The following is a 144,179-nucleotide window of genomic DNA, read 5'->3' as shown; positions in this document are numbered from 1 at the left end:
ATTTGGAGGTAAGATCTGAAGATCACGTGAAGACGACAGGCTGTAAACAAGGGTCATAGAGGGTGGAACTCACAGCTTAAGATCAGAAGTTATTTTTCTGTTTTATATTTTCAACCGAAAACAAGAAACTGCTGTAGGAAAAATGGGCCTTCACGTAGGATGCGTAGGGCTTCTAATACCCAAGCTCGGAGTTCACAAAGTTGGAGAACATGTAAATTACTCAATGTTGGTCTTACAGAATTCAGTCCAAAATACCTGACTTCTAAGTTAATGCTCTTTGGGTGGTAATTCCAGGAAGATAGGAACGATCCAAAGAAAATTTAATGTTGAAAGCAGGTGTGATTCCTGAATGGATGAGAAAATATATTCACGTGTATTGAAAACAGGAATCAATACAGTTATGGTGAGGGTAAAAGTCAACGGGGTTGAGGTTCAATGGGCTCTCCTGGGACGGCTCCACTCTGTCGACACCTGGGGGTGCCTTGTAAAGATCACCACATCTTTAGACCTCGCTTGCAGCGATAACTGGACTTTGCTCCCAAACAGCTGCATTTCTGATTTATCTACATCCAAGATGCATATCCATCCTTTCATCCTCTTTAGAAAGGAGATTTATGCCCCTTTTCCCTCCCAATTGCCTGCCAGATATGTCCCCTTTTTGGAAGAATTTTTCAGAACAAAATTCAGTTCCAGTCCTTAGGAAAAAGCAGAATTGTGATATTTTAATGGTTTAAGTCAAATGCTGTTAAGCACTTTGTTGTCCATATTGGAGTTAAAAAAAAAAAAAGGCATGCTCGCTCACACGTAATGAGAGAGAACTAAGCAAAAGTGCAGAGAACTACTCCATTCCTTAAAATGACAGTTCTATTGGGGGAAAAAAAGAATGGATTAAAAAAATCAAATTTAACCATTATATCCTGAATATAACTGTTCCCAGAGTTTTATGAATGGGTATTCAATTTTGCAAAATGATGACAAACTGTCCATTCTCTATGTCAATTTTCATCCAGATGAAATTTCATCAAATTGTGAAATCATTTATGCTCCTGGTTGTTATGGGAGTTTGAATCTGAAAGAAAAAGAAATGTCATTTTTTTTAATGAAATAGAAAGCCCAAATTAACACTAAGGTTTGTTCCTAATAAACTAGGCTAGGAGACAGGAGAGCACAAATAATGACATGACCCTTCTAGTTTGGTATCCATCCAGCTGAGGCTCCTGGCACAGCCATCTCCGTTCTTTAAGTAATATTGCAGGTGATGTTCTGAGATTGTAATGGAAATACACTCTCTGTTTTGAATCTCTCATGAAAATAATAAGGACCACAGTTGGCAAGAAGCCATGGCCTCCCTCTTGAAGGACTCTGGAGGGCCATCAGATGTCCCTAATCCACAGAAAGCTCTCACCCAACAGACAGAATCTAGTTTGAACAACTCCCAAGAAAACTGTACTTTGATGGGACCACCATTGCCAGATTAGGTTTACCACATTTCCTAGAAAACCTGATGGTGGTGAAGCCTATGAAAGCAAACTCCTCTACTGTGGCATCTACAGTATTGTCTCTTGAACCTCCATTCTTACCTATAATTTGGAATCTTAGATGTTGGAAGGCTGAGAGGGAAGAGAGCCTGAGTTCACGGCAGAGAGGGAGAGGAGAGGCCTGGAACTGTGCCAGAAAGCAAGCATGTGGAAGCACTCTGCCTGTCTTCCTGAGGATTGAGGATGCCTGTGGACACACAGCCTACACACAAGGCGCAGCTGAGGTCCATGAGAGCCTTATTACCAAATAACATTCAGCCCATCTTTAGAGACAGATTGGATGTTCTCTTTCCCGAGCCTGAAGCTTGGAAATCTCTTACCTTAGGCTCTTCGATACTCTTAATATTACTTCTGGATAAAGGAAGAAACGTTGAATGTAACTTCCTTTCTCCCAAACTCAACTCTCAATGGGCTTGTCTTACTTCACGGGTCTTATTTTCTCCTTTTTCCCTCTTTTCCCTCAGACGCTTGTACCTTCAACCATATGAAATTAATTTTGGATAAATCACTTTAAGCACTAGTCTTCAAGTTTTATTAAATTTTTTTTCAACTCATTTCCTTATTTTTCCCTGAAGGTAAATCAATAGACAAAATGCTCTCTTTTGAACAGTAAAAATCATTTGGTCGGCAGATAGCCAGCTTTTGCTTCCAATTGATGTGAAGTGGCTTAGATGTAGACTAGAGGTGATACAGTGCTTGATGGACCAGTAATGGCTTTATTTCACTGTGGTGTTCTACAGACAGTCCAGCTTCGCTTTTACAGTTAGAATGATAGGAGGTAGAAATAACAAGATCTGTCCTTGTGTTTTATAGACACTCTTCTCTAGTATTTCCATAAGGTGAATTAAAAATGATGTCTTCTTCCATTTTCCATTGACTAGCATCACTACCCCCACCATCCATCCCATTGTTTTTAACTTGAATAATCTTCCTGCTTAACCTTCAGTAGACTCTGAAACAAACTTCTGTGCTTTCTCCACTGTCTTTAATTTATGTGATTGTCAAATAAAGAGGTGCACAGCTTGAGACAAGACTGGTCCTCAGACACACTTTGGGAACACTTCAAAGTTGTAATAATGGCAATTACATAAGGCATTTGTATAGCACTCAGTAATTTTAAAAGAAATTTCTGAAAAAGGAAGACATTAGTTAGATCTAAAGATTCCAGGTTATAAGAATGGCTTAATTTTCCACTTTCTTGCTGTTGGCTGATGAATTTCTCCTTGCTTTTTTGGTATCACACTAAAATGGCATATTCTCATGAAACATTAAGTAAATCTTTTTCTCACATGAAAAGAAACTAACAGGGTAAATGTCATTTTGTGTTAATTCAAAAGACTTTTTAAAAGACAATCAAAAGACTTAAGGAGATCTTAAAACAACAGTATTTTCATATCAAATATATTTAATAACTCAGATTAAGGATACATTATTTACCTCCTAGTTTCTGTTTACATTTTTTTTTTAGGTTGACTGCATGTGCAAGCTACATTGTGTTATGGACTATTTTTTCTTCTGAAAAATTTTTGAAAATACAAAAAAGCATAAAGAAAAATATAACAAACCTTCATGACTTCACCACCCAGGATTGATATTTATAACATTTTGTCATTTAAAATAAGTTCCCTTTGTGATTCATTGATTTTTCCAAAGCCTGTTTGTAGAAGTGGAATTGCAGAAGTGGGATCATCTTTAACTCAGAGTGTCACTCCATTTTTCTACAGTTCACTTCCTGTTGTCATGACAGCTGAAGTGGACCAAACAAACTCTGATACAATCTATCTTCTCCGGGAGATTGCCAATATGCTATTTGCTGTTTACTTAAATACTGAATACCTCAGTATAAACAAGTGGTGTAAAAATCATTAACGATTACTATTGGGTACTTCATCAGCAATGATTTCATTCCTAAACTGGTACAAATTTCTTTATTACTTCAGAGAGATTTGCCACTGCTAATAAGTACATAGACTATTTTCTAGTATGATGAGAAAAATATACATGCTTCATATACTGTAATGCTGGGGAAGCAATAGAGAGACTATAAATATAATTTCCCCTCTAAATAAGAAAACACTCAGCAACTCCTTTTTTTAAATGTAGTGGGCTTATTTCTAAATTACTTTAAACGATGAGTGTTTAAATGTTAACCTGGGTGCTAGCTCGCTCAGGGAAAGAAATAGGAAGATGAAGCAGAGGAACATTCCTAGAAATGAGTGTGTGACCTGTGTGGTCCTTACAGTAAATTATGCTAATTCTACATTTATGTTTTTGTGTTGTGGTCCTATTAAGCTGATATAACTTTTCCATTAAGTGGGCAGGTGGATTTCCTGTAGTACCCCCGATTGCCTGAAGAGGTATGTTGTTTTCTTATGTTTCCATTACAGCATAGAGACTAAGAGGGAATCCTCTGTGGTATTTTCACATAGGTCGTGAATCTCTTATCTGTAGGTTGTATTTGTATCCGAGAGGTGAATATTAATAGCCAGCAGAGTGACTTTCTTAAAAAAGGGGTTTCCCTGTGCATGGGTGGATTAACCTTTCAAAATACATGTTTCTACTTAAACCACTTAGTTACTGTTTGATTCAAAGAGTCATAAAGACAGCCTCTCCACATCTCTCCTACACCTTGTAGTACGCTTGCCTAGATCTGAGAGGGACTTTCAGTCTAGAACATGGTGAGTAACACAGCGCTCTGCCTTTACTTTCATTTCGCTTCCTTAACGGAGTTTGCTGTAACTTAATTTCTTTTTAAAATGCCTAATGTTTTCCTATTAAAATGGCCTATGGGATTGATTATGAGTTTGGTAGTATTGGCAATTGAGATATGGTTTCATGTATTCCAGGTAGGAAATGAGACAGAACTTACAAAGTGTAATAATGTGCGATGTTCTCCTTTAAAATTTCTATAGGTTGTACCGGTTAGCCCCTTCGTCCGCGTCAGATAAAATAAGCTTTTGAAATGACGCAGTTAACTATATGAATGTTATCCTATTTACTTTATTATTTCTAACAATTCTGTAAATAATCACTAAATTGAATATGAATCACTAAATCTCGTAGGAGTGGTTTTACTCTGCTTGCTCTCTTAGGCTATTATTAATTTGCTTAAGCAATGTGCACGGCTGGGGTCCAGGCGGATGTGTCGCTGCTACAGGTGTCCTGCATGGTGCTACATAGTCACATTGATGGGAAGCATAAAAAGGTCTAAAAGAATGTATCTGTAAATATAAAGTCACTGGACTGTCTTATTTAAATAGTCAAATTTGCAAAAGGAGATTGGGAAATCAACTTCCCCGGGGATCATTTAAGTATAAGCGATCCGAGTGACATCCAAGGAAGATTCATTTTAAAAGCCAGCAGCGGACGAACGGGGACTAGACACCCCTGAGCAGAGTTACAATGTTTCACTGATCTAGCAACGTTAAGTCTCTGGCTTAGCCACAAAATTTCCTGCTGTGAAATGCTAAGGGACTTCATTCTTCTTGGGAATCTCAGGCAATGCCCTGTTGCAGAAACTCCGAAAGCCCCCTTTTAAATGGCATGGCATCCACGGACCTGCCCCGTGGTGTAAGGCTTCACAGGCCCTTAAAGCTATGGGGGACAAGCAGGTATTTGTAGAATGGGTCAATGTTAACAGATTGTTTTCAGATATCCTCTCCTCAGTTTTTGGAGGCTATTTTTTTTTTTTTTAATGAGAATTGTAATATACTTTTAAAGTCCAGAAAATAAGGGAAAAGCTGTCCTCTCGTTTTCTCCTTCCCTTTTCACTCTGGCTCTTTCTGTCTCTCTCCCTCTCTCTGTCTCTCTCTCAGCTTGCTTCTGCTCTCTCTCTCTCCACTAAGTTTACACTTTAGTTAGTAAATCATTGGTTTCCAGTACAACTTTTCCATGGAAATTTGCAGCCGCTATACTGTTTTCCAGTTTTCATGAGATAAATGAGGAAGAAATAATCATTTTTAAACATGGGAAACTGAGTATTAAACTCAGTTCCTCCTGTTAAAGGAACCTGAAACACATCGGTGACAAAATGGCCTGTGGAACAGTGTAGAAGAGACAGGCAAGCATCCCATAGGCCTAATCAATCAAGGTCTGATTCCTTGACCATCCTCCTCCACTGGGGTTAGGCGTCTTTATCCAGAGGGGCAGGGGGAGGGGCGGGAGGGAAGATGCTTACTAAGTTCTTCATCAGCTGAATACTTCCTGCTGAGGATAAAACCTTAGACTTCGTTTTGTTGTTAACTTTTAAAATTTGCTCTTTAATGCTCTACTCTTTAGCACGTTATCAATATCTAAACTTTGCTTCCTCATTAAGATGAGATACTGACAAACTCTCAGAGGAAAACCTGTTAGTCACAGTCGTTCTCCCATCTGTTTGGGGTTGTGATAATTTGGATCTTTCAAGCATTGTTTTCATGAGGGTGAAGGATTTAAAATAAAAGAAATGTACTTTATAAACATATGTCCTCAAGTCTTCAAGAAAGAAGCAAGGATAAAATCTTTCTACTGAAATCGCACAGAGCATGAGTGAAAAATTAATTATATTTGAAAATACTGCCAAGATTTAAAATCCCCATGGTTTTAAAATAAAAACAACATATGGGTGAAAATTATTCTTGTGGCTGCAAAGCACAGTTCTAACAAACAGATCCCTTGATTGAAGAATGTAAAAAAGCTTGGATAACAGAGAAATAGTTCACGGTGGGGCAGGTAGCACACAGTTAATAGATTATTATGGTAGGTAATCAGAGTTAATTATTCTCTTCTTTCGCTAAGCTGACATGTATAAATTCTGCAAGAAGAAATGAATTAAGCAGTGCAATTCATAGAATACTTTGAAGGTAAATTAGCCCTTTCACAGTTTTAAGTTACATCTTAAATTACAAATATGGTGAAATGTTTTCCTTTGATGTAAATAAATATTGATAAAAGACGAAGTTATGTCCAGATGACGATAAGACAGATTGTATACTGACAAGGTACATCAGTGTACATAGATTGCCACGTCCATTTTTTTCTTCAGTTTTAGAGAATACATTATCATTTCACAAACTCTTTATCAGGAGAAGCTGTTCAAAAGTCTTCTGGGAAGATAGCTTACATTTTTTGAATTACAAAAGGCAAAATAACAGTAGATTAAAAAAAAGAAAAAAATTGTTCAGCCTAAACAACAGGAAAATGTGCTTACCTTTGAATTTTTCGTGTAGAGAGAAACATAAATTATTGGAACTGTATCAAAGCAAATCAAATTTGATTTATAATTGAAAAAAATGACTAGGAAGACTCTCAACTTTAAAGTGTTTAAGGCAGACAAATTTAATCCTGCCTAAATACACATTGAAAAATAAGATGAGGGGCTGGCCTGGTCGTGTAGTGGTTAAGTTCCCAAGCTTCACTTCAGCGGCCCAGGATTCACAGGTTCGGATCCCCAGGTTAAACCTACACACAGCTCATCAAGCCATGCTGTGGTGTCATCCCACATACAAAATAGAGAAAGATTGGCACAGATGTTAGCTCAGGGCCAATCTTCCTCACACACATAAACAAAAGATGAATTTCCAATTTGAGAATTGTCTGTTGCTTGTTTAAAAACAAGAAAAAGTATCAAAAAATGTAACCATAAACATTAAGGTTAAGATAAGACTAAGGCAGAGACTATAGAATTAGTCTGACAGGATCTCGAATTTAACATGTGAAAAACAAAGGATGAATTCTGTATCTGAAATTCCAGTGTCCAGGGGTCAAGTCTTATCTCAACTTTTCATTTACCCACAGAAAGCGTTTACTGAAATCCCAGGGCTGAGCTCAGTAATTATTAATACTCATTATAATTAACAGTCTTTCATTTATTTTCATTTGAGTCCTGTTAAGACGGCATAGTTCTTTATGTATATGTTTGTTAATCTGGGGATAATCCCCTGGATGTTAAAGTTCCAAGGTAATTTCCATGCCATGTAGTCATAGGTATTTTGATTTATCACAATTGCCTGATTTTAATAATAATAATATATTATTATTATTTTGAAAGTATAGTCTCTGACATGGCTTCTATTGCTAAAAATTTGGTCAGAATACACTCACCTGAAGCATATTCCAATAAGATAAATGATACACCTTTAATCTCACGTTTTCACGCTTATCAGCAAAACAATCAACGTTCTTAAATAATAACACACATTATAACACTCATGTCCCATAAAAATCACTTTTTCTGCAGGCTTTCCAGTAAGTCGTCAATGTTAAACAAGACTTAAATTGCACCATATTTAATGTGGAATATAAACAAGCACACGGACAAAGAAAACAGTTCAGTGGTTACCACAGGAAGGGGCTGGGGGGTAGGCACAGGGAGCGAAGGGGAGCACTTACGTGGTGACAGTCAAGAAATAATGTACAACTGGGGCTGGCCCCGTGGCCGAGTGGTTAAGTTCGCGTGCTCCGCTGCAGGCGGCCCAGTGTTTCGTTGGTTCGAATCCTGGGCGCGGACATGGCACTGCTCATCAGACCACGCTGAGGCAGCGTCCCACATGCCACAACTAGAAGGACCCACAACGAAGAATATACAACTATGTACGGGGGGCTTTGGGGAGAAAAAGGAAAAAATAAAATCTTTAAAAAAAAAAAAAAGAAATAATGTACAACTGAAATCTCACATTGACGTACACTATTAAGAACTCAATTAAAAAAATAATTGATATAAGAAATAATTAAAATTTAAAGAATAAATTCCACCATATTAATTTAGAGCTTACTATTCACCAGGTAACTCCAGGCAAATCTCGTAGTGCCGGTGAATTGTAAGTGCTTTCAAATGCAACCTCTTATTTAATCTCTGTATTATTCCCTTTGAAGAAAGGACATTATCACTGCACAGGTGAGAAACTCACAGAGTTTAAATAATTTGCCTAAAGTCACATAGCTTGTTGAGTCTAAGAGAGTGATGGGGACCCACGTCTTTGACTCTTAATTCAATCATCTTTCCCATACTGATGCTAAGAAAGGCAAATTTGTAATTTGGGAGACGTTAGTGAAATTCTTCAGTAGAAATCCACAGTACCAGAATATTTCCCAAAATAGAGCTGGATAAAGACCCAGAGTAATCACATGCTTGTCTTGTTGCAGAATGAGGGACCATTCTATGGACAACAATACATTCTTTGCAGGGTAAGAGTTGGCCATTGGTCATATTTCAGTGAGCCTCTAAGACGCAGGCATCGAGAGCAATACTGCCATATTCACAGCACCTAAGTGTGGAAAGGGCTCTTAACTGTTATAAAGTCAATCTCTTGATGGCGATAATCACCTTATCTAGGGAAAGACAAGTTTAATGACAGCCCCAGTGACAGAATCTTGGTTTCCTGCCTCCTGGTTCAGGAACTTTTCCCATTTTAGTCCCCAAATGTCAGTTTTTCATATAGAAGCAGTGCCGGTGCCCTGATGTGATTGAGCAAATCAGGAATCTGTGGTGTTAAGAATTTTACTTTATTGCTATAAAACAAAAAGACTTCTTAGAAGGAAATAGATGATAAAAGTCCCCTGATTTGACACCTTTCTCAGAAACATGAAATGGAAAAAAAAAGAGCAGTTTTCTTGGGTATTTCTTTCTTTTGGTTTAGCCAAACGATATGTAGCCAAAATCTCTTTCTTATTCTCAATTTCCCTCAAGCCATTACTGTAAATGAGGGTGGTGTGTAATTTTCCTCTCCTCCGATTTCTTCCACACTGCAATCAAAGGGCCTTAAGCACCTGTTAGATACAGGAATCGTATTTGCTAGAGGAAATAAATGAACAAAAACTTAGAATATAGGCTTAAATGTTTTGAATGATATTATTGTATTCTTAAAAGCCTTGAACATTTGCCTAATTTTGCATATAAATGATCTGAAACATTTTAATGGTATCTTAGCTCTGTGCTAACAAATTTAGGTTGGCTTTATAGTCACCTGATAGGCTTTATATTTCCTGTTTCTAGGCTACATGGGTTCCTTTTTCTTTTTAAATTCTTTTGGAGATGCTACGACTATGATAGGGAGCTCTAGGGGTAAAGCTTCTGGAACATACGAACTGGCATAAAGAGTGTCAGACTGAACTAAGGTGTTACTGGGAAACTATATTCAAGATTTTGTATTAAAAATGTTACAGTTCCATGTTCAAGTAAGTGCTGGCGTAATTAATATTCTTCCATTCATGCATTGAATGTTTGTGGAGCATTGCGTGTATTACAGGCAGGCACTAGGTACTGGAGATTCAGCTGGAACAAAACGGATGTAAAATCACAGAATTTACAGTCTAGGGGAGAAGAATGGCCTTAAGCAAATAATCACTCACACACCAAAATAGTGAAATTACAATTATGATAAACACTACAAAGGGGACGTGAATACGGTTGTAAGAGTGTATATTAAAAAGAGTGGTATAATATGGGAAGCCAGGGGAGATTTACTTTGAGGGGAACAACATGCTAAGGAGAAGGAACAGCTGCTTCAAAGACTAGCAGAAGGAAGATGGCACCTTCAAAGAACTGACAAAAAGGCTGATGTGTAATAAGAGAAGAGGCTGGAAGGTGCTTCTGGATCAGTGGGGGAGAGGGCAGCATTTTTGGTCATAATAATGATTGCCGGCCAGTCACATTAAGCATCTTGCCATATGGGAAGAGTTCTCACAAAACAAAGAAACAGTGCTTCCCACATCCAAATGTGACCCGTTTGAGATGTGCAGAGTCCTTCAGCTATGATAAGGACTTTGGTCACTGTAATGGAAAACTACGAAGGTGTTTTTATTGTGGGGATGGAGAGAGTGGAGATGACCGGATAAAATAACGTATTTCAAAAAGAACACTAGGCCTGCAATGTGGAGAGCAGATAAAAGGGAGCCAAGAATGGGAAGGGGCACACCAGTTAGGACCCTTCTCTAGTGGTCCCGGGATAAGTGAATGGTATGGTCGATGGTTTGCAAGAATTGGAGAGAACCTATAAAATGCTTGAAGTTATTTCTTCCCAGCCAACAGAATAGAACATTAAGCATAAAGAAAGGCTGTTTGACCCTTCAGCTCCCCAGCTCATTTTCCAGTTTTGTACAAGTCATTTCATTCTGTTTTAAGGAGAGCCAAACTTGGAGGACAATAGCACCCTTGTCACCCTGCTGCTTTAGCATTAACCCAGTAGTAATCCTGGTCACCGTCCCGAATGCTGACAGTCAATATTTGGCAGTGATAGTCATAAATTTTAGAATTCAAGGGGTATTAGAGAGAATCCAACCAGGCCTTGATTCTTCAGAAGAGGATTGAAACCTAGAGAAAATAATATGCTCAAGATCACACATTTAGTTAATTTAGGAATCGGGACCAAAAATAAATAAATAAATAAAACAAAAACAAAAAAACTCCTGGTTTCTAATCTGTGGGGGTTCTTTTCCTTCACATTTCTTTCTTACTAGTAATAGCAAAGATCTCAAAACTGTTGTGCATTATTATCTGCATATTGGCAAAAATAAGCTCATGCTATGGAAGTCACAAAAGGCTATGAAAAATAGACTCTTGGTAATTGCTGAAAGTAAACAGAATTTTTTTTTTGTTAAGAACATTGTGTTTTGTTTGTTCACTTTGCTTTTTTGAAAAATTGAATTCTAAAGCTGTTAGGTGGGACATTCAATCCTTATGTGTCCCAATAATGCCACCAATTATGTCAGCCGCCTACCCTGCAGGCATTTTCCCACTCTTGCCTGAAACCACTGCTCTTTTTCCCACCTCCACTTAGCAACTCAGCATGGACGAACCATGCCGTCCCTTCTCTCTGTAAAACAGACAGACCAGCAATCAAGGCACGCTCAATGCTGGCAGCTGAGGGCAGTCACTTATTTCTGTCTCCAAAAGCTGAGTGGGACATTTGCTGAGAGCCAGTCTTCTTTGTTCCCCCAAGCTATTTATGATTATCTTACATTTTCTGCAATTACATAATTTAAATAAAACTTATATAAGCTAATGAAACTTGAGTACAAAAAAGATAGAAACCGTTGTTTCCACGTAAGCTAATTTTGAGTAATTCAGAAATATCCAATAAAGGTGAGTTGACAAATTTAAATTGGGTGAGGAGAATATCAAAGATTGGAAAAATATCGTAAAGATCTCAAAGCATTCTGTTTTCAGACGGCTTTGTAAATATCTTAAAATTTTCATTCCTTTGTAAAGAAACTAAAACTGGAATTCACAGAGGATTCATTATGGGCCAGAATGTCCACATCAAACAGCATCAGCAGATCGCCACTTGGAAAAGGGGGCTTGGCAACTGATGTGCGCTTGCGTATCTTAAGTTATAATAAATTACTATGCTGTTAATGTGTGATTCTTCTTGACTCCCAGGTTTAACAGTTTTTGGATTAACTGACTATAGGTCTCCTATGTGATTGATAAAGTTTTTTATGCATTAGATACCAAATATCATTTCTAAAAAAATCAATGCAAGTGCTCTTATATATGTAAGTGTTACATATGTTTTTAAAGCATATTATCTTATAAAATCTTTATTATTTACTACGTATATGAATATAAGGATAATAATTTTCATGATGGTTAGTACTTACCTAGTATACTTCATCCTCAATATGTTGGACCTGGTTAACATTTGATTTTGAATTTTGTAAAGGTGGATACTGGAATGAAACAGAGTTTGTAGGTAAGGATTATGAGTTGTAAATTGTATGCCCCAGACAGACGAGCATTTTATGTAGATAAAAATCAGCTTAAGGTTCTTTCTGGCTTAAGTAAAGCTGTCGTGGCTTTGATTGCACATATATTTTGATGCATTCCAATGCTATAACATAGACTTGACCAACATAACAAACTTATACAATGGTAGAAGAATTCTTTGGTAATTTTTAGCATGACATTCTCAAGGTCTGTAAAACCTATTTTTACAGAGTTTGACTGTGACTGGTAATACTCACACCCTAGCCCTTGAACCTGACTTTAGAAATTCAAGTGTATTCAGAGCTGTCATCACAAACGGCAAAAAGTTCATAAAACTTGGTTTACTTCCAAAAGTAAGTTTATCCTCTAAAGTTGGGTTATTTTAGAACTGTGGATTGTGTAAACTTCTGCTTAAACAATCAAACAGCTTATGATCTTCACTGATGTACTGAAATCCATCCAAGAAGTCAGGACATCTTTTGGTTAAGTTAAACAGAAAGCAACAGCTGCTTCTCGAGCAGTAAGAAACTCCTTAAAAAGAAGAGGAAGCGGAGGAGGAGAGGAAGAGGAAGAAGAAAGTAACCAAATGATGGAAAGAAAGAAATGCTGTCAGCCAGTTAGGTACCCTTACTTCTGTGGTCTTTAATTGTAAATCTTTTGGTTCCCAGAAATTACATGTGGTTTACACTAGCCTTCCCCCTGGAAAAGAAAATTATAAAACACTTGAGGTAAAATTTTAAGCTGTCTTAATTTCAAATTTCCTCGATATAAAAAAAAGGCAAAAATAAAACAATATAAATAATCTAAAAGTATCTGAGGAACTGCTGTCAGCCATAGTTAAGTCTTATTATCCTCAAACTCTTCATTGTCAATACTGTTTATTTTTCATTAAACATCATTTTTCTTTTTGTTTTTCTTTTTTTTTGGGTGAGGAAGATTGGCCCTGAGTTAACATCTGTTGCCAATCTCCCTCTTTGTTTTTTCCTACTGAAAGCCCCCCAGTACCTAGTTGTATATCCTAGTTGTAGGTTCTTCTAGTTCTTCTATGTGGGATGCCGCCTTAGCATGCCAGGTCTGCGCCAAAGATCCAAACTGGCAAACCCTGGGCCACTGAAGTGGAGTGCGGAAACTTAACCACTCGGCCATGGGGCCAGCCCCTAACATCATTTCCCTTATACACTTAGGTATCATTCCTTCATTCTTCTGCTCTTCAAACATTACGTCCTCACTGTTATATTAGGTCCTCACTATGAGCTAGGTACCATGCCAGGTCCTGGGGATATGAAAATAAAAAACACATCTTATTTTCTCAACAAGATGATGAGTTCTTTGAAGGCAAACACCTATTTCTCTACTTGGAATCTTAGAACCATAGAATTTTGAGTCAAAGTGGCTTAGAAGTAATCAGCTATATTAACTCCCCATACACCATGCCATCCCAATATGAGCTCCCTCATTCACCATGAGTCAAGATGGTGAACTGACCACAATTATTTATCTCCTCCCTCCTAAATCTCCATTAAATGACAACCATTAACAATTACAGCGTACTAATTGCGCTCCAGACACTAGTGTATGAATTTTACATATATCAACATATTTAAGCCTCATTACAGTCCTAATAAGACACATACTATTACTATCCTCATCTTACTAAAGAGGAAACAGAGGTACAGAAAGGTTATAACCTCCCCTAAGAGTCACTAAAGGAGCAAAGACTGTACTGTGGCAGTCTTCTTTCCAAGCCTGCTCTTTTTTTTTTTTTTTTTTTTTGAGAAAGATTAGCCCTGAGCTAACATCTGCCAATCCTCCTCTTTTTGCTGAGGAAAACTGGCCATGAGCTAACATCTGTGCCCATCTTCCCCTACTTTATATGTGGGACAACTGCCACAGCCTGACTTGCCAAGCGTTGCCATGTCCGCACCCGGGATTCGAACCAGTGAACCCCGGGCCGCCGAAGCAGAACGTATGAAGTTAACTGCCGCACCACCAGGTGGACCCCCCCCACCAAGCCTGCTCTTAATTGCTATGCTATCCTGCTTCTGCAGATCTAAAGAAATGTTGTTTTAAAAGTTTACCAATAAGGAAAGGAAGTCAGCTCTATTATTTTTCACCCTACGATGTTTTTTAAACCACTGGTATTCCTTAGCTTTACTTTCTTCACCTTATTTACAAAATTTTAACCTGATAATTTAGGTAACTTCCAAAAATTTTCAAAAGAATGTGCCGTAGATTCCAGAAGTAATTTCAGAAGAGAGATCTCAGTGTTTCGTAGTAGCTTTGTTGGTATAGACTGGTTGTGTTATGGTCCCTCCTCTCATCAACGATCATAGCATGCAAAGGTTCTGTGTCCCGTGGACTACATACATGAACATATCTGGGCAAAATAACGGCTTTCTAGATGACCCTGCGGGGTAAAGTGTAAACCTCACAGACATGAGAGAAAAGAACGATCTGCTGACTTTTACCTAAAAGCTAACAGAAATAGGAGTATAGGAGGCAGACACCACAATCAAGCAGAAAAAACTTGAGTAGTTATATTTTAAGTACTTCAGGATGAAAGATCTGAGAAATTCACCTTGAGTGGGCAAAGGTTAAGAGGGGTCACGTACTCCATCTTTCCTTTGTCTTTCCACTATTTGGTATTCAGATACAATTTGCTTTAATGAAAGTCAACCGTGTTCTTATGTCTCACTTGGTTGTCCCGTTTAGGATCTGATTCAAATGTTTAAAATGTTGTGCAAAGCAAAAATGTTGAATTACACATTTTACAAGAAATTAATCAACCACCATCAAAGGGAACTATAGCGAGCTGCTAGAATTGGGAGTTCTGACCTGTGTCTCCTGGTTTGTTGTAGTGGAAACTTTGCTCTTGCCTGTTTTTATGTCTTCACACCAGCCAATAAAGATCCATACCCCTCCTTCCAGAGTGATTTTGTGCTTTTGTTCAGTGAAAAACTTTTGGAGACAGAACTTCAGTAGAACTGCTTATCTTATGGTTTAATGTCAACTTGACTTGTCATTAGTGGTGATAAAGTTCGGAAAGGCACACAAATGCTTACTAAGTCTTATGAGACTTCTGAAGTTGTCTATTTTTTCTAAGATTAAAAAAAAATGAAACAGTAGTATTGAGAAACAAAGGCCCTGTGTCTTCAAGGTTGGCTTAATTTTATTTATTTGCTTCCACTTGAAAGGGAAGCATTTTAATTGCTGAGTATCTTTCCTGATTGTTTACTTTGTTACTGTTCTGTTGGAAAAACATCTCCATTGGTGGAAGTGGATAAACTATTAGAAATTATAATTATGCCTGGGATATCGACTTTTCTGGTTATCACTAGTTGACATTTTGACTTCCTAGATAGAATAGTAAGAAGTGTAAAATTCCAGCCTATAAAAAGGCTATTTAGAAAGGAAATACAATGTCTAGTAAACTAAGACCTTTGAGGCAATACCTCTCTTGTCTGTTCCCAGTGCCTCAGAGGCATTTCTGTGAATCTTATACTATAAAACTTAAGTCTGGAAATTTCCCTCCCCACATGCTGTTTTGGGGGTTTACCACCAGAGTTCAAATAATACAGTGTCATTGCCTAAGAAATGTATTTTCATGAGATTTCATTTATAATGTAAAAATTTTGTATATTACTTTAAAAATATTTTTGTATTAACGTTAGATCTTGCCTTATTTCAAACTTGAAATTTCGTCTGTATAATGTTCAATTATGGAACAACATTAGAAAATTACTGACTAGCAGTCAGATAACTTGATGTCTCGTCCTAGATCAACCAATAATTAGTCAAATTATTTGTGCTGTCTGAGCTTCTGTTCCCTCTCTTGTAAAATGACAGTGTCATAATCCTTTGAGTGTTCTCGAGGGTGTCAATTCTATGATTCTCTGATACTCCACGACTCTGTGTGTCATTTCAGATCTGCTGGGGAAAATGCTAAGCATTTTTTAAAAAGTAATTTTTGAAACCATCGGAGACATTTTTTTAAAACTTTACTACAAATTTATTTCATAGTAATTAATTAAAATTTTTAAAAACTCATCTTCCAGAAATTATAGTACAGGCACTTACTCCGAGTCACTCATTGTCAGGTGGTACCTCAATTGCCTGCCTCTTTGGTGCATTTGCAGAACTGTGTCACTTTTCCGGGGTGCCACATAAAAGAACTGGGCACTTGTGCAGTTTTGTGTAGTTGAAAGATGGCTGTGCAGGTTGGTGGTCCACTTCCTACCACAGTCCTGGAAGGCATTTGCTTTCATCTAGTCCCCGGCTACCATGGTGGTACAGATGACTTTTAAACAGCTGTCATAAGCTGCAAACAAAACAAAATTAAAAAGCCACCCTCCCACGCTGTGTGCAGACGTCTTGCCAATAGCTGAAACAAATCCTTCTTGGAGCATTTTAACAAACAAACTTTTCTTTTGGTTGTTGTTACCATTAAATCATGAAACTCAGACAAAGCTGGCCTCATGTTTCCCACAGACCTGAACTGCCCACATTTTCTAATGGGATCACAGCAATTAGGGGTTTCCAGATGGATTTGAAATGTGTTAAGTGCCTTCAGGAATTGGCTTTTAAAACAGACACATGTCTTCAAATGCTTCAATCTCAACATTCTACTATAAGCCCCACGAGGTGCTATGAGGTCTGTGTAATGTTTGACCACAATTTGGTGCCTAAGTTGCGATTAATATGAAATAGAGAAAAAAAAAAGGGAAATGAAAAAAATTCTGTGTCTTAAACACAGTTTTTAAAATTTTCCTCCTTCTCTTTTAATGGTCACATTACCAGTTCCCTTGTTGTCCTGAAAATCATGGAAATAATCACTAACTCCTATTGGAGAAAAAGCAGAATGGATGGCGTTCTGGGAAGAAAGCTGTCATGCCGTTGGGTCGTTAAGGACTCCTGGAAAAGTCATTCATGGACTGCCGCTAACTGAAGTACAAACATGTCATTCTGACAACATGAGCAGTTTCTGATTGGAATGTTGGAATGTCCAGCTTTCTTTGACTTGCTCCTGGACAATTTCTCCCTGTCACGAGGCTCTTCCTTTACTGAAAGATGGAGTCTGTGTGTTTACACCCAGTGTTGTACCTTTGACTGAAACTAGGCAGAAGGCACATTTGTGGTCTGTCTTCTCCTAACTGGCAGTGTTGAAAACAAGACAGCAGAACAAAAACATGGCTTTTGATGAAAAATGCATTTAACAGGTGGTTTTCTCCTCCGGCGACTGACGTGGTTATCTTCCCTTGAGACACGTCCACACCTCATGTCATTTATATTTTTTTCTTTTAGATTCCATGTGGACAACTCATAAACAAAAACGAGAAATATGAAGAGAAACTGGTAATGTTCACCAATCAGTCAGAAGATTCTGAAAGGTAATAATGACGTTTATTTAAAGAACGTACACCTCTAATACTAATACTCTAATGATAGCGCTTCTGCTTGATGAGTCTATTAAGACTAGACGAGAACCTATCTAGATAGAACCAAGTAGAGTGAATAAGAAAAGATGGTGGATAACAGCGTGGACCGTTTGAATACATTTTCTTTCATCGCTATCCAAGGGGCAAGAATCATGATAGGTTATTGAGGTTGATTTTTAAAGTATTTGGTAAATATCCTTTGACAAGTTTGGCCCTTAAGATAATTTTTCTTGAATAGCACAAATATTCTCCGAGGAAACAACTCTATTTCATTAATAAAGTGAAGAAGTAATTATATATCTTCTCTCCTGTGTTATTAAATCCTTAGTTCAGGGATTGGAGGAGCAGTTTCCTAGGTTCTTTATCCAAAATCCCTCCCTCAGCCACTTTCCACATTCTATCAACCTTTAATGGCTTCTCTCAAGCTTCACTCTACTCATTGACCCATATAGTTATTTCTTTGACTTCTTACTTGGCACCTTTCACGTGCGAGACATGGTGCTAGCTGCTTGCAGAGGATGAATCAGATACAGACCCTATCCTCTAGCTGCTTGCAGTTTAGAAAAGCTATGCACATACCTAAGCATAATACACATCGGATGTTTTGTGCTGTAGAAGAGACACAGATGAACTGCCCTTGGAAGTCAGAGGAAGGTGAGATTCCTTGTTGTGAGCATAAAGAGATACATGAAGAAGGAGTTGTTTGACCTAATTTCTGTTAAAAAGAAAATGGAGGAAAAGATGGAAAAGGAGAAGGAAAGAGCATTCCAGGCTGACGTCAGAGTGTGCACAAAAATGTCTTCGTAGGAAAGTTGAGGACCTGTGTTGGAATAAGACAGCAGTTCAGTTTGGCTTCCATAACTGGCATGTAATACAAAAGGCATCTTAAGGGAGACTGAATAGCTGAGAACTTATTCTATAGGCCAATGTTTCTCTGTCTTTAAAGGCAAAACTGGTTTCAAGGGAAAGATAATTTAAAGAAATAATAAAACTCAGGTTCTTAAGTCAGTCAGTGTTTCTCAAACTAGGATTCTCATACCTGTTGATTTGGAGACAGTCTCAGGGTTCTTGGTCTGTGAAAATCTTTTCAGTAAAAGGGGCCCATATGTACTTGCAATATGAGAATCATGACTGTGCACAAGGGGAGCCATCAAGAATTTTCAACAGGGCATTGACAATAGGCTAATTTGGCAACAGTGTTTAAAATTGGCAAGGGAGAAGACTAGAAGCTTGAACAAACAGAAATGTTTGGATTCTCCCACTCCTCTTAACCAGTTATATTCAATGTCCATAAAAAAGCATTTTAGCCTTTAATTGCATAAATTTAGCATTTTATTATTCACCACTCTTTATTATTCTTTAACTGTGCTGTGGGTATAAGCATTGTCTCTTTGATAAGATTGTATCTCTCTCAAGGGAAAGAACTCAGTGTAAAATATTATAACTCACTTTAACAATAGGTCTACAATAAGCATTGATCTATTTCACATAAATTTTTATAAAATGCAAGTAAAATATAAGTTTACATCACAGGAGAAGTCTGAGGATTAACTGATCATATTGACAACCTCTAAGATGCTACAGATATGGGACAGAAGGTAACATATGATGTTGAATGATTGCTAGACAAGAGGATACCCCATTCTCCTTTGGTAGTAGAGGTCCATATCTGGCAAACTTTACCAGTTTTAAACAGGAAGAGTGAAATAAAAGCAAAGAAAAAAAGAGAGAAAGGAAGGAAGGCAGACAAGCAAACTCATGCTTTTTAAAGATATGTCTATCCTTAGCTTTTTCTTCAGTACAGCCGCTCCGCAAAGAGGTAGGATTACCCTCGCCGGCACCCCGCCCCCCCAACACATGCACAGCATAAACCATTTCCCTCCACGTGGAGAATGTAGGAACTCTAAGCTCCTGGGTCCCCTTCTACTGCCTCCTCTCCTCAGCAATGCATATTAATGTTTAGATTCTCTCCATTGACCAATTATGAAAATTACACAGAATTTAATAGCTATATTTTTTTCTGCAGTAGTAAAATATTTGTATTTCTGAGAGAAAGAGAGAGAGGTAGGTCCTTTGGTAGTGATTTAAAAAACTGAGGAGAGAGTTTTCAAGTTAATCTTTAAGGTGTATATGACTTGTGGTCCAGAAGGAAGGATGAGTGGATGAGGCAAATGTTGCAGCCGTTATCTTGTCTCAGGGGAGGTGAGAAAGACAGAAGAGAGATGAGAGGCAACAGGGCAGGGACGCAATAGTGAGTGCTGAGTCATCCTTCTCTCTTTCTCTCCTGAACTGACTCCTTTCTAGTTGAACCATTTTAGGTTCTACAGGGATAAAACTTACCATCTCTTGAAGTATTATGTATTGATATTATGTCTGTCATACCAAACTTCCTTTCAAAGTACAAGTAAAGAAATGGAGGAAATAACTTTGATCCCAGTAGGGGATTATTAAAGTAAATAGAGTATTTCATAGCTTTTATATTCTCCTTTAACAGAATCTTGAAGCACATTGTTTTAAAAGCAGCCCCACTCAACACGTTATGATCCTGGGGTCATCCTTGTTCTGAAGCAGTCTTATAATGCCAGTTCCTCATTTTCATTTTTGTAAAGCAGATGTTTCCCTGTCCTAACGTTTATTTCAAGAAATGTTAAGTACTCTTAAAAATAAATTATGTTTTCAGAAAATTACAATTATAACCTATCAAGGAAACTATTATGATTCATTACAGCCTCAATAGAGCTGATCTCAGAGGAATAAAATGAATGTTAAGTTCTCATCAAGTGTCGCTGTTACCAGGCATTAAACTCGTTTACGTTAGCACTTATTGAAGCTGTGTATTAAACATGATCAAATACAATCTCAGTCATTCATTGCCTTCTGGGAACAATATACTGGTTTCAGATGCACTTAAGGAGCTCCTGTGTCTTTCCCCATATTCAAAGCATTCAAATGTCGTTATGCAAAGCGTCGGTGCACTTTAAGAAAATTAAACAATAGTTTCGGATTTTTTTCCATGTGAAGAGCACACTCTCCTCCAGATGCAGTATTTGGCAGCCCAACAGCTGCTGGCTATTAAACGCCCCTTAAAACTCCATTTTTTGCTCATAAAGGGAAGAGAAGTGTAGGGACGTTTATGGGGTGACAGGCAGATGTTTTCGTTGGAGCAAGACTATGTATGTGGTAAGCAAAAGCTAAAATGATCTCTTTTATGATATCATCAGCATTTTTACAATTGTTTTGGCCTCTTTATTTTTAACCTTCTTCTTACCTGACCCTAAATTAAACTATTCTGGAAAGGCAGAACAAACGGACACTTATATAATCGCTGTCCACATTTCAGAGAAGTTAATGATAGCATCTACTTTTTCAGACAGACATAGATTATCTTGTGTTCATTCATAGTATTTCATCAGGTAGAAGAGAAATTGATCCTGAAGTGCTGAATAAGTATTTTTAATGACTCACAGAACGTCATAGATCATTATCATTTTTTCTCATAAATATTACTAATTCTTAGTCATGCTGTAATCTGGTTTCAATATTAAACTTCTCAAAACAAATTTGTCAGTTTTTCAGAAATTGTAGTTCTTCAAACTAATAAACATCAAAGTCACACTGAGTTTCTGGACAATAGTCTGAGTCTCTTCTCTTTCCAAAATAAGAAAGTAGCGTTTCAACCATGTGTTTATGTATAATATATTAAATAAAATTAAGCTTTATTGGATGGATAAATTCAGAGATTTAAGATAAGAGGTTTTTGGAAAACTTGTGTTTTCAGCCAGACTATAAAGCACATTTCAGAAAAGCTGCTTCTGTGCAAACAATGTCCGAAGAATAAACACCGACTTTCCATTTTTTGAGGGCTAGCTTATACAGAATGCCCAAGAAGATATCTACAGTATATCTGCTTTTAATACTTCATGCCTGCATAAACTCTTTGTTTCATTCAACGTAACAATTACTTGGGAAAGGCTGGTTCTGCCTCCCAGCACGAAATTTGTGTATCTGGAGACTAGATCTGCAGCTCTTACCTCAGTGGAAATGTCTTTGATATTAACGGTGGAGGCACAGAGCTTGCTTGGAGGTCTGTCCTAGGCGCCAGGCAGGCCTCACACAACAGGCAGCCAGCTGAACGAGTTGTAAGTCTGTTCTTTCCGTATGTGACAACTCTGAGACTTGCCATTTTTGCAGACGGCCTCAGAGTTTAAGCTAAAGGCATCTCCTCCAACGTGGTAAATACACAGACTGTTCGAAGGCAGGACATTCAGTTTCCAGAGCTTGAATTGATGGAATCCACAGTCAATTAACATGATGGAAGATACTGCATGTGCAAACTTCCAGTTTTCAGGGCAATTTGGAAACAACAAATTCACAACTCTCTTAACGCTGCTCTGACCGGGAGTCATGTAAATACACTAAAGGGGGGAAAAAATGAAGGGACTTGAGTTTGGGAAATTCAATTTGGTCTTGGTTTGGATCTTTCTCTTTGATTTCTTCATATGAGTTGAAAATTTACATTTAATATAGTCAGTGATTTGGCTTTTTTTCATCTCTGGTAGGCATCTGCTTCAAATACTACCTATGTCTCAGTTCAAACATAAGTTTACTTTAGAGAGTAGGCAAGTTATGTTCAGAATTTCTTTGAAGTAAATTTTTATTCCTTGCTTTTTGTAATTTATGTCATTTGCTAATTTTTATTGTAGACATAAGACTCTAGCCATCACTTTATGTTCTGGATATAGTGCTCAAATAGATAGTATTTTAATTAGTTAAGCCACACATCACCTCACTTTCCAAGGCAACTGGACCAGAGAATCATTTTTCCATTTCGCATCTGGGAAATATTTCCAGGCCAGGAACATCTGCTTTCCAAACGCAGTTACTTTCATTGTTCTCACCCTGTAAGTTCCATTACTCTCTGTATAGTACCAGACCATTGTTTTCAATTGTTGCAGAAAATACCAGCTCATTAAAGAGCAAAATAAAATTTATTTTAAGATTCAAAGCATTTGGGTGATTTAGCTTTCTTTAAATTTTCATTTTTCTCTGTACTATATTACACTTTATTTTAAGACACAAACAGGAAGGGAAATGTACCTGTGGTGACAAAACTTAGATGAATTTCACACCATAGTCATTATTATTAATACTTGACTATGATAGTGTTGGGGGTGCTACTATTCGTAATCAGACTTATATTTGTTTAATATTTTAGACAGGTTGGAAAGTCTTTTCACACTGATGTCTAAATTTAAAGTAGATTGAAAGCTATGCAGAAAAGTAAACTTCAGTCTGTGATTCTTGGTTATTTCCAATTGTTTCTGTGTCTTACCTGCTTAATGGTTAGTTGTTCTTTATAGGAAAAGGGTTGATCACAGTGAGCAGCACATGGCTAGTGCTCTGAAAATGTCTGTGGAATGAGTGGATAAGTGGACTAATTTAGCCTATAAGGTTTGACCCACTCTCTCCAAGCAGGACACTTTTCTGATCACTACAGATTAACCTGCCACCACGCCATGTTCTTCCTCCTTGTCTTTCTCTTTCTTTTTTAAAAGTAGTTTTTATTTTCTAATTAGAATATTAAACCATGAGTTACAAGTCAGTTCTTTCTGTGTGTGGCAACTTTAACAGTTGCTATATTTATGCAAAAGTATTTATGCAAATGCTTATTTGTTTGTGAAATACAGACAAAAAGAGAGGAAAAAACCCTCATGCTTAATCCCACCATGCAAAATAACTACTGATAGAATTTTTCAGATCTCTACCTCTCTTTATTTTTTTTCTTAAAGATGGGACCATCGTGAAAAGATTGTTTCTGAAACTTTTTTTAGTACGTGAATTATGAATATTTTCCCAAGTAAATATTTATCTCTATAGTATCCGGTTATATAGCTGTATCAATATTTATTTAACTGATTCCCTGTTTGAGGCATTTAGGTTGAAGTCAGTCTTTTACTATTAGGAACAATGCTGCAACAAACATACTCGCATTTAAATCTTTGTGCACATTCACTTCTGTTTTCTTAGGGTAAATGCCTGAAATTGGAATTGTTGAGTGAAAGTATAGAAAAACTTAAGACTTTTGATCCGTACTTCACAATGCACTCCAGCAAAATAATACCCGCTTACCTTCTTTCCAGGAATAGAGAGAATAATGTTTTTCTACATTATCATTCTTGCTCCAAATATTAGTTGCTGTTGAACCAAGCACTTCACTCTGGTTAAAATTTCTTTCCTAAGAATGCTAATCCCTCCTGGAGTTAAAAGTTGCTTTGCTACTTGAGTTGGTTGGCTTTCTAGAAGTCCTTCTCATCAAATGAGACTCCTACCTATAGTATTTTCTCTGCAATCAATTCCATCAGTTACTTTTCTCCTAACACCCTCACTTCTTGAGTTCTCTGTCCTTCTCTCTGAATTGTTACTCTTGGGCCTGCAGTCCAGCTTTTTTCCTAGAACTTTCTTCACTTTGTCTCGGAACTTCCGATCATTGGTCCTTTTCTAGCTGTTCAGTTTTACTAGCGAGGATTTTTCCAATTTGTAGTCTTGAGATGGATAACCGGCTATAGGTATTTAGGGCAAAAGTGAGGGAAGACATCTCAGACTACCACAGCCTACTGCATAGATTTTCATGCAAGCCCCCACCCCCACCCTAGTCCCTGTCTGTGCCTCCTGTCCCTGAATCCAGAAGCTTTTGGTTTCATCTTCTGTGAAGAATCAGCCTCTAGCCATGCATGGGGTATTAAAGATAGTTGCCTGGCCACACGGGTGCATGTGAGAGGAGACCTCAGGGATTCAACTACTCCAAAATCAGACAGCAAATCAGTTCCCTTGTTTTCAACTTCTTCTCTAGTCCTTTCAAGTCCTCAGCCCCTCAGAGATTCTGTGGGGCGAATTGTCCTCGCTTCTGGGTGGCTTCCCTCTCGAAAGACATGGGTTTTAACTTCCTCCTCTCCAGTAATTCAGTTCTGACTTCTGTTTTTCTTCCAGAAACTGATTGAAAAAACCTCATTTGCTGTCGTCTCTTCTCCCAACTCTCTCTGTTCTTCTGGGTTAATGATAGTTTATATTAAGGATTCATTTCTTGGGATTTTCACAGGGCTTCAAGAAAAAGAGAAGGGTTAAATTCCTATGTGCTTTATACTTTATTGATTTAATGCTTATCTGCTTATTACTGAAACAGAATAAGTCAAGATCAATTTGAAGAATTATTTTGTAAGTGAGACTTGGTGTTTTGATACTCTCTGAGGCTTAATGCTTTCTGATATTTTCAAATTAATGTCCAGAGACTTGGCAAATCATCAAGTGTATTTACTCCAGTTCATAAAGTGTTAACCTGTCTCATCGAATGCTCTCGCCCTGAATTCTACCTTGCTGCTTTCAACTTTGGCATTCTTCTTGTTGCTTTCATTTGTCTGCTGTGCCTGAGCTCAAGCCCTTATTTTAGCCTCTGAATTGCTTGGTTTGGGAGTGTATTTGCTATTCAGTGTGGATCTGGATTTGGTGTTGTAAGCCACAGTGAGAATCCTGTTCATTAAATAGCCAAGTTAAGCCCATCTCCATTTGTTGATACGACCTGTGTGTTCATTCTTAATTCTGCCTTATTATTTGATGTTAATATTAACATTAGATTTACTATGTTTCTTTCTCTTCTTGATCTGTCGTCTCTGCTTATTTTTAGTACTTATTTTTGCATTTAAGAAAGCTTGTATTTATGTTTTAGTTGCCTAACTCTATGCCAATAACTCTTAAAATTCCCTTGATCTTTTTTTTCCCCTTAATTAGGCTTCTACTATTTGGTTTGTTAGATTTAAATGATATTTTTTGACTCCTATCTGTAACCCATGCAGCAATCAATGGACTTATTCTAATTTTTACTTTTCCCCTTCTCCTCCAATTTTTTAAGTTCCTTTTACTTTGTCAGAACATGTATTATTTGCATAATACTGTGTCACACTTGTTCTCACCTTTGTTTTAGTCTTGGATATAGCCTTAGATCTACTATTTTAGTACTCATCAGCAATCCTTTTGCCAAAGTTTCCTTTTTTTTTTTTTTTTTTCCTGCTTTATCTCCCCAAACCCTCCCCATACATAGTTGTATATCTTAGTTGTGAGTCCTTCTAGTTGTGGCATTCCTTTGGTTTTGATACATGTAAATCAGCTGAGCTGGATACAAAATTCTTTACTCATACTTTCCTAAAATTTAAAAAAAATACTGTGTCATTTTCGTTTTGCTGTGTAGGTTTCAGTTTAAGAAACTCTGTAAGTTTCTTGGTATTTTTTTTCCCAGAGGACCATATTTTTCTGGTTCTTTAAAATTAAACAATTTTACTAGGCTCTGTTTTATAATCTCCAAGGTAGATGATGGGTACTTTCAACAATAAGATTAAGATTTCATTTTTTTTATTATAGTTTTAATAGTAGTTCTACTCTACTGTTTTATTTTTCTTATTCAGGAAAATCCCATGCATATTAGATCTTTTTTGCTGTTCTGTATCCAGCACTTTCTTTCTGATTCTATTTACTTCTTGATTTTATTTTTGCTCCTCTCCTTAAAACGTCTTCTTAGACTTGCACTCGCATCTATTCTCCCCTGGATACTTTGTAATTTGACCTTCACCTATGGGATGATTTTTATATTTTTCTTCAATTTCTTTCCTGAATTGTGTCGTATCTCATTTTAAACTGTGCTTTTTGTCCACTCCTGTCCTGGGTTTTTGAATTTATGGTTTAAGGTCCTCTTTTACATCTAATATTGCTTATTTAGAGATGTTTAATGCTTATTGGGTGGATATTTTGTAACAGTTTTCCTCTGCTTCATGTTTGGTTTTTTAGAGAATATTTTCATCAGCTAAAATCTTTTGATTCTTATTTCCTATTTTGTTCTTATCGTTTTTAACGGATGTTGCCTGTCATTTCATAATCATTTTCCTGAACTGAGAATAATAGGTGTTTCTATGACGATGGGGTGAGAGTGTCTTACCAGGTTTCTTAGTTCAAGAGGCCCCTCCTCTGTTGGTAAAAATAAATGCTTTTTCTTTGGTAGTTGGCGTATTTGAGGTATGTATCTTCTGATTCTGCTTCCTTGGGGTTCAACTCCACAGCTTGCTTTCTTATATCCTTCCACCAGCAGACCCCGTAGGATGCTTCCTCCTTCCAAGTCTCACCCTCTCCTCCACAGCGGTGCCCTCCCAGAGCTGTCACGGTTAGGAGACAATTCTCCATTGGTCTCTCACGTTCATACATGTCTTACAAGCAGAGGCACTGGCTGCCTTTGTTCTGGAATACCAAAGATATTTATTTTAAAAATTCTTGGAACACAAAAGTAATGTCTTTTTCTGGACTAAAGGACACAATTGCTTATAGTCTTGGAATACAGTATCTCCCTTTGTAGCAAGGACAGGCATATTTACTCCAGTATAAAATATTCAGATTTCCTAAGATCAGGGTTCCTCCTCTGAAAAGCAATGCACCTGGTTGCAAGGGCCGGCCGCCTGGCTGGGCTAAACTGTTAGCTAGCCAACAGGCTAGATCAGACGCTTCACAGTTCTTAGCAGGTGCCTTTTGATCTTTGGGTCGCCAGGAGCCAGTTCTCAGACATGTTCTGAGCATTTTTCCCATTCAAAATGGACTTACTCTCTCCTCCTTTTTTTTCCAAAATATCTAGTATATTCTTTAAAAAATTTTTTTTATTATGAATATTTTTAAACGTACACAAAAGCAGAGAGAATATTATGATGAACATTTTAACCATCACAGCAGTTTTATAATATTCAATACATGGGCAATCTTATTTCATCTATATCCACACTCACTCCCCCAATTTTGGATTATTTTGAAGAAAATCCAAGATGTTATATCATTTCATCTGTGAATATTTCAGTATTTCTAAGACATAAAAATTTCTTCTTAAAAAACCCCACAATATCATGACTACACTAAAATATTTAGCAATATTAACAACTCCTTAACATCACAAAATATCCAGGAAGTATTAACATTTTTCCAATTGACCTCTTTCTTTTCTTTTTTCTTTTTGATGACGAAGATTGGCCCATAGATAACATCTGTTGTCAATTCTCCTCTTTTTGCTTGAGGAAGATTGTCACTGAGCTAACATCTGTGTGTCTTCCTCTACTTTGTATGTGGGACACCACCACAGCATGGCTTGATGAATGATCTGTAGGTCCACGCCTGGGATCCGAACCCATGAACCCCAGGCCACCAAAGCAGAGCCTGCAAACTCAACCACCACACCACTGGGCTGGCCCCTCCAATTGACTTATTTCTAGTTACAGTTTATTGAATTAGGATCAAACATTTCAACTGATTGATTTAGCTGTTAATTACCTTTTGGTCTATAGCCTCCTCTTATCTTCTTTTTTTTTTGCGGTTTTTGTTGTTGCTGTTGTTTGCTATCATTGTTGCTCTTATTGAAGAAACTGGGTAATTTGTAGAGTTTGGCAACTGCACTCATGTTGATCATATAATATATGTTCCTCTCTCCACTGTATTTATGATAAATTATTCCTTAGATCTAGAGGCTTGATCAGAATTAGATTTTATTTATTCATTTGGCAAGGCTAGTTTATAGGTGGGTTGTGTACTTCCCCCAGGAAACACAATGTTTGTTCATCTCTTTTTTTGTGACATTATTGGCCTCTGATAATTGCATACATCTATTAGTTCTTTATAATTAGTATAAAATAGCAGTAGAGTATTCTACCATTTCTTTTTTATTATGTAGAATACTTCTATAAATAGAAATTGCCCCCAAAACTATAAGACTATCCTGAGATGCAGATTATATAGGAGAGACAGTATAAATAACTTAATTCTTTGATGTACCGTTTTCTAAATAATGAGGACTTTTTCTTTCTAGAGGAGATTTTATTGATATTCATCCCCACTAGGCCCCCATGGTATGCTTCTCTTTTCAACCCAGTCTTCACCAGACCCTACTCTGGCATGGTTTCCAAAACTAACTCTGTGGGTTTGGGATTGAAATTTGTAGTATTCTGTCTCCTAGTGCTATAGACTGACTTGTGTTCCCCTCAAATTCATGTAATGAAGCCCTAAATCAATGTGACTGTATTTGGAGATAGGGCCTTTAAGAGACAATTAAGGTTAAATGAGGTCATAAGGGTGAGGCCCTGAAACAATAGTATTAGTCCCCTTAGAAGAAGAGACACCAGAGAGCCGGCTGGCTCTCTCTCTCTCTGTGCATACACACACAAAAAAGAAGAGATTACATGAGCACACAGCCAAAAGGCACAATCTATGAGCCAAGAGAAGAAGCCTCAGAATGAAACATACTTTGCCAGCACTTTGATCTTGGACTTCCAGCCTCCAGAACTGTGAGAAATAAATTTCTGGTGTTTAAGCCACCTGGGCTGTGGTATTTTGTTCTGGAAGCCCAAGCTGGCTAAGATACTTACTTACGCTACAGTTGCTATTATGGATTTTATTTGCTTTTCTTGCTGATCTGTAAGGATTTTGGAGGATGCGTGGAGAAATCCAGATTAGGCAGCTGCTAATATCTAACCGACATCTAGAAGTCCACACAACATACTGGGAAGTATTCCGCTAGAGGACCACAAGTACTTCTATTATCAAAAATATGTTTACCAAACCTGCTTCAATTCAAGCCTCTTAGAAATGTTCCAGAGCACAAGGATTTATTTTATCTTTAAATAGTGGTAATCTTTCCTTTCTTTATTATATGGTATGATTTATTAAAGGATGGTGAAGCCCCTTCTCATCAATGCTCAGGGTAACTCACACCTATCTTGTTGTGCAAAGCTGATAGCAAAAGTTCTTATTTATTGACAAGTACAGAGCATCCCCTATGTCAATGGCACCACTTAGAAACAGTATTGTGGTTAAGAGTGTGGTTTCTTGAGTCAGACTGCCTGAGTTCAAATTACACATTTTAGGCAAATTACTTAATCTGTCTAAAACCTACATTTTCTCATCTTCCTGATGGGGATAATAATAGCTGTACGGATTAAAAAAGATGATACATATAGAGATCCTGACACACAGTTAGCATTCAATTATCACGCAGATGTATTTAAAATAACCAACTAACAACCAATTCAGGTTATTCTATAGAAAATGATTTGCCTTAAAAATATTTCAAATTTCAATAATTGTCTCTTTATTTAGAAGCAGTCATGTAAAATTAGGTACAATTTTATATATTGACCAAAAATGTGTCACTGACTTGTTTCTTACAATAAGAAATTTTATTATAAGGGCATCTAGGACAGTACTTGGCCCATAGTAAACTTCGATAAATATTTATTGAGGCAGTGAATAAAAATCACATAATAAAATGATGTAACTGATATTTTTCTCACCCCATTTGGGATCAAAGGATAGAGCATCTTGGTTCTTCTGCAATTATTTTGTGGAGCTTCAGAGCCACAAAGGAATATGTGTGAGACTTGCTATAACTCTATCACTCTGAATTTACAAGGCTAATCTGGAGCTTTGTTATTTCCTGTGGGCTCACTATTCCTTCTATGCATAATGCTGCTTGGATTCATGTACGCATCCCTTATACCCGCTGTGACATCGTTTTTCTGACACCAAATGAATGATTTTTTCCCACAGTTAATTCTCCAACACCCGCTGGGTGTGCAATAATTCATGTGCAATAATTCAATTCAATTCTAAGACTAGCTACCTGGGGTTAGCACAGGTAACCTGGAGACCCCACAAATTAATGGCTCAGCCTCACAAGACTGCCCCCACTTGGAGTCCTAGGGGTCACCTATACTTCTGATTGACTAGTTATAAATTTGGGGGTCCCATAGGCCCCTCCTCAGGTTCAATAATTTGCTAGAACGTCTCACAGAACTCAGGAAAACAATTCACTCACATTCACCAGTTTATTATAAAGGATACAACTCAGGAACAACCAAATGGAAGAGAGATGTAGGGCAAGGTATTCGAGGGGGAAGCTGGCAGTGAGCCTCCTTGCTCTCTCTGGGGACACCAGCCTGAAGCTATCTAGGAGTCACCTCCTTAACATAAACTTAGGTGTGGCCAAAGGAGCTCCTTGTGAATAAAAAGACATTCTTATCACTCAGGACGTTCCAGGAATTTGAGAAGCTCTGTGCCAAGAACAAGGGACAAGGACCGAGTATATATTTTATCATACCATGCGCAGTTTTTGGCCTCCTGGTCTAAACTGCCCTGCTCCTTGTTGTGGTCAACTATGACGCAAATCTGCATGTTCTTTGTCGTTTTCATTCAATAATACCTTAACTCAGTGTTAGAGCAGTAAAATAGAACATTTAAAAAATCACCAGACTTATGAAGTAGTGTAGAGACTGAGATTTAAAGAAATATAGCATCTACGTAAACCACGTATTGATGTATCTTGGTTTCGACTAAACTTGGATAGATTTAACTTTAATGGAACTTTCTTTGATTTTCCCGAGATTTGTTAATTTCTCTTTGTGATTTAGAAGCTCCTGCTTTACTGCTGTCAAAGCTTAATGTCTTCTTTCTGTTCAGAGTTAAAATACATCATTGACCATCCTTTTTTGTTGATCTTGAGGCTATTTTTCTCCGCACTTCTGAACAAGTCTCTGAACATTCAGGGTACCTTCATCTTTTCTCTTCAATTGCCAGTAGTTAACACCACCAACAAACAAAGAGCAACAAAACAAAACAAAAGAAAACAAAAAACCCCAGACCACACACAAGGTATTTTCACTGAAGTGACCCTCCATGACTATTCTTTTCCAATGAGAAGATTTTCCTCTACCTGACCACCTCTTTTTGCTCTTAGCTCTTTGCCCTTTGGAGTTAATACTTAAGCTGATTTCTCTTTCGAGTCAAAATGTCAAGAGGCAACCCCCAGAAATATAAAATTAGCTCTACACTGTCAGGGGCTTCATATGAGAAAAAATCCAGGATATATCTAAGTGTAACATTTCAACGCCTCTAAATAAATTTGCATTTAAAAAGGCAGAACACTAAGTAATGCATCTATGATAAAATGCCTCTGACAATAACGAATAATTTGTAGATTATTTTTAAGGAAGGAGTTGATCATCGTTGTATTTAACTTACCGTCAGATCAGGCAATAACCACAGTTTCCTCATTGTGTCAACATGAGGATTAAATGAGAAGACACGTGTTAAGTGTTCAGCAAAAAGCTTACTTTGATCAAGTCTTGCATATTCTGCTTACTCAACATGTCTAGGGGATGTCTTTATGAGGATGTCTAAAAGACATCCCAAATAAGAGGCTCTAAAAAACTCTTCATTTCTCTAACTACCCCAAAGTTACTCCTCCCTCAGTCTTCCTTGTCTCCGTAAAGGTCAACTCCATTTTCCCAGTTGTTTAGTCTAAGGGAACTTAGAGGCATCCTTGAACTAACTCTCTCTCTCTCTTTCCCCTCCTACTGGTTAAATTCAGATTATACCCAGAATCCAAACTTTTCCCTCCATATGGACCCCCCACCGCTCCTCATCTCCTCGGAGTAAAAGCTAAGATTTGTTTAATACCTCCAAGCAAGCCCTCCTTGAGCTGCTCCCTTCTACCTCTGGTCGTATCGGCTACAACTCCCCTTCCGGCTCCCTCTCCTTCTTAGACGCTCCTCGTCGCTGTTTGTTGGACACACCAGACAAGCTCTAGCCTTAGAGTCTTGGCACTGGCTGCCTTGACAGGGAATGCTGTTCCCCCAGAACTCCACTGGCTCACTCCTACCCCTCCTGCAAGGCTTGCTCCAATGTCATCGTCTCAGGGAGCCCTGCCCTTGATCACCTTGTATGAAATTGCAATCGCTACCTCCCCAAGCCAACACCCTAGAGTCCTGATCCACTTACCTTGCTTTGTGTTTTTTGTATAACACTGTTATTCTATAACATTGTTTTTCTATAACCTATTCAAATGCTAACTAGACAAAGAACTACTGCACATGGGAAAAAGAAAGTAGACCCATAAGGAAAAGTCAGTCAAGAACCAGAACTAACTACAGAAGAGAACACGCAAATGACTAACAAACATACTGAAATATGATCAGCATCATTGGAAATTCGGAAAATACAAATGGAAACAACAGTGGAATATCCATTATTGGCAAAGATATTAATACATCTAGAGCTGACGTCAGTTGTGGGAAAATAAGAATTCTCACACATAGCTGATAGAAATGACAATTGCTATAACCAATTTGGAAACTAACAGAGAAGCTTTATTAAAAGTTTAAACATTCACACCCTTTGACCTGACAATCTAACTTTGGTAAATCTATTCTATGTAAATAAAGTACCAGTATGTAAGAATATATCCAGAGAAATATTTCTATTACAGCATTGATTATAGTGACACTAAAAAGAAAAGATAATTAGAAACAACTTGGTATTCTATCATAGAGAAATGATTAAATAAATTTTGTGCATTCATAATTTTCAAATATTATTCAGCCATTAAAAATAATTGGCTAGAGCCATTCGTATGAACCTGGAGGAGTGTTCAGAGAAATGCAAAATAACCAAATAATTAACAGAGTAATGTATAATATGCCTATATTTTTGTTTTTTAAAAAAAGAAGAGAAATATCATATACCATATACATATACTTATATTTGTATGAGCATGGAGAAAAAATGTGGATTACTGTTGTTAATACTAATTGTCACAGTAAGGTGGAACTGAGGGAAGAAAAAGAGTATTAACTTTTTCTTTTTATCTTTGTAATGTTTGCCTGTTAAAATAGATGTACTTTTATAGTGTAAAAGTATCCAATAAAGAAAAAAATAAAATAGGCTATTATTTAAAAATACATAGCCCAAAACTTTGATAAACATATAATAAAGGGGCCCGCCCTGGCCCCATGGCTGAGGGGTTAAGTTCACACGCTCCACTTCACCGGCCTGGCGTTTGCCAGTTTGTGTACTGGGCATGGACCTACGCACAGCTCATCAAGCCATACTGTGATGGCATCCCATATAGAAGAACTAAAATGACCTACAACTAGGCTAGACAACTATGTGCTGGGGCTTTGGGGAGAAAAAAAAAAAAAGAGGAAGATTGACAATAGATGTTAGCTCAGGGTCAATCTTCCTCACCAAAAAAGAGAGGAAAAAACAAACCATAATAAGTTTATGTATCATATCAGAAGACCTAGATTTTTATCTCAATTCTCAAAAAAAAAGTGACATTTAAAGTCAATTATTTGATTTCCACGTTGAGTTGATCTAGGAGAGTTTCTTTCATTTATGTTTGAGAAAAATGAGATCCGCACGCACATTGTGGGTTCTTAACATATGGCCTTGGAGAAATGAATGGACGTATTAATTACTAGACAAAAAATGAGCGAAGTGACTCCCAAATCACAGCTAGTTAGTGGAAGAGGTCCATCGTGAATCCAGATCCTCCGATTCCAGGTCCGGGACTCTTTCCATGATGACATAGGCCTGCGAGAGCAACATGGAGAAAGACGTGTGTGTCGCCTGAAGCAATGATAGGCTTGCCTGGAACACTCTTATAAACATTCCAGCTCTAAATTTGCCTAAGGCAAAAATCATGATGCTCACAGGGAAGACCCATATTTTTTCTCCTCTTAGAAATCTTATTATTTTTTGGTTTTGGTTTTGTGTTTTGTTTTTTGAAGCATACAGAATAATTCTTAGAAACTAATTTTAAACACATGGTACATAAAGCAATGCCTAATAACCAGATGCTCTGCTCTGGAGTCTGCCACTCTGTCAGACGCAGTCCAGTGACCACACGCCATCTTGGCATGGAAGGGCCTCGTGGTTTCTGGGCTGAGTCTTCCTCTGGTCCTTCCAAGCACTACGTAAAGCATCAATATGGCTACCCTGTTGTTCCTTTGTGTGGAACATTTCATTAGCACGTTTTCTGGACTTTCCTCACACCACAAAACTTCCTCTCCTGCCCCCTACTCATTCAGGCTCCTCAGAAGTATCCACTGACGTGGCTTAGGGTCCATTCATAAATTAACCATAGCTCTTGCAGCCACCAAATTTCCCCATTGACCTTCAACTCCTACTCTCCTCCCCACCACACAGTTCCAGTTTCACTAACATTCAGAGTCTCTTACCAACAAGTGACCTTTACTGTCACTCTCACCTAGCAGATCCAAAGAACCAGTTTCACTTTCTGACACTTCCCTCCCGGTTCATTCCCACCTAAGGTACGTTATTTTCCAGTACAGTTCTGTTTTTTCTCTTACTGGAGCCTGAGCAGAAGACTTGAAATAGCCAGTTGGGCTGGGGTTCCAGAAACCTGCTGGATGAAAAGGAAAAAAAATGCTCTCTGAGGGAATAACAGCAAAAACAAACAAATAAACAAATCGGGTGAGGAAAGGATAGCCAAACAAGCTGGTTTGCTGGCAGTAATTCCCTGATCGTTAAATCAATCATGCAGTGTCAGCCACCGTTCTCTTTGAACCAGAATGTTCTGTCATAGGAAAAGGACGTTTGCTAATCAGCATTTCATTGGCAGTTACCAAAAGCACCACGGGACCTTGGAGCCGTCTGGTAAGGGCGCATGTGCTCAGGGGTCTCCTTAGGCACCCAGAGACCGCCAGTGGCCCAGCAGCTGCCAACTGCCAAAGCTCTGTGTAAAGATGAAAAACGTTGCTCAGAGTGTGGAAAACCCCCTCAGTCTGACAAGTTCTAATCAGGTACAGTTTTGAGAAATTGGGTCTAAATAAAGACTGCTGAGGGGTCTACTATGAAGCCGTTGAGAAAACTTGGACTCTTAAGTGTCCTCTTGGTAATTTAAGATTATGAAAAGGGAATTTGTAATTTTTATAGTGTCTTCTGCCTAAAAACTCTTCTGCAGTTGTCCTAGCCCTGTCATCCCCCTTTCCTCACAGCGGATGCGTTCCAAGACCCCCAGTGCATGCCTAAAACAGCGGACAGTGCCAAACCCTATCTAAACTATGTTTTTTCCTCTACTTACAAACCTATGATAGAGTTTAGTTTCTAAATTAGGCACAGTAAGAGATGAACAACAATAACTAATTATAAAATAGAACAATTATAACGATACCTTGTAATAAAAGTTACCACAGATCTTAACAACCTCAGCATACCATTTTTTTCTTTCCTTATTAAGTTGAAAACTTTCACCTTTTCACTTAAATGAGGTACTTATGGCTTCTCTTTGGTGTATCCCAATTGCCAGCATCACTGCTCTTGCACTTTGGGGACATTCTTAAGTAGAATAAGGGCTGCTTGAACAGAAGCCCCGCGATGCTGCCACAGTTGATCTGACAACCGGGAGGGCTGCTGAGTGACTAAGGGGTGGGTAGCGGATATAGCACAGACACACTGGAGAAAGGGATGATTCACGTCCAGGGCAGGATGGCACAAGATTTCATCAAGTTGCTCAGAACGGCACGCAATTTAAAACTTAGGGACTGTTTATTTCTGGAATTTTCCATTTAATATTTTTGAACTGCTGTTGATTGGGTAACTGAAACTGTGGAAAGTGAAAACGTGGATAAATGGGGACTACATTGGCACTCTCAGATGTGGTCGTATTACCTACTCGGGTGAGAACAAAGGCAAGAGGAAGCTCCTTTAGCATGTCTGTGTCCATTTGGGGACAGTAAAGGAACCCATTCAAAGTGGTCCCAACGTCTCAACATACAAACAGAAGAAATGCCAAATGCCACCCACCCCAACGTTGCCAGGTAAGAGCTCTGCCTCTGACGGTGGTTTTGGGCAGGGACACTAGCCCTTAGAGAACCTTTGTGTAACTGAGAAACAGGTGCTCCTACTTCTGGGTGTACACAGCCCCACACAAGGGCTCTGGGCTTGGCAAGTGGAGAAGGGGTGAGATCTCAGCCTCCCCCTCCCTCCTGGGTCAAGTGCTCTTACACTGCACCCTACACACCTGTACTCAGTTTGTGACCCTGACAATTTACCTGCTCTGATGTCACCTCAAAAAGGTTAAGCTTCCTTTCTTATGTGAGGGTTTCAAAGGGATACCTCACCTCTGGACATTATGAATTTGGGCTTACATGATCCGTTTTCTCTTCTCTGGGACATTCTTCTCTAACCATTGCTGCTTGGCACAGCTAGTCGGTTCCAGTTGAGCGTAGGGGAATTTGGCAGATAAAAATCAGCTCAGTTATAAGTTTCATCTCACATCTCTCAGCTTGTCAGGGGTTGAAATCTTTAATCAATGCTTCCCAGCTATGGCTTCCTTTTCTCATCCATTGCCCCCTCCTCATAGCCAGGACATGTGGAGTCCTTGTCTTCCCTGCCCATTAACCTCTGCCAGGCAGGGGTATTTCCAAGCTACAAGAGCAGCAAGATTCTTTTCATGCCCCACTTTCTTTATTTTTAAACAAAAGCTGCTGTCAAAGTAACAGTGAGCTTTGTAGATATATCTTTAAGCTCAATACTTAATAGATATTACAAATATTTCACTAGACTTTTCCCAGCTCTTGAGTCCACCCCTTGTTGGTTTCCCGAAGTTGTGCCTCCTCCCATCTCCCTGAGGACTTCCCGGGGTTCCTTTTCTCTGGATTTTCTCCAGATTTTCTTTTTCTGGTTTTGTTTTTTTGTTTGAACCATCTCTTCTCTTTTGTCCTTGCTCGATGCTTTCAATCGGGCCTGCCATGTCGCATCTGGGATTTCTAAAGTCTTTCTGTTTGTTTTGTTTTGGAGTTTCACTAAACATCTTCTTAATTTTTCACAGTTTTCTATCTCTAACCATCATCGAGGATCTATACCTTTTTCGAAAGATCTCTTTAAAAGTTTCACATGTTAAAGATAATTTCTTTCTTATTACTCTCTAAGTCTTCGTTTTTATTTTAAAAGTTGAATTACCTCAGAGCTCTATGTGTATTTCATGATGTAAAACTCCAGGGTCACATTGCTGCCCATAGCCACTTTTGAGAGGAGGGGTTGCTCTCATAACAAATTCCACGATTTTGTTAGCCCTCTCTTTGAAACTGTTTATATTTTCCAAATAGATACACTAAATTTTTAATTCCCTTATCGTAGTCGGTCTTCACTAGATCTTCCGAGCCACGTTTATGAATGAACTTGACGGCAAATTCACTGTAAGTTTGTTCTTGGCAGGATAATGTTGCAGTGGTTGTTGTTTTTAAGAAATGCTGGAATGTAAGCTCCACAAGAGCAGGGATATTATTTTCTTTTTTATTCATTGATGTAATGGACCAATCACCGAGAAGCCTGTCTGGCACATAAGAGGTGTTCAATAATTACTTGCTGAATGGGTGAATGATAAAATCCAGTCCTTTTTTTATTTTGCTTTTTCACCTCTGTGGCACCGTGAGGAGGATTTCATAAGCAAACAATCTACAATGTCTTGTGAACCTCTTTGTAACTGAAAGTTTAGGCCGGAGATAGGAGACTCATATGTTTGGGGTCATTTTTCCTCCGAATACAATTCTTTACAATGAAGGTCATGTATATGCCCTATTTTTTCAGCCTATTTCTGTAAGCTTGTGTACCTTTCCTCTCGGTCATTCCTTTTGCTTTAGCATTTTGCTTTGAAAAGGCTTTAAAAATGTCATTGTCATTGTTTAATTTTTCTTTCCTGTAGTTTACAAACAACCAAAATGAAATCTTTCCTAGCCCAGACCCCTAAGAGAAACCAAATGTTTATACTCACCCAGAAATATGTCTGTTATCTATACCCTTTTGTTCTTGTCTAGAATCTATTTTTTAAAACATGACAAAACATTTTCATGTTAACTCAATTTTTCAAATTGCGTTTGCCTATAATCTTGGTGGAGTTTTCATGTATGTATTGATTCAGTCAAGCACGATGTGTCCTTACAGAAACTTTTGTTTCCACAGCTTAAATTATTTACATATTAGTGAATCTACGTCGTGAAATTCCACTGCTCACTGATAAGGTCTTTGACTTTCTTATGTGGCTCTTCTTGTTAATTAAAATAATATTAGCAATCCTCATTTCTCTTTCAGGGTGGCTAAAATATTTTGAGGAAGATTCCTAAATTTGCCCTCAAATTCCTTCAGAATTTTCGGGTGAATCCCAGTTTTTCGTTTATGTTCAGGTTTATGACTCGGCTTAGAGTAGATCCTGTGCATGCTTGAGCTTGGACTTAGGTGCGAAGGAACACCCAACATCTTTACGAGTAAAGTCAAAAATCAAGTTTCTTAACTCTAAACAGCCTTCTGCTTGTCCTTTGTGAGTGCAACTTTTACATGGCTCTGATAGGCCCACTGCTTTCTAGCTGCTTTTTGTCTGTCTTTGGTGTACTTAAATGTATCGTATTTTGTTAAAGTTCATTAAGCCTTGCACTTTGAGCCACATCTGTTCATGTCTGTTCTCGAATGCTTTCAATTGAATTCCTATTCTACTCATGGATCTCTTTATAAAAGAAAGGCCTTTCATACTCTGATGATACATTAATCAGAAAAAGTAAAATATAAAACTTTATATACCCCTAATCCCAATTTACAAAAATATACATGTGTGTATAAAGAAAGTAGGGTAACTCTACCATAATTTTATTCTAAATTTTCTACATTAACGTTGTATTATTATAATAATTATTATAAAAATATTCATTGCAAAAGATTAAAATATTTGATTCAGCATTTATTGAGCCTCGACTTTGTGTGATAGTCATATTTGGTATGAATGTATATTTTTAAGCAACTATTAGTTTTATTTTCATCTTCAAAACTAAGTACTTTCCCCTGAGTATTTTATAACTCCATTTTCTAAAAATAAGTCTGATTGGTTCTTTGGTTTTCCAAATCTCATTGGAATGTTAAATTTAATTGTGTTATGATCTCCATTACATAGTCCACCACACACAATTACTTCCCATACCAATTCTGGAGTTTCAGCTCTTTGGGACCAAATATTGTATATGGCCCTTTCTTTTCTTACTTTAAAAAAAAAAAAAACTTGTTATAGAAAAAAGAACTATTTATTGAAAAGATCTACCTCTACTGGTCTCACTAGTTGATCTGTTCTAATTCTTTACCTTTGGTGATCTACACACAATCCCTACTCAATAAAGAGCAATGGTGAAGAGCTCAGCCCGGGCAAATTACTTCGTCTCTGTGAACTTCAGTTTCCTCAACTGTAAAAGCGGGGAGCAGTTCCTCCCTCCAGAGGGCCATCTGCAGATTGAACGAGATAACACATATACAGTGTTCAGTGCAGTGCCCAGCTCGAGAAAGGCTGCACTGCTCTGACTAGCCTGGCCAGGACTGTGTGTTTGTACATAGTTCAAGTGACAGCTGAGTGATGAGGAATGCCGTTTCCTTAGTAGAATGCGACTGTTTCCCATCCATCCTGTCATCACTCATAAAAACACTGTCACCTCACCCCCCTGCTGGTCCTTGTTTTTACTGTAGAAATCTACCTGGGCTTCTGAGAGTACCCTTTCCCACCTGATCTCAGACGTGCCAGGTAAATGTGAGACTCGCTTCTGCTGCCAAGTGCTCTAACCCCCTCAGTTCCAGGAATCCCTCTTCTAGTCTTTGAATAGTCACACTTACGCAAATACTAGAGGGGCTTTTATGTCAATCTGTAAAGATGTATGAAGCACAAAACACAATTTTATACCAAATAACTGTTTCACTTTGCTGATTTCTCACACAATCATGACCCTTGACAATTCCCATCTGAATTCACTGGTTTGATATTTTATAACAAAGAGGAGCCAGTGTTTTTTTCCATTTCACCTAGGAATAAATGATCACTCTCTATATTCAGAAATAAACAGACGAGGGCCATAATAGTTTCCTTTTATAGCTTTTGTATCTAAAAATAATACTGTGATAAAAATCCATTTTAAACGCCCGTGATGTTCTCTGACATCAAAGGTCATATCATTGTCTAAAAGAAAGTAATTAATAAAAGAAAAAAAAATCCCCTTTTATATACATTTTTCTTTTGGAATCTCATCCAAAATCATGAGGACACGGGTTTGGTGGATTTTGAAGATTAATGGGCCTTAGAACAAAGAAGTTTTAAAGAAATATTTGTTGAATTAAATGAGAAAAAAAGCCTTTCTTAGTTTTTGGTTTTTTCTATAGTGCATGGATTTTAGCACTAACCCACATGTCCAAAGGCAAGCCTCTATAATCTGAGATGGTTTCAGCAGAGCCTCTATGTTTATCATAAGTGCACAGGGAGGCAAAATGCCAGCCATGGCAGAGCAAAGTGAAGATATTCAAGGTTTGACGTTTTTCTTTGTTTATTTTGTGTTTTTCCTATTAGAGCTTCAATTATTACAGTGCAAATAGCTTCTGTCATTTTCTGGAATCCCTGGGCTAGAACAGACCATCTAGTAATTTGATTCACACAAATGCTCTTCCTCCACATTCTTTTAAAAAGGCAAGACAAAACCCAAAATCGTCTTTGCTTTGTTTTGGTTTGTACTAATTTCACAAATCTCAAAGACTTATTGGTCTGCATCTTAGTTTCTGCTACACAATGAAATGCTTATTTCATTTTTATAAAATGATTTCTATATTGAACCTAAGATAATTTAAGTATCAAATCAGATTTTATTTTTTAGGTTTAGTGTTTGGGTACTTTTTTTCTATTTTAAGATAATTTGAAACTCCCCCCAAATTTCTAAGAAGTGTACAAAGATCCATTCAGAAATAAGCTACAGCTGGATGACTTAGTGTGTGTTTCCTACAACCAAGCGCATTCTCCTCTGGAACCACAAGATAACCATCTATCAGGGAGGAAAAACTTTTCCTCTTCCCTCTTAGGTTCAGTGTCTGGGGGCCTGCTAATTTAACTGGCAAAGATCATTAGCAGGAGATAAGAAATACACATTAATTAATATTTTTACTTGCACAAGAGTTCACAAGAAAGCAGTGAAACTCAAAGAAACAGCTAGACATGAGAGTTTGTATATCGTTCTTAACAAAGGAAGGAGGGCTTGGGCTTCAAGAGACGATAATTATAAGGAAGTGACTAGGAAATCTATGTGGAATCGATAGAAGATAAGGGCCGTTTCAGTAAGGTTTGTTTGTGCAGACTCATCTCGGCGCTGGCTCTCCATCTGCAGTGAGAAGAGTCACTCTCCTCATCCTAGTACAGGAGAGGGGCCAAACTGATGCCACTTCACAAAAAGAAATTGATACCCTGCTTCTAGGCGGACCAGGGGAGGGCAGAGAACTTTTCCTGTATCTGTTGATTCTTAATTGCCTTCAGCTCAAAATAATCCTTCTGTCAAAGAGGCGTATTTTGGAGTGGCCTCTCCTGATCCCCTTTACGTCAAAACCCGAAAATGAACATTGATACAGCACTGCCTTCTAATCCTCAGACCCTCTTCAACTTTTTGCCAATTATCCTGTTCATGCCCTTCATAGAAAAAAAGGACCCAATCCAGGCCCTAAGTTGCATTTAGTTTTCATAATTTTTAGTCACTTTCAATCGGAAAATTCCCCAGTCTTTGCTTGATTTTCGTGACCTGCTACTTTAGAAGTTTACACGCCTGATATTCAGTAGATTGTCTCTCCATTTGCTTTCACCAAATGTTTCCTCATAGTTAGATTCAGAATATGTATTTTGGGCAGGAGTACCACAGGTGGGAAGCTGTGGTTTTTAGTGCATCCTATCAGATTGTCAAACTTTGGATTTTCCTTATTACAGGTGGCTTTAACTTTGATCGTTTTATTAAGGTGTAGTCTGCCTAGATTCTCCAACATAAAGTTACTCTTTAGTATCTCCTTTAGTATTCACTAAGCACTGGGGGAGGGAGGTCGTGTGACGTCATGTAAACAGCCCATTCCTCAACTTCAGCTACTAGTTTTAGCAGCCACTGATATTTCTTATTTGAATTATTACTGTGATGGCTGCCAAATAGTGATTTTCTAATACCTTAATTTCCTCTGCATTTGTTAGTAAGCATCCCAATGTAAAGAAAAGATTTCTCCTATCCCCATTTATGTTTATTTTAAAATTTTTTATAAGGATAAATAAATAAATTCCTATTTTTTTGGTGAACTATAAACACTCATTATTTATTTTGATACTGAAATTGTCCCTTATTTAACCAGTTTCTTCCTAATTTCTGGCACAAAAAGAAATTTCAAGCTTATCCATTTCACATGCATATGAACACGGCAAAAAAATGAATGAATGTGGACTACTACAATCTTTAATAAAATCTACTCACCACACTATAGGAGGAAAACTATTTGATATGTCTACTACATAAATATTAACAATGACTGCAACTTAAAAAAAACTAGAAAATAAACATAATTTTTATTATGTTTTAAAATAAACAAAACAAAAATATTAGCTACAATTATTACACACATATACACCACACATTTCTCTCTCTGTCCTGGAAAACTCAGAATGAAAACCTTAGAAAATGTGAGCAACATCAGAGACTGTTTTCTACCTGAACTGAATGCAGAGTGCCCTCTAGAGGCAGCATCTCATCAACGCAGTATTTCCAACTGCAAATGAACATATTCAATTCTCTGTAGAAGGTTTCAGAAGCAATTCTCATTAAATACATGGAATTACACTACGTGTAATAATAACGGATCCTGATTTGATTTGGCATATTACGTGCCACTCTAACAAAACTAATGCAAAGGATCCGAGAAAAAGTGTCTCACACTTTATCATCTAGAGGAAAGAACTGGGAACATGCCAGGGGAAGATAAAAAAAAAGATATTAAATTGTTATGGGTCGGTTTGTGACCTTCAGTAAAGCTGTTATGACATCTCCTAAAAATTTCCTGCAGAAGGAGTATCTCATAATTTATTCCATTATTTCTTCAACATCCACAGACGAATCAGGTGTAGATTTAGATTGGCAACCCGCCTCACTTCTCAGCCTTAACTCGGCTCTGTACCTTTGTATAAACTGCCACAAACTCGAAAACTGCTGGTGAATTAAAATCAAGAAATATAATCATATATTGAAATGAACCTCCAGAACAGATGTGAAAAACTGATATTTAAACTGATACAGTTTAAATAAATATTATTTAGTGATCAATTAAATAGAAAGGTAAACTATTTCTACTATTATAAACTTTTTATAACAACTCTCAAGTATATGTTATATAAATTACTTAATACCTCAGATATAGTTACTAAAAGCATCTCTTTCTAACCATCTGTTCTATAATTCAAAAGAGTTTGAATAAAATTATTTTACCAATGGCTGTTCCTTAAAAAAAGTTCTTTCAAATATTTGTTCTGATGAAATGAAATTCAGCTTTAACAATATTGACTTGTGTTAAGAGAATACTTTTAAGATGATATTGTTTTGTTATTTGATGATAATTTTTACCTAAGTACATAGTCAATAAATAACAATAAGACACTACGAAAAATATTAAATATTATGATTATTGGACATGATTCAAAATTTAGTCTTCTAATCTTCCTAAACAACGTTGCAACTTGGTATTGTGTAAAATAGAGATTTGAGAGATACATTCTGACAAATTAGAGGAAAACTATAGTTGGCACAAGAATGTGGTTATATCAAATGAGTATACCAGATCTAACTTAACTACTTTGCTTTTTTGATATAGTCTCCACGGTAAAACATATAGTTTAATGTTCCTCCTGAAATACTTATTTCCGTAACGCTGTAGGGGAGGAAAATCTCACCCACTTTAGGTCTCTGCTGAGGCTCTGTCATGAAAGAAAGCTTAACAAGAGAAAAGCATACTCACTTAGGTTTTCTGCAGCACAGGAGCCCTCATATGCAAATAAAGACCCAAAGAAGTGGCAAAACCTAAATGCTTTTGAACTGGGTTGAACAAAGAGAAGTTTTTGTGGAAAAGTAAAATATATGGGGAGGCTAAAGGAAGATGCGAATTATTTTAACAAGGTCTGTTTGTGCAGAATTCTCTTGGTCTTAACCTCCCGTCCTGGATGAAAAGAATGTTTCTTTTCTCCTAGTATAGGGAGGGCATCTTCCACATGCAATTTTCTCTCCTGTTTTCAGGAAGAAAAAGGGGAGATCAAAGCGCTCTTGCATCTGCTGTTTTTTAAGTGCCTTTAGCTCAAAATAATCCTGATGCTGAGGTGGCATATTTTGGGGTGGCATATTCTGCCACCCTTCAACATTAACAACAAAATATACAACTTTTCTGTACATGCATGGCTAGTTTAATTTTGCTTTCTTCCAGATGTTCATCAATAAATCAATCTGAGTATATTTGCACTGAAGAACAATGGTGCAAAAGCCTTAATCAGGTGATACAAACGCTAGAGTAACTGCCAAGATTTTCTCAACCTAAAAGTAGGGGTTTAACCTGTTCATAATGCTGGTAAGGAACTAGGTTTCCTATCACCTCAATCTTTAAGATTATTCACTTTTTATTGTCTCTGCTTCTTCAAGAGAATGAAATTTTAAATAAAAATCAACCTTGATGATGCCATAATAAAACAATAATAATAACAAAAACATCAAGAAATCTACCCCTATTGACCCATAAAGCTACCAAGCTATGTCCTTCCCGTATCCCTGTCAGAGGGGGCATTTGGTGTCGTTGTAATAAACGGTGGGAGAGGAACCAGTTTGCACGACTTTATTTTTCTCCTTTTTTTCTACTAGGGTCCCTGCTCCCTGGAGTAGAGAAACTCACATCTTATCATACCTTGGTCTTCTGGGCTCAGCCTGTCCATGAGATCTAATATGGTGTCATTTTTCTCTTAATAAAAACTCAGAGAGCTCCTTAGAAGAGAATCGTGCTTAATACCTGCCTTTGGATAAGGCTTTATCCTTATTTATATTTCTTCTCAAGTATCAACCCGACTATAGGTTTAATTCCAGGGAACTGGGGAGAACTTCTTAAATCCGAAATACCCCCAGACCCCTGCTTCTTGATGCCTGAAACCCTATGGCTTGTAGCAGAAAGATGTGTCCCCTGTTACGATACACGAAGCTGTTCAGCCTTGTAGGCTCCTTTTCCCAGAGGCAGATGTATTGAGAAGAGGAAGGAAGAAATACCATGGAGAGAATGCATCTGAAGAGGACAGAGGAGCAACCTACACCCTCCTGTTTATTATAAGCTTCTCCTCCTTCAGACACCTTGTGTCCTTATTGACCTCAAAGCTAGTTGTTCTTGACTATTTGTTCTCTTGTCAAGTATTTAATGATCACTGAGAGGCTCTGGAGATACAATGATAAGCATGCTAAACCTGTTCTTCACTCCAGGGGTTTATAATCTAATGGAGAATACATACAAGTAAACACGCAATTACAATTAAGTGTAATAAGCTGTGTAATGGGGAAATACGGGTTGCTATGGAAATACATAGTTGGAACATCTCATGCAATCAAGGGTTCAGTTTCCCTTCCATATTTAAGATGAGAACTGTAGGATGACTAACATTTAGCTAGGCAAAAAGGTCAGGGTATGCCTGTATCAGAATATTTTCTGTCGAAACAGTGTGTGTTCCTAGACGCTATATCCTTTCTCTGTCTCTCTGCCCTTGCTTCACCTGAGCAGAACCGTTCCAATAAGGAGGCCAAACCCATCTCAGGAGGATAGCTGTAGGAGGATGTGGTTTCTACAGAACTTTGCTCACTGGTAACCTTTCACAGCCTGAACAGCACCTGCAGCATCTCTGCCCCAATCTGGCTCCTCCACCCGCATGTTCCTCCTGGGCGCAGCCACGAGAGGGGTGGCTGGGGTGTGCAGCGGCAGTTCAGCGACCTGGCACATCACACGAGCTGAGAGGAAATAAACAGGGATCCTGCCAAGAATGTGGACTGTGGGCAATAACAGAGACCATGTTTATAAGAAATAGCTCCCATTCTCTGGGCTTTCATTTCAGACATGCCAAGACCATTTTTAGACACATATCTAAATTATTAAACCACATAGCCTTGGATTAAACTCTAGAGATATTCATTCTTCCCAAAGCCAATGCAACTTTGAAAATTCTGTGAGCAAATCTTTTCTTTTCCACCATCTTCTTAGGTCACAACTGTTAAAGTTCCCAATTACTAAAATAATTAAGACACCATGACTTATTGATCTAATGCACAGAGTAATTTCTTTATTGAGTAACTTGTTTCTCACCAAAATAGCCAGGAGCATACTCAGAGAACTAATCATAATAACAAAAAGTAAAACCTAAAAATTATAGCTTGATTATAGTTTTTCAGACAATACTTCTCATTTCAGGTCACCAAAGGTTACAATTCCTCGTCTTTGAACATCTAGAAGCATGTCCATTAGAGAAGAACCTGCTACTGATTTTTCCTTGTCTTATATTTGAAAATGTGCTTTGTTCTCCAGAATCTTTCCTAAAAAGACTTGGCTTATGACATAAGATCAAAGCATAAAATGAGACCTTGGCAGCAGGCTGGGAGGAAATTGTGGACATTTGAGGAAGGAAGAACGCAAGTGTCCTTAATTTTTGCCCTGACTTGGCTATCTGTCATTGAATCCCTCTGAGCCTCATTTCTCTGTCTTCTAAATGCAGGAGATGAATTACATGATCTTCAGGTTATTTCCAAGATTGTGGTTATCTGTTTTGCCTATTGAGTGTAATTCTTTTCTTCAGGAATTTACACTACTTGCCAATACTGATGAGGCAACCATAGCTTGTAACCATATAAACCAAGTCTGGTGGTTTGGGGTTGCATGCTCACCATGAGTCATTATCAGCAACTGGAAGTTCAATGGTCTTAAATACAGATATCCAGCAGTGTTAATGTACAATACACAAAAAGTTAAAACATGACTCTCATACAAATATAAAATAAGAAGGTTTTAATTCAACTCATTAATTAATGAGGTATCCAGAAAGATAAGAAGCCTCATTCAAAGAGCATTTAAAGAGCTGGGTATTTACAGGCAATTTGATAAAGGAATGTTAGAAGGATATGGTTAGATTAGATACAAAATTGGTCAATGCCCCACAAGGCAGTAAACCATAAGCTTTGAGATCATCTTTTCTGCTACAGAGGATTCTACAAATTAACAGTGTCTAAGTTCTAATCAAATAGTAAAATTTAAATAAATAATCCTTGGATAAACCTATTAAGCAACGACATTCAAAGACATGCTATATGTCTTATTGGATAATTTTTTGGAGGCTTCTGTCCTGGCGACCCTTGAATACATAATAAAAGTCGGAGGCTCCAAACATACCTGAAACCCATTCACCTCATTCCCTCTTCTCTCAGCTGCTCATTGGGTTGCTGGGCAGACCATTGCTTCCCAATGGTAGTCTCAGGAAAACAGCTCACACATCATATATAACTTAGGGAAAACTATTTTAAATAACCTTCATTGTTCCATTGGCTTAACCTACCATCCTGTTGGTAAAATCTAATTCATATTAATATCATTTCTATTTACTTCCTATGTTGACCTATTCTTGTGAGTGAAGGGTAGGAAGGAGGGATAGTAAGGAAGGAGATTTATATCCACATGAGTTTAAAATAAGCAATAAATAAGCCAAGGGTCAATCAGAGATTTCTGGATTTCTTTGAATTCTGTTGCCTTCATCTTGGAGAACTCTTGGCCTCATAGCATTGCCTCTATAACTCTCTGTTCACTAGCAATTTAGTAAGGAGGCTACCCTAAATAAAGATTTTAGTAATAGTGCTTGATTCAAAGAGTCATTTCTGAATTTTCATAGTTCTTCCAAGGTAAAAAAAAAAAAATTAAAATTAAAGTGTACTCTTAAACAAAGAAAACTACAATGAGATTTGATTTTAAAGTAGTCATAGGGCTGGCCCAGTGGCTGAGTGATTGAGTTCATGCGCACCGCTTCAGCGGCCCAGGGATCCGCCGGTTCGGATCCTGGGCACAGACATAGCACCACTTGTCAAGCCATGCTGAGGTGGCACCCCATATGCCACAACTAGAAGGACCCACAACTAAAATATACAACTATGTACCACGGGGGCTTTGGGGAGAAAAAGGAAAAATAAAATCTTTAAAGTAGTCACAGATGACACTAACTTAAGTTGGGTCAGTGATTTTTAGCTTTTTGGGGAGGTCAAGAACTTGATAAAAACTATAGACACTTTCTTCAGAAAGGAACAATGAGCATATAACACATATGTTATTTTGTATTTAATTTCGTTTGGGATGACTCATGGGCCCCCTGAACCCATCCCAGTCCCTGATCAAGAACTCACAACTTAGAAAAATAAGGAGCCACATAAAGGACAGACCAGGGGTGAAACACCTGATCCTCATAGCGTGCCTCCCAGGCCTCTCCTAACACCTGACTTTGTAAGTCAGCTATATTTCAGTTGCAGGCGCCAATAGATTATTTTCTTTGGAACCAAAGCAGAAATGCCAATCAAAGTGGAAAACCTGAACCCAATTTTTGGGAATGACATAGCCCTCTGTGGTCCTAATGTATTGACAATTCCTAAAATGACTATTAGCCCAATGGTAGAGTCACGGGCTTCAGAGAGCATTCTTACCCTGCCCCTTATAATTCATGTGACCTTAGGAAAATGTACTTGACCTCACTGAGGTTCAAGCTTCTTATCTGAAAAATAGAGATGATTAAGGGGTAGGGCCCAGAGCATAGATCATTGGAGCCATAACCTTCACCTAATCATCTGAGTAGAATCAAGGAACAGATCCCAAGGCGAGGTTAATACATCCTAGTAAAACTAATGCAAGGTTGTGTAGGATTGTCCTACTCGTGTTTAAAAGTTTGGTAGAGTGTTTTTCTTTCTTTACTCCAAACCTTGGGTCACAATGTTATGTTAAGGATATAACGATGTTGCATGCAATTATTTAGTGATCTAAGGAGAAAAGCACAATTTACAAACTTGAATTCTGCCTCTCAATTGTCAGAATTTTGAGCTTTATAGTAAAGAAATAAACCTTGACAAATACCATTTCCTTTTATAAAATAAATCTAAGACCAATTGAAATTCACGAAATATAATGAATTTCACTAATTAAAAATAGAATGTAAAATTATTTTCATCCACTAAATTCTTATATTAAAGAATAATCTTAAAGATTTGCTAAGAATGTTATAAAACCCAAGTAGGTGGCCCGGCTGTCTTTTATCCCAGGTGTGATTAAACTTTTTGATTATTTTTTGAACCAAACTGAAATTTCTTTTGTGCTTTTTGAATTATTTTTCTTTTCAGCAATAATGCTAAATTCATGTTCCTACTCTCCAAACTCATTTGTTGGAACATTTGGTAACTGTGCCAAACCCTCAGAATAGTAACAGTGGTATCAATTATTGAGCACCCACTGCATGCCTGGCCCTGTGCTGACGATTGTACATATGTTATCACTAATCCTACTCACAGCCTCACAATATAACATCATTTCATCTTTTTATAAACCAGGCCAATAGGGTTCATAGAGATTAAGGGACTTATCTTAGGTCCCACTGTTATGTTCAACTCTAAAAGCTCATTTGCTACTTTCTACTGCATCTCAATGCTTCTTTTTCAGAGGTTTCAGATGCAAGTTCTGAGGCAAACTCACTATAGTGACAGGACAATGGCTATAACAATGGCAATGAGAAGAGAAAGTGAGCACAAGACCTAAGAGAGGTGTAATCTGGAGTTCCACCCCTCCTGCATCATTTCAGTTCCCAGCTGGGTTCCTGAGGGCTCGAGCCCTGTCCCTGACACCGTGGTCAACACTGAGACCCACCATCTCCATAGCTGTGACCAGAAGCTTCCCACCTCTAATCACCACCACATGGTTCTCTTCCTCTTTGCTGATATTTCTCCTCTTTCTGTAGTGGCCAAAGTCACCAAACTGTGGTCACCACACTGAGGCTCACTCTGCACCTAGTCCAGGACTCCTCCCTCCCATGAAGGCCCCTTCCTTTTTGGCCATCGTTCTAGGGACATGTGCCTAGCCCCGCTCTCAAGGGAGGGAGCACTCCCCAACTCTGAGGAATAACCTTCCCTCACTTGTCCAAACGGAAAAGACAAGAGTGGCTATTGGCCTCTAAGCAGATTCACCACGAACGTTGGAACAGTTCAAGAACCATCACCGCGTGTGGCTATTAGTACCCTGCAATGGTGGATACTCGATGAATTATTGTTGAATATTGAAAAACACACATAATTCAAGTATAAAAGAACAAAGCAGGCTGAGGGCAGTAATAACTGAGCTCAAACATCCATTCCAAAGTCGCTGTTAATGTTTCCTTGCTTAATGTTTTGCGTCCCAACTTCATCAGTCCTACGAGTTTGAGGTTATTTGCCCTCATTTTAAATAAGCTTCTAATTTAATGGTTAGATTTGAGCTAATGTTTTGAGTTAAACTTCATCATGGAGTCACATTTATTCAATAACAAATATTTATTGAGGTCATACTATATGTCAAGGGACAGAGCAGTGAATAAAAACAGACAAATGTCCTCCTTCTTTTATGGCACATATATGGGGCCTATATGGGGGAAGGGGAGAACAGTAAACAAATAAGAAATCAAAATATTAAAAAATTCTAAGAAGAAAATAAAACAGAATTAAGGGACAGTAGTGATGGCTGTGAGAAAGCTATTTCATGTAAGTTAGTCAGAGACTTACTTGATAAAGTGACATTTGAGACAGGACCTGAGTGGCATGGGCGAGCAAGTCTTTGGGAGGTAACAGCAGACACCAAGACCCTGGAGTGGGAATCACGCTTGGCATGTTCTGTAAACTGAGATGCGGCAAGTGTGCCTGGAATCAAAAAGCAGGGAGGAGGGGAGGAGAAGATGAGCTCAGAAACAAAGCCACAGAGGAATGTAGTACCAGAAAGTACTGTGACCTGTTGGCAGGCGAGTCGGGTTCTAAATTGGTCAGAAAACTGCCTCAGGGGCTTAACATTTAGTCCAGTCCAATTCTAGTCCTACTTGAGAATCTAATTAATTTGAAGGGTTTGGGTCAGTTATTAAAGAAATTTTGCGACTCTTCTCAGAGGATTGTGGGAAACCTTGAAGATAGTCCAGACTCATCGCTCTCCAAATGCAACCTTTTGAACCATGAAGGATTTACTGCAGACCCAGTAGCTTGTAACTTCCAGTGGCATAATACGTGGGACATGAGGTACAGATACTTCAGAGCCTGAACAAAAGCATAAATATAAATATGAAGGTCAAAGTGTATTAGTTAGGGATTTTATATTACAAATAACAGAAACCAAGCAAAGCTAGCTTATAAAAAAACGAGATCATTCATTAGAAAGGCATACGGTGGTTCACACAATGTAGGGGTAGGAAGGCAGCTATGCCTCAGAAAGGACTTGTTCAGAACAAGAAGATTGTCAAGATTATCAAGACTGTCTGCATTTCCCTACCCATCTGCTTCATTCCCAGCTCCCTCTGCACACAGAGGAGAATCTCATTGGCCAAGCCAGGATCCGTTGTTTACTCTTGGTCCAATCAGTTATAACCAAGGAAGTGATGTCAAGTGGCATCAACAAGCATGGCTGTCACAGCCTACTCCTGGGAGTCACTCTCAAAGAAGGTAGTGGCTGGGCAGACAACCCAAGCAGCCTCTGCCACACGGGCATACCATTGGGTCTTCCACCTATATGTTGATTTTATTTGGAGACAACTTTGAGAAGTACTCCTGAAAGACCTTCTATCCCAGTCCAAGGGGTTATTTTTTGGGATGGGAAATAACAAGGCAGGCCAAAAATTATGTACAGAAAAGTCACACAATGAATGCGTTTTTCTTGTGAATTGTATTTTTACTGAGAAAATTTCTCCATCATGCCACCATGGTGAAACGGGAAAGAAAAATGAACTTGAGTCAGAAAATCTGGCTTAAACCTTGGCGTTATCAGTTAGTGGTCATGGGATGTGAGCAATTCATTCTGGTTCTCAGATAAATGATGCAGTTGGACTAGATTCCCCTTAGGGTGGCTTCCAGATACTCTTTGACTCTAGTGTAATATTTCCATTTGATGGCAAACAATTGCTTAGGGATTTGTTCTCAGGTTAATTGAAGACAGACAGCAAAAATGGTTAAGAGATAGACTATATAGTATTATTTACAATTGCCAAGGCATGGAAACCACCTAAGTGTCCATCAATGAACGAATGGAGAAAGACATTGTGATATATGTACACACAATGGAATATCATTCAGCCATAAAAAAAAAGGAAATCCTACCATATGCAACAACGTGGATGGACTTTGAATTCACTATGTTAAGTGAAATAAGTCAGACAGAGAAAGACAAATACTGTATGATACCACTTATATGTGGAAGCTAAAACAAACACCAAACTCATAGAAAAAGAGATCAGATTTGTGGTTACCTGAAGCAAGAGGTAGGGAAGAGGGTGAATTGGAGAAAGGGGTCAAAACGTACCACTTTCCAGTTATAAGGTAAATAAGTACTAGGGACATAACGTACAGCATGGTGACTACAGCTAACACTGCTGTGATGTATAGGAAAGTTGTTAAGAGAGTAGTTCCTAAGAGTTCCCATCACAAGGAGAAATTTTTCTTTTCTTTTTATTGTATCTATGTGAGATGATGGATGTTAACTAAACCTACTGTGCTAATCATTTCACTATATATGTAAATTAAACTATCATGCTATGCACTTGAAGCTGGTACAGTGATATATGTCAATTATTTCTCAATAAAAGTGGAGGAAAAAAACACATACACACACATGCGTGCGAACAAGAGACAGGTTATAGAATTCCACAGATCTGAGTTTGATCTTGGCCCTGCTAATGTTTTGCAGTTTGACTTCACATTAATTAGTAAATTAGTTAACTTACCAAGCTCAGGTTTACTCACCTGTAAAATGCAAGTGAAGAGGACCACTTTAATGGACTGTTGTGCCCACTGAATAAGAAAATGGATGTAAGTCACCTGGCTCACTGTGAGTGCTCAATTCTGGTCATTGTATCACACTGCAAAAATCCCTGAAATTGTCTGTTCTTACTTATCGCTCTGTATAAATGTTCAAGTAAGGGAAAATTAAACTCTAATATCTTTAAAGTGCTCTTGTGGCATGAACTAATGAATACAAAATGAGATTAGCCATCTGGAGATTTCAGAGGGGTATTGTACCCAAATAACACCTCCATGTCATTTACAAACTCACTGTACCCTTAAATACCTTTTAATTACCTTTGTAAAATGTGACATTCCCATGTCCCCCTGGGCAGATGTGAAAGCATGGAGCTGGACGATAAAATCTGCGATCTGATTGAGAGGAACGCCTCTCCTGATCTGAAAGCGGCCATGCAGAGTCACAGAAATTCGTGTTCTCCGAAGGTAAGAAAACGCGTTCTTTCTACTTTTTCTCAAAACAGCCTTCAAAAGTGTGTTCACCAAGAAGAATTTATGGGGACAGTCCCCAGATCATTTACGGTAACGTACTTCCTTGATGGCTAAGAGGATAAAGCGCACCAGCATAAAACTTCTTTCACACAGTCACTTCCTGTTACTAAAGAAACCCTTGGGCAGAAGCTGTCTCCAGTTTAAAGTGTGATACAGGCGACTGCGACCACAGGAAGGCGCGGAGGAGCCCCTGCTATTAGAAAGAATGTGTAATACAGCGACACTACTTTTTTTGCGGGGAGGAAATAGCCCAATTTATGTAAACCTACTTACACCGGGTTACTAAAATCAGTACAACTCATGTCCGTTTTTTAAAGAAGAAATGAGACTTTCCTGATTAAAGGAGTTCGACTTTGAATTTCCTCTTGATTCAGGATATTTGTCTATGATGCTTTATGTAAGCAAATAAAGTTCAAGGGTAAGCCCGAGCTGGGAATTTTGTGAATGACTTTCTAGAAATGCATCATAAATGACAACATAAACTCTTAAGCTCTGTGGCCTTCCTGATTAGAAACTGTCTCTATTGATCATTTCAAAAAAATCGAATGTAAGTTTGAGAGCATGGCTCACATAAACAAATTTACATAACTTCTACTTTGGTTTCTTACTTCTAAAGGAATTCGTGCTCATTGTGGATAAGTTATACTAAGCACAGAGAAAACTACAAAATCCTGTAGAGACAGATTTACTGTGGAGCTAATGAAGCTTGGATCCCCTAAACAAATATTATTTTTGTACCTAATTTGCATTCATGAATTTGTATCTTTTTCTCTTAAAGGAGGCCCCAGGATTGTATAAACCTCAGGCCTTCATAAACAAAGATCTGCCTCTGAAATTCTCTCTAGGCTCCCCCGCCCCGTAGAGAGCATCTTTCGGCATTTCTAGTCTCTCTGTGTTTCTCTTTCTGTCACACACACACACACACACACACGTATGCACACACCCTGTTTTGTTAAACCTACCTTTTTTCACTTAATAATATGTTGTGGATACTCCTGTAGCTCTTTCTTTCATTTCTTTAATAAACAAAGAGTATTGCGTGTGTTCTGTGCACTTTTTCCTGTTTAGAAACTCACTTCTTCCTGAAAAAGTAGTATTTATTTTCAAAGTTAGAAATGAGTATCTGCTAAAGCTTAGGAGCCCAGGAAGGCTTCTATCTCCCCTTCTTTTTTCTCTTCTCATCCAGGTTTCCAATTCTCATACATATACATCTAAACCCCAGTTAGGACTTTCTCCCTTCATGGATACATATGCTTTTCTTTAGTGGGCTTCTTGTCTAATCTCAGAAAGCAATTCAGTGATGGGAATTTTGATCCTCTCCAGTACCCTGACCCTTGTAGTCTCTGGTTTGCCCCTAAGACTCCTTTGCTCGTGATTGACTTCTCTCCTGATTCTGTTCTTTTTGCCTTCTGGGTTCCTCCTTATATGGTAAAGACCTCTGTGACATCCTCATTGCCATCCTCTTGGTAATTAGTTCCCTCTATTGTGGGGATTTAACTGACACTTGTATCTCTCTTTAAGATACTCCTTCTCCTACCACTTCCATGATGAAATTTACTTGTTTTCTACACTCCACACATCCAGACAAAGGAGAGCAGGTTCCTGGCTGATTTTTTAATTTTCCTTGTAAAGTGTGAAGTAAAGACCTGTATAGAGAACGGGAAGGTAAGAGGTGAGATCCTGTGTTTAAGGAAATTGGGGAAGATATGAAATGGCCATTGGGAGACAGAGAGACAGAAGAGAGCTGCTGAGTAGCAGTGAGGATGGAGTTGAGTTTGAAAGCTACTACTTCATGATAAGACCAATCACTAAATAGCGTTTGAGCACCCCTGTCTTCAATATCTCCATCACCTATCACCAGCTTAAAATATGCTCAATTCTCCTGCACTTTTAAATATATTTAAGATCCCAAGTTATTTCATGGGTAATGTTCTAACTCACTCTGACACATCATAGCCAAGCTTATTGAACGTGGCATCCAAGAATTTCCAGCCCCTTATCACACCACTAATAAGCTCTACCTTGATAAATCCAACGGTCATTTTGCATCTGATTTTTCACTTGTCCTCTCATTTGCGTTTGACATTATTCACTAATTTAACTTTCTTAAGATGTCTTTTTCCTTTAACATCTATAAAATTAATCCCTCAAAACCTCCTCCCAACTTTTTTCTCTGATGTTTCCTTCTCACTCAACTTCATTGGCTTGTCTTACATGATCTGCTTGTGTTATATTAGTGTTATCCAGAGATCTTTACATAGTCATTGGCTCAATAAACTACAAAATACATGCTGATGACTGCAGACACATCTACTTACTAAACGTGGAGTTCTTTTCTACACGCATGTCAATTTCACTCAGCATTTTCAAAAGTGAATTCAATATCTTTCCTGCTAAATCTGATTAGTTTTCCCCCTCTACATTTCCTACATTGGTTAATAGACCATTACCATTATTCACCCAGTCATCCAAATTTGAACATAATCTTGTATTCCCCTAGGGCTACCACGTTGCGCAACTCCAGGGGGCACCATTTGTAGAATAGTGCCATCTTTCCTTCACCCTGGACCCTCAGGGTCTTGCCTATTTTACCTTCATAATATCTTTGGACTTTGTTCCTTTTCCTTCATCCTTACTACTGTACCATGGTTCAGATTTTTGTTATCTCTTGTCTAGACTATCCCCAGGAGATGCTTACCTGGCTGACCTTCAGTTTTGCTACACACTAATTCATATTTACCAACATAGATCTTGCTAATGTCAAAGTACTTAAAACTTAAAAGTAGATTTCCTTTACCTGTGTCATAAAGTCCAAATGCCTTGGCTTATTATATAAAATCCTCTGTGATCTAGCCCCTGCCTACATTTAAAACAAAACATTAGGATCTAATATTTGTTGGAAACCTGCCATAACAGGTAAGGAGGTAAATATTTTATATTATGTTCGATATCTGCAACAATACTTAAATATAGCTATCTTTATCTTCATTTTTCAGATGAGGAAATTAAGGTTCCCAGAAATTGTTGAATGTTACCTAAATTCATAAAGTTGTAAAGTTCTAGTCTCAAGATAGGAAGCTAAGCTGGTGCATATTTTTCTTACAATGTCATGCTGTCTTCTATATATTATACCACTTCTCCAAATGAACCTTATGTCCTAGCCATCACATAATCCTTTAACAGGCCATGCAGTTTCATGTGCTATATCTTTTCACATGCTCTTTATTCTTTACTGAAAACTTTGCCTCCTTGCCCACTGGATGAACTATCTTTTTTGCCAACTCAAACCTTTCATGGTATCTTTAACCATGCTTTCTAGTCCCACAGAGTTTCTCAAGCCACTTCCTTGCTCTGTCCTAAACCTTTGCTTTCTTTATGCCTCATTCATAGGCTTTTTCATCTTGGTTTTGTAATCATTTATGTATAGATCTGCCTTCCCCACTAGTCATGGACTTCTTGAGGAGGGGGTTTAAAATGTCACATTAATGTTTAAAGTATCACAACATGGATTTTTCTAAAAAGCACCAGGGTTAAATAATGTGCTTGATTTCATGAGCCATGGTAAAGGTAGATTTACAATCAACTTATCTCTAGAATCCCTCCACAAATAATTCTCACAGTCTACAGGGGAATAGCAAATGTATACTCCCCCAGTCTCTCATCTCTTGTGTGGAAACCACTATTTGGTCTTGTCCATTCCGGTCTCTAAAATTATTGACTGTCAATGGTTGTCACAAGCACACACTTCACTCCTGCTTCTAGATGTCAGCTGTACCAGTCATAGGAACACTGTTGTGGTACCACCCCCTGCCCCAAGTATGCTCAGTATGGGATATGTCCTCCAGAACCCCAGATGCAACTAAACACTATTGTTCTCTGCACTTCAGTGGAGAGATTTTTCTCTTTTCCAGTTGTGGCTACAGAGACCCCCAATGCTACCTTATACATCCAGTGTTTGCTAGAGATATGTGTAACAGTCTTTTCAGTTTCCCATGGTTTGGGTTTTAGCTACCATTTATTGAGTGACTACTGTGGGCCAGCACTTTGCAAAGCGTTTCTATACATTAGCCTATTTAATCCTTACCCTTCTACAGATGGGGTAACAGGTTCTGTGAGGCTGACTCGAACCATTGCCCTATACTTCCTGCTCTTAATTCCCCCTCCCTCACACAAGAGTCATTTGGTGACTGAGCCAGAGCTCAGCTGGTATCAGAAGTGATGCTGTTTTCCAAGCAACCCCTCCTCTCTGGACTTAAAGCATCACCCTTGGATCAAGCCACTGTGCCTTTCCTTTCTTTCCCAGACACAACCTCTGGGAGTCTCTCTTCATCCCAATAGACTTCTTGCATATCCTCCTCAATTGTTGTCTGAAGGTATCTTTAAATATTTGATCCCCTAAGTAAACACAGCTTAGTTTCCAGCTGGAATCTCTACTGAATTACTATTTACATAATAGCACTCTGCAGAAGGAAATCCTACTTGCAAAACAAAAAAACTTTCACATTCTCACTGAGATATTGATAGAACTGAAAAAAGTAGAAGAAAATTTCTTTTGGGGTAAGACAAGGGTGAGCCAATGACAGAGGGACTGTGGAGGGCGTCTCGTTTTCCCGCTGAATGAAGTAAGCACAAGAACAGTAAGGTAGACTTCCTTTCCAGGAGCAGGAAATGAATTTCTTTATGACTTTATGACATGGGAAGAGCGCAGCTGAAAAAAAGAGATATGATTTAATGAAAAGGCCTGAGACATAAGTCAAGTTCCCTTTTTGCTCAACTACCTTTGCCAAGAAAGCAAAGAGGAAAACTACTACAAGAGAAAATGAACAGACTGACTCACTGCTTTGAGAAAACAGGAAAATATTATTGATGAACATGAGGAACTCCATCCGTATGAAAGCGTACTTTAATACTCTGAGAGAGTTGAAGTAGAAAGTTGGGGAACAAAGGGTATTGAAGATCTTGTAGGCAAAGAAAAAATAATTGCGAAAGTGAGAATAACATTCAGATTCTGAAACGAGTGTCAAATGGAGGTTACACTAAACCAAGACGTGGCCCTAACACTACGAGAAAATTAGTATGTGAACGTTAATTTATGACCCTGTAATCATATGTCTTCAAATACAAAAGAAAGTGATAGGAGGCTTGAAATGTATTTTTTGGATGAATACATTTCCAGTAACGCTTGGAAACAAGGCTGCACCTTGGGAATGAAAAGAAAAGGTGTCCCAGTTTTAAGCAGATCCACCAGAATTGAATTTGCTTAAGAATCTTGTCTTATCTTTGTACTCTATTTTGTTTTCCTGATTTTAAATAAGAAGCAGTACCCGAAATTGGCTTTTAATAACTTTGGTACGAATTGAGGTAGGATTTCCCAGCAACTGAGGACAAATTCTAGATCTGGAAATTCTTTCCAAGGTAAAAAGCCTTGGCAAAATGCTTTAGATGATTCAGAGAGTAATATGAACTTATGACACTGAAAGATTATGAAGGGAAAACTTCTTGCAAACTACAGTAAATTGACACAGGTTTTCTGTAACCACAGTGTTAAAAATAAAAAAGATCTAGTTTCCCTTTCCTTATTTCTCTTTTTTGAAAGCTAAGCTGGCTATTCTTGGTCAACATGATATTTTTTTCTTTTTTGAGGAAGATCAGCCCTGAGCTAACATCTGCTGCCAATCTTTCTCTTTTTGCTGAGGAAGACTGGCCCCGAGCTAACGGCTGTGCCCATCTTCCTCTACTTCCTATGTGAGACACCTACCACAGCATGGCTTAGCTGAGTGGTGCCATGTCTGCACCCAGGATCCGAACCGGTGAACTCCCAGCCACCGAAGCGGAACGTGCGACCTTAACCGCTACGTTGCTGATCCGGCCCCCAACATGAACTTTTGATTACCAAAATCTTGTTTCCTCATCTTGATGATGATTTCTCATCAACAAATGGGTTGCAAATATAAAGTGAGTGAAAATGTAAAAGCACTTTGTAAGTATAAAGGGCTAAACAAACACAATGCTATTTATTATCATCACCATCATTATTATCATTATCACTATTATAATACTAGTAGGATTAGCTTCAGCATGAAAATTTTCTTTAATATTTTTCTCATACAACTACTGGTTTCCACTTTGAATTCCATTATCTAATTTCAGTAACTGTGGAATGTTATTTTTTTTTTCTGTTAGAAAAAAATGTTGCTTTATTGTGTAAGGATCTGTTCACTCTTCATTAGGAAGCATTTGAATAATTGGCTAAAAAAGCTCTGCCTGCAAGTTCTCAGCCAACGAGAAGGCCTATTTTGGCTCAGCTGCCTCCACTTGTGGAGTTTGAAGATCACAGTTGGCAACCTGGGTGAAGCCCTTTAAAAGAGCTGTTATCTTTCTCTTATTTATAAGTTCAGCTACTTATTTTTAGTCTCCTCATTCTAAAAATTAGTGGGTAAAGGGGCCAGGTTGTGTTGGCCAAGATATCACCAGTATATCAGCAGTGTTGATCGCATTGCTAATCTATGACATATTCTTCCTTCTATACATTACAAGGATCTTAAAGGGCTTCCACTATCCGTGAATACCAGGTATATTTCCAGGTACGGAGATCTTGCTGAGTATGCCCAACTTGAACTCTATTTTATAAGGTATACCATCAGATACCACAGGAAAACAGACACACAAGTCTGTAAGCTAAAATTGCCCTCTAAAACACAAGAATTAACTCAAAAAAGAAGAAAGATAACAACTAACTTTTGAGAGACATCCACTTGTTGGACAGAAGGACGTCTACAGCATCGAAGAAACGATGCAGTAAACTGAGGCTCCCTCTTGGTTGATAAGCGAGGGACACTTTTGAGTAGAACACTTTCTTTCGTACTCAAAGATTGCTTGTTCCATTGCTAGGAGGACTTGCCCCAAGTTCCACAAGAGAGGATTCACAGAAAACTGGAAAGTGCAGGTTGTCCTTCGGAAGATGTAAGCAGTAGGAGGAAGAAGATTCCTTCTGCTTCATTGAAAGGCAGCTTCAGTTCAGGTCATCTGGGTGGCGCAGCATGACAACACTATGCAGGGCTTGGAAGAGGAAGCCACCGAGTCTCGAAGTGAAGAGCGACAACTGGGTGGAAATCATAATTGGTTTTATAATTTTAACTGATTAAAAGAATATAAGGCATCCAGGAGTCTGTACAGAGCAGAAAGAGGATTCAGAGTCTCAAGGTTTCTACTGAACAGGCACTTGAAGTCAAAGGTGTTATGCTTACTTTTGGAATTGTTACTCTGCCTTTGACTGTCTTCTCCCAGACTCGTATGGCTTGAAGGTAAACTTGAAAAAGCTTTAGCTATGTCTTCTTTATTATGCAAGAAGAAGAATAACATAAGCCTCTGGGTTAAGAAATTTGTAAACTCGTGACAATATTAAGGAAGCAAAATATTTGCCTTGGGAGATATTATGAATAATATGTTCATAAGAGTTGTTTAGCAAATGTGCTCTTCACGTTCTTGATGTGTTTATCTTTGTGACAGCATGTGAATCTCTGATAAGGACTTCCAAACCCAAGCTGGGTTTTGGAATCTGATGCCTCTATAAGACTTCTTTCTCAAGCAAGCCTTCCCATTTCCAGTTTGGTCGGAAACAATTTCTCTAATGGGTGTGGGAAAGTACTGGCAAAATGGGCACTGTCAGCTCTCACTGAAGAATGCTCATATCTTTCTAATGTCTACCTTCTAGATGAAAGTATTTTAAGACTCTGTTTACCTTATCTTGTACTTGTAGGGAGAATGAGACTTGATAAAGAGCTTTTTCTATGGGATTCCAGATAAATAGCCAAAAATGAGATCAATTATTTTTTTTTCTCCAGTGAGGAAGGTTTACTTTTTAAAATAAATTTTCTTTAAATCATTAAGACTCAGTTAGCAAATCTTTGCAATTTTTCAAGTTAGCACATTGAGAGATTTTCTTTTGAATCAGGCTTGTTTTCAGACAAAACACTGCTGATATACACTCTTTGTATCACCTGTTTCCACTGAGTCCTCACCATAGGCCTCTGTTATTCCTACATCATCTTTATTTGCACACGCTCTTTCTTAATTATCATGCATAGTTATAATCTTTTGTTATTTAAACATATCTAAATCCATGGATACGATGCTGAAATGTATTGCCTCAGGAAGGAAGTGGTCTCTTTCACCCGAGGTACCTAAGTTAACCCCTCAGGAGAAATGACGCAGAAAGGATTTTATCATCAATGGAGTAGTCCCCTCGAATCTTCGGATTTTATACTCAAAAGGCAGAAAATACAAGAAACACATGTCTGGTTTGGCTCATCTTTATATCCTAGTACTTAGCACAGAACCCAATCCCAATCCATAATCCATGAATAGTTATTATAAGAAGGCACACATGAAGGAAGGAAAGGTCAGCACATGGCAAAGTACAAGAGAAAAGCAAAGTGATCTGCATCGATACTGAGTGATCAGAGATTATTGTCCTTGCAGAGAAGAGAACGTTTTTAAAGGCTCAATTTCTCTTTTCTGACCACGAGTCATTGGGAGTAGAGTCTCTAGGCAAATAGTGGTAGGGCTTGGTACGATTTTGTCCGGGTGTGACCTCGGAGGTCGAATCAGCTCATATCTAGCCCTCAGGAAAGCTCAGTCCCCTTGAAACTCTCCTGAATTATATTCCTTAATGGCTCAGGCTCCTGCATCAAACGAGTAAATGATGCTTTATCCAATAATTTTTAGCTGTGTTACTCATATCTGCCCGCATAGGTGAAAGGTTCTTTGTGGGGAATAAGCCAGGGGGAGTAAGTGAGTTCTGGCATGGGTTCAGCCACTCGCTCGTCATGACACTTGGGCATGTCTGTCACTTAGCATCTCTGAATTTCAACTTAATCGTTGCTAACATCAAAGCTGCCTCTCCTAACAAGCTCACAGAGTGGTCATAAAGTTCAAATTGAAGCAGATGAAAAGTTTCACACCACAGAATTCATGTGTGCTACATTGTGATTTTTCTTTGTTTTCTAAACTGAATTTCGTTTCAGTCTAGGACCCCCATGTTGACACTTAAAAGATAATCGAATCTATTGATTGCAGGAAATCTCTGTCACTTCAGTGTTTTCTCAGGCAATTTATATTTTCCATGCAGTCATACTCAGGAATTCTCTGCTCTCTCTCCTTCTCCCATAACAGCAGCTAGGGTCTGTGAAGCAGATTTTGTGAAGAAACCCAGGTGAAGTAGGGTTGCCAGATGTGGCAGGTAAAAATACAGGATGCCCAGTTAAGTCTGAATTTCAGATCAACAACTTAATATTGCTTGGGACATACTTATATAAAAAAAAAATTCACTGTATCAAAAATTCAAATTTATCTGGATGTCCTGTATTTTTCTGGCAACTTTAGGGTAAAGGCATCTGGGCTACAATAATCTACCACCTCACACTGCCATTGGCATTGATGTAATCTTCTCCTTATGGTCTTTTCATTGGCCTATATCCTTACTGGCAATCACTGAAGCTTCCAGGTCACTCATCCTGTCTCCTGACCTCAGGCCATGTGGTAAATACTGCATCCTCCTCAATTTGATGGTGAAGCCTCCTTAAATCTATTTAACCTCTGTTAACCACCTTGGCATCCTTCTCAGGAACATAGGAAATTTCTGGCCTGTTCCACACCACTTTGAGGTTTAGCTATCTCAGAACCTCTCTAACTAGACATCCACAGGTCTCAGCTGTGTACCACGGTGGCATGGAGAAATTCTCTTCAAGACATGCCCCTTCCCCACACTTAACCCCGGGGATGAGGTTGAAACTCCCTCTGCTCTTCCATGTTCAGTCTGGGCAGTTCCATAGATGATGGATGAGTCCCCAGCAGTGGCGGAGTAGGGCTCAGTTTCCTTACAAGGACTCAGGATGTTCAAATACTCTTTTTCCCTGAGGCTTTTCTCATTTTCTCTCAGGCCATCAAACCTTTACCTGCTCTTCTAAAGGAGAGAGGTTGTGGAAGAGGTAAGGAATAAATTCAGCTACCCTCTTTTCTATCAGTTGTTTATGGTATAAGTTTTTATGCCTTGATTCTGATTTTTTCTCAAACATTTTATCATGAAAATTTCAAATATATATATAGCAAAGTTGAAAAGATTTGTGATGCACACCCATACACCCACCACCTAGATTTTACCATTAATGTTTTCCTCTGCTTGTTTGCCACATATCTATCCATCCACCTATCCCTCTTTTCATCCATCAATCCATTTCAAAATAAATTGCACAAAAGGAATTAGTCTTTAAGAAAAATTTTTTTAATGTATTATTTTTAGAAACACCAGCTCTTGCAATTCAAAGCTTTGGTTTTCAAGGTGGTCTCTAGCGTTTGGAGAGTCTATTTTGAAATTCAAAGGCTAAACAGGGGCTATTTTTCCCTTTGCATTCTCTGACAAACAGCCCCAAGGCAAAAGATATCTCCCACTGAGAAAAAAAAGGAATAGTTACATGAAACGAAAGGCAGTGTGTGTTTGGGGTAGGGAGGGTCATCAGTTAATATTTCAAGATATTAACCTATCGCTTATCTCAGATGTAATAAAGCACTGTGCAAATATAGGCAATATTATTGAAGACCACATTTATGCCTTTTAAAATTTCCCCTATGGCATGTATAATTATTTATATTGTGTATTCATTAAATGTTAACCAAGAATAGGAGAAAAGCAACTTCTAAGGGGCTTTGTATGGAGACGAAATAATATTGATCACATAAACGAAATAGGAAAGGGTGAAATATTTACCTATAAAATGAACAAAAAGAAAATACACTGAAACAGAATGGGTTTTGAAAAATGGATTGGTACTCCAACTTGATCCTTCCTGATTTGGAAACAAAACATAAAGCTTTCTGTATCTCTGTGGTCATTCTCCTCTTGGCTGTGTCCTGAGAAGCAGAGATGTGCTATGATTTCCTACTTAAGATTCCTACATAAACAGATTCATTCAATAAAAATGTGTGTATCACTACTCTGTACTCTGAAGGTACTATGTTAGTTCCTAAGGCTAAAACGATAGATACTGACTCTACCTTCAAGAAGCTTACAGCCTCTCAGGAGAGACAGTTACATAGAATTCATGACTGTTTTACAATAAATGCTGGAATTGGTGTTTCACAAAGCGCCCTGGTATCACAAAGGAGGAAGTAAGTACCCTGCTCTGGAGAACCAAGAAGACTTCACAGAAGGGCTGATGGTTACGTTGGGTCAGATTGTTTACTGCTTTGTGCAGCGCTGAGAAATCTTTAGACATGGAAGTTTCATGAAGACTACAGACTAGTCAGCGAAAGCCAGTTTGCCCTAGAATGTATCTGATGTGCACGAAAACTACAAGCGTGTAGTGGAAACAGACTGCAAGCAACATCTCTGTATTGCATGGGAGAGCTGCTTCAGGGCTCCAAGCTGCAGGGACACAAGCTTACATGCCCCATGAGGCTACAGAATTGGGGACATGCCTCTCACATGACTCTCCTAGTCCAAGTCCAGGCTTCAGGTACGAAAGAGAAGTGATTTACTAGTTTGCAAGCCAAGAAGGTGAAGTTTCTGGTCTTCAGATCTTTTAAGATCTCTTGAGAAGGTACCTGATTCAACAACATTATCGATCTAGTTTTGGGTGGGGAGGGGGTTTTATGTGTCTAAGCACTATGTGTACATTCATAGGCTCTAAAATAATTGGTGCTATTTTAGGTTCAAGAAATATAGAATGAACATTTACAGGCAAAAATTGCTATCATGGAGTTTATAGTCTAATGATGGGAGGTAATGAACAAACAAAAAAGCATATAGTGTATTTTATATAGTTCTATGGAAAAATGCAGCAGGAAGAGTGGATAGAAAGTACTGGGATAGACAGCAATTTTAAACAGGGAGGCCAGGTAAGGACTCAGTAACAGGTGATGTGTAAGCAATTACCTATTGAAGGTGAGGGGCGGAGCCATGTGGGTATCTAGGGGAAGACCTATGCAGAGAAAACAGGGAGTGTGTATGACAGGTTAAAGGAGCAGCCACTGAAAGGTTTTGAGCAGAGGAGTGACATGAAATCATGTACTTTTAAAGACTCACAATGGCTACTGTATTGATAATAGATGGAGGAGGAGCAAGAGTGGAAGCAGGGAGGCCATGAGGTTATTGCAATATTCCAGATAAGAAATGATGGTGTCTTGGTCAGTCCAAGGATGCTAAGCATCTCGCCAAAGGTCACAAAACTAGTAAATGATGGAACTAGGATTTGACACAGAGACAGATATCAGTCACTACTGGATGCTCTCTTACAAATTTTCATGTGAATAAAATCAAGAAGCAAACATTAAAGTTCCTATTTTGAAAAAGTTATTAAAAGGCATGTTTATTTCACCTCACCACTCTCTCATTAAACTGGGAAGCGCCAAGCTCTTGCGGCAATGTACTGTCCTTCTTTTGGATGTATTTTCAAAGCACCTACAAAATGTTCAGATTGACTGGATACAGGCTGTGAGAGAAAAAAAGGAGTCAAGGATGACTCCAAGATTTTGAGCCTGGAGCATGAACGTTGTCATTGATTTTGACGGGAAGACGAGTTTTGTGGGGATCAGGAAATAGATTGTCTGCAAGCAAGGAAGGAGTTGCGTATTAAGCATCCAAAGAGGGACAGCAAGTAGGCAATTAAAACAGGAGTTTGGGGTTCAGAGGTGTGGTCCATTTTGAGTGCCCCAGGTGAACCGATTACCACAAGTCGTTACCATATTTTGGTTACCACGAGTTGGTAAGTATTTCGAGTACTCCTTTTGATAATATCCATTAAGTGGTATTACAGTTGTCAACCTCACCCATTTAGTACACAATGCACATATTCAGGTTTATTTTTACTAAAAAGCCACTTTGATCATGTAATCCCTTTGTTCAAGGGATAGCTCCCCTTCAGTGGTTCCCCATGGCCTATGGAAGAAAGTCTAAATTTCTTCATCTGGAATTTAAAGCCTTGAACAACTTGATCCAAATCAACTTTAGATATACCACATAGACCCTACTCTAGTTACACTGGGCTTATAGAATCCTTTGTACTTAGGTTTGTCCATCTTTGTTCCCTTTTAGGTGCTCCCCTCATGGCAATATATCTCAGCTTTCACCATCTATTAGAATCCTATCCACCCTTCAAGGCCCAGCAGAAACTCCAACTTGTCCCATTACGATTAAAGCTGAGAATGAGCTCTCTCGCCTCTGAATTCTTACAAGCAGGCACATGCACACACATTTGTGTATGTATAGGTATATCTATATTAATTTCATTGGAGGCAGGAACTTTTGCTTAGTTTCATTTGGAACCCACTCGGTGCCAAGCACATAGTTAGTGAGGCATAAATGACTGATGACCATTCTCATGTGTCATATTATTTGTTGCATAAGTAATTTGATTGATGGCCCTATCTTTAAGGTCATATTATTACTAATATCTAAGCTCTTTATATGTATTATCACAGACTGCAACCCTGGGAAGAGGACACTATCACTCTCCCCATTTTACAAATGTGGAAGTTGAGGCTTAGGGGCCTTCAACACCATGCCCAGAGTCACAAATAGAGAGCGGCAGAACTGAGATAGGAATCCAGATGACCTGATTCTAGAGTTAGTCTTTCAGTAGCAACTAGATACCCTCTCTCTGACCTAGATAGTACATTCACCTAAAAATTCATACAAATAGATTCAGGAAGCAAAGGAGGTTTATCAACCTCCATTCTAAAAGAAAATTAAAGAAAAAGCCATGTTTATTTTACCTGCCAAAGAATGCATCCAAGTATGTACAGAAATGTGATGCTCTCCTCCTGGACTAATTTTGAGAACTATCAACTCGAATGATAGTTACAGACCAGAGATTGGCAGTTCCTTCATCCTTTCCTTCACCATATTTCTCTTTGCTGGTTATTTTGCTCTATATGAGATTTTAGTCACTTGAGAAATGAGGACTCTTCAAAATCGCCTTGGAATCATGGCGTGAAGTGTCTGTTTCTCTGAGAGTTATTGCAGCTAGTAAGACTTCTCATGAAACAATGCTTGACTACAAGCCAGACTCTCAAAGTATACAGCACATGTGAGGGGGTGGAAGTGAGGCGATGGGAGCACATGTAACAGAAAATATCCACTGTATTCCTAGGACTATCCTAGTGCAAGTTCCTTTTTTCTCAAAGCAAACGTGGGGCTCTTCAGAAGAGTTACTGTTTATTCATAAATCACACATGGCTCTCTGGAGCTAACAGAAAATCTGTTCGCTGTTAAACTGCATTGCAGAAGAGGCAAAGAACTTGTAATGGAAAATGCAAAGATATAGGACTTCCGTTCAATAGAAGCCATCACACCATGACGTGCTGCAACACTGAGCACACGTCAGGGTCCCTGCACGGAGGAGACCCAGAAGACAACAGTGGCAAGGACAGTACTTCCCGGCAAGAAAGTGTTCTTTCAAACCACTTCTCTAGGTCAGTGTTACCACATCCACTGGGTTACTATTACCAAATACACAGATAAGGCTGAAGGGAACCTTGAACTATATTTTTACCTTATTGTCTTTTTTTTTCTTTTCTGATGAGCAGATTTTAGTGTTAATGAAGTGTCAGTCTCCAGGAAATCTCTGCTTATATCCCCTAAAATCAGATCATATGTGAGTCATAACTTTTACTTGTACAACTCTGAACAATTTGATTCCCACTTGTATTTTTGGATATTGCCTTAAAGGAAACATCACTCCATTTCACTCAAGCATACCCCTAAAACAGACCAAGAAATGAGCCGAAAGTAAACACACGCGCACGCACACGCATACACACACACAAACCAGCAAAAAGTCCATAAACTTGATATGCAGATATTCATCAACTTGTTCCTTCAGCAAAATGTGTTGAACACCTACTCTGTGCCATGGTATTGTGGACACAGAGGTGAAGACATGGACATGTAAATAGGCTATTGTAAATAAGCTGTTTTAAATAAGCTCTGCTTGGCTGGTTAGAGGAGGTCAGATAAAGACAGGGTGCAAGAGAGACATGAGCTAGGTGTTCCAGGTTACCAGATAGGAGGGAGGCCCAGAGAGGACAATGTTCCAGGCAGACAGAGCAGCACGTATTAAGCATGCCTGACTCATTTCAGGAAAGGGAGGGAATTCAGTAACGGCTGGAGCACAGGGAGTGTTGGAGAGTGGTGGACGACACGAAGGAGGAAAGGGAGGGCCAAATCTTGGACACCCATTCATTCCCTTTTAAAGAGTTGGAATTTCAGGAGTTTTAGGATTTATCCTGCTTATACGTGGATATCTCATAGGGAGGTTTAAAGAAAAATGTAAGTTATATGATCAACTGTAAATTCTTTCCTTTCTCCTTTCAGCAGCACATTCTTTCCTTTTTGTATTCCTGCCTTTTCTTTTGCTCTCTCTCCTCCGAGTCCAGAGAGAGAGGTCTCCTGCTCCATCCTGGCCCGTTCGTGTAGCTCCGAGCATCCGTCTTTCTAGCTTTTATCTGCACTCCCTATCGAGTGCTCCACTACGTCAAGGCGCTGTAAAATGACAAGGCAACTAATTAAAGCTAAAATGCTAGTGCGGAAAAAAATATTTAACTTCCAATGAGTTGTGGGAAAAAATCTGGACTTGACCTATGGAAAAGACAATCTTAATCTCAAGAAGCAAGTTTAAACTTTCTGCCAAAATAGAAGATTAGTTTTGCAAACAATGCCCATTTTCTTTGTAATGGATTTGTTTCTCTTTTAGTTCCATAAGAATTAGTAGCACTTATAGAATTATGTATGACTCATTCAGTTTCACACAGCTAAGCTCACATTTATAAGGCATTGCCAGAAAATCCTGCCTTTAGAGAAGCAAGTAACCGAGTTGTCAAAAAGTCAACAGTTACCTAATTGCTCTGGGAAGTACAATGAAGTTATGGCAGTTCGGCTACTGAGGAAAGACTTGGTTTTCCCAGGCTCTCTGCAGTAACTTCCTCCTCCAGCTGGAGAAACTGCCAGTAAAGGAAGGACAATTTACATACCATAGCAAGGCTTATGTGCCTGTGTCTTAGTCACAGCCTGCCTGCTTGGGACATCCTGGGAAATCCCTATTTGGAAGAGAAGAAAAGTTAAAAATCACAGTTGCTGCGCCTATAACCTTATTCTGTGTAATTCACACCCAGAGTCACTTCTGTTCACGTTTAATGAAAAACTATTGCTATTATTTTCTATCATGACTTAACCGTCTGTGTGGTCTTCTTAAAGTTTTGTATATTTGGTCTCACTGTAAAAGACACCGTCAGAGACATTTTCTTTCTTTTTTCTTTCTGCTTTTTAAGACTCCAGGAAAAACAGCTTCCATGGCACATTTTGGACAGGGCCCAACTAGAATGAGTGCAGCAGAAAATTCTACGGAGCACGCAGAGGTAAGAACACTTTTCTGGAGGATTAATTGACCATGTCTAGTATCGACAACATTTCTAATGGCTAATTATGCGATGATCAGTAAGAGTAGAAATGGCTGGTTTGCTTTCCTTAGCTAAGATCTTCTCTACATTTTTAAACAATGTTATTCAGCAAAGAAACAATATCTGGTGACCACTGCATTTCCTCTGACACTTCAGAGCCTCATTTCTTCTTTTACAAAGTGAGAAACTAAATCCTATCCTTTCAGCTTCCCCATTCTACGGGTTTCATATTGGGCTCTTGTTTTAGAGGAATTTGGTTCAATGTAAAATTTAAAAAGAATATTATATTAGTATGGTTAGAAATAAATATATTACAGCAATAAAGTATCCATAGTAAAATACTTACAATTAATACCATAGTCTTTGTTTGGTTACTGCAACAGATACTTACTAATTAAATGAATAAATGAATGAAAGTGCTTTCTTTCAAGTTTTTTTTTTTTTTTTTTTTTTTTAGAGATAACCAAGATATAATCGGAAACTGAACGAGGCTCTTTTGTTCATTTAGGTATTTAATTTAGCAGTATCAGAACTTGAATATCTTAGAAGCTGGTCTGGGTCTTATGGTAATTGAGAAAGAAATGCCCAGATATTTTGAACATAGATTGCATTTTAAGGGAGTAATTGTTCTATAATTGGGTCCTTGGTAGGACCAGTGACTAAACATCTTTGTATTTATTGCAGTATCAGATGCCTTCATTAGCAACTGGAAAGAAAGCAAATACAAATGAAAAGTTCTCCCCACACTTTGTGTTTAATTGATTTTGCTTCATTTTAATACACACCTAAATCATAGGAACCATGGGAAAATGTTGATTAATCTCCAGAGAAGCCCCTGGTGATACAGTTATGGCTTACAATCCATTCCTATTATCATGTGCACATGCTCTCTTTTGCAGATTTAGTGTCTAACTTCTCGATAATTCTTATTTATAAAGTAAAAATCAAAGGTCAAAATATTTCATAATTTTTCCAGAGAAAATTATATATGGGGAAAAAATGCACACTCTCTGATTACTCCTAATCTGGATTCCCAGAAGGCAGGGTCATACAAATGTTTGCTGGTCACAGATTTTTCGTTCATATCCCAAATAGAAAAAAGACTTTTTGAGGACCCCAAATCCATGTTCCCAAACATGGTGTGCAATGGGAGAATCTTGAACTTTAGCATGAATCATGATAACCTGTGAAATTCATTAAAAACAGAGATGGGGTAAATAGGTGGAGTGTAGAGGCTTTTAGGGCAGTGAAATTATTCTGTATGATACTATAATCATAGATACAAGTCATTATACATTTGCCCAGAGCCATAGAATGGACACCACCAGGAGTGAACCCTAATGTAAACTGCGGACTTGGGTATAATGATGTGTCACTGTGGGTTCATCTCTTGTAACAAATGTACCACGCTGGTGGGGAATGTTGATAATTCGGAGGGCTACACATGTGTGAGGGCAGCAGGTATATGGGAAATCCCTGTACTTCTACTCAATTTTGCTGTGAAACTAAAACTGCTCTAAATAATGAAGTCTATTAAAAAGAAAACAGAGTTGCTATGGCTCCCTTTTCAGAAATTCTGATTCAGTTTCAGAGTACCTTATGTTTAGCAAGCTCTCACGGAGACTCTGATGCACTCTTGCGGTGAGAACCACTGGTGTAGAATCCAGTCTCACTGCACCTCTGATTTGCTAAGCTCAGGACACACCAAGTAGGATTGGCTCACAGTGTTTTCCAGGTCAAAGATACCTAATACTTAGTCTTCTGATCCAGAATGAGTCCAGTCTCTTGAAAGTCTTCTTAAAGAAGGGAGAGCCCAATTATACCTGTTCCCTGGATTTTGATGTCACTTCTGGCACTTAGCCAAACCAGCTTGAGGTCAGAAACAAGTATAAACATTCTGAATTTGTTGACCTACAGAAGAATGTCTTTTTTTTAAATGTGGTCTTAATATACATGGGTCTGAATAGAAAGAAGCTCAGACAACCCAGAATGGCATCTATAGAGATGTAAAATATCATCAAACTCTAAAACATTGAGCGAGACGTAGGTAAGTAGAGAAAAGATAGAAAAATCGTTTTGTAAATCATTTCTAATGAAAAAAGTCCTTGAAATCCCAACTTGATTGCAAAAGAGCATTTCCTATAAACGTTTCCGGGAAAGGCCAACATCTTTTGAAAATATTTCTTAATTGTTCGTGGATATCTTTAAGCAGTTTCATGGTCCACAGTAACTACTGAGCCTGAAACTGAACAGCAGATTCAGGAACTAACCTCTTCAAATGCTTCATAGTATTACTTGTATGACTCAGAGATGAGATGGTAACAAGACTCTTGAGTTAAAATAGAGAAAACAGTACTTAAGTGAGCTTTGTGGGTGGTCCATTTCGACAGATGGCAGGCAGTTTCCAGAGCTTTTGCGCTTCTTTAAATGAATACTCCCACCCCTGAAAAAAAAAAAAAGAAACTGAGAAGAAAGTTGGTTAACCTTTTCACTGTGCCAATGATTTATCATTAACCTAAATTTGTAACCTAGTGGCTTTATTCAAAGGGCTAGTTAACATTAATTACACAATACCAGATAATCTATGCCCACCTCTATAACATATTTGTGTGATTGTCATTGAGGTAGCTAATTTATTGTAGTTTTAGAATCAATTTGCTGCCTTTTAGTTGTATGTCTTAGTCTTTTTTTTCTTGATGGTTCTATCAGTCCTCTGACTTTCCCCAGGACTGCTCTTCAGATCATGGGCACACCTACAAAAATGATTTTTAAGAAATGTTTACTATGTAAATACCTAACAAATGTCCATGAAACTGACCCAATTTCTATATGCATTATACTCTGAATTTTCATTTTCTTGGAAAAGGATTGAAATACAAATTCATGAAATCCTCATTTCTTGCTTAAGTATTATATAGATACATTTATAATTTATTAGAGAATTATTTTGGTACTTAATTCATATAAAGGAGTCTAAAATATAATATAAATCATATTCATCAACAGGTCTCTATGAAGGGCTATATCATGAAGATTGTTACTGCTAGAATAAGATATTTTTTATAAATCACAACATGAGAGTTGACCAAATACGTGGAGTTTGTGAAGGGCAGCATTTCTCTTGTTTATTTTTTAGACTATTTTGTTTCACTCTTTTTTTTTTTTTAAAGTGGACTCAATCATCAAGAAGAAAGAACTTGACAAATCCTCTTGAGGAAAAGATAAGGTGCTTGGAAAAACAAAGAAAAGAGGTAATTTAGAAATATTAGTTAAAGCAACATGTGCCATGGATTAATGCTGAGAATAAAACAGAGTGAATCACCTGGTACCTTTTATTTTTGTTCTTGGATCACAGTATTTATCTCTAGAATACTGGACTGTATTATTTTGAGAGTACATGCTTTTGTCTTATTCGCCTATATATCTCTTACTTAGTCTCTCAGTGTTCGTGCAAATGAATGAAAAATGACAGTCATAAATCTGATTATTATAATCTCAGTTTTCTCAAAACTTAGATGTTTCCTCCACTTGGACCATATGAGATTATCACTTGTGCCCTTTATGTCTTGCAACTTGACACACCTTGAAGCTTATACTGTCAAAGACTTTTTAGGTGCTATGACTTCATGAGTTAAGCATCCAACCTCATAGGGGTTAAGAAGCTTTATCATAAAAAATGTTTGTTTCTAAAATATCATTGGGAATGTGATGGGTGTTGTTTTGAATTTGTTTTTCTGAGTCAAAAGAATGTTAGAATCTCTTTATTCTTCTTAACAGAGTAAGAGGTGAAAAGCGTAAGGATTTTAGCACTATGATATCGACTTTGTAATTCTTCTAAATCATTCTATATATTACATCCTTCATGTTCTCTTCTATGATGCTTTCTACTCCTCTTTGATACTGCATAAAGTATTGTGCCTTTCTGGAAAATTACTGTAGCAGAGTAATGTTACCACAGCAAAGAAATTTTAATCTCTAAAATGCCAACAGATCTGCTATCTTTATATAACAATATTATATAGTCTTACACTAAATACCCATGTCTATTTCCAATATAAGATTTACCTAGCTATGTGCAGGGCGGGTTTGGGGAGATAAAGCAGAAAAAAAAAAAAAAGATTTACCTAGTAACTGCCTTTCTAGATTAGATATTTTGTTTTGTAATTAGGAGAAAGTCTTGCAATTTTTTAGTCATTTTGACTGTCTTCTGAGCGTCTGTCCCATATTGAAAAGTGTTGGAATTTCTCTTGATGTAGGAAGTTGCAGACTTCCCTTATGACAAAACTACAACACAGGTCATAGTGTTCTTTCTTCCTTCTATTTAGCACATAGTTCACAAACTTCCAAATTGGTTGCAACTTACATTATTTCTAAACAGTGTTTTATGACAAAACTATTATTCTTTGAAAATCTGTACTTTCAAAAGGGTGATATTATCTATTTGTTGAGTATACATTACAAATCATGTGTTGACTTTAAAAAGCACAATACTGCAAACAAATGATGATCAGTTAATGGAGTTTGGAAGTTGTTAATATAAACTACTCTTCTAAAGCTGGAAGAAATAGTTCATTGAAATCATCAGTGTAAGCACATAGAAAAATATGGAAATGATGGGAAAAAGACCCTTTGTATATTAATAAATCTTATAGAAAATCATCAGTACTTACACATTTTTACCAGATTATGGTTGGATTAAACAAAGAAGATGCAAATTCCAATAACCAAGCAAAGTTAAATGTTGTTGATAAACCCTTCATCTGAGTAGTTAGGATTATACCTAAGACTTAATAGTTTTTCATATGTGAATCAATTATGAAAAGGGGAGAGTGTGTTCAGTTAAGTCATCTCAGCCCAGCCAGAACTTGGTGGAAGGAATACTGTCTTCACCCATGGCTTCCAAAATCTCAGCAACCGCAAAAAGTGACTTCATTTTGGCCAAATTTCCAAATGGACAGAATCCTTTGTTGATTTACCAAATTTCGATAATTTCAGCTCCTGGAAGTTAACCAGCAATGGGATCAGCAATTTAGAAGTATGAAAGAGTTATATAAAAGAAAGGTAAAAACTTCTCTCTGTTGGGTATTTGTTTTTAATCAATAATCTGGTGGGGCCAAGTATGTGAAGATTCTCATTGATTTCAGCTAAAGGAGATCTGTGGGTAGACAACCGCTGAAAAATGATGGGGGGGAGGGTGCTGAGTGCATTATTGGCCTCTTGGTGCTGAAGATTAATGAACGGTATCAGTGAATCATCTTGAGCTTGGCAAAAGAAAGATACTAAAAATAGCCTCTAGAGATGTTTCTAGAGTTTTTATGCACATTTATCACAGCTCACAGAGTATCTTGGCCTCGGCCTTGTTGCTAGTGTCATAAACACACAAGGTTACATGCAAGGTGAGATATGGTTTAAAGTTCACAATGTTTTATGCCAGGCTAGTTCTAATTCTTTAATTAGACAGCAAGGGCTATTTCCCACAGATAAAGAAACAACAGTGCTAACAGTGAAAGTGGGAGAGAAAACGGGTGTCCCAGCTTCTCTCTAAAGCAAGTCCAATATCAAGAAGCAGATGAGAAAGAAATTTTTTGGAGAAAATATCTTTTAATATGTAAAAATCCATTTATAATCTTAAATCATTCCATGTTCAAAGAGAGAAAAGAGAAAGTAAATTCTCCTAAATAATTCAGCATTAAGAAATCTGACCACAAGTGAGTAATATAGCAGTATTGCTCTTTTCTTCCCCATTTTGATACACAGAAGTATTAAATTTAGAAAGTGCAGGACACTGTTCCTACTACAGAAGGCCATGGTCAGACCACCTTGTAATATTCAGTCTGGGCAGCTCTGGGGTCTCCAACTTTAAAGACCATGATCCCAGAGAAAATGTCGAAGCTGCCTTCCTGAATGACTTGCAGACGTGTGCAGACCTGGGGTTAACAATGGGTGTAATTCTCATTTCTGATGAAGCACCGTCTCCAAGCCTTCCTTCACTGGACGTTGTCACTGTGACCTCTAATCTGGCCTTTAGTAGCAGTTCAAGCACTGCAGGTTACTGATGAGTTAAAGGCCAGGTCCGCTCTGGTGTAAGGCACTTTGCCTATCCCCGACCCGTAGAATCAGATCAGGCACGGAGCCTCTTGAGGGTTGAGAAGAGAATGACAAGCTTGGAAGCTCCCCAGTCTAGGGGCTAAGTCTATGCTCCCTGGAAGTGGTGTGGTTTAGAGAAGGGAGGAAAGAGCTGGAGGCTGTTTGGTGTTTGATTTATCCGGTAGCGGAAGCTCCTTTTTACATGCAAATATCCTGATCTTTGTTAGGGGCGGTGGAAAGTAGAACCTCTCCTCTGGGGACGCCCAGGTGTGGGGCGTTTCTGTCCCCAAGGGCATGGTCTGGGAATAAATCTCGGGGTGTGTGGGCTTCCGAAGAGGGACCTGCAACTGCCTGTGAACGACTTCCTCAGGTCGCAGAGCTGCAAATGAAACTGGTCGCCGCAGAAAGATGCCTCAGCACACACGAGAAGGAGCGGCAGCAGAGTCAGAGAGAGAGCGACGGACAGCGCGACGCGGCCCGGGAGCGGCGACAGCGCGAGGAGGTGGGCGGGCCGAGCGCCAGCCGGGGGCGGGGTTGCTGCTCAAAACCTACTGTTAGGAAAATCAAGTCTGCCGAGCAGAGACCACTGTGCGAGGGTGTAGTGGTTACGCAAGGCCCGAAAGCCGTAGATAAGGGCCCCTTCTCTGGAGTCAAAGGGAAGGAGATGCCCTCTCGCTTCCTCCTTTGTTGCACAAACAGGCAAGCCACGCTTTGCCGGGCACCGCCAGCAGAGAGCTGATCCGTAGCTTTGCTATCTTTCCAGGGCATTTCAGCCTAGGAGGAAATTAATTTTTTTTCTTTTGCTTTTACTCATAATTATTATTTTTATTAGTTAATAGTAATATGACAATACCTTGCATTCGTATAGCTGCTTTTCAGGTTACAGAGAGCTTTGCAAATAGCTATTGCTTTTGTAATCGTAAAAGTATAACATTTTATAAAGTACTTCAGCCTCACCATCTGATTTGACATTCTCAGCCCACCTGGGAGGAAAATATTTTAGCCATCTTAAAGATGAGAAAGCTGAGGAGTAGAGGTCAGATGGCTTGCAAAAATTGATAACTTGGTACATGGGAAAATGCACTGTGGCCGCTGAGGAGGCAGTTTCTCCTAAGGAGGATTCCTGGTTTTACTTTCAGTTATTGGACTTAATGAATATTGCAGAAAAAAAAAAAAAGTGGGAGGAAAACCTTAAGGGTCTCTCATTTTTTTAGGTATGTTAAGAAAAAACAAGAAGTGTGAATATTCTCGAGTGAAGTCTTATGACTGATGTTGCCAGGTTTTGGCTGTGTTTTAAAACTGGCACGAATCTTAAGGCAGTGTCTAAAACCCTCAGACGGTGTCAGTCCGGGTTTTCCTATCTTGCTAAGGACATCTTTGCCACAGCGAGTCAGAGGAAAACGAGGCTGACCCCCTCCCTCTGTGCCATGCAGCCGCCCTTTCCTTTTCCATTTTCACCCTGACCAGGAATCGTGGCAATTTTCCCTCATGCACTTGGGACCATTTTCTAGTTGAAGTAATTTTCTCTTAAATTATGCTAAATTAGAAAATGATTGATTCATTTTCTAAGCGTATAGGCTCTCTATTTAAATAAAAGAAAATAGAAATGTTTTCACTTTTAAAGGAAACGAATCCCCAAAAGTAGATTTCTTAAATCTCATTATTGTATTGGGAAATATTAATTACTAAAATATCGTACATTAACATATACATTAACTATTTTCTCATTTTGATTTAGCTAAATTCTGGAATATTTCTTTTACCAGGTTAAAATCTCCATCTCATTAAGAATCTAATTCACGCCACAAAAAGTTTTCTATTCAGAATATAAAACTGGATATACAATATATATTATATATAATATGTAAAATAATATATATAATAATATATAAATATTCAGATGCTGTCTGAATCCAGAGCCTGTTAGTGTCTGAGCAACTAACTTTGTTTCAATTATTTAAAACACTGGATTCCTTTTTTCTTTTCACTTTTTTGTGGAGGGTGAGGAAGATTGGCCTTGAGCTAACATCTATTGCCGATCTTCATCTTTTTGCTTGAGGAAGATTGTCCCTGAGGTAACATCTGTACCAATCTTCCTCTATTTTGTATGTGAGACACTGCCACAACATGGCTTGATGAGCGGTTGGTCCACACCCAGGATCCAAACCCGTGAGCCCTGGGCGGACAAAGCAAAGCACACAAACTTAACCACTATGTCACCAGGCTGCCCTTGGATTCCTTGAAGGTGATCTGAAACATGGTAGCCTGGTGGCAGTTGGCCTAGCTGATTTCTGCCTTTTAAAAGTAATGATCACAACAAAACAGTGCTCCAAAGGGTCTTTTTTGCCTGAAGTTTTACCTTCTTTTCTCCCTCTCTCCATTCCAGAAGGATGCAGGACTGGGGTGCAAGATATTTAGTATTTTTTGTTGCAGTGACACTTTTTTCTTTTTACAACTTTCAGTTACTTTTACCGAGTCACTTACCCGTCACCTTGTACATGGGAGCTAGCTTGTTCTGATGACCCATTTGACCTTTGAACGAGAAGATTGGGGGTTTTGGTATCTTCTTCTGGGATCACAAGAGTTAGTGGCAGTAGGGATAAAAGGAAGGTTTCCTCTATCCTAACCCCATCCTCCACCCACAGAATATTGCTCAGATGGAATGTTGTGTGAAAATCCAGCAGGTCCTGTTCTTACTGTATTTCAGAAGTATTCCTACAATATCATCTCATGTGAATTTTATTGATTTTGCTTTTGTTTTCTTGCTCTTTACTTCAGAAGGAAAAGGAGAGTCTCAATGAAGAATTACACGAATTGAAGAAAGAAAATAAGCTCTTGAAGGAAAAAAACGCTCTCGCGAACAAGAAGAAGGAGCATTATGAATGTGAAATAAAACGCCTCAATAAGGTATGAGGCCCGGTCTGGCTGGGAGATCGGGGGAGAGGTCCCTGTATGAGGAGCACATTCCTGACTGAGAGTCACGACAAAATCTACGCTGCAGTGTGGCTCCCGGGCCCGGGGGCTTGCCCAGGAGCTTCTCGATAATTTTATAAATGACTCCTGTCTGCATCTTTCAGCCATACTTGGCTAAGGAGGCTTCAGGAATCCATGCCCATGCAAAGAATCATCATGGAAAAGAGACATGAGGAGAAATTATAGAAAACAGTAAGAACACTTTTTTAGTTCGAAGAACCACATAAAGCAAGTGGGTGTTTTCGAACAGTAGCGTATCTCTTGGTCAACCGCAGAAGTTTCCTGAGGAAACAGGCTGCTCTTTAAAATCGTCACTATGGAGCTGGGCGTGATGTATACTCTATGGAAGCATGCTAAATGCCAACCCCAAGGCTGAGAGGGCTGCCTTCCTGAGAACAAGCATAAAACTCACCTTTAATGGGGGGAGGGAGGGCCGGGGTGGGGGCGGGGGAGTACGTCCATTAGGAAAACCCAAGTGGTTTAATGCCTTTGCTCCAATTTAACTATTCAGAGGACCTACCTGTGAAATGCTGCAGAAGGATGATGCATGAGTGTCTGTGTGTATACATGTTGTTTTACAGACGAATAGCTTAATTTTCTGGGGAAGGGATCACTGGCTTGTTCAGGGAGAAAGTTAAATCCTTTGCTGTTGCCTTTCCAAGAGCCACGTCATATGTGGCCCACAGGAGTACTTGCAGCTTATGCTTGAGTTGAGATAGGCATCTCTAGAGATATCTAGATAGCTAGATATTTCTTAACCAAAGTTATAGAAATTGCTTCTAAAACAAGAGTAGGTGATTGACTGGCCTTGAAAACGTGCTCCATGCCTGTATTTTGGACTGTGCCATGTTGTAGTTAACTAGTGATCACAGGTGTCATTTAAAGATCCCCAAAGTGTTAAGCATGTATGTGTATAGTTGACAAGGTGCTTCATAAATGCAATGCTGTATTTGACCTGTTTGTGGGACAAGTTATTCAGGAGAAAATGGAAAAGTGGAGACTGACTTTGAAAACAATTTACTTCTCTATCCTCTCAGAGAGAAAAACAACGTTCAGAGATACAAACTCAGGGCAAATGAATTTTCCCTTTTATTCTCTGCTAGAAATTCTCCACAAATCAATCAGAGGAACTAACGTTAACTGAGATTATATTTGAAATCTCTCCGATTTTTGATATATTGTTTGATAAACTTTCTTTTATCCTCTAATTTACTTCTTTAAATGTAGACATAAGGATATAAGGCCTGTAGAAATTAGAACAGCCAAGAACTCTGGTTTTTTGCTCATGTCCGTGTGCACCCTTCATTTTTGTGTATCTGTATTTATAGTCAGCAAAAATTTTTTGAAAGTTAGTAAAAATTTTATAACCCTTATGATTATAATCATAAAATCTCAATGAGAAAAACTGACTTGAGCAAAATTCAGATCTTTATACAAAAGTCACCTTCCCAAAGAGGATTTTTGTATAAAGGACTCCACCTCTAGTATTTTTTTAATTTTTCTTTGAAATTTATTGCTAATGTATGTTTAATATCTCATATTTATTATCTTATTTGTTTCCTGTCTCCCCATCTTGACTGTAAGCTCCATGAGGATAGGTTTTTTGCAGGGTCAACTTCTCTGTCAGGCATTTGTAGGCACAGTGTTGAGGGCCCACAATACTTTTAGTGGCCCATTAATATGTTTCATTTCTCTTAAAATCAGAAGAAAAAAATGAACTTTGATGTTGAAAAAACGTTTTTGAGGTTGGCCTGACCTAGTGGTTAAGTTGGTGCCCTCTGCCTTGGTGTCCCGTGTTTGGTTCCCAGGTGCCGGCTTACATCCCTCATCAGCAGCCATGCTGTGGTGGGTACCCAAATACAAAATACAGGAAGACTGTCACAGATGTTAGCTCAGGGCAAACTTCCTCAACAACAACAACAAATTTTCATATTAATATTAATATATTCATCTTTAAGAGAATGCAGTTAAAAAATATAATTTTCATATATATTTATTTGGGGGAAGGGACTCTCAAAGACAACTGTCATAATGTGTCCCTGGGTTTTTCTCATTTGTTCACTCCTGCATTCTGAGTGCCTAGAACAGGGCCTTGTTCATAGTATGTTCTTAAATATTTGTTGAACAGATGAATGGCTGAATCAATTAATTAATTAAATTAGCTAGTGCATAGTGTGTGCAATAGTCAATTCTGGCCCTAAGATTCACTCTTTAACCGGCATAAGACATTACTTATGAGTAGTGAGGAAAAATAAAAAGGTGCTTCAAGCCAGAAAAGATTTCATCCCAGACATCTATACCTTAAACTGTCACTTAGAAAACGTAGATATAAAGTGATGAGCTAGGATAAGAATTATTTCTCATTTAGCTCATGTATTTGTGTCTAATGAAATGTAAGAAATTATTTTCCTATTTTAGACTGTAGATTTTTCTTTTCTTTTTTACCACTGTAATAAATAGAAGTTACTCCAAATGTCGATTTGGGTAGCTGATTGTGCTCAGTGAACATCACAGCGTGGAAATCGGGGCCCACCCGACTTGCACAAGTGGACTGTCTGCTGGCCCATTCACTCGGCAGAAATTTGTAGCGTGTCAGTTTAGTAATTAACATATGGTTCTCAGAAGTTCACACAACTATGTGCACTCAATTCAACTTATTTGCTTTGAAGGAAATACCCAAGGGCATTGTTTTCATCAAGTTCTTGAAGAGAAGCCAGATGTCTAACCAAAGTGAGAGAAATTACCTGAGGCTAGTCAGCCAGTGCCACCCATGGGCAAAAGTAATTTGTCTAACATCTCACCACTGTGAGATGGGTAGATCTGTTTAGCATATCTGTGCTGATGGTAAATTACTGTTCTAGAATAGGTTACAGGTGTTTGTTCAAGGAAATTGGAAAACCCCAAGGTGGAATAAACGTCTATTAGACTCACCTTTCATTTATGACTCATTTGCAAAATTACTAGAAGCCTAAATAGCATGAAAAGTATACCAGGAAATTCAAATATGACAAGACCCACAAAAATAGTCTATTCATAAGTATAGGATACAGAAGCAGCATATTTAATTGTCTTGACTCGCTTGGCTTCCCCACCGTAGATTCTCTCGGCTAATAGTAACACGTTTTTTTAAATTATAACTATTACGATACTTTCTATAACTATATAGCTTAGCAACAAATTCTAACAAAACAAATTGTTAAACAACTTTTGTTGTTTCTTTAAATTCTTCTTGGAGAAGGAAGAAAGTTCTTGTTTCTCTTACACAACTTCCTGAAAAATGATATTTACATCAGGCTAGACAGTATCCGTAGACTATAAGATATTCTATTGGGAAATTTCTAGTCTGTCTACACATATTCGAGCCCATAAATTTGCTTTTATTTTCCTACCTTTATGAACATATTGTTTAGTAATGCAGGGATGTGAGTTACTAATAGTATCATCAAACAAACATCATTGAAACTATTAAAGAAATTCTCACCAAGGAAATGAGTTCTTGGAGCCCTGAAAGTGAACCTTTTCTATTTGTATAGAAGACTCATTCGATAATGAGCAAGTAGCCATACCGTGGGTGGGCTCTGGGACCGCACCAGGATGAGGTGTGTTGTATTACAATTTTTGGCAGCCATTTTATTGAACTCATCATGAACCAAGGTCTTCTGAAGAGAGGAAATGTCTTTTATATCTGTCAAACTATAGTATATGTAAGACCACCATGCGCTAATGAGAAGGATGATAATCTTGTCGGTGAATCTAAGTGTCTCTTAATGTCTTTCACCTCCTCACCTCAAGGTGAAAACACCAGGTTGTACTGGATGTCAAGAAAGCAGAGTACTCTTTCCACCCTGTCTTGAGTTAATGGATGTTTTACTGGCTAGTAAATGTGACTGTAGGTGGGCGGGCACGGGATGGCGAGGAGGAAGGGTAGAGGAGCAGCAGTGCAGCAGCTCTAGCGGATAGTGAATCTGTCGGGTTCACATTGCTGTGGGTTTCCCTTTCCTACTGGGGACATGGTTATATAGCAAAATACTACTCAAAATGTCATCTGAGACTAGCAGCATCAGCGTTTGAGGAAGGCAGACTCTCCGACCTTATCCCCAGACCGCCTGATTGAGGGTCTCTGGGGGCAGGTAGTGTCCAGAGATGGGCACGTTTGCTCCCTGTCCAGGTGATTCTGGTGCTCCCTAAAGTTTGAGCATTATTGATAGACTGTATATTTGATTGAAGCAGAAGATCTAGAGAAAGCCTGAAGATATGTTTTCCTTTCATGATTGGTTCGGTGGAGGGGGCTCGACGTCAGAGCCCTCTGAAATAACAATGAGAGTTGAGCAGGGGAGAGCAAAAGGGGTAAAGGGGCACATATGTATGATGATGGCAAAAAACTAGACTCTTGGGGGTGAGCAAGATGCAATCTGTACAGAAACTGATATATAATAATATACACCTGAAATTACACAATGTCGTAAACCAGTATGACCTCAATAAAATAATTTTTTAAAACATTTTTTGAGGGGGCTGGCCCCGTGGCCGAGTGGTTAAGCTTGCGCGCTCCGCTGCAGGCGGCCCCGTGTTTCGTTGGTTCGAATCCTGGGCGTGGACATGGCACTGCTCATCAAACCACGCTGAGGCGGCATCCCACATGCCACAACTAGAAGGACCCACAATGAAGAATATACAATAATGTACTGGGGGGCTTTGGGGAGAAAAAGGAAAAAAATAAAATCTTTAAAAAAAAAACAAAATATTTTTTGAAAGCCAATGAGAGTTGAATAGCATAAGCATCATCATGAAGAAAAGACAGAGATTCTGGGGAAAAACAATAGATCTATGCTAGAAAATCAGAAAGAAGAAAGTTATTCAGTCATGAAAGTAGCATTAAAAATGAAATTCTACTTTGCAGGTGCATTTGAGATGATTGCAAGAATTATAGGGGAATTCGTAGGATGTGGTAACTCTTAGATCAACTGTGTACTTATCTTAAACATAGGCTCTTCAGGAAGCCTTGAATATCAAGTGTTCTTCATGTCCTGAGGACTGTTTGGGAAAGTCTGAAATGGAGTGCTGCCATGAGGAGATGAGAACAGAAATGGAAGTTCTCAAACAGCAGGTGAGAAGTTGAAAGTGGCACGATCGTGTGGAGAATGTAGATCCCTTTGCTCATGCTCCTTTGGACATTTTGGAAGCTTTGCTGTTCAAAATATGTCACAGATTTTTGCATTTATTTTCATTAGAATTATCTAATTTTAAAGCTTGATGGGAGAATATAGATCAGTTAGCCCAACATACACTTTATAAAAGAGGGAATTGAGTTTCAGATGGGTTACATGGCTTGCCCAAGATCATACAGTTAAAAGAAGGGCATATTAATTAACCTTTCGGTGAGATTCTCTTGACACTGGGTCTAGAGAGATTCGTGTAGACGTGATTTATTTTGGAAATATTATTAACCCAAAGTCTGGACCTTTTCAGAAAATGGTAGAAGCTGGCTGTTATTCTGTGGCTGCTGTCCTCCAGGCTTTTGAACAATGAGGGCAGTTTTAAAGGGAATACTCTGCGTTGCTCATAATCACTGAAGAGACAGATCTGTTCATCTACCCAACTCATGGATGGCACCACCTAGCAATTTACTGATGCGCAATGGTTTCGCCCTCACCACCCCCTCCACCTCACTCACTGTTGTCAAGTGGACAGCCAGAATAAAGGCTGCCCTGTCTTAGCTTCTGCATGTATCAGCCGCACAGAGCTGTGGGGATAGAGCCCTGCCTAAACTATTTGAGTCTAAATTTAGTTCAACCAGCTGGAGCTGACTTAGCTGAGGGGCCACCCATGCATATCATATCTTCTTTCTTGTGAGAGGTTAGATAAAGCAGTGTAGGTAAAGGGCTGGAACAGTTCGTGGTGATATCGATAAATACGGGATATATGTAGGAATTCTGATCCGTGAAGCACACATTGTCTGTAATACATTAGCAATGGGCATGAGGGTGTCATAGAACACAGGGCTGGGAAGTCTTATTTTTCTGATGTCCCTGGGTATGCTTCATTGGCTGTTTTGCTCTGAACAAGTGCCAATGACAAGGATTCTTGCTGCAATACATGGAAGAATTGAGCAATTGTGATACTGTTGTTGTTACTTAGTTATTACTTCATAGGAAATAGCCTATCTGTAAATCTAAAAAAGTCAGAGCACTTGATGGTAAAGGTGGATTTTCTTTTTCTATCAACTGCATTTGAATGATCTGCTCTCTTACATTCAGGATCAAATATATAGCTTAAAAATAAACCCTTTAGGGGAATGGGGTAGTAGTCAGAGTGTTAAAGCTCTGCCAAATTCTCCACCCCTAAAGTACCATTGATGCTAGCCAGGATTCCTCCAAAAAAAGCAGTGCTTATGTTCAGACACTTGAATCATCTTCGATGCTCTCACATAATGCACACCACATGTGAGAGAGTCACTCTTAGACATGGAGTTTATGGTAATGGTTTAGTTTATATTTGATACAGACAATGACAGGAATTCTTTTACCAGAACCCATCTCCTTAGTGTTTGTGTGGCTCTTTTGCTAACTTTCTGCGTACACATTTTAACGACACACATTTCTAGTTGGGCACCCACAATCATTACATCACTAAGTACCATGTGAAACACTAAAGGATTTAAATTTATGAAGAAACTGAGCTAGAATCTTGGCCAGCTGACTAAAGTCATGAGATCACTATCACTGTTGTGTGTGATAAAGTGTTCAGCTCTGATCAGATAGGCTTCTCCCAGTTCAAATGCCTCTGGAAATTGTTTACAGAGCATTAGTTTAACTGTGTCTGGAATTGAACCTCAGCTCTCAACCAAAAAGAAAAAACCCAAACAAAATGTGAGCTTGGCTGGGTATAGTTCCCTTGCAATGCTTCTGGTGGATAAAGCCTTAAAATTCAATATTTATATCTGCATCTAGATCTATATTAAATGTTGCATTTCTTCCTCTCTTGCCTGTTACATTTCCTTCTATTTTTATTGACTTAAAAGTGATAAACCTCTAGTTAAAATTTGTTGCACTGTGGGTGATGATGGTACAACATGCATTAGTGTGAATAGACAAAAACCAGCTAGGAGTTTCCAAAGTAAGTTGTCATTTAAATCATGGTTTTAGAGAAATTCCTTTGCTTCGTTCCCTAAGTTTCATTTGGTTGCGTAGCTCCACATAGTGGTCTCCAAGCCATCAGTCAACACTATGTCAATTCAAATCAACAATAATTAAATCTGTTTTTCTTTTTGGTTTGGTTACTTGTCTGGTTTCTTTGGAGTACCTCTCGAGAGGCATTCCACTAAAATATTACTCTTTCTTTTTTTATGACATACCCCCAAAATTACTTATAAAGGGCAACACTTGTGAATACCTTTTAACAATCATGCTTTGCTTTTTCACATACATGAGCCTTTCATTTCTATTTTGTGTTCAACCTATAATTTATATTTGGAAACCTTGCATGTCAACATTTAGTGGCTTCACTTAACATCTGTTGTCAGTGAACCGTGTTTTAGAACTTCAAGCAGTATTCGCATGTCAAAGCGTTGTTTTGGGCATGAATAATTAGCTCCCAAACAGTACAGTGACGTTTAACGCTAGGACAGGGTTGGGAGGGTGAGGGTTATCATAGTAATGGAATATGCAGCAGAATAATGGGTGAGGGGAATTTTTTTCAAAATATCCATCTTATTACTTTACTTCTGAATCCCTGATACATGCTCAAGGAGCCAGAGTTGAGAACTGCCACTCTAAACAATGTGAAAGATAAAATTATAGTCATATGTATCAGGATGAAATCTCACCATGAAGAAATATTCATGAAAAGAGGATAGGAATGCCTCAGATTGGACAAGGCTGCATAGCACCTCTTCTGAAATCATTTCAATGACTTAAGAGAAAAGGACGCTGACAGTAACAGCAAGTTAATATTTCCTAGGTACAAATATATGAAGAAGACTTCAGAAAGGAACGATCAGACAGAGAAAGACTCAATCAAGAGAAAGAGGAGCTACAGCAAATTAATCAAACTTCTCAATCCCAGTTGAACAGGCTGAATTCTCAGGTATAAGTCAAAACAAAATAATCTTTGCCAGCACGTGTGTGTTTTATTTTTATTTTCTCATTTAAGAGGAAATCAAGACTTTTTGGCTTCTGTTAATTGACATTGGCTTTTTTTGGAGAGATTAGCACTTGGGATGAAATCATTCTTAAACAATCTTGTAAGAAGATGAAAATGACTGGAGATTTCTTTTAACTTAAGTGTGTTAAGTAGTTACACAAGGAATTGGATTCCAAAGTCTTTTATAAAATCCAATTCTTTTGATCTTTTTCTCATATTTATCTTGGTGGAATGGGAGTTGAACTACCTCACACTCAAATTTAAAAACAAAACACTCCAGTACAGTGAAGTTGTTTGTAAGTTCTTGTCATTTTCTTTGAAGGGCTGTGTTGGAAAGTTCCTGTCTTCTAAAAACATACATATTTCTAAATGTCATTTATATATCTAGTGAAACCAAGAATTTTGTTCAGTGGGTTCCCAGATTGAATGTTCCTGGAGCACTCTTGAGGAAGCCAGATAATGTTAGCCAGTTTATTGAAATAGGATATATTAAATGTAAGCATACTAAAATTAAGTGTAATAGAATAGATTAAAAGTAGACTTGGGAAATTGCCGTGATGGATAAATATTGATGTTAATGAGAAAAATGTACCTAACACAATTTTGGCTTAAGGAAAGAAAACGAACCACAAAATTTTTGATTTGCAAAATCATGCAAAGCTTTCAATAAATAGGAAATTGTTGTGGCACATGCTGTGACAGCTCTGTAGCTTCAAGATTCTCAGTCTTAAAAGAAATTTTAAACTATTTGTCATCTTCTTCTTCCTAATACAAAGTGGATTGTGAATTAACTTTAATTTCTTCTCTGACATGTTTTTCGAGGATTGACTTGAAATTCCTAATTTTACATGGAAAAATTATTTGGCAGAACCATTTCCTTTCTAAGAAATTGGAAAGAATCAATTAGTGGTAAAATATAATAAAATTCTTTTCTGAAAATAATTCATGCAACCTACTTTATAAAACAGTGGGTGAGAAAATGTTCTGATTACTCTGGGTGAGAAAATTACTGGTTCAATTTTTATGTCTTACATGCAAAGCTGCCTTAATTTATTTTGTTATCGCTGCAGAAATTATTTTATTTCCTGCCATATTTTAATTTTATTCTTTCTATTACATTAAGCTCAAACTGATGATAAATTGTGTCTAAGATTGGCAGTGTCCTTGCCATTATAGAAGTTTTTAACATAACCAGGAATACGTAACCATCTACTTATGTTGTAGACTATGTTCCACAAATAGTTTTCATTCCTGTGTCATCTATAATTTTTGATTGATATCAACAAAATAAATGTATCATCTAAGTACACTAGGGTATAACTGTGCTTATAAACTAAGGGAAGATCTTGGTGACATCTTAAAACCATCAAAATTTTCTTTAAAATAATGATAGTCCAAACATTTATTTTTCAAAAGTCTCCTTCACTCTGGTAAAAGGATGACAGAATTCACAAAAAGATGTGGTAGATGGTTTAACAATCCATGTTAAATGTATTAACAGCAGATTAAATGGCATAGTCTAGTAGAATTGCCATTACCTTATTTGAATAGCATATTATCTGTAGTCCAAATGGACCATTTGACCAAAAAGGAATTTTTAGGTCAAATTATTCTGGTACTAGTTGCCTACATACCAGAGTTTATTCATTCTATCACTAAGGACGTTTTAAGCCAATGATTTATAAGTTGGCAGTGTGGCGAAGTAAAAACTAATTAGGGATACTCAGGAGTAGGAGGGATTTAGGGGTAAAAGTCCCCTGTTGGTGCCTGCTTTGACAGTCGATGATGACCTTGAGAGAGTTAGTCAGCTTTTCTGTGCTTCCTTTTCTTTATCTGTAAAGTGACAAAGTTGGACTAGATGATCTCTAAAATGTTTCTTATAACTCTAAAACTTCTGTCTCTAAAACAAGTTACCTCACCTCTCTCAGTACACTCACCATAAATATAGATAATGATACCTACGTCACGACTCCACAAAGTTGTTCTCAGGCTTGAGTGAAAAAATCTATACAAAACCATCCAGCTCAGGTCGTGTCTCACAGGTATTTCATAAATGATTGTCATCTATTGGAAGGGGACATTTTTGATTGTTTCATTTAGTTGTATAAGTAGTATGCCACGTTCAGTTCCTTGTAAGGTAATTTTGATGCTTTCTTTCTGCAAGGCATTCTGCTATAGGCTGTAAGGGAATAAAAAAATGATCCTTGCTATTCTTGTCTCAGCTCTCATGCTGTAAAAAGTGTCCTTTTTATGGTCTATTTAGTGCCACAGTTTTCGCATTTTTGTGCTTTTTGTCGATGGTTGCATTGTTTAAAATGACCCCCAATGATAGTGCTGGAGCCCTGTCTCGTGTTGCTAAGCACACAAAGGCTGTGATGTGCCTTACACAGAGGTGTTAGATAAGCTTCATTCAGGGATGAATATAGTGCTGTTGGCCGTGAGTTCAATGTTAAAGGATCAACGATATATATTAAATGAGGTGTTTTTAACAGCAACACACATAAAATAAGATTATATATTGATCAATTAATGAAAAATGGAATCACCAGAAGCTGGTAGGAACCTAATGCTGCATTTCCCTTTGAGCAGTGGTTCAGGATTCACTACTTCAGTGTTCATGGTGACTTTCTAGAACTTGTGCAAATAATGAGCATTGACTGTACATAGTACATATTGGACTGTAAAAAGTTGCATAGTAAATGTATAAAGCTGAATGGGACGACCAAGGAAGGAGAGAATAATTCTGATAGGTGGGACTTGGCAAGGTGCCATGTAGCAGGGGACGGTTGACCATGACTTATAGGGTGTGGGACATGGGGTGTGGGGATGACAATAGCATGACTGAAGAGTCAAAGAAAAACCAGCTTTCTGTAGGTGTGTCAGGTGTGTAGGGAACCCAGGGTGAGTGACTCTGCTGGATGAGGTTGGGCCTTCGATAGTGAGAAGCCATAAAGTACAGCAGTGTGACTTTGAACCAGTTACTCAGCATCACATGTCTCAGTGTCCTCATCTGTAGAATAGGGATGAGAATATGAAGTATCACATAGGAGTGTGGGGAGGATTCAGTGAGTTATCATGTGTAAAGCACTTACATCAGTGTCTGGCATGTATTAAGTACATGTAAAACTTCTGGGCTAGCCCCGTGGCCGAGTAAAGTTTGCGGCTCAGGGTTTCACTAGTTCGGATCCTGGGTGCAGACTTGGCACCCTCATCAGACCATGCTGAGGCGGCATCCCACATAGTACAACTGGAAGGACCTACAACCAGAATATACAACTATGTTCTGGGGGGCTTTGGGGAGAAGATGAAGAAAAAAAAGAAGATTGGGAACAGATGTCAGCTCAGGGACAATCTTTAAAAAAAAAAGTTAATATAAAACTAAAATTTATCGTGGAAGCCTTTGAAAGCGTGGCTGACCAATTCCAATTACATTCACTAAATGATGGAAGCTGTTTCTATATCCATATCTGTGTCTATATCTGTAACTGTATCTAACTATATCAGCCTAAAACTGGGAATTATAACAGCCCCAACAGGTTGGAATAACGGTTTGAAACTATCCAACTTTCCAAGTTTCATTTGGGAATTTCAAGACAGAACCAATGCATGTCTGGAAAATCCCAAACTTGACTGTTTTTGTTGGCATTACTGCTGTCAATGCTTCACCCCTTGGGCTTCTGAGTCGGTCACTGACGGCTGGGTCAAGAATAGTGTTAGAACTAACCATTCAAACTCTTTGATAAACAACTGCTTTTATTTTGTCCATAGATAAAAGCTTGTCAGATGGAGAAAGAAAAACTAGAAAAACAATTAAAACAGGTACGTTGATCCTTACCTAAATTCACCAAGCCCTCTTGTCATGGTTGAAATGGCAACTTTTTCACCCACACGTTTATTCCCGATTGCAACAGTTCCCCATGGTCCCAGCTAAAGGCATCTTCAGGCTCTGCTACAGAAGGCCTGGAATAACCCATGCTTTTCATTCTCGACTAAAATGTCAGTGGACAGAGAGTGCTTGGGAGCTGCCAAGGCCTCTCGACCCTAACGCTCGTGAAAAACACGTGCTTTACAGAACGTTACCTTAGTGTGGGTTCATGCAAATGGGGATTCCGTCATAGACCCACAGACACCTGGGAAATACATTTCCTTGGTATTTCCTGCAGTTGCTTACACAATTTACAGTGGAAACTACATCAAAGATGTTTGCCTTTTGAGAAAATAGAATATTTTCTTGGGCACTGAATCATTCTATCCCACTGGTTCTCTAGTAGCCTTAAGGAATGAATGTTATTTCTCTTAGTTCTTAATTTCCTTTCTGGACTTAGTTATGCCTTAGGAGTCTCTGGCAGCAACTTAAGAAGCTTATTTTATTTTATGGCTCAATGGCTGGTTCTTCTTAAACGAGGACCCTCTGTGAAGATAACTTGCAAACATAAACTGAACTCTGTATGCCTTTCAAGTGTTTCTAGTTTCTTCAAAATGGAAAAATAATTGTAGTTTCATCTTCAGTAAAATCTGGCTAGTGAGCCCCACCTGTATCAGTCCCAGAGTCTATATTGACACGCCTACTATTTTGAGTTACGATTATGCCAGGTTTAGGCTAAATCTTAGGATTTAAACCAAACCTTGGGGTTGTGTGAAGCAAGTATCGGTGTGTCTTCCCAGTTTCACCCACTTCCAATGAATCAACAGCCTTATTCTCCTCAGATGTGTTTCCCAACCTGTCGCTGCAGCCTGGGTTTCCACCTGCAGGATCCATGCGTTCCAACGGGGCCCAGGGCTGTGCAGGACCTACAGAAGCACCCAGTAAGTAAGAACTCTCATTTCAACAAATAAGTGCTTAGTGTTCTCTTTTGGTAAAAACGATCTCTGTTATTCTGGGATTTTGGCACATAATATTGTCTACAGAAAGAGCCTGTCTTTCATGTCAGCCTCTAATTTGCAGTTACAGTGGTCAATGTACCCCATAATTATCTTTGGGACACTATATTAACTGAAAGCTATCCAATTGAGCTATAATTCCTTGAACGAAGATAAAACATTTTATGTGTGTCGTTTTTAATAACATACCTGACTCTACCAAAAGAACATTTTTGTATATAAAAAACAGCAAAGTGAATCCAGCAAAACAGTCTGGGAGATGCCTTTTTTTGTTGTAAACTTATATTGAACTACTACGGGTATCGCTACCTCTGTGCAAAATAGTTTTTGACGTTTTCGAATTGAAAGGATATTCTTAAAGGATCCACGAAAAAGTGACCCACTTAAGTTGCTCTCTATGGCCGTGTCTACCGAGGCAAAATGAAATGAACAGTGGAGCAATTATTTATGAGTGGAATTGATTTGGACAGTCAACCTGAATAAGTCAGACCCAAAGCGCCCACCCCTTCCTTGTCAATAGCTGTAGCCCACCCTTGCCCGTGCTCTGGATGCTTGTTTCCACCCTCTATTTGCCTACATAGACAGAATCTTTATACAGGAAAAAAATTATGCATTTTTCTGCATTTTGGATTTGCTCAGACAACCTCCCTCCCCCTTAGTTTTTATTAATCGTATTTTTAATTATGCAAAGAATCTGAGATTTTCACTGGAATTTTCCTCGCAGAGCATCAATGGACTGCATGATTCTCTCGGTTGCCTGACACTTCTCATACTTTGGTATTTGAGTGTGACTCCAAGCCCTTTCCCAGGGGAGGAGATAATGTCTCTTTGGGTGGCAGAAAGATGTCAGAATTTAATGAGCTTCTCTTATTTGACCCTGGTGTGACACAGCGCCCTGCTGAGAATTTGGGTCTTTCTGTGTTGTTGCTGGTTACTACTGTCTGCTCACCCTCCCCCATTTTTCTTTTTCTTCACATTTGCTGACTTTTCAGTCTTCGCCAGAAGCAATTCTGGGAATCTCCAAACGCAGTTACCATTCCTTAAATTTTTTTCTTTTTCAGAATGTAGAAGTAAATTAAGATTGTGAGAAACATGAAGAGATAGAAATTTACTTAGGAGTTAGCTCCCACAGGTTGGGGAATTGGAGAAATATTCTTGTCAAAGATTAACTATAAAACCAACGAGTCATTCAAGTTTATCTAGAAGTAAAAGGAACTCTTTTCTTCAAATCTTCATTTGTGGAAAGGAGGCAGAAATTTGCCTACTATAAAAGCTCATCAAACTTGCCCTATGACTTGTAAGATCATGTATTTGAAAAAAGTTCCAAGCCATGTAGAATGGCCTACATTTTCAAGCAGTCATCAGTTACACAAAATCTTGGTGTTAACAGTAGAATTGACGAAAACTCCCAGGGTTAACTTTAGAAGAATATTTCACGTTTCACGCTTATTTCTAAGGCAGAATGGAAGCACTTGCAATAGTGTTTGTAAAATTACAGTATTTTCACCTTCTTTTGGCAACTCTTGTGGAATATAAAACTGACGTTCACGTCACTTATACTATGTGTTATTTGAGACATCTAAAAATAAACGAAGAGATAGAAAACAGAGGTGATCTCATTTCCTCTGCTAGCTTTTTCATGGACAAAAGGAGCCATGAGCCTAGGTGTCTGAGTCGGGGTGAAGTGAGGTCAGACTGTACTAAATACAGCGGCCCTTAGTGTCCTGTCCGGTGATGGAAATTGAGGGGTAACTTCGGGGGTCTGGTGGCCCTGTAAATGCTCCTTATTGGCTCATTGTCAGAGAAATTTTCCTGTGTTATTTTCAAGAAGTAATTGAATAATAGAACAAAAGGTCTATGTTCTCTGTGTCTTGGGGACAAGTAGGAGGCAGAGGTGGGCATTGGGAGCAGGAAGACAGACTACCTCACAGGCAGGTAAAGCTGAAATTGCTCCATGCCAAGTGGTTAAATGCAGCGATACGGGCCTTGGAAGTGTATCTTGAAATTCCAGTTTATAGCTTATGATTTAGTCCATGCAACTTGTTTGAAATATTCCCTGATGTTCAATATCTAGCTGTTCTTTTTTTTTTTTCTTGAGGAAGATTAGTCCTCAGCTAACGTCTGCCAATCCTCCTCTTTTTTCTGAGGAAGACTGGCCCTGAGCTAACATCCATGCCCATCTTCATCTACGTTGTATGTGGGACGCCTGCCACAGCATGGCCTGCCACACAGTGCCATGTCTGCTCTGCACCCGGGATCCGAACTGGCGAATCCCTGGCTGCTGAATCGGAACGTGCATACTTAATCACTGTGCCACTGGGCCAGCCCTCCAGCTGTTCTTAACTGGTGTAAACCTAGAAGAAAATCCCAAGAGAAGAATCCAGTCTGCCCTGCCCTCTCACTGCCTCTCTAGTCTAAACTCTCAGAGCAATCTAGAGACTAGTTTCTGCAGAGCAACAGTACCAAGGGGAAGGTCTGTCCCGCTTCACCATCCTGAGCCTCTCTAAGCCATGTCCCCACTTACTGGCTTAGATTTCTTCGTTAAACCACCAGAAAACCTTAAACTTCTTCTTGTTTTCCTGGTCTTCCTGTTGCCTCCCGTGTGAGGGTTTTAAAAAGAGTCTTTGTTGATGGTAAATTGCTTTGTTTGATTTATGGGCTCTAGTAAGTTTTACAAACGTGTTTATACTTCTGCAGATATCCAAAACACATCTGTTTGAAAAGAAAGAAAATATGCCACAATCCCAAAGTAGTAGAGATCCTGGCCAAACACACAGCAGCTTTAGGAGGGGGTCGGGAGATGGTGATGGTGATATTGATGAGGGAGGTAAGAGAGATGAGCGAGATTGGCCACACGTCTGGGTAGAAACTACTTTTGTGTTGTCTGCATTGTAAAAGCCACCGAGACAATTATATTTTTAATGTGCCTCCATGTCCTGTTTGAAGTCCATATTGCTACAATAATGTTTTATTGTTCCACACAGCCGGACTATCAGTGGTATGCTCCTGACCAGTTTCCGCCAGATGTGCAGCAGAAGGCAATTGGTAAGGCCACAGCTGTATGGAGCATTCTTTCATGTTTACATTTTACTGGGATCTTTTGGGGAAGTTTATTCAGCATACATTCATTCGGACTCGGGGAGGACCTGCTATAAGTTGCGTACACAACTTTAATTTGATGCACCTGGGGTTAAATTGAACTCCTTAAGAAAAAAAAAAAAAAACTTTTGAATGCAGAAATGCATGCATCTCAGTTCTGGCTTCTGTTCCTATTCCAGCCTCAGAGTGAGTATTCCATCTGGGGTTAGAAATGAAAACTTTAAGCAGAGCTGTATCATAACAACAACAACAAAGCTCTGGGGTTCTCCTACAAAGGACAGATGCACAGCCACTATTCCAGGTGGCGTTTGCTAGACAGATGTTTTAAATGTCACTGGCAGACAGACAGAGGAAACCAAAGGCTCAGAACTGTGTTCCCTAATGACTAAATGTCAGACTCCAAGCTAGGCCAGGGTTGCCCACAACCCACCTCCAAGTACGCTGGGGAAGACTAAAAAGTCACTTCTAAAAGTACTCACAATCAAGAATACTCTTTTATTTTGTTTTTCTTTGGTTTAGCATTCTCCTCCTTCTTTCTAGAAACTGCTTAAATTCTCTACTGCTTGTTTCTATGGTCTCATGAGACCACCCAGGAGTGGGCTGTATAAACTGGACTATAACCATAATCCCACTTCGATTCTCATCACATATAGACGAAAGTCAGCAATGTCTGCTACATGTTTAAAAATCAATATGACACTCACCTGGGACTCTCAGTTGTTAATATCCAGAGATTTGAATCTATGCAGAAAAGCTGAAGATGAGCCATATTCCAGTTTTAGGCCATACTTGAAATTTGATCTCATTTAGTTCAGATCTGAGATCATAGAATTCTACTTTTCAGTACAAGGAGTCCTCTATGGAGTAGAGGAAAGGAGCCAGGGATGCTATGTGTAGTTCTGTAGATGGTGAACTTCACAAGTCTATGTAAATGGAGGCTCCTAGGGTTGTGCAGTACACAGCTTGGACAGCTGCACATGACAGCACTGGGAGTGGCAAAGTCTGCAGCTTACAGTAGCATCATAGAGAATAAAGATAAAAAGTGAGAACTCTATAATAAAATGTCCAGGTGTTTATCAGAAAACTATGCGACTTGCTTTTTCTTTTGCTTCTATTATAAACACAACCACTGGTTTTAATGAAGTTCTTGGGTTCCAGCTAAAATGGAGAGCTTTTATTAGAAAGGCTTACTATTAATCATAATAATTGTTGCATATCTGTGTTTTTGCAATCTATTGCTATATGATAGCCAAGTTGCCACCCAATTATAATTTTCCATTTTATATCGGTCTGTCATGAATATTAAAGATATTTTCTCCCCGAGTTGGAGAATTCAGTAATATCATAAGGCCATTTATATATCACCATTGGATTCTACCAGAACCAATGTTGCAGAAGCTAATAATTATATAAAATAGAAATGAATCGTGATGACCTTCAGAAACGAAATAAAGTATGCAAAAATAGAATTTTATAGTCAGTGTATAAGATCTACTGATTTTTGTCTAGTTGGGGAGAAATATAAGAGCTTTGCCATGTAGAAACATGCTGTGTGACAGTATCTACAGATGTAAAATCCCAATAAAAAATGGACCTCTGGGGGCCAGCCTGGTGGCACAGCAGTTAAGTTCACATGTTCTGCTTGGGCGGACCAGGATTGGCCAATTCGGATCCTGGGTGTGGACATGGCACTGCTTGGCAAGCCATGCTGTGGTAGGTGTCGCACATATAAAGCAGAGGAAGATGGGCACGGATGTTAGCTCAGGGCCAGTCTTCCCCAGCAAAAAGAGGAGGATTGGCAGCACATGTTAGCTCAGGGCTAATCTTCCTAAAAAAAAAAAAAAAAGGCCTCTAAAATGTACCACCCTAAGTACTTTTAAACCATTGTTTTAATCTTCGCAACAATGCTATAAAGTAGGTTTTATTCTTAGATTATCCTACAGATGAGGAGACTGAGGCTTGGAGAATTTAAGTAGCATGCCTAAATTCCACAGTTAGTAAGATTTAGCGCTGGCATTAGATTCCAGATGCATAGGACTCCAAAATCTGTGCTTTGAGTCTCATCCTATAGTGCCCTTGAAATACACGGGTTGCTATATTAAAATTTTCTAAAACTCTAGCTATAAAAATGAGAATGAGGGCTTTAGCTTGTTATTATATGACTAGTATCTAACCCTCAATAATGTCTTCTTCCTGTGAATTCCTAACATCTATTATCTGTGCTCCTCGCTTGACGTTTAGAACATCACAGGGAAAAGATACAGGACTCTGTAAGAATAAGTAGGTAATAAATACGTTGTGAACTAATCTGTGCTTGGGCAGCCCTGGTGGTCGCTGGTGGGCTATGTTGCCATTTGAAACCTGTCCTTCTCCATACCAGCACAGCTCTGCAGCTAACTGCAACTGGTCTACAGCAGAGAATAGCACTGATCATGGCTAGGGGACCACCACAGGAAGAAATTCCTTGCTCAGAAATCTACCGGTTTGGGTTTCCTATTGCTACTCTTCTAGCTTCCAAATCTGATGCTATTTCAAAGCTCAAGTCAGGTCCTAAGAATTGGGAGAAGATCTGAAATCATCCTTGGCATAAATGTTTCGTGTGCCATTATTTAATTTCAGTAGTGATTCTTGCTATTTTTTGTTTCATTTAATTGGAAACCTCCTTTTAATCTGGAGATCCAACCCAATTGCTCAGAATTCTTAAAAATAATTTTGCGGTATTGATTATTAAGCAAATATAGACTTAGAAATGTTTTGATTATACAGACATTTTTGTTCTGATACTAGTCATTGGTTTATTGTATAACTAATATATTTATTCTCCACTTTCACAAATATACTGCTAGCCAATAGACCCTGTGGTTTTGAGATGAAATACCAAAATTCAAGCAATGGAAGGAAAAATGAGTGGAAAAAATAGACTGTTGCTGATAATCTATAAACAGAAAGTATTTCTTTTTGTTTTTATGTATTTTGTGTGTGTGGGGGGGGTGGGGAGATTGTCCCTGAGCTAACATCTGTGCCATTCTTCTTCCGCTTTATGTGGGATGCTGCCACAGCGCGGCTTGACGGGCGGTGCTAGGTCCACACCCGGGATCCAAACCTGTGAACCCCAGGCTGCCAAAGCAGAGCACACAGACTTAACCACTATGCCACTGGGCCAGCCCCCAGAAAGTATTTCTTAAAATTCTTGCAAATTTTATTTCTGTAATAAATACTTAAGACGTTTTACTTTATATTTATAATGAATTTACTTTATATTTATATTTAAATGAAAATGACCCTTTTCAGCATTGTGGATATTTAAATTAATTTTAGCTAATCTGTATGCTCTATAGATTGTCCTATTTCTCAGTTTTTATTAATTTCTTATCACTTCTGAGAAATTTACTTTTCTGACCCCATTATATCTAGCACATTATATTTTTATCCTAGTATCTTCCCTTTTCATTATTCCTCTTATGACAATTTAACCTGGAATAGTGGCTCTGATGTCTATATGTTAAATGTTTATAGAGCAGCAGGCTTGTGATTTTTAAAAGGTACAGTGGGTAACAGATGATTAAATTTCTTTGACGCCAGTAGACCCACCTTTAACATTCCTGGGGCCTGGACCAAGAATCCATGGAGAACTGCATCCTCTATGTGTAAATATTTAAACTTTATGAATCAAGCTTAGAAACTGTTACAATGTAGTCTGTCCTCCTACCTTGATTAATATACCTGGAAGTTCAGAGTAAAATTTAGAATCAGGCTCAGATTCCAGCCACTGCTGTGCCAGAACACAGGGCACTGGGAGACCTGAGCTGTGGCTCACCCCCTTGTCTTCTCACCTTCCCACTGTGAGGGGTCTTGAGTATGAATCTGAGGACAGCCCAGCTGGCACATTCCAATTTCACCCATATACCCCTCACCACACTACAAACAGCACCTCTTGGCCAGCCTTCAGGCCTGGGGAAGAGGACCACATGAGGCCTGGAAGCAGACCCAAGGTCACTTAGGCAGAAACTTTTGGGGTCTGTGTGTAGGTACCAGGAGCTTGTCTGAGGGGAAGACAGGCTCACATTGTCAAGGAAGGTATGGCTGGAGGAGGGCAGAGCAGGGTCCTCTAAAGAGTGGGGACCCGGTAAAGGTCTCCCTGGCCAGGGACTAACGTCGGTAGGTACTGAGTACAACATAGAACAAGTTGCAGGTCGATTAATTTCCATCTTTGTGGCCAGTTACTGTCTGTGGTTATTTTAGAGTGCTTTGGAGACACATTGAAAATCAACTATTCTTTCAAAACCTAAAGATTTAAATAAAGGTTTTCAAGGCATTTGAGACTTGCTTGGCTTTCTCTCTGCATAGCATTAAATACTGGTGTTTTTATAATTAAAGTCCACAGATGTTAATAGGTTACAGTTGTGTGATTTTACAAAGAACATTTTGACCTCATTTCATCTGTTATCAGAATGGGATGCAAAATGACTTCCATGTTTCTAGAACAATTGCGGCATAGTAGAGTTCATGTAACCTTGAAAACATGTTGTTTGCTTCCTTTGTGAAATGTCAGAAATCTGTGTTTTCTGACTATATTGCATGCCAGTCACTTCTGTATCTTCCAGATTTTTCATATGGTGCAGAGTTGACCTTTGTCTAATAAGTTGGAGCTCGACTCTTACATATTCAGAAAGGCATGAAATGTAGGCATTGAAATTGTGTTGTGAGCAAACATAATTATTTCTTTACAATATAGAAGATCAAAGCCCAGCTATTATAATTAGCCTTTACTAGTGTCTACTAATAACTAAGTAATTGAATACTGACTGAATTCCTTTCCTGTGGCTGCCATAACAAAGCTCCACAAACTAGGCTTAAACTTACTCTCTCACACCTCTGAAGGCAAGAAGTCCAAAATCAACGTGTTGGCAGGGTCACGCTTCCTCCAGAGCCCTTAGCGGGGCGTCGTCCCTGCCTCTTCCAGCCTCTAGTCGCCCCAGATGTTCCTTGGCTCGTGGCACATAACTCCAATCTCTGCTTCTGTCTTCATGTGGCCATCTTCCCTCTGTGTCTGTCTGTGTCAAATTTTCTCCTTATAAGGACATCAGTTACGTTGGAGTAGGCTAATCCTGTATGACCTCATACTAACCTGGTTATATCTACAAAGTCCCTATTTCCAAATAAGGTCACATTCACAGGTGGAAGGGTTAGGACATAAACATCTCTTTTGGGAGACACAATTTAACCCATAACACTAACTGTATGCCAGAATCTATCTTAGGTGCTGTATGTATATTTTCTCACCAACTTTATAGCAAGCCTATGAAATGAGTACTGCTGTTGTCCCTGTTTTATAAATGTGGAAACTGAGGCACCGAGAGAGAATGTAGCTTGTCCAAGTCCACACAGCTGGTTATCGGCTGGAACGCACACAGCCCAGGCAGTGTGGCTCCAAGCCCATGCTATGACCCCTAAGCAATATGGACTACCCCGTGCTGTACGTGGAGCAACATATAATAGTATCATAGTTTGCGTATTTTATTCAAATAAACTCTGATGGTCTTGTCTTGAAAGCCCGTCTGTATTTCACAGTTTGTGTCTTTTTATAACTGTCTTTATATCTAAACATTGCATTGTCAAAATGGCTGCCTTAGTTGGAATTTTCAGTTCCTAGTACTATGAGGAGATAAAGGAACCAGGGCAAATAGTAAAAGCTGCTTAAGAAATATAATAGACAGAGGAAACTTAGGAACCATACTTAGGGTAATTTTCGGTACAGATGGACAAAGAGTTAAGAATATTTTTCTTTTATAAAATACACTACTTTCTTAATTATTTTTCCAGTGGTTAATAGACAATATGAATCAAAATTTAGAGTTATAATTTTATGCCTATTTCTAGATTTTTAGAGAAGAATTGCAGGAGAAATGCCTTCTCACCTTATACTGCTAGAAAGGTCAGCTTCTCAGTAAACTCAGTGATTTTGCTAAGGGAATATTAAATAAAGTGTAAAAGTATATTTATTTGTACATGAATATATGAAAATATAGGTGGTAAATATACTCCTATTCAAACATGGATTTTATAAGCAAATACTAAACATTCTAATTAATAACTATATATATGGTCCGTATATGTATATAGACTACATGTGACTAGTCTAGACTTACTGCATGCATTTTTCTCATCTAGGATCTATCTATCTGTATATTTATATTGTATAAATTGTATGCTATATATAGTGTATATATACAGTATAAGTGTATATGCAATACATACACATAGTATGTATGTGTATGTATTATATGCTATATATATGCGCTATATATAGTGTATATATACTACATATTATACATATATAATATATATACAGATATATATGTACAGATAGATAGAGCCTAGATGAGAAAAATGCACACAATAGATCCAGACTAGTCACAACTCCACCAGGTAAATAAATTGCAATAATTCTCTAAATGGAAGATAGACATCTATAGAGGAAGAAAGCAAGGTATATAGAATATATTGCATCCCAGCTGGGAAGAATGTTTCCTCACCTGGGTTTCCTTACCACTCCTGCCTCAGCGCCCACATTCTAAGAGGTCAGTGCGCTCCTCGAGAGCAGAGCCCCTCCATGCTTTTGACCACTCTGCTGCATCGGTTCCGCCTTCCTTCTTAGTAGCAACTGAACTTCCGATTCTGCTGATCCTGAGTGTAGTCTCAAGACATGGCCTCTGCCACCATGTAGATCTCTGGGTCCTACGCAGATCACAGCAGCATCATGCTACGTAACCTGCCCTCTCATGAACATGAAAGCATGGAGTGTAACAGATACCATCAGTAAATACCCAGGCACACAGCTAGTGAGTGAGATTCCTCACCGACCAGTAAGGCAAAGCCGACTCTCGCTAGCACTGTGAGGACCCACGATTCCCTTGGGGTATCTCTCTTGTCCTAACCTTATAACCACGGAGCCCGGTCCCACGACAGAAGTATCTTCGCACCGTCACTGTATGGGGACACTCTGCCTTCCCTTCAAAAATGAAGACCTGTCTTTGCTTTTGCTCAGATTTCCATTCTGCCATGGATTATGTTGTGGGCCAAAGTCTGTCTCCATCTAAAACATGGGGATGATGGCCCTTGCCCCTATACCTGTTCCACAAGGGTGCTGTAAATACCGCAAAGGAGTTGATTTTTCTCAGTGTTTTAAGATACCTAGTGGTAGGTTTCCTTAATAGAGTAAATCTAAACTTCAAATTGGTCATATCAGTGGATTAAGCTTCTGGGCCCAAACTTATGTTCTCCTAATATTAGATATCTTTTTAATATGATGGTCACAGTTCTCAAAAGCTATTTTTTAAGCCTGGAAAAGAACTTATTCTCTTCCTATTACCAAACTGTTTGTTTAGCATGTTTTTGAAATACCAAATGCAGGGCAGCAAGTATAAAACATTTAATGTATTCTAAGTTGTTTTCATAAATAAGGAAAAAACTTTATTTCTTGTCATTTATAAGACTTTTTTTCTGTTGCCATGAATAGATGTCTTTGATTTTGTCTTCCTTGTGGTATTTATTTGTGGCACTCTATCCAGGTCCTACTAAAACATGCCCTATTTTTCATATTAATCTTCAAGATGCACTAACACTTCTTAAGAACTGTGATCTTTTCTATGGCTTTGACAATTATGTACCTAATACAATGTTTTAAAACTAGTTCAGTCAGCAAGTTATCTTTCCGTGGGGTCAGCACCAAACAAACTAGCAGTATACATGACTTACTTTCCTAAGCAAATGCCTGAGCCACAAAATGCCAGCCAGAACGAGATGTCCTATAGAATGTTCCTCTTCAGGCACGATTAGAACTAGGCCACAACTGATTTCACAAAATGGTAAGCATATGTCAATGCTTAAAATAATAACCCGCCATTTCCCACTTCTTGATTTCTCAGTGTAAACTTGTGGGAGCTCATGAATAAAATCTTTCTTTTTTTTTTGCCTGCCTCGACGTTTATGTTAGCCCTAAGCCAGAAGAAGAGAAATGAATTTTGAATTTGTAATCTGAAAGATTTTCCTGCTGTTTTTCATAGGTTTCTCCTCAGAGAAGAAAGTCAATCAGTAGAAGCACACAGCAGAGGAGCGCGCGGACAGAGGGAGAGCTCAGCGGAGGGCCCTCGTTTTTCTTTTCAGTGTGGCTGTGTCTGCCACAATTGCACATCGTCTACTCCATTATTTGTGTCTGGTAATGTTTCCCTCTGGCATGGATAGAGGAAAAGGCTTGTGACAACTGAGGTCCTGATCCAGTCGGAGGAGCCGCTATTATTAACTAAACGCAACTTCCAGTTGTCTCGAAATGAGACTTGGCAGATGGATTATGCGCCACTTCTTGAAACTCTCTTCAGCACATTGCCGTTGGATTTGCAGAGATGATTTCACGATTTCAGCAACTCCACTTCTAGTGCAATGCTATTGTATGTTGATTTCACTGTATATTCCCCGGGGGAACAGTTTCTGGAGTTGTAAATTTTTGCTCCCATTATATTGAAAGGGGGTTAGTTCTTTAGCCAGTTTAACTGCATAGCGTGTTCATCATTGTTGGCCTGGTGAACCTATAAATAGGCTGCAAGAGTGTATATACTTCCTTAAACTAAATGAGTGGTTCAGTCCGAATAAAATGATAAACTTGAAACTATTCTTTAAACAAGTCATTTCTTTAAGATGATGGGAAATTGCGGGCCCACTTCATTTTCAGGTGGACTGGATTACGAGAGAGGAAGTCCTAACGTGATGGTGATGGCTTTGCTGTATCCATATATACTTATAGAAGTCGTTCAGAGATAAATCGATTTGAAGTTAAATTTGTACTTTTCCTTCTTATGAATTCGAGTAATTATTACTGAAAAACATAACTCTGACTTCTCAAACCGATTAAAATGGAAAATGAATGTATCCAAATTTTATTGCACTTAAATTACACAGTGGCATGACAGATGTCTAAAGATTAAGCAGATTTAAAAGTACTAAATTCATCCATTTAATAAAGATTCTGCAAAGAGCAACTGGAGATCCTGTTTGTGAGGAGTTACGTAACAGGAGTGTGCGATCCGTACCCCTGGAAGCACCTAAAGAAAACCAGGAGCGTCGGCTGAAGCTGCCGTGAAATAAGACCCTCCAGATGCACCACTGAGACTATCCAGCTCCGACTTCCAGAAGTTATGCTGCTTAATTCCAGCTCAGATTATTTTCTTTTAATTTCCCGAAATACTTGAAGCTTCCTGTAATGGAAAGGTGAAAGGAACTTCAAAAGTTAAATAATTTCAGCCTCAGCCTTCAACTACTTGAACATAATTCTTGAGAAAGAATTATCCTCCTCTTGCGTTAATTCTCTAAAGCTTTGTTCCTGCTACTACTTGTTAAGCAGACGAATCATCGTTGAGCAATACTTCAGTGTAAGAGAATCAGAAAAACAGCAGAGTTAACAAATCAGTTGCATTGAAACGTTTTGGCATATTTTTTTAAATTTCCAGTTCCTCAGATTAGTGAAAAAATTCATTGTAATATCAATTTCTAGTGGTGGATTAAGTTTGCCAACTGAGGTGTGCCCACCAGAATAAAAACTGAACATATGTACAGGAAGTACACCTTGGCAGGCTTGTTATGGGTCAATTCAACAGCAGGAAAACATGATTCAACCAACATATTACTGTTACTGAAGTCATCCTAGGACTAAAATTGGCAAGATTGTGCAAATGCTAATGTGATGGGAGAAAATCCAATTTCAGTGAGACCTAATTTAATTTGAACTCCCAGTGAATGATGACAAATGTGAGAAGAAGACCCCTTGCTCAGAATGCAACTGCCCTTCCATGAGGATGGATTTCTGCAACCTTCATCTGAGAGTCACCCAGGCCCTCCTGTGTCCCTCTCCCCATGTCATTTGTTTGGGGCCTTCTCTGTCTCAGCTCATTATAAGGGTCACACCACTCAGTACTGGCACTTGCTTCATCATCACACACAATTTGTGGAAATAGTGTGGGAAATAGTTGTCTCCCTTTGAAAGGAGAAGTCCCACCACACGGTCTCTTTTACTTAGAAAATGTAAGACTAGGGATATTTTAGGTGTTTGATGACCATGGAGACTGGTCTTTGACTTGAAGGTATCACATGAGAAGAAAGGTGTATTCACTTTGTCCTGGCTGTGATGAAGAGAACCTTCCCGGGGTCTGGTCAGGTCTGGGAATTAGGCCAGCCTCCATTGCTTGCCAGCATAGATGTTTTTTGGAGCTCATTTTTCTTATCAACAAAAAAGATAATTTGGACTAAATTGCTGTTATTAAGCATGGACTAACTTCCAGATGGTTTTCCCTTAGTTTATTTACTGAGCTCCATCACCCAGCAAGGGAGTGTAATCATCCCCTTGTTACAGATGATTAATCTAGGGCACAGAGAGATTCACTCATTTCCCCCAAGGTCTCACAGCAACAAAATGGCAGAGCCAGGACTGAAAACTATCTGAACCAGGGCCTCCCAATTATGTGCATGCTGTAATTCTGCTTTCTGGATAACTCCCAGCAAGTTCTACTTTTTTTATGGTTCTTTTGGGTTTTCATCAGATTGCGTTACAGGAGCATACTTCTTAGGAGGAAATATTTTGAAAAGAAAAAATGCTCTAGGCGCTGGCCCAGTGATGTAGTGGTTAAGTTCATGAGCTTCACTTCAGTGGCCCTAGTTTGCAAGTTTGGATCCCGGGGCAGACCTACACATCACTCATCACCGCATGCTGTGGTGGCATCCCACATACAAAGTAGAGGAGGATTAGCATGGATGTTAGCTCAGCGACAATCTTCCTCAAGCAAAAAGAGGAGGATTGGCAACAGACGTTAGCTCAGGGCCAATCTTCCTCACACACACACAAAAAGATTAGACCAAACACTGAAAGGATTATCATATCATATATTACCTGAAAACACAGGGTTTAGTAGAATGAGACAGGCTAGAAATACAGAAAAGGAAGTACATTCATAGGGTGGGTGATACAGACCCTGGTGGGACAGAGCACATTTCATTCTAGGCAGAAAGAATCCAAATAGAAGACTATCCAGACACATTCTGAAAAAAAAATTTGTATTACAAAGATAATAATCATAAACTTAAGAAAGATTCTCATGCAAGTTTCCAAGCTAAAAAAATCAATTGGTCTGCAAAGGAACACTAGAGGGACACCAAGCAGTGCTGGACAACTCAACATACCACAAGATAATGGAGCCACATTTGTCTTGTTTTGACATTATACTTTTATTTTTCATTTACCTTTTCAGTCATCTTTCAGACATCAATGTATAAATAATATACTGAAATTAAATTACGTTAAATTTTATATAGATGGCTCTATAATGTCTTAATTTATAATAAAGCAATTATAAATACCTTATTTCTTAGTAATATATATCTGCATTTTAAAAAACACATAAGAGTGCTCCTACGTCTAGGATTAGTTAGACTGTAGCAATGGTACAATGCAAGGAGCCTGTACCTCCTTGAGAGTTTGTCTTTCACTTCTGAAAATCTGAAGGTTTATTAGTTTCACGATATATGGATCACAGTTGAAAGCCGAGGGCTACTTGAGTCAAAAGGGTTTACCTTTAAAACCTAAGAGCCTTTCACATTTTGGCTATTGCACAAAATCCTTTTAGTAATTTTTGTTCTATCTTGCAGTTCTGAAGAATTTCAACTAAAACTCAGATTCCTGTTTTTCACATTTATCTCCTTTAGAAAAACAAATTATATCACTCAAGGAGAAGCTAAATCACAAGTGTGGATGTTGAGTTAGCAATTTGCAGAATGACAAGTTTTTAGATCGCATCCGGGTTTGTAGGCATCCTGATGAAGCCAAACTTACATACATCACTTTATGTAGAGAAATTTTGGAGATCTGACAATATTCCAGAGTAAAGCAGCTTTGGGCACGTTCTTGATATTAATGTCTGCAAGATGCCTCCAATTCCCAAAAGACAGACAGATTCTCCAATAGTTTTAACAGGATATGCATCCTAGCTCCTAATTAGATTATTTCAAAAATTGGAAGCACAAGTACTCTAAAGATACCCCTGGAGTGATTTCTTTAAGTAACAGGAAATTAAGAGTAAGAAGCATATAATCCAAATGTTTTTCCTTCATAGTTAATCTGTGAAAACAATTTACATATGATTAATACATATTAAATCATATATATATAAATTACTAAGTATAGCATAAAATAGATGGACAATTAAAGTAGTCTAACAAAAATTTAACAATGAAAAAAGAACTAGGCTTTAGATAAAAATTTTTTTTCTTCTAACTTTTTGAAAGTTCTTTTGCACCAATGAACATGCCACTCGAGTGCGTTTCAGATTCTTTATTAGGGACAGCCCAATTGATGGCTAAGGATGTTATGTGCCACTTGTCAGCTTGTAAAAGTTCGCAATAGTCATGCCAGTGTGGCAGTCACTTGTTCTGGGACTGAGGATTGCTAGAATGAGAAGCAGAACTCAGAGAGTGATAAGCTTCTAAAAGTTATTCTCCCATTCTCATCTAAGCTGGCCTCTTCACCATCTTCTGATTTTACTCAGCTCTAGAAGTAAGGAGTAAGAGGGAAGGTAAGGGGTTGATTGGTGAGATAGAGGAAGGAGGACATCAAAGAACATCCATCATCTGACACTCTGTGAGCAAAACCAATCAACTTCACTTCACCGGGAGCCCAGGAACATCACAGCCACAAGGCAAATTAAGTATCAATGTCTTTGATGCGCTGGGGTCATCTTTGGTAAATTAGCAGCCACTAGAAGCTTATCATGACCGCCAACCAGGCCAGCAGAGGACACCTTTCTGAGAAATGTCATCTTTTATGTCTCCTCATGGAATAAGAGTCCTCAAGATCTTTTCTGGAGTTTCTCTTAGTTCACAGCCTAAGAAGTTTCTCTGTGTTCTTCACTCTCATCAGCTCAGCTCTGAGAGCCCACACAAAAAGGGGCTGTCTTTGCTCCGCTATCCTGGCACTCACTGAAATTACTGGATTTTCTTCTTTTACTCTTTATGAACTTTCTTGAGAAAGAAGCTGCTTTCTTTCTTCACTTTTTCATCCACCAACAATCACTGTCTTGGGTCTTTTGAAGATGATTCTTGACTGAGGACCTTCTCATGCTGACCCAGTACCAGCAATGTCGGACCACGTGGTTCTTCCTCAGGGTCAGGGCTGTTTTCCTAAACCTTCCACATGCCTGAGAGCACCTCTCTGAGCCAGACCCACTCCCAAAAGTCAGGATCCTCAGAAAGGTTTGAAGAGAAAATATTGTGAACCAATGTACTTGCCAAAATCTTACACCATGTGCCAATATATGTATATAGTGCCATATATATATAGATATATAGATATATAGATAGCTATAATGTACTTTTAAAACATTTTTGTTTAGAAGTTCACATGGGTGATATATTTTCTAAAAAAAACCATTTTATTTATTTTTTTAAAGAGAAATCTTTATTTTTTAATTTTTTTGAGGAAGATTAGCCCTGAGCTAACTACTGCCAATCCTCCTCTTTTTGCTGAGGAAGACTGTCCCTGAGCTAACATCCATGCCCATCTTCCTCTACTTTATGCGTGTGACGCCTACCACAGCATGGCTTGCCGAGCGGTGCCATGGCTGCGCCTGGGATCCGAACCGGCGAACCCCAGGCCGCCAAAGCGGAATGTGTGCACTTAACGGCTGCATCACCCGGCCAACCCCTAAAACAAAAACATTTTAAAGATACATTGTAGCTGAAGAATATATTCTAGATGGATTATAAAATAAAAAGAAAAATATAAAACCCTAAAAATGATTTCACATAATGGAAGAAACAACAACTGGAAATATCAAGATTTGATCTACAAGATAGAACCATAATATGTAAATATAAACTAGAAAAATATATATGTAAACACCACAAACACCATATGTGGTATTTTCATGTAATACATATACTATTTTTTAAACAACGTAAATACATAAATGTAAACTAGGAAAACATACATCAAATATGACGGACAATTGACTAACATGCTTAATACATAAATAGTCTTCATAAAGTTTTAAAAACACATTTATTTAACAAGTATTTGTTAAGCACTTACCTATTTCTATTCTATGCTGTCTAAAATGAGCCTGGAGTCTTCATATAGTACTATCTACTTCATCTGCCATACTTCATATACTACATCATGTGATATCCTATCACATGTAAATTAGCTCACTTCTTCTGGAAAGCAATTAATGCAAGGTATCATATCATAACTGACACCAGGTCTTAATAACGTTCTTACTCTTTGATCTGGTAAAGTCCACTTCTAAGAATCTAAAGGTTTATATGAGAATAGCTAAATAAATTAAGAAACATCCATGGAATGAGCTATTTTGTCATCATTATTTTGTCGAAATTGTTTACAAAAATTTAACACGACAAAATGTTAATGTAACTGTAAAGAAAAAACACCATTTTAAAAAATGTACTGAGATTCACAATTCATTATCTGAAATTCTGAAATCTAACAAGCTCAGAAGATGAAAAGACCATTTTGTAACTCAGTTAATAGTAAAATATGACCTTAACTCATATGAGCCTATTTCTAGTCTTTCTTCACCTTATTTATTGTGATCAGTCAGACATTTCAGTATTAATGTATTTGATGGCAGAGTCCTGCCACAGATCACACTATGGGTATTATGTGACATACAGTTTATACTAAATTACATTGTAATAGCCAATCATTTTGCAATTCCCAAACACATTTTGCTTGCAAAGTTTTCAGGTAATGGATTGAAGACCTACGAATAGCCTCAATTAAAAAAAAATCTATTTGTATAATTATTTTTAATTCTATCCAGATGAATATAAGGAAGGAAAGAAGGAAGGAAGGAAAGAAGAAATGGAGGAAAAAACGGAGGGAGAGGGAGAGAGAGGGAGGGAGGAGGAAGGGGTACAGACACAAAGGAAGGGAGGGATTTTTCTAGAATATTAGTAGTTATCTGTGAGCAGTGGGATTATGGGTGATTTTTATTTTCTAGAATATTAGTAGTTATCTATGAGCAGTGGGATTATGGGTGATTTTTATTTTCTAGAATATTAGTAGTTATCTATGAGCAGTGGGATTATGGGTGATTTTTATTTTCTTTTTAATCTTCTGAATTTTCTAAAATAAGCAAGCTCTTAGAATCATGGAAAACAAAAAATATTATAAAAACATTATTTTTGAAGTGATTTTACACTATTAGAAGCTCTTCATGGAAAACACAATGACAAATTTTTTAACGAATGTAGGGTTTGAATTATCACAGATTTAAAATTAGTAGGAAATATATTAATGGAGTTTCAGTGTAAAAATACATATATACAGATATATAAGTTAATGTTTTAATTTAGCTTGCATTTCTATACCCGTGTAAGTATATATTATATTATGTAGAGAGACACAGCTTTATAACATATGTGCACAACTTTCCCCACGAGGTCTGGCCTGTCCACCTCATTTGAAAAGGTGACATGTCTCATGCTCTAGATTCTCTGCCCCTGCTCTGTTCCCCCATTGCACTCTTACCCTCTATCAGAGTATATCTATTAACTTATTATGTTTGTCATTCATTGTCTGTCTTTCCCCAGTAGAATATAAGCTCACACGGGCTTGGGTCTTTCCTCTGTTTTGTTCACAAATATATCCCAAGCACTCAGAACAGTTGCCTGGTACATATTACACACTAAATCAATATTTGTTGAATTAATGGATCTGATATAATTTTGAAATCCTCAATAACAAAGAGAACAACAGCAGTAAGTAATACATAGGATCCCAGAATTCTCAGGATCATGCCAGATCTAGAAGGAGCCTGAGCTCTCTTTAGTGTCTCTAAATATGGCCTAGCTAAATATGACTTTAGGACATTAATTACTATTAGTTGGATATCCAAGTACAGGATTTCTCTTATGCTAAGAAATGTTTGTAACCAGTTTTCCAATAGAAAATCTTCTTAAGCTTTGCCTTTCTTTCATGTTTTTCATTTCCACAGAGAAAATTAGGAACTCTCCTTATAATGATTTTATCATGTGATTCTGGCTTAATGATTTATTAAAATAATATCACTTTGACCCTTTTAATCTTGTCTGAGAAAAACAAAATCCTATAATCTAGCTTCCAAGGATAATGGAGAACATCATAAAAATATGCAATATGGAAAAAATTATCTACACAAACTTCCATTATATTATATACATAATCTACGTTGTTTGACAGAACCCTTAAATTGAGTTCATGGAATCCAAAGAGCTCATGACTCCTTCCTGAGAACAAATGCACAGGAGACCACAACCCTAGGATCAGGCACACAGTAATGTCAGATACAGCCGTCATGGATTCGCGTAAGAACAAAGAACTCATGGAGTTGTGCTGGGAGACGAGGCAGCTTAATCAAAACCCTTTATGCTCTCCCAGTATCTGCAGGACAGGTCTTTATCCTTCTTGCACTTTTGTACACACTGACTGTGGAAAGTGGCCATAAGATGTTAGGCTGCTTTTGCCTTTGGTGATCTGGAGTTAGAAATAAAATTTCCAGATAGCAGAAAGGATGGATGGAAACAATGACCTGATGTGTTTTCCTTTCTTTAGACCCTCTAAACGTATATTTTGCATGTATCTTCTATTTTAGCTTGGTACCTTCTATGCTATAAGTTTTACCCCATTGGTCTTTGGGGATGTTAGTTTCTGTTGCTTTATGATGTACCGTGTAGGAGACATTTGGTTGTCTACCAAGAGCCCTTTTTCTTAATGTAGAACTCATATTTGGTGTGGGATTAGGTCTCAGGGAAGATTAGTCCCATCCCAGTCTTAGCCCCAAGGAAATCTTGATTACTTTCAACCAATCATAACACAGTAGTTCCATTTCCCTTGCCATTTTGAGATTGAGCTCGAGAGAGGTGCTTGATCCAATTCTAAGTACTAAGACATGAGTGGGAATCTGCTGGATTAGCTTCTGATGAAAGATTTTAAGCTCTTAAAAAGAAACACATGAGAGAGGGCTTTTGTGTTTGTTTTGCCCCTGGACACTAATGTGTGAGGATGTAAGGTTTGCAGACAGTCATTTTGCAAACATTAAAGGGCCCATCCAAGATGGCAAGACTGATAGAAGAAAAATAATGACTCTGGGTATTTAACGGCATTCTTGAGTTGCTGAATTAACAAACCTTGGAGCCTCCCTATGTCTGAAACACCAGTTATGTTTGACAACAAAGTTTCCATGTTGACCAAGCCACTTTGAGCAAAAGCCAAGGGCATCCTCTTCAGCAACATGGTAGCAGCTAATCTGCACATTTCGAGCCAGGCTTGGTTATTTGCTATGGTAATGCAAAATTACATGTTTTCAGTTCTTATTTTTGCCAACCTCAGTCTATGATTGCATTCTGAGCAATCACTTGGAAATTTTGAAGTGGGCTGTCTATTGTTAGCCTACATCGAAGTCCCTTTGCTTTCTGATAAAGCAAAGCAGAACACAAAAGGCATGTATGAGAAAAAATCTGGAGCTCTAACTAGCTACAAATCGAATAATAAATAGACTCATCTGTGGTCTTATTTCAAAGCTATTCTTTGAACTTAAAAATTTAGCCTAAATTTGAGTATCCTTCATTATATGGACTAGAGCTCTTTCAGAATATTGACTGTTATAAAGCTAATGCTGGTGACTTATTTGTTGGTTTACATAATAAAATTAAAGGTATATTCCCAACCCAAAACTCCTCCAAATAGAACTGAATTTAAAAACTTGCAGCAAAAAGAGACTGATTAGCAAGTTCAAAAACGTGCATGCTGTTGGACGGCTAGGTGTTCACAGCTGTTTGAGAATCTGCGGCGATTTCTCACTTGGGAGATTTTTATTCTAGCATTGCCACCAATTTTCAGTGACCCCCAGCTTATGGAACTTCTCACATTCCCCAAATTCTTTTGACCATATGTTTGTGATTCCTGCAATTGAACATTTCTTCTATTTTTGATTGGGTATATACTATACAAATGGGGATCCTGTGGTGAATTCAGATGGAAAGAACATAGAATATAAGTCTGGAACTCTGTCTTCCCTGAACTAGTCTCCGAGCGTAGACCCAGAGCTGGGACATCATTTTCTTCTCTCTCACACAACGGGGATGAGCTCGACCCAATTTTTCTAGAAGTTTCCCACTTAAGAGTCTCTAATGGCAAGACAAAATGAACGTGTTTGAATCATAGAAGCTTTTGGAAGACGTCCATCATAGGTAAAAAGTTCAGGCCAATTTTGCCATCTAAGTCATGATATATATTTGTTTTCATATATAAATATTTAATAAAATTGAGAAACACGTGCCATGCATATCCTGTGACTGCTTATACTGTAGACATACCATATTTCTACAGGAAGATGCATTCTGTAGTTTTAAAAATTGACAAAACAGCTTCCTCCTATTCTAAAATCTTAAGAATTTGTTTCTAGTGATGTTAGAATGCAATATCATAGATCGTCAGTAGGTGCCACCACTTAACATAATTTACTAGAAGGTGAAAACTTCCTTAGTCAACATCCATAAACTAATTAGTACATTTTAAAATTGGTGTCATAAATGTAGGAGATGCATAAAGTAGTTTTATTTAAAATAGGGGTATTTTCCACTAGGAATCTAGAAAAATTTTGATTCTGGAGATGACTGCTGTAAGAAAGGCTATGTGAAATCTGTGGGGGATGATGGATGCATCCTTTGGAAAGGCAGCCATGATTTTCCTGGAGTTTCGGATACCAAACTTGCTATTATGATAGATTGTGTCCCTATTCAGCCTTGAAAATTTTTAAAATAAAAAGCTAAGACCCTTTTCAAATATATTAACACACTTCTCTCTTCATGTTAAAGAAAAAACCTAATAATAATAGTAGTGCTGTGGTGGAAAACACCTCAGATTTGGAGTCAGACAAACCTAAATTTGAGCCCAGCACTTCCACTTACTACTTGAACAACCTTAAGCAATTTACTTGCCTTTTGAGGGGGAGCCATAGAGTCCCTACATCTTTTTTTTTTTTAAAGATTTTATTTTTTCTCCCCAAAGCCCCCCATTACATAGTTGTCTATTCTTAGTTGTGGGTCCTTCTAGTTGTGGCATGTGGGACGCTGCCTCAGCGTGGTTTGATGAGCGGTGCCATGTCCGCGCCCAGGATTCGAACCAACAAAACACTGGGCCACCTGCAGTGGAGCGTGTGAACTTAACCACTTGGCCATGGGGCCAGCCCCGAGTCCCTATATCTTAATTAAAAGGCTTATATATCTGATAGAATTTTTGGAAGATGAATAATGTATGTAAGTCACCTGGCACATAGTAGGCATCAACACACAGTAGTTATTAGCAGTCGTCATGTTTCAGCAAAGCCTCAGAAACCATGCTATCACCGTGGCATAGATACAGTAGTGTTGAGTATTAACATTAATAGCAGTAATACTAAAGTTAATTTTAATTTGTTCTAATGCACTATGAATCTAACACTTTAGAGGTAAATATATTTCCATACCAAATCAAATTCCACCTACCTTTTCTAATTTCTAGTTGGAAACTAAAAATGTGCTTAGATTAGCTAATCTAGTGGGCAGAACGTGGGGGCAGGAAAAATGACGATTTAATTCAACATGCCTGAAGAAATGGTGCTCAAAGCAATAGGCCTCCACCGCTCTGTGCATGTGCTCCTGCTCCAAGGAGCCCCCCGGCTGGGTCACTGGGCATCAATGTGGGTCAAAGTTAGAGGGCTGAAGGAATAAAGAAAAAGAATATTCGCCCCAACCCTGGCCCTGGCCTAGTAAACAGCTCCAGTCTAGAATTCCTCACAGAATTTTTCCCAGACCTGGAGAAACTAGGAAACAAAAACACCTGCAGAGCTGACATCCTCGTATAAGGCTGCCTCAGAAACTTCCTAGCAGCCTTGGACTGACCAAGGTGAGTAGGAAGAACCCTGCCCCCTGCTCCTGAGGGTATCATTCCCAACATGCTACAAGTCACAGCCACCATGAGCAGAGCAAGTCCTGATGTGTGGCTGATTATCCAAAGCACAGCATCAGCACGAACGAGGCACTGCTAGGTATTGGCGCCTGTCTTGGTTTGCTAGAGTTGCTGTAACAGAGGACCACAGGCTGGGTTAAACAACAGAAATGTGTTGTCCCACAGTTCTGAAGCCTAGCAGTCTGAGATCATGGTGTTAGCAGAGCTGTTGCTTCTGAGGGCTGTGAGGAAGCATCTGTTCCATGCCTCTTCCTCAGCTTATGGTGCTTAGTTGGCCATCATTGGCTTTCCTTGGCTTGTAGAAACATCACTCCATCTCTGCCTTCATCTTTGCAAGGCATTCACCCTGTGTGCATGCCTGTGTTCAAATTTATCCTTTCTATAAGGACACCAGTCACACTGGATTAGAGGTTCATCCAACTCCAGTACGAGCTCATCCTAACTTAACTAATTATATCTACAATGACTCTATTTTCAAACAGTCATATCATGAGGTGTTGGGGGTTAGGACTTCAACATGTGAATTTGGGGGGACACAATTCAACCCGTAACAGTGTCCCTTTCTGGCTTAAAGATACTCTGGTGCTATGGTATGAATGTTTGTGTCACCCCAAACTTCATATGCTGAAAATCTAATGTCCAAGGTGATGATATTAGGAGGTAGGGCCTTTGGGAGTTGATTTTGTAAGTTCCCTTATAAAAAAGGCTCCAGGGAGCTAGCTCGCCCTTCCATCACGTGAGGACACAGTGAGAAGTAGGCAGAAGTTCTGCAACCCAGAGGAGGGCCTTCCTCAGAACCCAAGCACAATGGCACCCTGATCTTAGACTTCCAGCCTCCAGAGCTGTGAGAAATAAATTTCCGTTGATTATAAGCTACCCAGTCTGTGGTATTTTATTAGAGCAGCCTAAACGCACTAAGACCCCTAGTGAACACCACAGGGAACACAGCCTTGGAGCAGGCCTGCAGCTGGGATGGCTCTCCCTTCAGCAGAAGTCCTGCCAGCGTGGAAGGTCAATCAGTGATGGCTGGAGAAGGTTAGGGGCAGAGGGTGCTCTCAAGGTGATGACTCAGGGAATCGCTGGTCCAGCTCATATTGGACAGTTAACCAAACCATGTTGAGAAAATCTGTCAGGGACCACCTGGCAAGACAATGTGATCCTGACATTTGAACTTTCTGAGCTTCATTTCTAAAGACTCCATCCTAAAGTCTTTTCAGATGTCGTTAGGAATGGCTGGAACAACAAATAGTTAAGATCTTCATGCTTAAAGTGATATTTTGAAGTACGAAACAAAAGCCATAGGGACTTTTGGTGACAGTAGGTTATGTAAAACAAGGTTTTTTCCAATACTTTGTTTTCAGTCATTCCAGAATCTTCTTATTGGAATAGCTTGTTTATTTTTAGCTCATGACCTTGAAACCTCCCTATCCCCTAGCTAGTATTTTGTGTTGGTGGGGGTTTTCCTTTGCAGATGCTCAGGTTTGTCTAGAGCAAGATGGATAATAATTCCTGGGTCCTGAGAAGCAGTCTACCTGGGAAATACACAATGTCATGACTCAGTATGTTGCTTTCCCAAAACAGAATCATGAATGACATTCCTAAGACTGACCCCCAAAAAGCTGAAGACAGTTTGTTTAAAAAAGCAATGTCAAGAATAACTTTTTCATTGAAAGACGGTTGAAATGGAAGCAGAGAGGAAACACGGATGGTTGGACACAATACTACCCAATAAGACCAAGACCAAGACCGCTACAGCTTTGTAATGAATTGGCATCAGATCACTGAACTCCTGGCACTGATTGAAGATAAAGAGAAAAGCTACTTTACAGATGCCAAACATATGGCAAAAATTCTTGTTTGGCAAATTGAAGAGTCAGTATTAGTGTAGATAATAGATATTCTGAAAAGTCAGCTGTCTTGCTTTGATGCAATACACAAATCTCTTTAGGGAATCCCTTCAAAGCAAGAAAAATCCTGAAGCTATCCAGGTGGACTCTGCAAATCGCCCTCACTGTTTGTGTCATCTCCAGCCTCCAGGACCCTCCTCCTGCAGCTTGTCTCCATGTTCTATCCCATTGGTTCCACAGCACTTTTCAAAATATTATTTGGTCTAAAAGAGAGAAACAAATTTGTACATGATTTCCTCAGACTCTCCTTGTGAAAACAGTCCTGCAATAATGACTATCCAGTTTTGCATCTGATCTTTTCCTTGGACTCACTTACAATGACCACACTTTCTGAAGGCCAAGCAGTAGGGGATAAACCTTAGGGACAAGGTCATCCTCCATGGTGGGGAAGCCCAAATGCTGACAAACCCTGAGTCCATAAGGGTGCTGAGCACATCCAGTGCTTGAAAGAACACAAGCTACTTGACCAAAGTGGGCTATGATGAGTCCCTCCCTATCAGTCCATCTGGGATTCGTGGTTACCTGGCTGTACCCCATAGGCAGAGCGGAGAATGACAACCATCAAAATACTGACATCATGGGAAGAGGGCTAATTGAGGCACTTTGTGTGTGTGGTTAAATCATGCTCTACATTGGTCTCGGCATTTTGCGTTTATATGGGCACATTCAACACACTCACACCACACAAGCATAGCATGTAACGAGGAGGGGAACAAACACATTTTTTCCAGTATGACAGAGCCATAACAAAAGGGTGCTGCACAGTCTGTGTCACATTGATCTCAGCTAGTCTTTATTTCATCATCTGGCTCCTTTTCTAGGGCCCCTCAAAAGGGATATCCCTAACTAACCCATCAGGGCCCTCTCTCCCATACATCAGTCCACGTAGAAACAACAAAGGAAGTCAATTGTGCTGATTTTCTGTGTAAGGCCCCATACCAGGCTTGTTAGCAGAAGCCCCCTCCTTCACCTAGCCTGGCTGGCCTCCCTTCGCAGTCAGGAGTCTTCATTTAAGTACCTTTTAATGAGAGGAGCTGAGCATGAACTCAATAGTCCCAACCTTCCTCTTAAAGGAACTGGGCTCCACCCTCCCACCACAGCTACTTTCAACAGCATTCCTAATAAGACTCAGTAACATTTGCCTATGACACTTATTCAGAGCCTACCCGTTTTTGCTTTCAGGACCAACAGTGCTACTTTTCGGAATAACAGTATTATGTTAAACTTATCCCACTTGACACGGGACTCCATCATCTACTGCTTTCCCAAATTAGCCTGTAGCTTGAAGGTTACATATTAATAGACTAATTTATATAAGTTATATATACTAATGAGACGCTTTGTCACTCACTGGTAAATGTTGGAAACCCCTTGACCAATTCGAGCTCATTCCATAGTAGTTCTGAGCCACTTATCATTTCACTGGGTGAAACCTGGTTACTGAAGAGATGTGTTCAGCAGTCAAAGAAAGAAGGGCAAAATGCAAAAGCTAGTCCTGCTTCCAATTATTTCAGTGATTTATTTGGGGCTAAATAAGGCACTTAATCTACGAGTGCTTAAATAATGCACGGGTGCGCTGTCACTTGTTGAATCTCAGTGGTGGCTCTTTTGATTTAAGATCTGCACGAGTTCCCAGACGCGCTGGTGGACATCGCTAGGAAGTCTATTCTCCGCTGTTCTTTTTGTGCCTATTTCTAAACGACAGCGTTCTTCAAATAGGTGGTGGCATGTTCAAAGATATATGAAGCACAAATTTTGCTCTGATTCGTGATTGGAGCAAATATATGCCTTCAAATTTACCTTGAGGGAATCTTTTTATTATTTAATAGAAAATTCACAACTTGTCTGTATTTTTCACATCCTCCACTTACTTGGCACGATCCAGTCAGCCTTACCTAACATTGTAATTAACTCTCGTCCACAGAGGTAAAATCTGTGAACCACTTCTAGATGGCACCTGTCACTTTGTGGATGGAGTCTTTCGTCAGCAGGCTGGGCAAAATTGGCAGTGTCTCTTTGGGTCAGAGGGAGAGGTGCACACAGTTAGTCAGGTGTTGTGTCAACTCAGTGGCTTTACCACAAACCTTGGTGAACTGTCCAAAAGCTGTGACTTTTGCTGTCAAAACCCTGATTTCTTCATTGCAAGAAATGACACTAGTAATGTTTACGAACAGTGGTTCTCAAAGTGGGGGTCTCCAGGCCGGCAGCATCAGAGTTAGAAGGGAACTTGTTAGAAAGGCAAACTGTCAGGTCACATCGCAGAGGCTGAATCAGAAACTCCGGGGGTGGGAGCCTGCCGATCTGTTTTAACAGTCCCTCCCGGGGTGCTGGTGCATGCTGAGCTTTCACGAGCGAGATGCGTAACAGACGGCAGATTTTACCTGCATATTAACTGAATAATGCAGAGAAGAATCTCTCTTAGGCTGCTGAACATCTTAACACAGCACTATATAGAAGACCTTAAATCATCTTTCCTAAGCCTTTTGCCTTTACTACAGAAAGGTTGAAATTTCAACATTTTCTTTCTCATACCCAAATCCATCTTACACATTTATCATATTCCCTGAAACTGAAAGCCCGGTTGAGAAGAAGGGAGTGAACAATACTAGGTTGTGGAGACACCATGGATGTGTGCAGCAAGCATGGTTCCCACAGAAGAAGGTGCAGGCTGTGTGCCTCTTAAATATTTTTAAAATAAGAGTCTTCATCTGTAGGATTTTCCCTTTCTTCGTTACTGAAGCTAAATCTCTTACTCAGAATGTTACTTTGCCCAAGGACTCTAGCCTTCTCCTAACAGGCTTTCTTCTCAAGCAAAGTTTTTTTTAATCCTCTCAGGTCAACTCTAAATACAGCCACTCTAATCATCTTTTCTGGTGTTGTTTATTGATTTGACATGTCCGTAACTTCCTTTAATCTTCTCACATTAATCCCCAAGTTCATGTCTTGAGCCCTCACGTCCTCCAGTCACCTTTGCCAGGCTTTTTGATCCTGTGTGGTCTTCTCTTTATTCATTCATTGTCTTCCATCCAAGTCATTATTTTATTAGTTTCCTTCCATTAGTCCTTCCAGTCCCTTATCTTTGTCTTTTTCTGGTATCTATTTACCATCTGACAGCATCACCTGGCCTGTAAGAAGGTAAGCTGAGGAGCTATCCAGAGTGACAGGATGGAGCCAAGACAGGATGAGATGAAGACAGTCCCCTTTGGGCAAAACATTTTAATAAAGAATCTATCTGTGGAGGAGGGTCAAGGTTGCTGAGCATGAGAGACCCCAGGTGAAGTCGGATTGGCCAGCTGGGAGCCATATCTTCTCCATCAATTGTGTGTTTTGGGCCATCTCCAATTCCATTGCACACACCTGCTTTGCGTGTCTCTTCCAGCCTCTGGCATTCCCCATTTCTTTGTGCAAGTTTCAAAAAATGGTCCCTCGGACAGACCAATGACAAAAAGACACACCCACAGGCAGACATCTTATAAAGTGGCCCCTCTGGGTGGACAAAACACAGGCAGGTGGCCCTTGCCTTGGGCTGATGTAGATCTCAGGGCTTAACAAGTGCAACAGGGGCTGCATTTCAAGGCCGATTCCAGTCACAGCCCATCCTGGGGCCTTTGCTTCATTCTAAAAGGGCACAACCTGACCCGTGGCACTGCTTCTCATTTTCGTTTCTTACTGCTTTGTCTAAAGCAATGGTTCTCAAAGTACAATTCTTGGACCAGTAGCACCATCACCTAGAAACATGTTAGAAACACAAATTGTTGAACCCTTCTACAGACCTCCTGCCCCAGCAAGCAGCAATGTGTGTTTAAACAAGCCCTTCAGGTGATTCTGATGCAAACGAAAGTTTGGAAACATTAGAATGCCTGATACATAATATAGGTACTTAGTAAATGTTTGTTGGTTGAATGAATAAATGATTGTCTCCATCAAAATTAAGGTCAAGCCTCCTCCTCTTGAGAACAGCTCCGCCAGCCTCCCCCTCATTTGGCTACGCCCCCTCTGTGTTCTCACAGCCTCTGCATCACTGTGCAATGGGATTTAATGCACCGCAGGAAATCACTGACCGACTCAGTTCTTTCCATGACCTAAACTGGTGCTCCTTGAGGGCAGGAGCTGTGTTCACCAGACTTCATTTTCGTACCCTCAGCACAGTGCTTGGTTCACAGTAGGGACTCAGTTCACGTGGAAGGAAACCAAGGAGGAAGGTGCACACCAGCAAAGAGGCAGAGAGTAAAGCAGTCAGCAGGCTGGCAACTGCCACCTCCCCAGAGGGCCTTGGGCTAGAAGTTTTCTTTGTATAAAACTCCAATCAATTCAAAAACCCATGCTCACAAGATCTCTCCTTATTGTGCCTGAAATAATGTACCATACCCTCTTGATCGATTGTTTTGCTGACTCACAGTTTAGTAACAAAATTTGTTTATTAAAATATTTAGGCCACTTGTTATTTGTCAAGAGCAGCATTTATTTTCATTTCTAGGTCTAATGGAAACAGCACCAGGGAATGAATAAGCTGGATCCTTAAGATGCGGATCCAGTCAGCAGCAAGAGGCTAAGGACATGGGAAGTTGTCCTCATATGGGTGAAGCTCAGGGGAGAGAAGGGATGACAGCTGTAAAAGATGGTCCCAGCACCCTCCTGTCTAGGCAACTGCGTCTCCAGCCCCCCAAAGACCATTTTTATCAGTTATACTCCTTGGTGCGCTTCTTCAGCACAGCATATGGAGGATTAGCTCTTACATCTATAAAACTACTCTACCATAGAACAAGAATATCTCAAGAAATGAGTTTTATATGGTATTTTAGTCTGCTAGGGCTGGCATAACGAAACAGCACAGACTGGGTGGTTTAAACATCAGAAATTTAGTTTTTCACAGTTCTAGAGGTTGGAAGTCCAGGATCAATGCATCAGCAGATTTGGTTTCTTCTCCTTGGCTTGGAGATGGCTGCCTCTCACTATGTCCTCACACAGTCTTTCCTCTGAACATGAGCATCCCTGACGTTTCTTTGTGTATCCAAATTTTTTCTTCTTATACTATTGGATTAGGGCCCACCATAACAGCTTCATTTTAAAGTAATCACCTCTTTACAGGTTTTATCTCCAAATACAGTCATAATTGGAAGCACTGGGGTTTAGGGCTTCAACAGATGAACTTGGAAAGGCTGTAATTCAGCTCATAATATATGGGAAAGCAAAGTAACACGTCTCCTGTTCCTGCGGTGCATTGGGAGCAGGTTCAGCCCTCAGTCAGGATCCTAACAGACGGGTGAGTGCCCTTTCTCAGGAAGGCTGATGCGCCGTTTGTCTCCCCTCGCTTCATGGCTTATCTGTACCCAGACCTGGCGGAGTCCCTCCATCCCAACTCATTTCCAGAAACATTCAGGATCCGTGCCCTGACTTTTCTGGATGTGTGAGCCCCCAGTGAACTCCCCTCCACTGCTCCTGAGTTTATCCAGAATCTTTGATCATTCCTCGAATCTCTCTCATCTTCAGTAAGGCCTCCCTTGTTCTTTTGTGTGTGTGTGGTAAAATATACAGAACACAAAATTTACCAGTTTAACCATTTTTTAAGTGTTCAGTTGAATGTCATTAAGTATATTCACAACGTTTTGTAACCATCATCACTATCTATTTCCAGAATTTCTCATCCTTCCAAACTGTACTCATTAAACAACAACTTTATTTCTATTTCTCCCCTAAACAAAGTAACACTCTGTCAAGTGAATAAAAAAATCCAACCATGCTAATATTTTGAAATCATCCAGATGATTAATATTTGAATGAAACCTTGAATAGATTTGTGCTATTGTGTTGCCAATAAGAGCCATCATCAGAGGGCGGGTTTTCGTATCTCCAGTAGTCCACTGCAGACCACAACTGATGTGGACAGGCAGCCCGTCTCGCGCTACATGACGAAAGCAATGGCCAGTGTCACAGCTGTAGAAAGAGACCAGCATGCAGTTGAAGTTGAAGCCCAACAAATGTTGCTAAAATGAATAAACGAATGAATGAATGATCTCTATTACTCCGTATTTTTTTAAAACATTTGTACCAGATCTTTTTTTTTTAAATCAAGTTATAGTACTGCAGTGTCGGCTAGCTTGGCTCTACACTGATCAAATTAGCCAAATTTTTACCAAATTTCTAGTGTGTTCTTAAACATAGGAAAGTGTTCTACTTACAGGTAAATATTTTTGTTTGTTTTCCAACTTTAATCATTTGGTTCATAGCTTGTTCATTGTGAATTTAACATTTTAAACAAATTATCTCTGCTATTATCCTTGCCATTTTCCTTTAACGCTGATTTCATTAAAAGAAACACTCTTTCTGACATTTGGAATCAAAGGTTTGTTTCTAAGTAAAATGTCCACTAGATGGAACTATTGTTTCAAAAGAACGAGGGTGATGCCTTGGAAAGGACCCACCTCTCAAACTTTCCCACTGAAAGTTATATCATAAAAACTGATAGATAAGGCCTTTTCTTTCTTTTTTTACTAGGTTTTTTCATTTTATAAAAATGACATTAGCATTTAAAATGAATGCCATTTGACAGCTTATATTCTGAAAACTTTTGCATTTCTAAGACTTGAATTGGTTAAGATGTCTCAATGGGGGTTTCTCCTTCTAAAACTTTTTTGTTTCCTGTATGCTTCACAGGTTTAATGACAACAAATTAAAATATCTTAGCTATAATATGTGCCTTAAAATCAGAGTGCTGGGAACTTGCTTAATGAGTCAGAAATAAAAAGCACAATTCATAGAGGTTAAATAAAAACCCTAAAGCTACTGTACTTAACAAAAAGATAAAAGCTCAAGTGTGGAAACACACACACAAAGATGAAATGTGAGTGCCTATTAGGTGTGTCTGTTAAGTTCTCAAAGAAACAATATCATTGTGTATTGACACGTTTTTGCCCAATACACACAACTGTATTTAAAGTGCATATTTTACTACTTGCTAGTGCAAACAGCATAGTAAAGTTGCAAATTACATTCCATTCCTGTTGCAGTTGTTGACATGAGTGTAAAAATTCTCTTTAACTGAAATTTGTCATGGTTTGCCCTTAGTTTGATATACTCAAGGCAGCTACTAAAGCAATTTTTTCTTCTTACTATAATGTTTGTGACTAATGTTTTTTAAAGTATTTAGTTAATGTCTTACAGCATATTACGTTTTATAATTAAACAGGCTTTGGAATCAATTATTAATTTATTATCCTTAGAAAGTACAGTTCTGGGGAAGGAAAGATATGATGCAATATTAAAGCATTTTCATTGGAGGCTTCAAATCTCCAACTTAATGACAAGCTTCTTCCACATGTCTTCCCACGAGTGTGTACTTTCAACAATTGATAAAGAGAAACCGACCAGCCCCTGGGCAAACTCTTTGAGGTAATAATTGGAAATGTCCGAGAGTATTTAAGAAAGCAAGCCTGGGTCACCATGATGTCATTGAAAATGATGTGGTTCCTTTTTTCTCTATGAAAGTTGAGGGGAGGTTTTCTAAATGAAATTGAAATAGTTATAATATTTTCTTAAAGTTTTTTTCAAAGCCCTCACAATTGAAAAGTATTTTTTAAAGTTTTGAGAGCAAATGTTCTTTGTTGCATAATTTGCTTAACTGTAAAATTTAGCAAATAAATCAAGATTTTCAAAAACCAGCAGTCACTTTATATTCTTCCTTTAAATCGTTTGTCAAAAGGAAGTTTCAAACATTAGATTTTTTTGGGTTTTTTGAGGAAGATTAGCCCTGAGCTAACTACTGCCAGTCCTCCTCTTTTTGCTGAGGAAGCCTGGCCCTGAGCTAACCTCCGTGCCCAACTTCCTCTACTTTATATGTGGGACGCCTACCACAGCATGGTGTGCCAAGTGGTGCCATGTCTGCACCCGGGATCCAAACCGGTGAAACCTGGGCCGCCAAGAAGTAGAATGTGCAAACTTAACCGCTGTGCCACTGGGCCGGCCCCTCAAACATTAGGTTTTGATTTAATATTGTATTGTACATACAAATACGAAAGCAGTTCATACCCTGTAAATTTTACTTATAAAATCTTTGTACTTTGAAACATCTAGAAGCTCATATTCCAGTCCTGAAACTACACAACTAAATCAGTCTACTAGGTGATTGTGGGCCACCGTGCTACGAAAAAGACTGCGCAATGATGATGTTCGGTATAAACGGTAGAGGTGGAACTGAAGTTAGCCTCCTGGAGTTATTTCAGTAGTAAACGCGAAACAGTGTAAGCATTAAATCCCAGTGTTAGAATGATGGTGTGTTCCTTTGGTCATCCATCCAATAACCGCTTTATTCATTAATCAAGATGTATCAAATTCCTAAGATACCTTTTTTAGTATTCAAAGTTTTCCATGTCTTTATTTTTTGTATGCTGTCATACCTTTCTAATTTGATTCCCAAATGTTCTGCTTTTTAAACATTAAAAAAAAAAAATTCTTCTGTAACTTCCCACTGCTTATTGAAAACATGCCCAAGTCCAAACTCCTTGGCCTGAGAGCGTGGTTTTCCCCAATTCGGCTCCAGCTTGCATTTGGATATTTACCGCCTGTTATTCCAGGCATCTTCCATTTCATCCAAATCCATCTACTCACCATTCCCTAAACATCACCTTCACTTTACTGATATTTCCCTTTTACTTAAACTATTCTCTTGCTATATAACGGTCTACACCTCTAAGTTCCTCACATACTTCAAGACATACCTCCTTTACGAGATTTGATTCCATCCCAAATCAGAAACTACCTTTCCTGTTGCTAAGCTACCATTCACTGTCTTTCATGTCTAAGTCTTTCATGTCATGCATCACTTTGTACTTAATAACAGGATTATTTTCACATGTTTTATCTCCCTCTTTCAAATGGAGAGAGGAATAGGATCCTGACACATTCATCTTTGCATCTTGAAAGCTCTTATCGCACTATCTCCCATTACTCAACCTGTGACCATCCGGACCATCCTTACTCCTTCCTCCTGTTACTTGGAGGGATTGCCTCTTCCTGGGAAAGGCTAGAGCTTCACCAGGACACTGTATCTTATACCTTCCTTCCCACCTCTTTATGGATCTCCTGCCACTGGCTATTCTCTTCTCTTTCTTTATTGGCTTTTTCCCATCAGCATACAAACATGCTTAAGTCTCTCCGAAAGCCTTCTTTTCAATCTGAGACACTCTTTCAACCAGCACTCTATCTCTCTCCTCACCTTAACAGCCAGACTTCTTGACAGGGTTTTCTACACATGCTGTCACCACTTCCACCACTCCCACTCACTTCTGAACCCTATGCGATCTGGCTTCCATCCCCATCACTCAAGGAAACTGTTCCCACAAGAGAAATCAATGACCTTCTGATTGCTAAATCCAATGGGGACTTCTTAAACCTTTCTTTATTTGGCCTCTCTATATCACCTAACACTATTGACCTTTCTTTCCTCTTTCAAGTGCCCTCTTCCCTTGAACTTCTGTGACGCTTTATGTTCCTGGATTTCCTCCTGTGTGTCAACCCATCTCTTAAAATGTGGACTTTCAGAGTTCTGTCCTTGGCCTTCTTCTGTTCTAAGTCTACGCACTTTCCCTGAATGGTCGTCTAAGCACAGCTTCAGATGCCATCAGACTGGTGGCTTTTGTATCTTTGTTTTATCTCCAGCCTAGACTTCTCTTCTGAGCTTTATATCTACCTATTACTGCTCGCTAGACTTTTCTGTTTGGATAGCCAATATACACTCGAAGGCCAACATATCCCAAGACAAACTTATCACATTTTCTCCCTTCACTCAAATCTGTTGCTTGTTTTTTTGTTCCTCATCATATTGAAAAATAGTACCATTCATCAAGTTTTCCAGGTCAGAAACCAGAGTTTCTTCCTTGGATTGTCCCAACCTCTTATTCCATATATTCAGTCCAACACTGACTCCTGCTAATTTTATCAACTACAAAGCTTTTGAGTAGCTCTTCTCCAATCTCTCTCCCAATCCTGTGGTTAGACCACCATAATTTCTCACCTGGACTTCTGCCATGGTCTTCTAACTTATCACTCCACCTCCAGTCTTGGTTTCTGGGAATCTATTTTCCACACTGAAGGTTGAGTAAACTTGACAAATACAAATCTGATAATTTCCCTGGTTAGACACATCAGTCCCTCTAATGACTCCGTGTGGGACAAAGTCCAACTTCCTTGAGATAGTTTACAATAGTGTGGATAATCTCATTGCTGCTCACTTTCCTGGCCTCATCTATGGTCTCACTTCCTTCAAACTTGACATTCCAGCTCTTCTAATGTCTTCAAGTTCCTTCAACATACCATGCTCTCTCACCTTGAACTCTTTACACGTGCTGCTCCCGGTATCCCAATCACCCTTATTCCCACCTCTTAACCCAACCCCTTTGCAAAATTAACTCCTTCTCAACTACCTAGGCTCTCAACCTACATACTTCTGTTCCTCCAGAAAATCTCCACTAACCTACCACACCTGGGTCAGGTATTTGTCCTATGTAACTCCGGTGGCATCTTACACTATCGATCATATATTAATGAATTGTTCTTGCCTGCTTACATACCTGTATGCTCAGGAACTGGTGTATAGGAACTGTGTCTACTTTGTGCACAGCCATAACCACAGTGCCTAATACAGTGCCTGGCACATAGCAGTGACCGATACATGTTGAAGAAATCATAAGTGCTCAATAATGTACATAATGTGTGATGAATTTTGAAAAGTAATCAAACTTACCACACTGGGGACAAAAAAGCCTCCTGTGGTTGGTTAGACAGTTTTGTTTTTGTCATGTGACTAACTATAAGATAACAATGATTTCATCAAAGCAAGCCAATTACATGGTCATACACATAAGCCATATCATGAAACAGTAGGACAATTCTATCAAATTGTATTTTCACATCTACATAGATGGCCACATCATAGCATTCGGTTATGCTGTGGTAATCAACACTGACCTTTAAGAGGATTAGAATAAATGAGTCGGCCAAGGGAAAGTCTGTACACTCCATGAGTTTAAACCCAGTCTGTGTGTATATTTACACACTCTAAAATTTATCTTGAGGAGTAATTTATCACAGATTATACTGAACTACTGGAGAAATCACTACTTTGTGCTGGACAATTCTAGTCATTCACAAATTGAAGTGAATTCTTTAGCTAAGTTGATAGATTCACATCAAATGGAACATTTCTAGCTGTCCCAAGGGCTATGTGCATAGGAGAAATAAATAAATAGCAGTGAGCTTTAAGCCTAGAAAGTGTTCAGTACCTAACTGGCATTAGCTGGACAAGGAGGGTTTTTCAATTCCCTCAGTGTATAGATGAGGAAAAAGGAGTCCTGAGAGGTCAGGGTTCATTGTTGAGGTCACCGTCAATCTAGAGGCACATCTCCCATCTTGTTGGTAGGACATAGTAGAACCCATTCGTCACGACTTCCTACGCGGCACTCTTTCCATTCCACTCTCGGGGCTGACCGCCCTCACTGCCCTTCATTAGCCCCTTGTGTGAACACCCTCATCCCAGCTCAGAATTTCTAAGTCTTGCAACACTGAGAACATATTTCAGTGAAACATGTTGTCTAGCTGGGATTGTAAAACAATGTTTTAAATGAGATCTTATCTGGAACCACAATATAAAAAACAGATGAAATCAATGGATGAGGTTTTTAGGCAATTTAAATCTTGACTGTGGAATCCCAAAGCCCTTTCAAAGGTCCAAACCATCTGGACAGCAGAGCTGGTAAACTCCTCTGGAGTGGATATTTGGTGGCAGGCGTTCTAGATTCCGCGACTCCCCTTGGATTTGGCAAGAGCCAGCTGACATGGTGAGGCATTATTTGGGCATTCTTGTGTCTTAATGGTGTCGAGGTTTTCTTTTTACCACAATCAAGCACTAAATAATTGGTACGATAAGATAATAATATAACTCAGAGCTCAGCCAAGACAAAATGATATAAAATCTGGAGAGAGGCCTCTCATGCTTTCTTGCCATCTTTGTCACCTTACACATATTCCTTTAACAATTTTTTACGTTTTTATTTATTGTTTTGTACTATTTTCCCATGAGGGGCTTTGGTCACCAGTATCTCAGCTAATGCTCCTGCAGCTTAGAGACTTGACCCAAGGGAGCCAAGAGACAAGCTTTTTTCAATTAATATAGTTTATGTTCCAGACACTGGCCAGTCACGAAAACATTCACATGTTCCATCTGCAATGTTTTACTTTCCTCTCATTTATGACTCCAAGTCTACTCCATATTTCGAGTTCCTAGTAATTCTCCAATGCCTATTTCACATCCCAGCTCTTTCATGAAGCCATGTCTAGCTCATCTAAAGGAAGCCAAGATTGATTCCTTCTTTAAAGCCTTATGGCATTTTGCTCAGGCTTCTTTTATAGCACTTGGGCTCATCAGTTTTACAGTTTTCACAGTACTTGTCCCCTCTCTGCCCGCCATCCACTCCTCTCCACACCCCGCAAGGCACACTTATTTTTGAGACAGCTGCTCTCTCACTTACCTTTGTATCCACTAGAACAATCGGCCTAGTGCCTTGAAAAAAAGACTGGGCTTTGGGAAAGACGAACTGAAGACAAAATTCTAGCCTTATGATTTTTTTTAACCTAATTTTTTGGTTATATAACCTTTCTGCATCTCAATTTCCCCATCTACAAAATGGGGAGAATGCCTGTTTGTAATACTTTCGTTAAGATTGCAGATAATCCACACAAGGCCCTCAGTAAAGGAGGTCTATGGCTACTTAATGCAGTATTTGTTGAATTCCTAGAGTAGGGAGCTTTGGCCTGCATTCGGTCTGCAGCAACAGTCTTTCCACCAGGCCTAGATACTACAGGCGTAGGCACACAGCCCAGAGCTTGGCCTGTAGACTCCATCCTGTACAGGAAGATTTTTCTTTCTACCCAATCTGTTTTGTGGTCCTCAGTACACCTAAGACAGTGCGATATGATGGAAAGAACAACTTGGAGCAAGAAAACCTTGTTTTTAACGTAAGCTGTAAATAATTGCATGATACTAAGAAAGTCAGACATTTGCATCCTCAGGCATTTCATGCCTAAAAGGAGAAGAATGCTGCCATATTTGCCTCACAGGCTTTTTGTGAGAAGCAGAGGGAATTATAGAAGTGAGAGTCATCTGGAAACTGTAAAGGGCAATACAAAGACGAATTCAACATTTAGGTATTTTATTTTTATTTTGAATAGGTAATATATAAACTTTGTACATAATTCGAAAAATACAGATAGGTATACGGAGAAAGGCAAGTCCTTCTCCCACTCTTGTCCCCCGGCCACTCAGATGCCCTCACCACGGGCAACAGATGTTATCACTTTTTTGTTTATCCTTCCATAGACGTTATATTTATATGTGATTTACTATGTAACTTTTAACAAAACTCTCCAGCTGCCCACCACACCTTCCTCCAGCCTAAGGTTCCACTTAACACCAGCAATACCCAGGGCTGACACCTACAGTTGGCCTACTTGCACTGTTAGCTGTATTTACTCTTAAGAGTCACTCGGGTGCTGAGAAAGATTCTGTCACAAGTCTGAAAAAGCCATCATTCTCAGCAAACAATCCCCCCAGGGAGCACAGAGGCTAGTGAAGCCCAAGTTGCTACATCTTCTGCTCGGAGCCATAAGAACTAAATGGTCCCTATTCTCACACGTTCCAACGGAAGCTGCAATCCATTGAAAATCAATCTTTTACTTTTTTCTTTGACATGTCCTTGCTTAACTTAGATGCATATAAAACGATTTATTTGGATTTTCCCCCATATTCGCTTGAAACAAGTCTACATGAGGCAATCTTAATATTCGGCTGACTTATTTGTGTGATACTTACTTCCTATCATATTCACAAGATTGTTGTGCTGACTAACCAAGAACGTCAATATTACAAAGCTCTTCCAAAACTTTAGGTGAAAAGTCTACATTATGTTAAGTACGTGGTTTTAATATTAGAGAGATTCTAATCTTAAATGACTTCAAACGAGTGTTTAAAGATTAAATTCTTTAAAGCCTTCTGTAGGTACAGCCTGAACTCCCCAAGTGGATCAAGATTAACGTTATGTTGTTACTTGATCATCTATGTTACTCTTTAGTCACCTTATTAATAAAATTTCTTCGATAAGAATGAAGCCCCTGTGAAATTTGGACTTCTTTCATATAAGAAACAGTATGTATCAGTCAGGGTCTAGTCAGAAGACGGAAACCATATCTGTTCCTTCAGGAGAGAGAAGTTACTATAACCAGGGTTGGAAGAATTGAAAAGGGCTCATTAAGGGCAAAAAGGGAACACGGAAGTCTCTCAGAAGCAGCAACTGAGGGAGCCGTGGGTGCCCCTGGGCACAGAGAGAAGAGGTGGAATTGTTAAGACCCGGGAGCCTGGCGTTAGAAGCACGGAGGAGCCCCGCGTGGCCGACACTCCAGTCTCGGAGGATGAGGCACATTAGGCTCACGCTGCTGTGTCTGAGCTGCTAAAGAGGGCCTCTTGGCCAGCGACCCAGACCCCTGAAGACAGGATGCTGGTGTCCCCAAGGAGGTATGATGAGGCTGGCTCTGCAGGCTGGGAAAGCTGTGAACTGGAGTCAACTGCTGCTCTTGCAAAATACCACCACTGCCAATGAAGAAGCAGCGCTGGGTGAGGCAGGAACGGGAAGGGAAAGCAGCCAGAAGAGAAGAGGAAGCCCTGAGGGAAGAAGTTGATCAAGATTCCCTCCCCTCCTCCAGCCTTGCCTTCTCCCTCTGTCACCCCACTGGCAGAGCCTAACCCGGAGCACCTGGCAAAGCAGAAATGGGTTTTTCCGGGTCCCAGCCTCGACACCACAATGCAGGGGAGGGAGAAAGAGGTGGGTACAAAACGGAATGAAAAGAGCTTAACACCAGGCACCAAATGACACATATATTATATGGATATATAACATATATTTATATATTCAAAGGGGAACCTCATACATCTTTAGACTTCAAAAACAAAAAGAATCATTCCCAAACTATAGCAATGAAGCAAAAAATTAAAAGTCCCTCATTGTTTTAGGAAGGCCTGTGAAATGGTCAATAGAATTTATAAATTATTCTCTTAGAACTTTGTGTGTGTGTGAGGAAGTTTGGCTCTGAGCTAACATCTGTTGCCAATCTTCCTCTTTTTACTTGAGGAAGATTGTCACTGAGCCAACATCTGCAGCAATCTTCCTCTATTTTGTATGTGAGACACTGCCTCAGCATGGCTTGATGAGCAGTGTGTAGGTCTGCGCCCAGGATCCAAATCCATGAACCCTGGGCCACTGAAGTGAAGCGCGCGAACTCAACTACCACACCACTGGGCCGGGCCTCTTCTATACTTTTGAGGTAACAATAACATACGAGAAGTGTTCAATAAAACACCATAACATTACTCTTAGTTAAGAATTAAGTAAGTGGAGTATAAATCCTTTCTCCATCTCACTCAACAGTGGAACTATTCCTCCACCTTAAATGAATATTTGTCTCTTGAGATGTTTGAATTAGGTGTCTCATCCACTGAGAGATGCTGTATAAAAACAAGACATTTGGGGGTCTGGCCCAGTGGCGCAGCAGTTAAGGTCACACATTCTGCTTCAGCAGCCCAGTGTTCACTGGTTCGGATCCCAGGTGCAGACCTACACACCGCTTATTGAGCTATGCTGTGGCAGTGTCCCACATACAAAATAGAGGAAGATGGGCATGGATGCTAGCTCAGGGCCAGTCTTTCTCAGCAAAAAGAGGAGGATTGGTGGCAGATCTTAGCTCAGGGCTAATCTTCCCCAGAAAAAAAAAGAGACATTTTATGTTTCCGTCAGGTTAAAATAAACTAAGTTGACCTTTAATTTGGTTCTTCCCATTCATATTATAAAAATGATTTGCTAGTTCACTTGAACAAAGATAATACAAGAACCTACAATAGACCTGGTCGTGTGTGTGTTTATGTGAATGTGTGTACCTAGGTCAAGTAGAATCTACCAGAATTGGCATCCCAAAATAAAAGTGAGAGTTAAAATAATACTATCCATATACTACTCTTCTACCTGACCTACTTCTGTAAAACTCAGCCCCAGAGATGTTTTATCTTCAAAAGAACATGAAAACGACACTCCAAATCAATATCACCTCTTTTGAATTACATTGATGACTCTGTTGAGTTTTTGAGCCTGCAATTATAAGAGTTGAGGTAGACTAAAAATGGCCACAAATTCTTTAAGCTCACCCCATCAAGATGCAGAATTAAGCTAAGTTTGTGTGCCCTGCTTCAGAGGCCCAGGGTTTGCAGGTTCAGATCCTGGACATGGACTTGGCACTGCTCCTTAAGCCACGCTGTGGTGGCATTCCACATAAAATAGAGGAAGATTGGCACAGGTGATAGCTCAGCAACAAGCTTCCTCAAACAAAGAGAGAGATTGGCAACAGATGTTAGCTCAGGACCAATCTTTGTCACCAAAAAAAAAAGCTGTGGAATCTCCTTCCTCACCTCTTGAATCAGGGCTGGCTTTGTAAGTTGCTTTGATCAATAAAATGAGGCAGAAGTGACAGTGCGCAATCACCATGTCACACCTCAAGGAGCCTTGTCCTCATCTCTGCCCGCTTTGTCCAGCCCTGATCCATTCCAGGCCCTGGGGTTCACTGCCCACTGCTCTCCTGTATTTCCTGCCTTTTTAGGATCTTTCAGGGGCTTCTCATCGCCGTGGATCAGACAAGATCCCTCCTGCCTTCCTCATAGCCTAGGACTATCTCACTTCTCGTGCATACAGAGCAGCAGTGGCATGAGATATTATTTTAGGCGGTTCCATAGTAAATATTTTATTTATTTTAATGCATGTGAGACAAAAAAAAAAAAAACACATAAGCAGCACATGAAACAGACATTACTGTTTAGGTTGTTAATTTCCTTTTTAAATAAGCTATTTAGTAAAAAAGAAGCTCTACAGTTTAAACAAATCAAGTAAGTAATAGTAGAGGCTGTGTTTAAACATGGAAAACTTTTGGGAAATTCTGCTTTAAGACATATTGGCTCAAATCCCACTTGATGCAAATGCACAGTCCTATTTACTTTCTCTCCTTTTACCAAGAGGACCACTCTGACCTCAGGATCCTCCCTGCTTCAGCTTTCTGTCATCTTTCCTTGCACTCAAATTGCCCATGAAAATCAAGCAACTCTCTGAAAATGTCTTAACTGGTAACAAGATGGGAATTCTTGAAATATGCTACTCTGCCCCCCAGTAACGTCGCTGTCCCTACTGCATTATGTTTTCTCATTGTACAAATATTAGCTTTAGGATGTTACCTCTAGATCTCGTGCTAAGTCATATCTCATCCTTTTCTCTTGGACTTACACTCCTCTGACGTACTTGCTTCTCTTTATTTTCCTTCCTTCTTCAGTTCTCAGATCCTCTGCCTCCATTCCCTCCACTGTCTATCCTTAACTCTGCCTTTATCTTATCTCTGTCTATTTTAAGTTCTTAACCACCATCTCTTCTTCTCTTCATTCTTTCCTCTCCTCTTTGTCTCCCATCTCCCATGGCCTTTATTCGTCGTTTTATTGTTTCTTCTCCTACATATGTCTTGCTTGATTTGCCTGGAAACACAGAGGAAGAGCAAGTAGGAGGTTTGTAAATGTGTTTGCTCATGTAAAGATGACGAGAGTCAGACATTTTAGCCCTTTTCAAGTTCTTTCTGCACTTGGATCCTGCTTGATATGTATCACTTATTCCCTTAAGAACATTCTCACTCAAAATAAATTACAAAAATTCTGGCCTAGAGTTGATTGGATATAAGATTATGTTTAGTTCTTGAATGAGACTCTGTTTAACACAAATTGCATATTCTTCATAGGTCAGTGTGCAGTTTTCCACATAGATAAGGTCTTTGAAAAGTTCTTTCAAAATCGGAATGATTTTCCTATGTTTTGACAGACGTACAAATGAGTTCTTTGGAGTTTAGTGTTTCCAATGACCTTTGAGTTTCAACCTACTTGAACTTTCTTGACGTTATTCTCTTCTAATTGCAGAAAGATGTCCAACCCCTAAATTTGCAGTTTTTTCACAATAGGAATTTCCTCCAAGTTGACTGAGTAGTTTAAGGTTTAAGGATTGGAAGTGATAGAATAACACTATCATTACCGCATTGATAGAAATTTATGGACTTAGAAATCTAGAGAGCTACTGATAAAAGGCTGGGAAGACAAAAGAGAAAAATACAAAATTCCATCCTGGTTATATTTTATGCAGAGAAAACGACATATAAGGATTAATCTGAAGGAAAGGAGAGGATTTAGACCAGACGATCTAAGCTTACATCAGCAAAACTCAAATTTTTCTTTTGTAACACCAAGAGTTTTCAGAGTCACATCAGACACTATTGGAATGGAGACTGTTTTCCCAAAATAATTTCAGTGATGCAGTTACAACTTATTATCCAGAAAAAACGGCTTTATCCCTTTTAAATGATCCAAAGTACTGCAATTTTTCTCTTCAACAAAGCATTAATGAGAGTTGAGAAGTTATGCTCAGAAAATGAGAACCACCTCTGTTTCTCATTATGTCGCATATACAGATTTTGAATTTTACAGAGTGGTGAGTCATATTTGATCTAGTTTTATAATAGAATCTGATTTGGCACAATGAAGTAAATATTAATACATTTCTTTTCTAGATGTGGTATTTAAAAGTAGAAACGTGACAAAATCTAGTGTTAACTTGTCTGATCCAATAAGGAATTTAATATATTTGAGACTGATAACACACACTGAGAAGCTTAATGGAATAGTAAAATAATGATATTCAATTCAAGAAAGGTTTTATTTTCTCAAAGGGAAATTTTTTATACGCCAAACTACTAGGAAACAGTTAAAAACGGACGTTGATATGACTGTATTCGGCTTATTCTTTAATTCTTTAGTCCATTCCCCACATTTGTGGGGAAGTGGCTTGAATCCATTCCAAAACGGCAGGATAGAACGTCATAGCAAAAACCGCCACCTAGGCTCAAATTTCTTCTTGGCAAGACATATGACAAGTTCTGAAGGACTCAGTCACCACATCTCTAAAATGGGCATCATAACGATATCTACTGAAGATGGCTCTTATGGGGCTAGTGGGCAGTAACAGTAGCAGGCATGTAGGAACCACTCAATTAATAACAGGGATAAACAGTGAAAATGTTAGTGTGAGATGGTTTTTTTTTTTTTAAGTAATTAAGCTCTAGGATTAACAAGTTCCTTGTAATGGAAACTGGTTGAATCAAAGGTATATATAACCATATGTCTACTTTTTATAAGCCACGCATGTTAAGATTTTTAAAAGTATGTCAGTCCTCCTATCCACCCTTTTTTCGTTGGCAAGCTAGTTTGTCATATACCATTATTATGACCCATGCTGTGTCAATGGGATGAAGATTAAATGGTTTTTGAGTAAAAGACTCAGGCAGCTAAATCTGTTTGGACACTCCATCTCCCTCGGGTTAATATTCCAGACATGTGACCTGAGAGGTTTGTGTCCAGAACTGATGGATTGCTACACTTTTGTGTGGTTAAATTTGTTCTTATAGAGTGCCAAGGAGCCACCACCAAATCAAATTCTGTGGTAAAATCCTCTTTTTAATATTGCCCATTAACACTACAGCACCAAACAAGAGAAAAAGGAATCTGTAAAAATAGTTGATAGAGGGTCTCAAAGTAACACATCCAGGGGCTGACCCGGTGGTGCAGCAGTTAAGTTTCACACATTCCGCTTCGGTGGCCCGGGATTCCCTGGTGCAGACATATGCACCGCTTGGCAAGCCATGCTGTGGCAGGCGACCCACATATAAAGTAGAGGAAGATGGTCATGGATGTTAGCTCAGGGCCAGTCTTCCTCAGCAAAAAAGAGGAGGATTGGTGGCAGATGTTAGCTCAAGGTTAATCTTCCTCAAAAAAAAAAAGTAACATATCCGGACAGCCTGGCAAACTGGCTAAGAGGAGAAGCCTTAGAGGCAGGCAGAGGGACTCTCAGGCCAATCTGATCACTTGTGTCCCCAAACCTCCGTTTCCTCATCTGTGAAATGTGGAAAATATGTGATTTTCACTGTATCTTTACGGAATAGACTAGATAAAATTTGTAATGGGAAGTATTAGATATAGGACATTTTGTAAACATGAAATTACTCATTTTGTCATCCAAATGAGCAGGTTCTGAAGGATTCCTTTCATTTCATTTTTTCACTTTCAAATGCTTTTCTGATTAGGTAGGGGCAAATGTTTTGTGCATATTAAGGCAAATTGAATCTGGGGAATAAGAACTGGCAATTGTTTAGTGCCTATTTATGCATCAGGCACTTTACATATTCAAAATAGTTTAATTCTGACAATAATCCTATCAGGGAAATTTTTATTATTCCCATTTTACAGATGGGAAAACAGAGCTTCGGAGGGATTCAACAACCGACCCAGTTCACATGGCCCCGAAGTTATGAAGTCGCCCTGAAAGAAGCTGCACACAAGACCTCTGACTCAGAAGCCTGTGTTCTTTCCACTAAATCTGACGCCCTTCAGCTTCACAACATCTAAAAAATAACCAGGCTTTGTGTCTGTGTGGCCTTAAGGCAGTATGATATCATGGGCACAGAACCACCAGGCTTGAGCCAAATTGCTCTCATGAAAGAGTGTTCTTTTTAGATGTGCCTAAATGAGCCGTGAGATGCAGAAAATAAAGCAATTTTTAAATGATCCTAAATTATAGGAACATATTAATCACATAACCAGGACTCCCTCTTGTATTTAAGAATACACCACCACTCTTGTTTCTTTCAGCCCTTTTCATTCTCTACACTGGCCCAGTGTTTTTCTCGTCTCTTTAATTTTGTGCGCACATAGCGTCAGGACCCTCACAACATCACTGCTAGCTTAGGTTTGCACTGTCTGTCATTGTCACATAATTGATGCAGTGCAGGGTACCGAAAACAGCAATCCATGCTGACTTGGCCAAACAGCCTGGACCAAAGAATAGTGGTAGAATACAGGCCGAGACTCAAGGCCATCAGTGGAGTCCGTCTTCTAGAACATAGTAGGTCTCAGGAAATGTTTTCTAGATTGAAATAAAAAAACTCTTTAGTTTTTCCATCATGTAGTTGATAAAGTATAATATGCCCATTAGTTAAAACATCCACAGGAAATGCAATGAATGAGCAGATAATACTTTGAAATGAAACCAATAGGGGATTTTATGTGAGAGGAACTCACTCATTATAATCAAAAGAATGCCTCCTCTACAAACCAGGAGTGCCCTTCTGAAGAGTGGCAAACAGTCCTTGCTTTAATGCTTTAATTATTTAGGTTTTACCCGGTGCCAAGAGGATGAAACCAGACTTCCTCTTCTAACATGGGCACTCCAATCCGTCCAACCTACAAGGCCGATTTCTTCTATATTAATTCCATCAGCAAAATTAATCCAAGCCAAACACTTCTTCTCACTGCCTCCTAATGCAACTTGGTACTTCCTTCCTCCGAACCTTTCCCCATGACACTTCTTTGGCTTTGATGTTCTCATCCTCTTCTCCATGAATTCAAACCTTTCCCAATGGTGAATAAGTTATATCCTATCATTTGTGCTACTCTCTTGGCAATTATCACTTGGTGTCTGAGGTTGTGACCAATATTTGAAAGCCAACTCACTTGTAACTATTGTGCTGTATGCTCTCTGAGGGCAGAAGCAACATTTGTCTTTTTAATAATACATCCTCAGGATCTGGCAGGTCAATATTTATTGAACGTCTAAAGGAAGGAAAGAAAACATATTTACATTCTTCTTGCAGAGTTTTCCTGGGCAAATACTATGCTTTAAATTTTATGGTATCTTTTCAGCACTGAGCTCAGCACCTTACACAAAGTAAGAAAAAACAATTTTTTTCAACACACTAAATTAATCTTTGGAAATCCACACAAAATTGTGTTTGAGGTTTTTAATAAAATTTTTAATCTCTTTTTAATCCAACGGTACTTTTGTTAAGGGTAATTTTTATTTAAAATAAATGTATTTAAATGTACTATAATGATTTTAAAATATCCCATTTTATTTCTCAAAGAAACTAAAGCTCAAGGGAAATATGCCGATCTTATCTATACTTTTAAAATTAAGGCAATTTTCTATAGTAATGATTTCTTTGCAATGTTCCCTCAGCATGCCATAGTTTATGCTATTCATTCTTCAAAGCTTCATCGACTCCACACCCTCATCCGTCAACCCAAGATGACTGACCCATCCTTTAGGTCTCTATTTAGATGTTACTTTTTCTAAGAATCCTTCCCTGATGCCCCACTCCCACCCTTCTCATGGACTTGCCCAGCATCCCATTATTCCCTTTATATATCACACGGTAATTACCTAACTCTCCACTAGACCACAGCTTCCTGAGAGAAAGGTCCTGTTTATTCTTTTATTCCCATCAGCTAGCATAGTGCCTGTCATATAGTAGGTACTCAACACATATTTATTAAGTGAATAAACACCCTCAGGAAGAACTAAGTTGACTAAGGCTTAACGTTTCAACTTTACATTGGTTCAATGTGTAAGAGTCATCAAATAAGAAGTAATGATTAATTTCAAAGGAATTTCAAAGAACTACTTCAAGAATTCTGCAACAACCCTTGCCATAGAGAAGGTGGGATAGGGAGGATTTGAAACTGAGCCAACAGACAAAAGAACGCCCTGTACTGATTCAATGGTATAGCCAGGGATATGATGCTGTTTCATCTAAGCCTCAGGATTTGTCTGATGGTTTCCACCAGTTCTTTTGTCCCAGTCCCCGGAGGAGAGATGTCAACTACAACACTCTATAGAGTTAAGTATATATAGGCATAGAAGGCTCTACTTACATTTGTGTAAAATGAGAAATATACTATACAAATACAATCAAGGTGGTGGCTGATCTATAGACAGAATACTAAGATATGTTTGAAGATCTTTCAATCTATTCTCATGATTGGGCCTATTTTACATGACAGTGGTTCTCAGGAACGCTTTACGGTCTTAAAATTACTGAGGATCCAAGGAGGTTTTGTTCATGTGGGTCATTTCTATCAGTATTCATGATATTAGGAATTAAAACAAAAATTTAAAAAATATTTACTAATTCATTAAAAAATATCTCTTGTATATCAACTCCATGTTAACATAATATCATTTTTCTTAAAATTACTATATTTTCCAAAGAAAATAGCTTAGTGAGAAAAGTGGCATTGTTTTTACATTTTTGCAAGTCTCTTGAATGTCTGTTTTAGTAGAAGAGAGCTGGATTCTTATATCACTTCTGTATTCAATCTGTTGCAATGTGTTGTTTTGTTTGAAGTAAATGAGTAAGAACCAGCTTCTCACAAATACATAGTTGGGAAATGAAGCAGCATTTTAATAACATTTTCAAATAATTCTGGATATTTTTCTTTGACGCTACACCAAAACTCAACAAAAGGTAGTTTCTTAAATCTTACCATTGCAATGTGGAATATGAGACCAAATATGAAACCAAACTTTTCATACTCTGTTATATTAAAATTCATTGGTCTATCTTGTACTTTGAATAGATCTATATAACTCATGCATGATTTTATAAAATCATGTATTATTGGTCATTTGGAAAATACTGGTTTACTGACTTAGGCAGATCTTCCAAATGTCAATACATTTCATTGCACAATATCAAAATACCACATTAATTTAAAAGGTCACAATCTCATTAGAAAAGACTTTAAGCATTGGGAAGCGGTCAAGCTCACGGTGGCAGATATAAGTTTTCTAAATTCTATATTTTTTACTTGAAAGCTCACATTTTTCATTGAAAATAAATACTGCCAGTTATTTACCTTGAAGTAACAGGGTCACTTCATTTGTTTTGAAAAAAATGTCTGCCAGATATCCAAGTGTGAATAGCCATAGTTTGTCAGTTGTTCTTTCAAGTAAAAACGTTTGATAAAAAAGCAGCTACTTTAGTTCACAATCCAGTTACACGAGTGTCGTAATTCAGGACAGTCGTGTGTGTGGCCCATTTCACCTCACAGGATATTAAAAGGACAGAGTCAAGGGTTAAAATTTAATAAAATGAATAATTTTTACTGCTTCATCAAAGATATTCCCAAGTGAAACTGACACTGGTGGCAGGGGAGATTACAAAAACTACCAGCACAGTGGTGCCACTGCCTTGATTCACGCCAACATGCTAAGCTTTACCACCACTGCTTTTGTACTATTAGTGCAAACACCAGCACAGTAAAAAAGGCACATTGCCATCGCAGAATTAATATGATACTAGTTTGGGCCTTGCAGACCTCCCCTGAAAAAGGTCTCGTGAGCTCCCTAGGGGTCCATGGACCACACGACCACACTCTGAGGACGGCTGCCTTAAGACACAGGCTTGAACTAGGAATTGTCTTAAATAGACCCTTAAATAGACTTCTCTTTTTTTCCCCGATTGAATATTTATGAATTTCATAGTTTAAAAGTACATTCAGATATAATTAAATATCTGCCAAACACTTGAATATGGTAATGCTATCTAATCCTCACAAAATATCTGTAAAGCAGCTCTAATTTGTTCCATTTGTATATTTGAAAAAAAACAAAAACACTGAAGCTCAGTGAGATTAACCTATTTGTCCCACAGCAAATAATTATCAGAGTCTGGAATTAAATACAAGCCTGTCTGACTACATAATGCACGTTCTATCTAATATGGCACATCGCCCAAGTCTCTCAAAACACATTGAAGACATTTACATATATAAATATAAATATACACAATGCCATTGGGTTTACCGATGGCACATTTCTTGAGAAGACAGGTATCTTGATATACGTAAGTCCTTATGTTCACAACAGGGATATTTTGGGCAACTTTCATAAAAAAAATCCTTCACAGAGGTCTTATAGAACTTTTCTCATAGACTTGGTCTGTCGTTAATTGGGTGAATTAATGACAAGTCACTTTAATGTCTTTTGGGTTCAGTTTCTTCCCACTGGCAATTTTAAAGCACAGTCTCCATCCCTGGTTTACTGGAACCCCCACCAGCCCTGTGAGATTCATGGGGCGGACACTGCCACCATCGCCGTCCTGAGCAGGGAGCTGACCCCGTCTCAGCCCTTCCCTCTCCACCTGCTCTTCCCTCCGCAATAGACCAGGCGTCCCACCTAAGAAAACGAACACAAGTACAACTACCACAAAATGCTTTCCTCATAACTCTCTCCTTCCCCTCAGGGCCAAACTGCCAGGTAAAGGAGCTTGTGTTCTCCGTCCCCACGATCTCACCTTCTCTACCTGCTATTATCTGGATCTTTCACACACATACAACAGAAAACACAGTTGCGTAGGTCAAGATCACTGAGACGTTTTGTAAAGAGGAGCAGTCATTTTTCAGTGTGGTTGCCTTGATCTCTCCGGCACGATCTACTCTAGTCCACAATCCCTTCCTCCCTTGGCTTCATCAACCCTGCTCTCTCCTCATTCTCCTCCTCCCTCTCTGGTCTCCACCTCTTTCTCTTGCAGGCTCCTCTTCCTCCATCCACCCCTAGAACATTGGTGTTCTGCCTTATTCCATCCCAAGTCTTCTCTCCTGGCTGCCTTCCTCCCCTTCCTGGCTTCAGGGCATATCTGAATGCTGATAACTCCTGATGGATCCCTCCAGACTGGATCTTCTCCTAGGAACTGTCCTGCCGGCGCCTACACAGTGCTGCCCTCAGATGTCCCACGTGCATCCCAGCTCGACAAGTTTAAACAGACATCATTACATTCTCATCACATTCCTCCTAAAACTGCTCTTCTCTATGTGTTGTTTCTCTTGGCAAATGGCACCATCACCTGCCTTCTTGCCCCAGCCAGAAACCTGGGAGTCAGTCTAGACTGCTCGTCCTCTCCTTTACCTCCATATCTAATCAATCACTAGGTCCTGTCTATTCTATTTCCTAAATGTCTCCAGAGCTGTCCCAACCTCCCAACTGGCACTTTCACTGCCTTAGTTCGGACCTAATTTTTTCCTCTGGAAACCAGCTCCTCACTGTTATCTCTCTCTGATTTGTCATCCACAATGATACCAGAGATAGCATTCTAAAACTCATATCTGATGACATTTAAAAACCTTAAAATCTGTCCTTGTTGGAAACCCTTAATAGTTTCCCAACCATATACCACCTGCAGGAGACTTTTGGCTCTTTGGCCAGTAGGGCCTGGTGTGGCCCAGCCTCGCTAACTTCAGCTGCAGTCCAGCCCTGTCTAACTTCCCTCAGTTCCCAGGACGTGACAGAGTACCCTTGGACACTTTCCCGACCTTTCACTGTCTCTCTGTGTTTGTGGAATGCCCTTCCCTCTCCATCCTTGCTTGCCTGGGCTTCTCTTCCTCACTCCTCAGAACTCTACACTAAAACCTCTACCAAGCATACCTTCTGAAGGGCAATTAGCTGCTTCCTTTTCCAAGCTCCTCAGGAACATACAAACGTTATTATAGTGCTAATCACATTTTCATTTATGCCTCTGTCTCCTCACCAGGCTGTGAGCTCCTTAAAGGCAAGCACCATGTTTTACCTTGAAATTTCAGCACCAAGACATACATGGTACACAGTAGGCACTTAATAAATGTGTGTAAATGAATGTCCACATGGCCTGTTCTGGGTCATAA

The 144,179-nt window shown here is 38.8% G+C and overlaps 1 protein-coding gene across 1 annotated transcript; it reads left to right on the top strand.

Moving 5' to 3' along the window:
- Nucleotides 1-36,200: 36,200 nt before the first annotated feature.
- TNIP3 (TNFAIP3 interacting protein 3) lies at nucleotides 36,201-104,191 on the top strand. The gene is made up of 13 exons (XM_046657172.1): nucleotides 36,201-36,343; nucleotides 53,755-53,863; nucleotides 70,253-70,339; nucleotides 73,552-73,632; nucleotides 75,377-75,442; nucleotides 76,839-76,970; nucleotides 79,247-79,375; nucleotides 84,429-84,548; nucleotides 87,401-87,526; nucleotides 91,352-91,402; nucleotides 92,291-92,389; nucleotides 95,449-95,509; nucleotides 103,630-104,191. The coding sequence occupies exons 1-13, from the start codon at nucleotides 36,312-36,314 to the stop codon at nucleotides 103,659-103,661; spliced, it is 1,125 nt and encodes a 374-aa protein (XP_046513128.1). The 5' UTR covers nucleotides 36,201-36,311; the 3' UTR covers nucleotides 103,662-104,191.
- The last annotated feature ends 39,988 nt before the right edge of the window (nucleotides 104,192-144,179 follow it).

Source organism: Equus quagga, chromosome 3 (assembly GCF_021613505.1).
Source record: "Equus quagga isolate Etosha38 chromosome 3, UCLA_HA_Equagga_1.0, whole genome shotgun sequence".
Taxonomy (NCBI): Eukaryota; Metazoa; Chordata; class Mammalia; order Perissodactyla; family Equidae; genus Equus; species Equus quagga.
Note: the sequence above shows the minus strand (reverse complement) of the source record. Positions and strands in the feature narration are given on the sequence as shown.

Coding starts and splice junctions, on each gene's coding strand:
- TNIP3 (XM_046657172.1), top strand. CDS start 36,312: ATGCCAAATGCCACCCACCCCAACGTTGCCAG. Junction 53,864..70,252: donor GAAATTCGTGTTCTCCGAAG/GTAAGAAAACGC, acceptor CTGCTTTTTAAG/ACTCCAGGAAAAACAGCTTC. Junction 75,443..76,838: donor AAGAGTTATATAAAAGAAAG/GTAAAAACTTCT, acceptor CGACTTCCTCAG/GTCGCAGAGCTGCAAATGAA.